The sequence below is a fragment of the Perissodus microlepis genome, chromosome 10, assembly GCF_051167445.1.
Source record: "Perissodus microlepis isolate ML-2025 ecotype Zambia chromosome 10, ASM5116744v1, whole genome shotgun sequence".
In the NCBI taxonomy this organism is placed as follows: domain Eukaryota; kingdom Metazoa; phylum Chordata; class Actinopteri; order Cichliformes; family Cichlidae; genus Perissodus; species Perissodus microlepis.
In genome coordinates, this window is record NC_140470.1 from 19,419,841 (window position 1) to 19,545,713 (window position 125,873).

Below are 125,873 nucleotides of genomic sequence, written 5' to 3' on the forward strand. Positions count from 1 at the left end.
TTTTGAGACGAGGCACAGAGAGACTTGATGAATTTAGGAATCTTATGATTTAATAAAGAAATTTGCAGACTTGCACAGAGATGGTAAAATTATGATGACTGATAACAGAGAAGAAGACAACAGATGACGAGGACAGGGAGGAACGGGGGTTTAAATGCACCAAGGAGACAGTTGTAGAGAACTCAGGACAACTGGAGACATTTAAGGATGCAGGGACTGACAGAGACAGGGATGAAGTCTCATCGTGACGTGTAAAGTTTCTTGCCTGACTGGGCAGCTCTCTGGGTGCTCAGCACCCCCAAAGCTCTAATCCTAGAATCGCCCCTGGCACAAACATACAATTTTCACATATTTTGGTTTACAAGGTTACAAACCTCAGTTCACTACTTCACATTTGATTTACAAGTACAAAATATTTATGACCACAATTTGAGGCCATACAAAAGTGGTTACAGTGGCCTCGAGGCAACAATATGTTTGTATGATGAAGCTGATGCATTTAAATGGTACAGTATTTACCCTTTGATCAGCTCATTTTCACGGTCTTGGCTCATGACACGTGACACAGCTATGCCACAATCTTCTATTCTTCACCAAAAGGCATACGTTAATACTAATAGAAATCATAAAAAGCATTGGAAGTAACATATACATCTAAATTACATAAATATCCAAAATGTCAGTTACCTTTCTCCACACATGGTCGCATGGCTCTCTAGGAACTGGATTGAATTTTAAAAAAAACAGATAGGGCAAGGAACCTTCTGATGTCGATTAAACCATTTGATTATTAAGTTTCTCACATGCATGAAGTTAATGTATGCATTTCAAAAAGCAGTATAATATAAAAAACTCAACCTCTCCAAGAGAAATTTCCACGTTAGACTGCACAGAGGGGACTGAAACGATCTGGATCTGTATGGCAAAAATATGAAGAGGAAAACGGACTCCACATGTTTGGCACTGTGCTTTTGGCATGGAGCGAAATTCAATAGCATTGAGGTGTCGAATTAAACTCACGTTGCTGGGGAAAAACATACTGTCACGGTTCTTGAGTTTCTTATGTTTTGGTTTGATTCTGTATTGTGGGTTATATTCTGATTCTCTTGTTTTGTTGTGTTGATTATTATTATCCTGTGTTTTGGTTTCTGTTTCTGTATTTTGAGCCCTCTGTTCTGTGTTTAGTCTGTGTGTCTGGCCTGGTTCCATGTCTCTGTTTTCCCGCTGTTCCCATGTCTGTGAAGTCATAGTTTCTGTGCCTGTCGCGTGTTTCCTGTTTTACTTTGAAAGTCTGTCTCATGTCAGTGTCTATAGTTTTGCTTCCCTTGTTTCGTTAGGTCTAATGATTCCCTCCTATGTCTCATGCCCTCAGTTTCCCTCAGTGTATTTAAGCCCTGTGTTTCTCTCTGTCAGTGTTTGTGACAAAGTGGCTAGGACAAATTCATTTGCCATTTGTCACTTGCATATATTGTTGTTTTGTGTTCTGTTATTTTACAGTCAGCCATAATGCTTTGATTTAGACATTGCTGGTGTAACTTCTCTGAACACACACTATCCCGGGTTTTGTTTATGGTAGCAGTAGTTACATCCTTTACATCCATGCATGTATTTTAAAGCAAACACTACTAACCATCAGGTCATCTGAATTTTCTTCTGTTTACAGGCAAATGTCTGGTAAATTATGTTTCTTTATGTTGCTTTGGTTATACTTACCATGGTGTCCATGTTGTGTATTCAGGTCCTATATGTGAGACAGGTGTATGGGAAGGGCCGCCCACTACTTCCTGTTTATATAGGGTCATGAGGTCAATGATTGCATCACTGGGTGTAACCAAATGGAGGGTTTTTCATTTTGTATAGTATTGTTTGTTTTCTTTAAATTAGCCTTTTGAGTTATATTGTATGCAGTGTTTTACTTTACAAACCATTTAGTTGAGTAAATGAGTTTGTCAGTTTCATGCATGACTTTATTCCTGTTCTTTGTTTAGAATTGTATTGTTTGGTCTGACCTATTTGTTTCAATGGTAGGGACTAACGAGGTCAGGTGTGGGCAAAGTCCTGTATAAAGCAAGTGGGATTTTTGCATGCCTGATTGATTGTTTTATGGTAAAATGGAGATGCAAGCAATAAAGTATGCTTAAAAGAACGTCAATCGTCTGCTAATGCTATTTACTTATCACCTTCCTTGCTGCTTAAGTTATGCTACATCACAGTGTTGCATTGTACCCTCACCAAGCTGTGTGTTCTGTCTGCTGTTGTGGACATTTTAAATAACCTGCAAACACCCCCGTGAGCAGCTTTTGAATTCGGTTTAATAAACACATTGCAATGTGGAGAGAAACATCCCAGCCAAACACTAGGGTGATCTCTGAAATTGGGGTTGCTCATCTTATATACTCACACAGACACTCTCAAACAAAGACCATTCGACAGCACATCATATGTCCCTATACGTTCTGTCCAGCTCATCCTTGACCCCCTCCCATGACCACCGGTCACCTCCCTTGAGCAGGGTGCCTGGATGTCTTCAACTTTACAATGGGCTCTCTGTGAAGGTGCAATTAACATGGGGCCCACTTGTGATAATATTCTACATGCATGTATACAACTGGTTACAGGAGGGATCTTGCTATAATAAAGTGATATGGTTAAAATATGTGATCAATACAAAGAATAAAGAAATGTGCCATTACAATTCCATCCTTTGATTCATCAATGAAGAATTAAGAATCACATAAAAACACGTGGAGATTTCTTTTCTAACTACTGAACATAACATCAACACAATTGCACACTCAAAGGATCTCACAATGTGTATCCTTCCTACAGTCAGAAGGAAAAAACTAATTCACACTTTATGTTCATCCTCACTCTCACTATCCTCTCCTCTTTATGAAATGATGCTTTGGTAGCAGCTTCTTGTGTGGAAATAAACCTTTGAATAACCTGTGGTGTTTGGCGATCAGATGTTTCAAGAAACTAGTAATACCTTTTGATAACACTGCTGAAAATACAATATTCACTATTTGAAACAACAGCAGTAGCAAATACCAGTGCTGATCGTTTGGACAAACGAAGTCTCCAAAGATGAGTAGTAGATGCCGATGTAAACACCAGGACTGGATGGCATTTAACTCCAAGTCATTTGAGTCCTCTCCCAACTTCACTGTAGGTGGTTTGTTGTTTGTTCCATTTAGCCATAGTTAAAGCTCTTAATTCTCATGTCCACTTCCTTTGATGTTGTATACTGATCTATTGCATGTAACATAATCAGTTTCATTTCATATTGTGCGACTCCCTCCAAGATATTGTGCATAATATCAACAGAGAAATTTTCACATGTATTGAAGTACTGCAATGAGTTTAGAATCCAAGACTGTTTAACACCCATCACATAAGGCAGTCTGGGATTTGCCTCCATTTTTTGGCAATGTTCAGTATGAAGTGCTTGAGTTCGCATGATTATCTTGGGGGAATCCTCTGTAAACTCTTTCTGAAAGTCCTCTTTCTCAGCAAGACAAAAGTGGCAACAATATCTGGCACTAAATGACTCTAGAAAACCAAACAGACAGTGAAGACCAAAGTTGTCAGTAGGAACTTGTACTGGGTCATCATGCAGGGCAATCGTAATTCCATCCAGGAGCGATTTTAGCCCATTTTCTTACTTTTTTGACAATATTTGCTGTTTGTGTGACACACTACTAAAAATATAAAAAGCATACAGTACTTGGTTGAGATGTAACACAACAAACGTATAGATAACCTCCCCCCCTCCCAAAATGGTTTGTTCCAGCTCAATCAGACCATGTTTCTTTTTAGCTCAAAAACATTACACCAGGTAACCTGCAGTGTTGAAAACATGTTTTCCAACGATGTTTGCTACCCTACAATCCGTCCTGCTCTGTAGTAAAATCAGCGACATATGACCGTTCTGTTGCTCCCATTGAAATTTATACAGCCTATTTAAAATCTAAAACTTATAATTGTCCGTAGCCTACTGTTGTTACCACTGTCCTGTTTGAAATGGATACTAACTAGCTAACTGACTGAATGCCCATTAACCTTATAACTCCTGTTGTGTGTGTGTGTGTGTTTTGTACAGAGAGACAGCCAGGTTCATAATGGATATAAGGAAGTTTTTTCAAAAAAAGGAGCCACATTCAGGTAAAAGTGTAAAATCAAATGATCCGTTAATCAAGAATAATGTTGGATGAGTGTTTCAATATTTATATCTTTTATTAGATGTGCATGTGGTTTGGTTATTTGCCTTTTGGTTGAAAGTACACTGAGAGAGGACTTTTTGTTAGTGATCTTAATAGTATTTTTTTATATTAATGTAATTTTTCATCTAATTGAATACAATCTATTTGTGTATGATTGTCATTCCGAAGAGGGAGAGAGGAAAGAGGAGAATGTGAGGAGAAAGTACAAGGTCAGGAAGAACCAGGTAAAAAACAGACAGGGAATAGTGACAGGCAAAACAGAAACTATTAAACTGACAAAGAGAAAAAAACCTGATTTTACTCATATAACATTATAATGGATTGGGGAGATTAAAATTAATGATATATTTTTATGTTGTTCAGCCACTAAAACCTCAGCCAGTAATAGGTAGGCCAACTTTTGGACCGTCCAGTTGTCTGTATGACTGCCGCAGTACGTACATCACATTTTCACACTATCAGAAAGTGCCAAACGGTGCCCTGGTGGAGTGAGGAGCTGTAAAGAGAAGCAGAGTGCTCTGTTTAAATGTTTTAAGCTTGTTTCAAAAGATTCTGTACTGCAGCTTTAAATGTTTTCCAAAAGCACACATACACTTACCTTATCAGTGTTTCTCAAACTTTTTACAGTGTGTACCAACTGATAAAAATGTCAAGCTCTCCCAAGTACCACTATGAAAGCATGAAACTCATAAATCTTACAACACAAAATTAGTATCTGCAGTAAAGATTTTTTCATGTATTGTACATTCTACCACAAGCAAAGTTGCCTCCATTTTTATATTCTTTTTTTTTAATATTATGTAATAATTTATTTGTAATAATTTATTCTGTTTCAGGAGTGTTTTTTATGTATCTGTATTATATTATACATACACATTAAAAGTGAATCTCTGTCCAAAAAATGCAGTCAGTTTGCTTCTTACTCACTATGAGCATCATTCATTATTCTCCCCCAGTAATTAAGGTTAGGATATGTATTTTTTTTTTCCAATCCATTCTTCTTTAGCGGCATTTTAATAACCTTTATCAGATTTGATGGTTTTGTTACAGACTTTTCAAAAACGTGTTTTGCTTTTCTTTCACAAATGTGGGATTAAATTGTTAAAATGTACAAAACAGTGATGTCATGTTTTGTGACAAGGACCCAGGCACAGAGAGACTTGATGAATTTAAGAATTTTATGATTTAATAAAGAAATTTGCAGACTTGCACAGAGATGGTAAAATTATGATGACTGATAACAGAGAAGAAGACAACAGACGATGAGGACAGGGAGGATGCAGGGACCGAAAGAGACAGGGAAGAAGTCTCATTGTGACGAGTAAAGTGTATTTTGCCTGGCTGGGCAGCTCTCTGGGTGCTCAGCACCCCCAAAGCTCTGATCCTAGAATCGCCCCTGATTCCATCCCCTCCAGGATTTTCATATCCTTCACAATTGGATCAAGTATCTTAGAGAAGCCATATGTTCGGGATGTTGAACTTGGCAACTGTGAACATAATAAAATTGCATTATACATTTGAAATAAACACCAGAACAAGGCAAAGAAAGTGAAATTAAATAAATTGAGCAAAATAAACCTAAACAGTTGGTATAGCAGCTATTATAACATCATCCCCAAAACTTGACTGATTCACACTATGAAACACGCAGGAAATGTTGACGTTTTTTACTCACCGCATTCCAAAAATGATCTGTAGGTCAGCTGGCCCTCAAAACTGATGTACTTTTGTTGTTCTCTGCACTTCACACGCACAGCTTGCATCCTTCATGATATGAAATGGATATTTTTAAATAATTAGATTTACTACAAATACTTACAAAATTGAACAAAACACAGGCACACACAAAACACATAGGGCTTAAGAAACATCTAAAACTGCACACTTGTGCAGACTGCAACCATGTATGCTTTTCATTGTTAGTTACACAAATCATAGAAAAAATGCAAAAACTTTTCGAGTAAATCTGGAATCCCTTTTTTTGTGTAAGCTGTATTTGTTGTACCATCCCTCCTTTTGACACAAGGTCCTCCCATGAGTCAATGCATCAGGTCTTCTCCTCTGGGGTAGCTTGGCTCTGAATAGCCTGTAAATCTGTGTTAAAAGATGAAATTAGTGTGGTTCTGTGGTGGTCTGGTTCCATATTCTGTTTAACTCCTGGCTTTGCCACTGCCTCTGCGCTGCCAGAAAAACAGAATCTTTGAGTTAATATAAACTTCACATTTGCAAACACCTCTAGTTTATGGGAGTAATAAGGCATTCAGCCATACCAGTTTGACATGTGCAATGGATTTTCCTGAATTAGTTAAATCCATCCATCCATCCATCTCAACTCTGCAGTCAAAAGTTTTGCCGTTTCAATTTACTCATGTAATCACAGTGATTTTAGTAAAGCTTGTTCACTTTCCACCCCAGCTTCCAGCAGCTCACAAAGGGAAAGTTAATGATGTGTGATAGGTCCTAACATCGTGTCGTCGCACCATGTTACAAAAAAGAAAGAGAAATTTGGCGATCTTGGCCCATGAGAAGTCCATAACAAATAACTTGGGTATGGATGAATTTGTTAAGAGTTTTTGGAAAGGCAAACAGCAACTCATTTTTCTTTTTTCCTCATGAGAGACTGCCACCTTGACATGGTAAGGGGTTGGGTGCCTCAGTGACCCTAAGAGCTAGACCAGCAGAAGCTTAGCCTTCAGGTGGGACACCCAAGTTGGACAGGTCTTAGGGTAGAGGCCTTACAAAGTGCAATCCAAGTACATGACAAAAACAGGCATCCAGAGCACCTTTACACCGTGGGGTTAGTTCTTGTATCCACCTATCAAGAAGGGTATCAACTGTGGTGGAATTTTCTGTTAATAAAGTCTCCAACGCAATCAGCTGTGGCCAAGCTTTTAATTACTGCATGCAGGAGAGCTAACACACATCTTCGTGGGAGTTATTAATACACTAAATATTCTTGTAAAGCGCAGTTTCTCTTCTTTTCAAAACCATTCGCATTTTCTCTCTAGCGTAAATGATGACGGAGTTGCAGTCATTTAAAGAGCGCTTGTAAAATGGGCCTGGCGGGCCCATGGTCAATAATTGGTTATTTTCAGGTATGCATAAGCAGATGCAACTTTTGTTCCTGAGAAAAAACAAAAGAAATGCAAATAAATGTGTAAATGTACACAGACCAACTCATTTATCAACAATGCCAAAATGTTTTGTAAACCAAGACGTCAACAATCTTGACGTCTTGGTTTACAAATAGTTTGGCTACAAAATGGAGGTTCTGCATTGCTTATTCTTTTAACATTTTGACAGTCAGTGAAGGTAATTAGAAATAAATGATTACTTTCTTGATCTTTTGTTGTATATTTGTTTTTTATCTATTGAGTATAGTTGCACTGACTTTGATGCTGTTAAATAAATCATATTGAATGTTCTTTTGATATCAACAGTGTATTGTTAGTAATTGGAAATGAATGATTAATTTGTTCACCTTTTTCCTGTAGATATGATGGCACGCAAAGCTGGCGTCATAGCTGCTGGACTTAAGGTGCTGATTTCCTCCTATAATAACAAATTATAGGATATTAATAATGAATAAATCATTTATATACCTTAACGACATTATCTTAATTTCTGAACTAGTTGTGCATAAATTTCACAGACCGGAAAAGAGGCACCGCGACAAGGCGTAGGGAGTGTGGTGCCGTCCGTAGTCCTTGAAATGAACAAAGGTGCATCTTGTGAAGAGAGTCTGCGTATTCCTAATGGTTGTGGAGAGTCCTCAAATCGTGGTAGGAAGAGTGAAATATTAAGCAGTTTATTTTCCATATAGTTTTAGTTTTCTGGAAAAAACAAGCTTTGTAGAAAACTCAGTTATTCTGAGACCTGCATTAGATATAGATGCACCAAAATCATGTGTTTTCATGATTTAGGTGCGGTCAAAGTAATCATGTTGAATGTTCTTTTGATTTTAACAGACACAGTACACTGGGTACACTGGTTGTGTTAGTAATTGGAAATTATTGATTCATTGGTTCACCTTTCTCCTGCAGGTACAATGGCCCCCAAAACTGGCATCCAAGCCACTGGACTTAAGGTGCTGATTACCTTACTGGTGAGTGATAAATGAACTGAAAGAAATTAATAATTTAAAAACTGCTTTTTGCATTTATTTGAATATTATTTTTCTAATGTTAACATTTTTGATGATCTGAAACATGTTAGTGTCAATTAAACAAAACAAAGAACATGATACAATCTAGTAAGAGTGGTCAGTTGCCTGGATCCAGCCACTCTTACTAGATTGTATCATGTCATCTCTACAAGAACAAATTAAGTTGCTGAATTTCATGCAGATGCTACATGATTTAATTATGTTCACCATAGAAACATGGAATTCTTTAGTTCAAGTTACAAGTTTGGATCTTGTGCATGTAGCAACCACCCAATTTCATTTTTTTGAGTGTAGGAATAACTTAAATATAATTCTTTTTTTCTTGTTTATTTTTTGTTCCCAGGAGCTTTGGGATTGGTGCAGTCGACGTGCTATAATGCCTACCAGCAGCTGCAACTCTACTGAAGAGTGCTGTGTCACATATGCCAAGTGTGTCTCATGTGGCACATGTGACACAGAGACATTGGGCAGTTTTTTGGGCCATAATCGTAAATTGTTTATATATAATATATGGCCATATGAAATACATACCAATACATTCTTGCTTCTCAGTAAATCTGTTTGTCTAGTGAGAATAGGTGGGAACCCACTTGGAAGTGGTTTTCTCCTGTATGATAATTTTGTCCTTACAAACGCTCATGTTATTAAATCTGCTTATAATTTTAAGACTGATCAGCTTACTAATAACATCACTGTTACTTTTTCATATGAAATTCAAGAATCTATGTGTGATTGTGTAGCTGTAGAAGACGTTGTTTGCTATGGTTTTGATAATAAGCGTGACTGGGCTTTGTTAAAGGTCAATGACAGTTTGCCACTGCCCAATGGTCTTTTACCACACGTTAAGTCAGTTTCTGACACTGAATGTTCTAACATCTTCATTATTGGACATCCTAATGTGGAAGTAAAACAAGTAGATGTTTGTTCAGTTGTTTGTCCTGAGAACCGCAGACAGGCTGTGGAGGAGAATTGGAGGAAAAATCCAGGTTCCAATGATGATTACGTTAATCGCGTGGTAAAAGAAATTCCAGAACTCAATGACATACTGGCATACAAATCTAAATTTCGTCAGGGCTCTTCTGGTTCTCCTGTGTTTAACGAGGAAGGTAATCTTGTTGCAATGCATTCAAGAGGGTACCTTTACCATGATGCTAAGGGTCAGCCTCAGAGCCTCATGGATTTCGGTTATCTTTTGTCTAGCATCATCAAGGACATTGAATTGCAGATGGTGTAGAACAGCGGTCCCCAACCTTTTTTTGCGCCACAGACTGGTTTAATCTCAGACAATATTTTCACAGACTCACCTTTAAGGTGTCACAGATAAATACAACAAAATAGAATAATACAACCAAGACAAAAACTGTGGTATTTTGTAAATATAATAATAAATACGAATTCACTGTGTAATTGTGTAACTTTATTAGCAGCGTCCTCCTGAAAATGCTTTGACAACATTGAGAGTAACGTCGTCCTCTCTGCCTCTTAATGCTTTCTAGGCGCTATGGTAACATGTAAATGTTTCTTTCAAATTGAGACACACAACTACGAAGACCCAGGGAAAGTGAGTTAACAATAAAATCCCTGAAAACCATAAATTTCACACCCAAGCCTCAACTCTCATGGCCCAGCACCAAACGACTCACGGACCGATACTGGTCCCTGGCCCGGAGTTTGGGGACCGCTGGTGTAGAAGTTTTCCGTGTTGTAGTGATGTGTCGGTTGCAAACGAAACGGCTCTTAGAGCCGACTCTTTGAAGTGAACGACGCGAGCCGGCTCCTTATTGGGAGCCATGGGGGTTTTTTTTTTTTCTTTCTCTCACCCTCTCTCCCGCACGTTTTTTCCGCTTCACTCTGCACGCGAGCCTTGTGCTTTGTGCTAGGGAGAGGGGGGAGGGGCGGTAGTTACACTCGCAGTAGCACAGGAACAGAGCCGGAGGGAAAGAGAGAGAAAGAGAGCCAGGGACAACAACTTCACATTAGGTATAGTAATCATCCACAACTATTTTCAGTTGCGGATGATAAAGGATTCAGAAAGTTTATTCATGCAGGCCTATGTGACAGAGAATGTGCATCTTCTTTTTGTATTCATATTTTAATTTATATTTAATTGTGTTGTGGTTTGCAGTGTTTTGTGTTGTTTCACTTTAAATTTGTTTAAAAGGAAAAAGCTGAGATTGAAATATAAATGTAAAGTTGAAATGTAAATTGTTGTTTTTTGTATTATATTATTTATTTATTACATTTTATGTGGAATAAATAAAAGTAAATTTATGGTGGCCCCTAGAGACAAAGCACCTACAAACTCCAAAACACATACAAACTCCAAAACACGTACAAAACCCCGAAGCACGTACAATCTCCAAAACACATACAAAACACAACGGAGGTGCTCCAGGATGCTGGGCGCAGTGTTGAGCTTTTGTTACCTAGTGGCTACACAAGCCAGGAAGTACCAACGACCGGATTTGGTGTGTGGTAGTAACAGGTAAATGAACATTTTTTTTAAATTATTTGAATATATATATATGAGTGCTTGTGTATAAATACACAAACAATACACATATGCTTTCAATTGTGTAATTTTAGTGATCTAGGTAGCTCTGTTTTGGAAGTTCAGTTAATGCTAGAAATGTGCTTTGGAGTTTTTACATGCTTTGTCTCAAGGGGCTACCGCATATATTTATATATAAACATATATAAATAAAATCATTTATTTTTTACATTAGTAATTCCTTTCGTGCATAATTTTATATAGTTGTTAATAATAAATTAATTAAAGCAGCAAAACAACCTGAAGAGCCGGTTGGGAGCTGAAAGAGCCGGCTCTTTTTAGTGAGCCGAGCTGAAAGAGCCGGATCTCTAAAAAGAGCCGGAAATCCCATCACTACCGTGTTGACTTCTTGACTCATGTAATTTGTGAATCAAAAATACATTTATCATTGAAACCAAACTGCGTTCTGAGCTTTATTGAACAAAGCCTTTCCTAAGAGATCACCACAGCATGAACAGTCTTCATACCAACAACGATACAGAAAATCATGTGTGTGCATAGTGCTATTTATTTTGCAGTTGTAGCAAATTTTCTCACAGTCATGGAGACAACTATTTGATAACCAAGGCTCAAAGTTGAATCGTGACCCCAGCTTATTGACGATTTGGGGCCTTTTCTGTACTAGCAAAAATAAAGAGATATGAAAACAATGAAGAAACTCATGAAACTCAGTAACTCTGTTTGTCAAGTGAGAATAAATGGGAAACCATAAGGACGTGGTTGTAATGACTGGGCTTTGTCAAAGCTCAATGCTGATCAGACATTGCCTGATGGTCTCTTAACACACAGTGGATTCGTTTGCCACAGTGGTGGAATTTGCATTATCGAATATCCGGATGACAGTCTGTTTGACTGTTTCACAGGCAACCATGGTCAAGTTGTGGAGAGGCGCAGGAGAGGTAATCAAGACTGTGTTCATCTTATTACTAACTGTTTAACAACGCAAACACTTTCTAACTTATAAGTCTTGTTTACATTGTGGCAACTCCAGCTTTCCTGTCTTTAAAGAGTATGGCAATGCTGTTGCAATGCATACAGGAGGCTATTTATACAATGAAACTAGGGGTCGAAACCAGAGTGTTATAGAGTTTGGGCATCCTTTTTCTGATATAATTGAACGCATCATTATTCAGAGGTTTGAGAGAGAAAAGTTTGGTCTCTTGAAGGAATACCTTGCCTGCAAATGCACTCGACAGCAAGACTTTTTGGTTGGTGTGAAGAAGATTGTTGAGGGCAGAAATCTCACAAAGTTTAAAAATATAGTAAAAAATTCAGTGGCTGTAGACGACGAGAGTTTAAAGACTTTCTTTGAATTCTTCCCTGGGAAAGAGAAGATTGAGCCCATGGATATTAACCGAGTTCACAGAAGGTTAACTGCAGAAAGAAGATAAAGTGAGAACAGTTTGACCAGTTGTGATTTTTTATAAGGTCAGGACACTTGTTCAAAAAAAGCTGTTATCGCCTTATACACACATTTTTCCTAAACAACTGCTGCATCATGTACTATAAATAATTGTAATAATAATAATAAATGTATCCTGATTCTGTCCTGTTAAAGTGCAACGTCCAGTTAAATTTGAAGAAACCAAGAGAATCTGCTCAGCTATTAAAGGGCTCAAATTGTATAGATGTGATAAATATCATGCTGAGGTTTCTCCTTTTTTTGTGATGTTTACAAAGTAAATGTTAAAACCCTCAAACAACCCTCAAATTTCAACAGGTTTAATTTTTTTACCTGTTCTACTTTTGTGTTTCAATTTAAATGCATTATTTCACATTTAAAATTAATTTAGGATGAGTATGTATGGAGTGTTGATCAAAGGTTTCAAAATATGATACCTTGTCAATATTTTCAATATGATCATTTTATACTGAAAATATAGATTTTGAATGAATCTGGGTCACTTTCAGCATTTCTCAGATTTATTTTCAGTAAATATCTGACCTACAGACAATGAACAGAATACTGACCCGATCAAAAGATGCAGATTTACTGTAGGCTTTGATTGTTTTATTTTTTAACTAGGGTTGTAGGGTTGGCCTCCCAGACCCTGCATGTGTTGAACAAGAATTGATGGGTATTCACTGATACTGATGTTAAAATAAAAATGAAAAAGGTCCTGTGGAACTGCAAGATAATTGACTCCTATTGACTCCTCACTCCTATTTCACCAACTCACTGAGGAGAATAAGGAGTTTTGTTGCTGAGAGGTTCCTCGTAGGCATTCAAACTCCCACAAGTCATTAACCCACAAGTATCAGTTGCTCATCAGGTCACACTGAAAGTAGTCATGTGTTTCATATTTCAATGATACTGATGGCTGATAATTTACACTGAAAACAACTTGGGGATTCAATTTGTATTTAGTCCCAACTTTCTGAATAAATAAAGGGTTGATACTGAAACAACTTTTTTTTTTTCATCCAGTACTTTCACAGCCAGACCGTTTCAGTATTCATCATTCAGTCTCTCTGTTTTCATACTTAGTATCACATCCAAGCAATAACAGTATAAAATGGTGTGTCCTTATTTGAATTTTTTTATGTTTTCATTTACAGAACATACAGCACATTGTGTACCGTGTTTTGTTTTGTTTTTGTTTTTTCATTTTGTCATACCATATTTGATCTATCTCAACCGTCCTTCTCACAGATGTTTTGAAAAAAGACGATTGGGTGAGGTTTCTTGACAAACTTGTTTCAGCTCACACTAGAATACTCCTCCTCTGTTATTGAGGAAGCCGCAGTCGACTCTGCGAGGGTAATGAAAAATACCTGTTGAAATCATCTCTCACAGACAAATTACAGCAGCTCTCAAGAACACCATTTCTTCCTTCAAGAGATCAACATGATTCATCATGTTGGCCTGTTGTAGATATATTCTGGGTTAACTCTTAGCCATCACTGGCTTTTTAGGGATAATCATCATCTGTGTTCTCCCAATGTGGATTATCAGAGTTTTCATTGATGCCAACAACACCATTTCTCATGTGCTGTGGGAGGACTGCATGTTACAGAGAACTGGACACATGGAATGCAACACCTACAATTCTCTGCTGACCTTACCTCATGATCTGCAGGCTGCCAGAGTGTTCATCATCATTGCCATCACGTTGAGTTGTTTGGGATTCTGCTTGGTGTGGTTGGGAGCAAGCGCACAAATTTTGTGCACATGAAAGGAAAAAGAGCAAAGTGAATTTTGTTTCTGGAATTCTCTTCAGCATTGCAGCAGTTTTAGTGCTCATGCCACTAAGGTTGACAACCTACGCCATCTTCAGTCATTTCTATCGTCCTTTCCAAGCAAACTCTCAAACCTGATATCTTTCCTGGATGCATTTTGAGGAAACAAGAAACCCAAGTCAATCTAAGTGCATGTATGTCAATTTATGTTATAGCTTATATTTCATTTTTACAAAGGAATCATATTATTTTTTCTGGTAGATTATTACAAATTAGCCTATCTACATAAACTATAGACTCAGATGCTAAATAACAATGTTTTTTAGCGATTTTAACACACACCATTTGCAGTTAATTTGGGAATTTAATTAATTTTAAGAACTTTGAGAACTTTGAGTACAGAGTTGGGTAGTTGAAAGAGTCCTTTACTTTTAGTCATGATTGTCATTTTCATATATAAAAATTCTTTATTTAACAGAGTCTCATCTGGTTACATTTACAAGCATGACCAATTGCTGGGACATCATTTGAAGCTGTTAGATGTGCCGTCACTTTGTTTTGGTTTCCTACCTTCACCAGGTACTTAATAAGTATAACAGCAACACAGCAATTGAAAAAAGGGGCCCTACACCCAAGTTCAGAATACCCAGGATAACTTTACATTTAAATATAACTGAGGCCATTATGGTTCTCACTCATATTTCAAGGTAGCATAGCCTGGGGACCCATACTGGATGTGTACTGTTGGGATTTATGTTTATCTGTAAGGCTCCGTATCAGTCCAAGGAAGGCTGATATGGATAACAAAAAGATCTTCTGGTCAAAATAACCACAATGTGTTAAATGATGGTTAAAGGGAAGAGGCAGAATCATTTAACACAAAGCCAGAGTGTTGAAGAACCTGAGACTGGACCAGTGGCTGCAGAGTCCATACCTATGTTTCCACTTCTACATCCCTTCTTATTTATGAACTCAACTCAAGTAATGATAAAGAATGCGGAAACTACATTAAAGCGCCTCCAGGAGCTTTTTTATAGTTAAACAAAGGGAAACTGACCCATTGAGACAACTGTTGGAAGAAGAAGCAGCCCAAAGACTGGAGATGTGTCAAAAACAGGATCAACATTGCAAAGAAATGGAAAAATTAACAGAAGAAATGCTGAAACATCAGGTGGCAGAGAAGAACACGGAGGCCGCCAACACAAAGGCAAGGCCTGGACAAATATTGCTAACACCCGTGAATTTGAAGATAGAGATACAATAGCAGCAACAACAGCCATGCCCACCAGCTCCAGCAACGTGGGGAATGCCTCCAAACCAGGGCATTGTGCATCATCAGCAAATATTATGGTGAGGAATCGGAACGAGAAGAAGCTCAAGGGGCCCACCAGCCTCCAACAAGTGGACACCTGCTACAAAGAGGACACTGGAAGAGGAACTACAAAGTGGACAAAGAGACATACTGTTCTGTATGCGACAGCCTAAAGCACAACCACAGCGGGAGGAAGCAGTTCCCTGTAAGGAAGGAGATCCCTTCAAAACCACCAAACAAGCCCAAATCAAGTTGCAGCTCTTGCCCCTCCTGATTATTCTGAATTATTTTAGTTGAATGTTTCTGAAAAAGGTGGTGTTGTAAATGCTGTCCTTTTTCAGAAACTGCTACACACTAAAAGACAGAGGCAAGACAAAAGCAAAAAGTAAGGCAGTTAATGCAAATTCAGTACCACTCCATCAACAGAGAAGAAAGATGCATGTTGAATTTTTAAAAACTGTTTAATGAAGATGAATGCTTCTGAGAGAGACAACGACACATTTCGAACACTTCTAACTCTTTAACATTCTTCTCTTTCCTTGTTATTGCAGCTTTAATTCAATCAATCAATCAATCAATCAATCAATCAATCAATCAATCAAGCCTTTTATTTGTCACATTCAGATTTTTGTCTCTTCACCTTAAAACCGATCTTTTTAGTAATATTATTACTGTGTTTCTATGTAAGGAGAATTTGCCTTTGAATCTCATCCTGCAGCTTTGTCTGGACTGTCTTACACACTCCGGTACACTAGATGGCGATCTGCTGGTGCAGCAAACAGGAAACACGCAAGCATTAGACAGAAAAGGCGCGAAACTTGTCTGCGTTTGCGGCTACAGGCAGTTGGTTTTCACGCGTTAGGTAAGTGTTCAAAGAAACAAAACAAAAAACACCTTAAATGGCTCATTTCCGTCAATTTATATGGACTCCTAAAGTACGTGAACATGCACACGCTAACAAGTGGGTATGGGAAGCCTTCTCGGCACTTTTCTAAACCGTCTGGTTAAGAAATGGCGGAAAAAACGCCATTTAATAAGTGGGAGGTCCTGCTACACAAGAGACAGGAGTGACTGAGAGGACGTTTAAAAGGGGCAACCAACCTACTGTTTCCTGAAAAAACTTTTATTTACAACCAGAATCATCTTTATTGCTTCACCTCCACGTATTGCTCGTGATAGACTACCCAATTTGACAAGTACTGCTCACCTTTATGCTTTTCACAGCAATTTGCTGTCAACATTACAGCCAGATGTCGTACTGCTGTTGGTGTCACCCTGAAATCGTGCAATATATCCTGCAGAGTGTGCATGACTATGTTCCTGCATGTTTTCGTTCATCCTCTAAAACTTTAATTTTCTGTTTTGTTTTTCCCAGAATTGAATACTTTAATTATTGCAATACAAACACAGCATCCAATATCTAATATGCATGCCTTAGACATGAAAGTTTGAAGATACATGCACCTGTCTCGTATTATCTGACAGATTTCACAAGTTTGACTGTAAGTGCCCTCAGCGGGGCTGTGACCTTGGCCTGAGTGTGTTTTTGCTCTTTTCTGGTTTAGGTACCGCCCTTGCTGCCAGTTGGACAGGGGAGACCCAGACAGGGCGCTCATCCTCCTTATAGTGTGTTTGGTGTGTGATTTATTACAAAAACAAAGAGCAGTAGTAATATAACTTATTACTAATAATATTTATTTTCTTAGGTGTCGCTTTAGCTCCACCATCTCTTTTCGTTTTGAAATGGACAATTTTCCCTGCTTGCCACCTTTTTTCCACTAAGACTTTTCTTATTTTAAATCTCCTGGAGTATATAACACTGGCAGATACTTGTTTCTGCATTGTCTCTGTTTATCTTGGCTTGGTTTTTTTTTTAGTAGCCCACAGTTGTATTAATTATTTTTTAACTTTAATTACCTTTTTTGTTTTTAGGGTTGCATTTTAAGGAATTTTGTTTTGGATTATCTTCAGATATTGTCACATTTAAGAATTATGTGTGATGTAATGCAGCCCAATTTTTAAAACTTCTGTAATCTACAACTGGCATTGGTTATCTGCTTTTGTGTTTCTATGCATTTCCTTTGGCATTGAAGTTGATCTTAATAAATCACATTGACATTAATGCACACAGTAAAATGTGTTGTGTAATTGATTAAAAATCACTTTTCTTCAGGTAAGAAACTGCAGTACCTGTTTGTCACATTCAACAGGAAGAATGACGAGCAGAAATAACCCTCGAAGAGACAATTTTAAGGTGCTGATTTTCTCATGTAATTAAGTTTATGAAGCAGTTAAAGTTGTTATGAATGAATTTATGTACAGGGATGTTTTGATTTGTAAGGTTATGGCGTACATACAATACACTGCTCAAACTTGATAATCAACAGTGTAATACAAAATGTGTTAAACTTAACCAGACAGGGAGCATAAGTCACTATGAATCAGTTTAATTTGCTTTAGTGCAATAAGGGACGCTGGAGTGGCAACAAGACCACCCCCAGAAAAACTGTTTTACAGATGTTGAGTACATGCCATTGCTTATATAGATGCTCCATCCTGGAGGAGCTTGACTGCCTGTGTGTCCTAAATGTCACTACAGGTATCATCTCATGGTACAAGCAGTGACGAGGACCATAGCAAAAATCAGAACTAGATAAAGGTTAGTCTTGAGCAATGGTCTGTGGAAAGTATTCCATTTTTGACAGTTGTCTCGTTGCCTCTCCAGTGCTCTAGTCACTGCACACAAAAGCAGGTGAAATGGACTCTCGATGCTTTGTAATTATATCAGTTTACCAATAGTACCTAACTCTTATAATGGACATTATTTTCTTTTAAAAACTGTATACTACATCTGCGTTAATGTTCCTCTCTGTTACTTCAAGGAATCAACACACTCCCAGGATAAGGAAAATATTCCACCTCCTCATCTAAATCCTGCTGCAAAGGTAAAGGTTTATTCGTTATTTCTTTTCTGTGTTGGCAATAAAAAGAAATGGATAAAAAACCCACATATTTTCAGGCAGTTTAATTGAGTTATAGGTGTACCTGTTTTTTGTTAGCTAGGAATGTTTTAATAGTGCAAAGTAACTTAAGAACATGTTAGTAATTGAATAGAATAAGATTCCCCTGCAAGAGAGACCTGATTGTTTGTTCTTCCTAGGACGAAGAGCCTCATCTGACCCATTCTTTTGAGTGGAGTTACAGGAAGAACATCTATACCCATACCTGCAATCAAGCGCAAACTATTGAGGACTGCCTGAAGAAAAGTCCAAAGTTCAAAGCAGCTGCAGAAAAGCAGGAGGGCAAAGAGCTTGTTATTGTAAGAAGTGGGAAAGCGATCGCGTCACACTTTCCATGCAGAGTAATTAAAAATGAACGTCTGACTCTGAAGTTTGTGAAAGCTGTGGAGAAGCCAAAGAAACCAGTTAGCGGCTCTGGTTATCCCTGCAAAAAGAGACAATCTAACAAGCTTGTGATATTTCATGTCATAGCACGAGGAGGTAAAAATGTTGTCAAAATCCTGAAAAATCCTGACCTAAGAAAAGACATGCAGGAAATTACTGTTTACGCATATGAAGGGGAAAAAGTGAAGCAAGCTCTACGAAGAGATGGTCGTTTTCTCAATACCATGTTCAAAAAGAATTGCGTGCTCTTTAACATGCGCACTGAAGTGAACACAGAGATGTGCAATCTGGTTGACGACCTTGATGATGAAACTTTTCAGATCAAATTGCTCGACAAGTCTGATCCACCAGAAAGTCAGCCTGGCAGTCTTGATGACACTTACGTACTGCAAAGTGAATCTCAGGCAGGTGATTCTGGTGGGTATGAGGAGCCTTCACAGCAGACTAACACAGTCGAATCAGAGACCGACAGTGTAGCAGAAAAGAAACCAAATCTGTGTGGAAATATTTATTTAAAACAGATGCAAAATTGTTTGTCTTCAGAATTTAAAGACTCAATCAAAAGCATCAAAAAACAAGCTCATGACCTTAATTTCGCCCAGAATCTTTTGCGTCTGGAGTTTGGGAGCAATGCTCAGTCGTGCCGAGAAGTAACAACAGTGAGGAAAATCATGGAACTCAGTCATTCTGTTTGTCAAGTAAGAATAAATGGAAAACCACAAGGAAGCGGTTTCCTCGTGTTCAGCAGATTTGTCCTCACAAATGCCCATGTTATTAAAGATTTCTGTAATGATAACGGACGGCTTAATGAGCGGGTCACTGTCACTTTCTCTTATGAAAGTCTGGAGCAGAACGATGGCCTGATAGATGTGGAAGAGGTTTCTGGTTATGATTACTCACCTGATGTGTCAGGGACTGACTGGGCTTTGTTAAAGCTCAGTGATGTCCAGATATTGCCTGGTGGTCTCCTAACACACTGTGGATTCATTCGTCACAGTGGTGGAATTAGCATTGTTGGACATCCAGATGGTGGAACGAAAAAGATTGACTCTTGTTTGGTTGTTTCATCTGAGAACCGGAATCAGGTTGTGGAAAGGCATTACAGTAACAATAATGAGCCTGTCCAGTTCGTTACTTGCAGGTTCTTTGAAAAAGTGGCAGTTGATCTTAAACAGCGCAAACACCTTCTGACTTACGAGTCTTGTTTGTATTTTGGGTCGTCTGGCTCTCCTGTCTTTAACGAGGACGGCGATGTTGTTGCAATGCATTCAGGAGGGTATGCCTACCCTGGTGTGATGGGTCAAAACCAGAGTGTTATAGAGTTTGGGTATCCCTTTTCTGACATCATTGAGCACATCATTATTCAAATGGTGGAGAGAGAAAAGTTTGATGTGTTGAAAGAATACCTCAGTTGCAAATGTGCTCGACAGCAAGACTTTTTGGTTGGTGTGAAAAAGCTCGTTGAGAGCAGAAGTCTCACAAGGTTTAAAAATGTAGTGAACAGTTCAGTGGCTGTAGAGGACGAGAGTTTGAAGGCTTTCTTTGAATTCTTCTCTCGGAGAGAGCAGCCAGAGCCCATGGATATTAACTGAGTGCACAGAAGGTTAACTGCAGACAGAAGATAAAGTGAGAACAGTTCGAGCAGTAAAAGCAGTCGTTATTTTTAATAAGTCAGGACACTTGTTTAAAAAAACTAATACTTTTTTTTTTCCAATTTACTCTTTCACATAAGGTTTTGTTAAACAACTGATGCATCATGTACTATAAATAATATTATTATTAATAATAATGCATGTATGCTGGTTCTGTGCTTTTGAAATGCAAGTAATAACGACTTTCCAATGTTGTGTTCGGTTAAATTTGAAGAAACTAAGAGAATGTGCTCCGATGTTAAAGAGCTCAAATAATATGGATGTGATAAATATCATGTTGAGGTTTCTCATTTTGATGTGACATTTACACAGTACAGTCTCAAATAAGTCTGGTTTACATTTATACCCTTTGTACTGTTTTATATCTGTATTTTTTTTCTCTTTTTTGTGCATGCTTTATTTCAAATTACAATCAACTGTGGCTGAATATATATGGAGTGTTGATCAAAGGCTTCAAAATATCATACCTTATCAATATTTTCAATATGACCAGTTTATATCAAATAAATACGGTTTGCTGTTTAGTTGCTTTTTATGTTGTTTTTTTAATCATATGAGAGCCTGAATCAGGGTCACTTTCAGATTTATTTTCAGTAAATATCTGCCCTACACACAATGAACAGAATACTGACCAGATCTAAAGATGCAGGTTTATTTTGCTGTGTAGGTTTTGCCTGCCAGACCCTACATGTGCCAAGAATTCTTGGTCGTTCACTGATACTCAGGTTAAAAAAAGTGCAAGACAATTTATCACTCCTATATATTCAAACTTCTGCAAGTCATTAATCCAAGAGTATCAGGTCACTCTGAAAGTTATGTGTTCTGGCTGGGAACTATACGTTAGCAAGTGCTGCGAATAAATCTCACACATTGCAGCGATGCTGATAATTTAAACTGAAACAACTTACTAAGGGACTCAATTTGTATTTAATCCCAAAATTCTGAATAAATAAAGAGTTATTTCACAATGACTGCTTTCACAGCTGGACTATTTCAGTAGTTATCACTCAGTCTCTGTTTTCACACTTAATTTTTACACCCTATAAAACAGTATGTCTTTATTTGAATTGTTTATTCAAAATGCATTCATTTTGTCAAGTCTTTGTTTCTGTACGCAGCTCTACATTTCATAGGTGGTTTAGTGAGATTTCTTCACAAACCTGTTTCAGCTCATGCTAGAAAACTCCTCCTCTGTCATGGAGAGGAGGAGAATGTGCAACAAAACCAACTACCTGCTGAAATCGTCTCTCACAGACAAATTACTGCAACTCTTTAGGAGCACCCTCCTTTCCTCCTTGAAGAGATCGACACAGCTTCATCATGTCGGCCTGTTGTAGACATGTTCTGGGTTTGCTCTTATCCATCATTGGCTTTTTAGGGACGATCTTCATCTGCGCACTGCCGTTGTGGAAAACCTCAGTCTTCATTGGTTCAAGCATCACCACTTCTCAGATCCACTTTCTGGGTCTGTGGGTGACGTGTGTGATGAGGAGTACAGGCGAGATGCAGTGCAAATCCTACAATTCTATACAGGACTTACCTAAAGACCTGCAGGGTGCCAGAGTGCTCATCGTTTTTGCTATCATCATCCAGTTCTGTGGGATTCTGCTTAGCGTGGTTGGGAGCAAATGCATCAACTTTGTGCCAAACAAATGGCAAAAGACCAAAGTGGTTATAGCTTCCGGAGTTTTGTTTTTTATTGCGGGTATCTTGGTGGCCCTACCAGTCAGCTCATGCTGGATCAACCTCACCAATAGTATGAATTCCAACAGCCTTTTCCTGGACGACGTTCATAGAGTGGAGCCGGGAGACGTACTCTACATCGGCTGGGCCACTGCAGGACTGCTGTGTCTGGGAGGAGGCCTTCTCTGCTGCTCCTTTTCCTCCAGGAATGAGACTGAATATGAGGTTGGATACTCCAGGGCTGAGTCTGTGGAAGAAAGATAAAGGTTTCACTTTCTCTTTGCCATTGAATTAGTCTGTTATTAAGTTAAGTAAAAAATTATGACTGCTTAACTGACTGTAAATTTTTTGGCTTCAAAACAAACTGTAGGAACAAACACCCAGGATTTTGAATGTGTGAATGCATACTAGTAATGCACAAAGCAAGTAATTGATTTAAATTTGTTGTTTGAACTTTTCCTTTTATTTGATATTGATCAATGTTTTTTTCTGTGTACAATTATATGCCAATATAATTTAAGACTGGCATTTATGAGTATATAACATCATTATGTTAGCAACAATAGTTACAATAATGTCAAACGATAAAGAAATTCTAACACTAAATCTGGTTTTGGGAGTGTTTGAGAAAGAATCTTTACAGGTTTTGTGGTAGATCCTTGCTGCCAAACAGGCTAAAAATGTATTTTTTAAATTTATTTCGTTTGGTAGATTTTTGCATTAAAGAATGAGAGTGTAAGGAAAAACCCCATATTCCTAACAAATATTTACACAACATTTGTTAAAGAACGTCACATACTAAGTTAAAGTTATTATCAGCTCATAGACTTGTCAGACTTGTCTCAGTTTTTTCAAGACACCAGTTGTGTTAAGCAGACAAAACAAAGGTGAGTTATTTTGATCAAAGTTATGTTAAAATGCATTTTCATGGATCAACCTTATCATTAAAAATGAACGCAAAGCTTATATTTGATGAAACAAGACAGCGCAAGTAAATATGAGTACATTTATAATATGTGACCGTTTATATTTCAGCTTTACAAAAGAATCCGATTAAAACAGATTGGCAGATTGTTACATGTTAGCCTATTAACATAAAATATCGCTCAGATAATATATAACAATGGGGTTTTTTAACAATTTTAATTCGCAACATTTTCAGCTAATTTAGTAGCTTTGTGACTTAGTACAGAGTTGGGTAGTTACTCGGGTAGTTACTTTTAGTCATCACTGTCATTTTTATATATATAAATTCACTATTTAACAGAGTCCCTCCGGTTTACATTTAAGGTAAGCTAAGCTAATGTAGCCTACCTTGGTGACCCCTACTGGATGTGTGCCTTGTATGCCTCCACCAGTATTTGAACCCCGATTGTTCATAATTACCATTTTGCATGTCTGCATTTTTCTGATTTTGTGATATCGGCCTTTGTATTCACGTGTGAAACTCAACTGTCCGTATCACAGGTGCTTTGAAACAAGTTGGTTGGGTGAGATTTCTTTACAAACCTGTTTCTTCTCATGCTAGAAAACTCCTCTGTCACCTCCTTTAGCACTCTCTAATCAGTAGGAAAGAAAACCAGAGTCGACTTCTCCTCTGTGTGGACAATAAAAACTAATACCTGCTGAAATCTTCTCTTACAAAACTCTCTTACTACTTTTTCTCTTTGAAGAGATCAACAGAGCTTCATCATGGCAGTTAGCTGCAGACAGATTCTGGGTTTGGTCTCAGCCATCATTGGTGTTCTAGGGACAATAGTTATCTGTTTCCTCCCATTGTGGAAAGTCTCAGACTTCATTAGTGCTGACATTGCCACAACTTATGTGATCTTTGAGGGTTTGTGGGTGAACTGCATTCTGCTGACTACACATGAGATGGAGTGCAAAGAGTATGATTCTACGCTCACCTTACCTCAAGACCTGCAGCATGCCAGAGTGCTCATCGTTTTTGCTATCATCATCCAGTTCTTTGGGATTGTGCTTGGTGTAGTTGGGGCCAAGTGCACCAACTTTATACCAGACGCAAGGCGAAAGACCAAAGCGGATATAGCTTCTGGAGTGTTGTTTCTCATTGCAGCTAGCTTGGTGGCCCTGCCTGTCCACTGGACCACACGCACCATTGTTAATGATATGTTCAACCCTGACCTGGCCAACGATCAAAGGAGGGATCTGGGAGCTTCACTCTTCATCGGCTTGGTGTCCGCAGGACTGCTATACCTGGGAGGAGCCCTTCTCTGCTGCTCCTATTTCTGCAGGATTGAGACAGAATGTGACGTTAAATCTGCACATACTAAACAACAACGTTCATCTAGCCAGCGTTCTACTAGAAACAAGAAAAAGGTTTCATGATGGTTTCACTCTCTGTTTGACTGAGTCCACTGTTAACATCAGGTAATAAAGTCTGAAATATGAGTAAAAATTTGTAGGAATCTTTGCATTTTGTCTGTATTCAAAACATATGGTAGGAATATGTGCAGCATTCTGAATGCTTGTGAGCACACAGTCAAAAAAAGTTGTTTTTTTTAGTTTCTTTTTTTTAATGTTTACAGGGTAAATAACAGAGCCAGTACAAACACCATACCGTCTGACATGCATGGGTTTTTACAGGATATGGGAACTGAGTTGAGCAAGTTTATGTTCTAATAGATTTTACTGAATTTCTTCCGTCTTATATCCCCTTACTTATTCCAAAGTGATAGATTTTCAGGGCGTAAGTTATAGTTGGACAGTGTTTTTTTTTTTTTCAGCATTAGCAGTGTTACATGCTCCAGCTTGCTACTTTAGCAGCTAATGCTAACTGGAGCAGAAGGGCTAATGCTATGTTCTTCCAGCTTTTTACCCAAATTAGCAGATAATTCTACACATAACACTAACTATTATGCTTTGTGTCACGCTGGAATTTTTGGGACACAGATTCAACATTCAGAGCCAAATCCACAACAAATATATTTTGCAGCACAGATTTTTCTGTTCCTGTTGTCAAGCATACAATGCATGTTGAACTGCTGTTCACTGCCAGAGAGAAGCCACTCCTCTTCCTGGAATGAAGGGAAACTTGCTGCCTCCTCTCTAACACAGTGACTTATCTCTGTCCACATTTTTGTCAGACAGCTCTGAACAAGGTAGAACAAAGAAAAAGTGATGAGTGCTATTCGTTGCAGATCTAAACACAGGAAACACAGGCTTAAGCTGATCAAAGCTCAGATTTGATCTACTGTAAGGAAATGAAAATGTCTGAATGAGGGTTCAGCTGGACCAGAAGAAGTTGTGCTTTTTAATCTGTCTGGATTTACTCAAGTATCCAACAACTCTTATCTGTGGGCACAACTACTGAATAAGCTGTATCAAGAACTACTGGGAAGAGGAGGAGATTAAGAAGAGTTTCCAGCTGTTATCAGTGCAGAAAGGGTTTCATACCAAAGCTAGTTCTGCAAACACCTAATTAGCTGAAGAAGACTAGACTCTAAACTGCTCCTCATCCACAACACTATATTGGACTTAAAGATGTGGCCTGTGGTGTGTGCACTGGGAGAGCCCCGAAAGTCTCCAATTCTCGTCTGCAGTGTGTGGCCTCTTACTGTGAGAGCCACCTCCAGGTTCGGTATGAAATTAGGACTTTTCAGAACCAGCGATCAGCAGTATATCAGTTAACCTCTGTGGTATGGAGGAACACAGAGGACACTACACAGTGTCAGCTGTAGCAGAAAGGACTGAGAGGCAGAGAGAGCTCAGGGCAACATGACTCAACATCCAACAGTGAAACCAGGACACACAGCAAGATATAGAAATGCTTCAGCAGCACGTGAAGGCCATCAGTGTCTATATTGATAAAGCAGTGAGGGAAGCCTAGACAATCTTGAGCCGGCTGGTCCAACTCGTGTAGAAGAAAATCTTCAGAAGAAGCCACAGCAGGATATTACTGAGTTTAACTTACAATTTTATCGTAAACATTTTTTAGTTGAATAAATAAAATACTCCAGGAATACACTTTGTTAGTCAAACCCAGAGTATAATTAACTTTGGTTATCCTTTTCCAAATATCACTGAAGGCAACATTATCCAGATAGTGAAGAGTTCAGAGTTTGTTGCTGAAGAAATACCTTGTTTGCAATTGCATTTGACAGCAAGACATTTTGGTCAGTGTGTGAAGAAACTTGTTGAGAGGAGAAATCTCAACATTTAATATTGCACTCAACAATTCAGTGGCCATAGGTGATCTTTGTTGACAGTGTTGCCTGATGGTATTTTTCACTAGAAAGTCCACAATAACTAAAATTTCTAATAGTTTCTGCAGCTGAAAGTAGCAGTTTAAACAATTTAAATCTTAATTTAATTCAGTGTGTGAACGTGTGTGTGAATGGGTGGATGACTGAATGTAGTGTAAAGCGCTTTTGGGTCCATCGGCACTAAGTAAAAGCGCTATACAAATACAGGCCATTCATCTTTGTCTGTTGTTAATGCTATGGAAGAATGGTTTTCCAAGTAAGCCCAACTGGTCGATATATGTCTGGTGTTTGGGACTTGGAGAGGGCATTTAACCGCGTCACTTGGGGTTGTTTTGTAGTATCAGGCATCGTGTCTGTTGTTACAAACTGGGCATTAGTACATTTGCAGTGATTCACATTACCAGCAAAGTCAAATTCAAACGAGGTGGATTCAATTCTATTCAATTCAATTTTATTTATATAGCGCTAAATAACAACAAAAGTCGCCTCAAGGCGCTTTATATTGTACAGTAGATTGCACAATAATAGCTACAGAGAAAAACCCAGCAATCATATGACCCCCTATGAGCAAGCACTTTGGCGACAGTGGGAAGGGAAAAACTCCCTTTTAACAGGAAGAAACCTCCGGCAGAACCAGGCTCAGGGAGGGGCGGCCATCTGCTGCGACCGGTTGGGGTGAGAGAAGGAAGACAGGATAAAAGACATGCTGTGGAAGAGAGACAGAGGTTAATAACAGATATGATTCAGTGCAGAGAGGTCTATTAACACATAGTGAGTAAAAAAGGTGACTGGAAAGGAAAAACTCAATGCATCATGGGAATCCCCGGCAGCCTACGTCTATTGCAGCATAACTAAGGGAGGATTCAGGGTCACCTGGTCCAGCCCTAACTATATGCTTTAGCAAAAAGGAAAGTTTTAAGCCTAATCTTGAAAGTAGAGATAGTGTCTGTCTCCCGAATCCAAACTAGAAGCTGTTTCCACAGAAGAGGGGCCTGAAAACTGAAGGCTCTCCCTCCCATTCTACTTTTAAATACTCTAGGAACAACAAGTAGGCCTGCAGTGCGAGAGCGAAGTGCTCTAATAGGGTGATATGGTACTACAAGGTCATTAAGATAAGATGGGGCCTGATTGTTTAAGGCCTTGTGTGTGAGGAGCAGGATTTTGAATTCAATTCTGGATTTAACAGGAAGCCAATGAAGGGAAGCCAAAACAGGAGAAATATGCTCTTTCTAGTCCCTGTTTTTCAGCATCACTCTGAGACAGGATATTTCTAATTTTAGAGATGTTGCGCAAATGGAAGAAAGCAGTCTTACATATTTGTTTTGTGGATATTGGATTCTGTTCATAGTTTTTGAACTGAACTTCTACGTACTTACAGTGGTGTGAAAACGTGTTTCAAATCATTAAACAAATTAAAATATTAGATAAAGAAAACACAAGTGAAAAAGCTTGGATCTTGGAAAGAAGTGGCACAACATAGAAGAGCCACCTACATGGGATAAGACTCAGAAGCTTGGCTTCCAGGTTGGGAAAATTGAACAAGACATTTAAATACAGCTGCTGATTAGTTCTACAAAAACAAGAAACAGTTTGTTAAAAACACTTGCAGTGATTTATCAGTGACATGCATTTACTCAAGAATTGCTGATAAGTGGATGACTGGAATATATAGTTTATAATTTCAACGGTGTACTATATAAAATGGAAGTATATATGCCAGATGTGGTGTGATGCTTGTGTGATTTTTAACAGGAAACTACTACATTTTACAGTACTCATGCTGCTTTACCAAACATTTGATGACTAGGTGTGCAGTTCCTGCTGTAAATTGATTCACTCTTAAGATTCAGAAATCTAAGTGATAAGAGGACAGAAATGTGTGCACTCGCTTATTAACGTAAATCAATAGTTTCTAAATGCATGCTCAATCATCCAGGTAAGTTGGTTCTGTACCTGAGGCCTTGGAAACTGCCAAGCAAAGACTCACAGCCTTGGCCAGCCACTTGAAGAGGTACACCAGAGAGATTGAAGGCAGGAGAAGAAACTAGCTGTTCTCTACAGAACGAGCCAAGGTGTACTCTCAGTGGCCAGGGAACCCTGACATGGTGATGGCTAACCAACTGAACATAGTGGTGGTAGACAAACAGAAAAAGACAGTCGTAGTGATAGATGTAGCGGTTTCGATTGACAGCAACATCAGGAAGAAGGAACACAAGAAGCTCGAGAAATACCAACGGCTCAGAGAAGAGCTCAAGAAAATGTGGAGGGTGAAGGTAACAGTGGTCCCAGTGGCTTCAGCAGATCCCAGAAACAACATTGGAGATCTCTGTCCAGAAGAGCGCAGTCTTAGGAACAGCTAAGATACTGCGCAGGACCCTCAAGCCCCCGGGCCTCTGGTAGAGGACCCGAGCTTGAAAGGACAGACCGCCCACAGGGGCAAGATGGGAATTTTTATTTTTTTTAAATATTGCTGTGACTGTTTACCCGCTGTGCCCGTTTTGTAGTAGTGATTGCCAAATGAAGCTTTCTGAAGCATTGAAGCATTAAAAAGGGTTTATTACTCAAGGCTTTTCAATACAGTCCACTCCTCAGAACTTAAGATCTGCGGACTCAGTGATCACTTTTAAAAAACAACTAAAAACACATCTTTGTAGAATTGCATTTTGTTAACTTTTGTTTGTTTTTGTTTTATACTTTGTGAAGCACTTTGTGATCTTTTTATCTAGAAATGTGCTATATAAATAAAATTTTACTTACTTACTTACTCTGGTGACATCTGGTGGCCAAAAATATAACAAGCAGCTTGAATCTACAAAATAAAACGAACTGCTTCATTATGACTGCCCACTCCACAGAGTGGAGTTCACGATTCTGTCTGATATTGGGCCACCATTGTGTTGCTTTGAACATGTATTTTTGGGGGGTTGAAAAAAATGTTATGTTTATTCGTTAAATGAATAGTTTTGATCAATAAACTTTCCTTTTTTTAAACATGTGCCATGGTGGTATTTCCTGGTGACATCTTGATGTTGGTAAATACAATAGATTAAAAATAATTGTAATAATGTGCAACACATTATGGAGTATGCTTGTACTGTGAGTTTCTCTCTCCATGTACTTATGCAATTAATCACTGGACAGCTGGACAGGTATGTTTATAAATAATATGATATTAGGCCAATTATCGTATACTTATTTATGACCTGGGGGTAGAATTGATTGTGAACAGGAAAAGGAAAATGCTTATGAACTTGTAAAGCAAAAACGTGATGCCTTTAATGTAGCGTTTTTTCATTTTTATTTAACAAGAGAATTTGTTTCACTGTGTGATGACCGAGTCTGTTTCTTTTTTGTCTTGCCCAAAAGAAAATCCTCTCGCATGGAACAGAAGAGGCTGGAGTGCACAGAAACTGCAATGCATGTTGGCTAGATTCAGTTATACGGTCTTCCTGGGTCCCACAGACTATCACCTACGAAGAATAAACAAATTAAATTGCTGCACATTTTGTAGAATAACATTTTAAGATTATTTTATTAGTTTATTTTAAATGTAAAGAGTCAAATGGAAGTCTTTCTAAAGTTATTTAACGATATTTATATTATGAAAAGCAGATTTTTGTTTTGTTAAGACATTTTAACCTTTTCACGTTTTCAGATCAAATAAGCACACAGAAAACATAAGCGAAAAACAAGAGCAGAAAGCTGACAAACCCACCCGATTGACCAAAATCAATTAAAAATACTCCCACCTCCTCTCTTCCTCGCTGGGTCGATATCTCTTAATAAAATGATCAGTGGTTTGCTATCTCTCACAACCAAAACACTCCACAAATCCCGCGAATCGTATCAGTTACGAAGCTTCGGACGTCATTGATCACGTGACTCTGACCAAACGAATCAAGCCTCGAGAACCAGTGTGTTGTGGACGCACCGGAGCTTCAGCTACAAGCGAGCCATCGCTAGTGAGCAGAAATGGACAAAAAAGGGCGTATTTTGAACGGCAAGTTCAATTTTAAAGCAATGCCAGATGGATCTCTTGACAAGACCAAAGTAATTTGTATTTACTGTCGATGTGAACTGCGTTATCACCGTAGCACGTCCAGTCTCAAATACCATTTGCTAGCCAAGCACACAGCTGAAGCAGAGAATCTCCCTCGCCAGATGCAGACCATGCTGGATAGCTTTCAGAGGAGACGTATGGACAATTCTACAACCAACAAACTTTCAACAGCCATAGCAAAATGGGTGGCTACAGCTTGGAGGCCGATTGACATTGTGGAGGATGAGGGGCTACTTGAAATAATTCGCATAGCGTCCAACGACTGCACGTATGAATTGCCTTCGAGAGCCACCACTGTAGCCAAGATCCACAACTTATATGAAGATGAGAAAGCCAAAGTCGAGGAGACTTTGGGGCAGACCAATACGGTTGCACTCACCGGAGACTATTGGACTTTTCGAAGTAATCACAGTTACCTTGGAATATCAGCACATTATTTTTCTCCACAGTGGGAACTAAAGTCGCATGTTCTGACTGTTATGGAGACAGAGGAGCAGCACTTCGCCGACACGTGCGCCGAGCAATTTCTGCAGGTAGCTAGACAGTGGGGGATTGAACATAAAGTCAGCACGCTGACCACTGACGGTACATGCAACATGGTTGCAGCGGCCAGTCAGCTACCTGTAGAGCATATGCCTTGCATCGCACACAGCCTCCATCGAGCCATCACAGTTTCTCTACAGAACAGTCCATTTAACAGCGCATTGGCAAAATGCAGAAAGGTCATAGGCCATTTCAACCATAGCCCACCGAACGCACTGGAGCTCGAACAACAGCAAATTGCACATTTTCATAAAAAGGAGTCACTTACACAGGACGTATCAACAAAATGGAACAGTACCCTGGAGATGATCAAGCATGTTCTGAGAAATCAAGAACCACTGAGAGATGCACTGGCACTACATCCAACTAATGTCACAATGCCAACAACAGCTGAAGTGGAGAAACTGAAGAAGCTGGAGACGGTTCTTGAACACTGCAGGTAATTTATTAATACTTACTCTTACCACTTCTGACATAGAGAGTGTGTGTATAAAGTATTTTGACCTTTTGTGATTGAATGTAACAAATTCTTAATGACGTATGTTTCTCTATTACTGCAGGTATATAACTGAACTTTTGGGAGGGGAGAAGTTTGTTTCCTGCTCAGTGGTGTTGCCAGCTTTGTGTCACCTGTCGCGAGTGATGGAGGTCTCTGAGTATGACCCAGCTTACATGGTTAAATTCAAGGAGACCTTTAAAGCAGAAATGGAGAAGCACAAGGAAAAAACTAACATCATGTGGCTCAGGGTTGCAACAGCACTGGATCCTAGGTTTAAGGGTCTTAAGTGTCTAAGCAGAGCTGACAGGGCTGAGGTGTGGCGCTTGATCAGTGCGTTGCTCAGGGAGAGGCAGAGGCCTGCACAGCCTGAACAACCAGCAACATATGAGCCATCTAAGAAAAGATCAGCTCTCATGTTTGCCTCAGAGTCTTCATCTGATGAAGAGGAGGACTATATTGAGAAATGTGTGGAGCGATACAGGGCAGAGCCAACTATTGACATAGAGGACTGTCCCCAGAAATGGTGGTCCAAGCATGAAGGGGCACACAGTGAGATGGCCTACCTTGCACGCATGTACTTGGCAACACCTGCCACATCCATACCATGTGAGAGGTTATTTTCACTTTCTGGGCATGTTTTTCAGAACAAGCGAGCTGCCCTGTCATCTCAAAATGTTAAGATGCATGTCTGTTTGAGCAATTGGGTTAGTGCAAAGTAATAGTGACAACCCATGTACTGTATGTTCTAGGGTTTTTTTTCTTTGTTTCTCCTATGTGCTGTTTCCATGTTCATGTTTTATTAGGAAAAAAGGAGGAAGAAGCTTGGATCGCTCAGCCTCTGCTTAAAAAAACTGGAGAGCAAAAAGAAGTATAGCCAAATTGTTTTATTCATACCCTAACTGCATTCCTTGTTTTGATCCCACTCTAATGGTAAATTAAACAGTTACATTGTGTGGGAGTATATGATTCTTTTCGGCATAATTTTGAGTATTCAGTACCTTTGAGGCTTTGCTGAACAGTATTCTGGATTTCTCATTGTATTTTTCATTGTTTTGAATTGTTGCGATTAACAATAAACACATATTTGCATAAAGCAAGTATAGTAGTTTGTCCACTCCCATACTGTTGAAGGTATTAGAAACATGAAGAGTATCCTAAAGTTCCTTTAGAACAGATTAAAAAAAAAACTGATTAATTTGCGATTTATCATGAGTATTTAGTCACGATAATTTAATCGACTGACACTATAGATAGATATAGATATATAGATATATAGATAAAGATAGATATATAGATATATAGATATAGATATATAGATATATAGATATAGATATAGATATAGATATATATATATATATATAGATATAGATATATATAGATATATATAGATATATATATATAGAGATATATATAGATATATAGAGATATATATATTTAGAGATATATAGATATATAGAGATATATATATATATATAGATATATATATATATATATATATAGATATATATATATATATATATATATATATATATATATATATATATATATATATATATATATATATGAGAGAGAGAGAGAGATCTGTACATTTGCCACCACACAGGTGTAGATATTGTTGGTGCTGTGAATGCTTAAATTGTACTGATTAGAATATACTGGGCATTTAATGCTAAGATTCAGGATACTGTGTTTAGAAGCTGGGATTTGATGAGTCCATCATACATCCAACTTTTGAGTATTTACTTTCAAATTGCATTAATAAACACAGACATCATGTAAATAATAAAATTAAGCATTGTTCTTGATCATCATTTATGTCCAGTTGAGAATGAATGTGTGCACCCGCATATTAAATTAAATGAGCTCAAATCAGTAGTTTCATCTCCAGTCTTAGCAGAAGGTAATCATATAAGGAACGAGAGAACTGACAGCTACTATTTTAATCACCTTGTCTCAGTTGTTTTAACTCTCAGTATCATAAAGTAATGTGCTAACATCTGGACTGATGTGTTTACTGTCAGCATTTTAATCACGAGTTAAAGGCTGTAGGTTGCAGCCTTTGCTCTAACACTGTAGAAATGTAACAGGCCTCAGTCCTGATTCTAATAGTCTGAGCTGCTTCAAGCTTTATTTGTGAAGAGCACAGTAGCTTACAAAAACATAGCTAATTTGTGCTGTTGGGAAATATAGCTTTGATTGTTGAATGCATTTACATATTTCACTTTTTTAAATTGTTTTTATAAACTATTTTTAAGACCTGTTTTTAAAATTTGGAATTCGAAAATGTTTGTGGAAATCAGGCTTTTTTTGAAAATTTAATTTTTTTCGTGAAATTCATTTTTGATTTGAAGTATATTTTGATGGATATTTTTATTTAAAAATTGTGTTTTTATTTTAAATTAAAGTATTACATTATGATGTAATAATTTACTGATGTTTGGATAAATACAATGATTTTACAAATGCATAATTTTTTGTACAATTCATTATTTAAGCACAGAATTCTTTATTTCGACGCATGTGGCTCTTGTGGTCCCCCATAGCGTAGGAGTGATGCCCTGCAGAATAATCTCTGTCCGTCCAGAAAGGTGTCTGGAGTTACATTGTCATATGCATTTGCCCCTCCTCCCAGACTTTCAGCAAGATCATGCTGAGACAGATGGCCATATCTCTACAGTCTTTAATCTGGATGTTAATATGTTGTTGTAAGACTGCTGCTTCACATGTTCACATTAGGAATAAACAGCATTTATAAAATCATAAATAGTCTGAACAGCAGAGGGCAGCATAAAGCAAAACAGTGAAGGAATGGGAGATTTCAACAATTAAAGAAAAAAAGATACAGATGAAAGTTTTTTATTTTTCATACAGTAACCTGATACCCCAGGTACTAATTTCCTTTACCAGGTTGGCCTCTGCCCTCCAACTTCCATCGAGGTTACCTAGCGACGGAACGTTTAACGCGGACTAGCATTCCCACACGGACACATTTGTAACGGAGCGACGTGCCAGGCGAAATGGAAGTGTAAGACCGTTTTTAAGTTAAAATGGATTTCATTTTTATATCTGCATAATTTTAACTGATATTTTTATAACGTTTTGTTTCACCTGAGGCTAAACGCTGTGGTTAAAAGTGCAGAATCTACCTCGCTGTCTTTTAGTTTCCGGTTCAGTTATTGGGACCCGTGTGAGGGCTGTAGTCACATTTTCCAGTTAATCTGAAATAAACAATAAACAAATAAATTAAGTAAACGCAGCAGAACGTTAATGAGAACATAATAACAAGTGCATTTGTCAGCTCTTTACTGATCCAGATTTTTGTACTTGGATCGAAATTGTTTTTTATTTTTATTTATAAATTACACGTGAAAACAGATGCCAGGTTCTCTCACGCGAGGAGATGTTTTCTTTTTGTTTGATGCATTATTTACTGCCACTACTACTAATAATAATAATGATAATAATGCTGAGATTTTGACACTTAGCACTAAACTGGCTCGTTTGAACAAATAATCTTAGTATATTAATAGTTGCAATCCCATTGCTATGGTAGCCCATTGCCCATATTTTATATTGTTTACAAATGTGCTACACAAATACTCTGTGGCCACTTTATCAATTCAAATATCTAAAATCGGTAAATCAGATGGTTACAACCCAGTATGTTTAGGAAACCAAGACATGCAGAAGAGCATCACGAGTTGAACTTTGAAGTAGACGAGTCACAGCAGCAGCAGAAGACCACACTGGGCGCCACTTCTGTCAACTAAGAACAGAAAATTAATGCTACTGTTCATATAGGATAACCAAAATTAGACACCTGAAGACTGGAGTAATGTTGCTTGGTCTGATGAGTCTCAATTTCTGCTGTAATTTTTAGATGGTAGGGTCAGAATTTGGCATAAAAAACATGAAAGCCTGGATCTGTTCTACCTTGTATGAACATCTTTTAAACACCACAGCCTCCACTGAGATAACCCTCAAAAACAAATGGTTACTTTTTTTTTTTATTCTCAGGAAAAATGCTAACGCTGCAATGCTCAGCAACTATGAGGTAAGGTCATATTTTCTCACTTTCTTCTTTATTTTCTGTGGTCAGTTCAAAGAATAACTCATCAGGCCGATGACACTTTTGTTTACCTGTGTGTTCCTCAGGTGTTCAAACTCCTCACAGACCTGAAGGAGCAGAGAAAGGACAGCGGGAAGCACAAACACAGCGCCGGGCAGCAGAACCTCAACACCATCATGTATGAGGTCAGAAAACGTCCTCTGCGTTCCTCGTGCCTGTCATGTTTACCCGTTTTCAAAAGCACAGCCACAGTTTGGTTTGTACTTCCACCAGACGCTGAAGTACCTGTCGAAGACGCCCTGCAGCAGACAGAGCCCTGAGATTGTCAAGGAGTTTCTCACCACCATGGTGCCGCACAAACTCACAAAGTCAGTAAGATCAGGCCATCACAGTAACTTCCAGCCTTGATGCTTTCAATAGAACTTTACAGACAGCATAAGATGCACAGCTCTTTTTAGATGAGAACTGTTTTTCCTCCCAAACAGGGCAGAAAAACTACAGCTCCTGAACCACCGGCCTCTGACTGCAGTGGAAATCCAGCTTGTGAGTGTTTTTAAATTAAATTGCATCTTCATATCTACAGTGTTTTTATTTCTTATTTATTGCATTGTTCTCATTTAATTAGAAATGACTCTGTACTCTCAGAGTGACTTAAAGAATAGGTGTGCTGGTATTCTGCTTTATACGCCTCAGCTGTAAAAGGCTGATGGAGCATTGTCTTAATCTTGCCGGGCAGGCGGGCGGCATGGACACCTACATTTGTGAAGGCAACAACAAGCAAAGCAAATGCACCTTCAAATTGTTTGAATAATACAAATGAACTGTGTGATGGCTCACTTAAGTAGGAACAGATGAGCCTGGCTTCCACAGACGGGACAGAAACACTGTTTTTGTTTTGTTTTGTGTTGTTTTTACATAGGACTACTAACCTAACTTCTGCTAATGGCCACTTTTAAGGCTCCATTATTGAAGAAAAAACAAAAATGATGTCAAACATGCAGATTTGTGGGTCATTTCAACTCAAAATCTGTCAGTGGAGCTGTAAATCACAGATGAAAATAACACCACCAAAAAATATCCACCTTGCACATTAAAGTTAGAAGATTGGAGTGTCCCTGCAGCAGTCTGGGCTCATTCAGACTGTGTAAAAATGTAGTTTGAGTTGTTCTTTGCCGACGCTAAATGTGCTGAAGAATGCACTGATAAAGTGACGCTGTTGAGTCTGGTGCTTTTAATCTCATATCACATGGTTTTCATCAGCTTGTAGAGTTCAACAGTTTTCAGTAATATGTAGATATTTTACAGATCTCTTCCCAGTTTTATCTGAGCACTTCAGGGACTAGTTGCCCCTGTTGGACATTCAAGCATCGACACTTCCATGAAAGCTGGCAAACTGTATCTACTGATGGAAATCATGTGATATGATCAAAAGCTTCAGAACAAAGACATAAAGCAAAAACGAACTGAAAACAGAAGATGAAATCACATCAGGAGGCTTTAGTGTTGCACTGTCTGAAGTTTCTTTCTGTGTTCAGCTGGTAGAAGAGAGTGAAGAGCGACTATCAGAGGAGCAGATTGAGGAGCTTATCCAGACAGTCACAGATGTCCTACCGGGAGACCCAGAGCAAGAAAACGCAGCTCCAGCAGACACAGAGATGGATGATGGCGGCGAACAGTCATGACACCATGACGGGCCAGAACTGGAGATAACTGCAGAACTGGATGTTCTGTGATTATTTGCACAACTAATTGAACTGTGCATGATGGGACACATGCTGCCCGACAGCTTGATAATTCACATCAAGTTGACCTGTTACATAAGCAGAAGAAGATATACTGATTGTTTCTCTATGTGCATTCATACTACATAGCTGCATTAAATCAAACAGGGTAGTGTGTCACAATTGGAATTATTGGACTCTGATTTCCAAAGCTGCAATGTTAGACAGTTGTGCGATTAAACTTAAGCTGGTGCAGCATAAATGTAAGATCAAACAGTATGATTAGATTGGCTGTGTAATAACAAAGAACAATATAAGCCAGGAGGTTGTCACTCAACTCTTATTCAGTTTGCGAAGCAATGATTTTTAAAACATGCTGACACTTTTTTTTCCCTTTGCATTACAAAGAGATGTAACAGCTGAAATAAGCAGCGGTTGTTTGTAATTTTGGATCACACAGAAAAGTTGCAGCCACTATGTCTGCTTTCAGGTATGGCTGCAGGGCTGTAGTTGTCAGTACTGCAGGACATGTTTCACAGAGATGTGTTTCTGTAACCGTGCAGAGGTCACACGGGATATAAACTACAGGTTTGCAGCACAAACTCTTTAACCACAGGCCCTGGATCAACTCCAGTTTTTTTTTTTTCAACTTTCTGTTGTAGTAGAGGAAGGATGTGCTGGTTAGACTCATGTACATTTCTGCTTTTGGGCTTCCTGTTGACATATCACATCAGTTTCCTGTGCTTGCCAAGTACCTTGCCAAGGCGGGACACCTAAGTGAAGTGAACACTGATTTTTTGGACAGCACATCTGAGCGCGCCAAGCCCCCCAACCCAGCCAAATCGGTCATGCTTGTAAATGTAAACAGGAGGAACACTTTATTAATTTCTATATAACAATCACAGTTATCGCTGTTACTTTCATTCTTACGATAACGAACTACCAAATCCGACAGTTTTACTGTACTATATTAATTTTGTTCTGCAGTCAAGACTGGTAAGAACACAGTAAAAGTGGAAGTAGGCAACATATCTTTGGCATCATTGGGGGAAAAGATTGACATATTATTGTAATTAAAGTTTTCCATCAGAGGACTACGCTTGTGTGAGGGAGTTTTTTTTTTTCAGATTTAAATAGGGGAGAAGTAAAAAAGGGGAAAAAGTCTACATATGAAATAGGATGTGGTGTTAAAATGAGTCACAGTGCATTTACAAAAACAGGGATGTTCTTTAGACTCAGTATTTACTTGGCAATGTGATTTTAATTCTTCACAGCATCCCTCTGAGATGCCATGTCCACGTTGACATGACAGCATCACACAGTTGCTGCAGATTTTTCAGATGCACATGCATGATGAGACTCTGCTCCACCAGACCCCAAAGGTGCTCTACTGGATTGAGATCTGGTGAGTCTGGAGGCCAATTGAGTGCAGTGATCTCAGTGTTGTGTTCATGAAACCAAGTGTAGTTCCAATTTCCTGTTGCTTAGTTTTGGTGAGCCTCAGTTTCCTGTTCTAAGATGACAGTGAGTGGCACCCAGTGTGGTCTTCTGCTACTGTAGGCCACCTGCTTCAAGATTTGGTTGCGCTTTCAGAGATGTTCTTCTGCATACCTTTGTTCTTATGTGTCCTCAAAGCAGTCAGGCCATTCTCCTCAGACATTAACAGGGCATTTTTGCACAGAGAACTGCTGATCGCTGGATATTTCCTCTTTTTCGGACCATTCTCTGTAAACCCTAAAGATGCTTGTGTGGGAAAATCCTAGCATGTCATTAGACCAGCACCAACAATAATCACCATAATTGCTGTAGTGAAATGGTTCTTTCCTTTTGAGGCTCCCTTTGAACTCTAGCAGGTTATCTTGACTATATCTACATGCCTAAATTGTTTGACTTGATGCCCACTTACTGGCTTTCTAATGAAGTGGCCAGAGAGTGTCAGCGTATAAAGCAAAAGCATATAATTCTTTTCCTTTATTTTTTTTTCATCACCTCACTAGTTATTCCATTTATTATTCATGTCTCTCATGACTTATCCATGGACTGAGTCGATATTGAATATTTTATTTATTGCATGTTGGCAGCTTTACTTGTAATTTGGTCACACATGGTCGTCCACAGAGGCCGCAATCTATCATAAAGGCGATGTTAAGGGTAGCCAAAAACCTGCTCCTAATGAAACGATGGGTAAATTAAATGAGGCGGCTTTAACCTCCTCTAAATCGCGCACTGTGATTAAATTTCCCCGGTGGGCTTTTACTGAGAGCATACAAATCGATAAGGTAAAGTAATTCTTGCCTCCGGTGCAACTGCTTTGCTTCGCTCGGCTTCTCTTATGTCGACGAAATTGCCCTTTAACGCGTTCACCAATCAGAATCGTCCAAGCAGATGCGTTTTAGAATTGAGAGCTGTGCTCGTCCAATCAGCGCCCAGCTTTCTCTGCCAGCCTGCGCTCGTATCGTCTGTTCCCCTATCTCTCTCTCTCGCTCTCTGTGTGAATGTTAGATACAGCTCGACTTCTCACGAAGTTAGGAAATGGTGTAGACACCACGGCGGTGACCTTCGCCCATAGATGAGAGTAAACACCGATGTGTGTGTGTTGAGAAGGTGGGGGGAGACAGAGCAGCTGTCTGCCTCTGGCTTAAGGTCCATGTGTGTGTTTCTTCTTCGTATTTCGGCTGGTGAGTGAACACCATTTTTTTTTCTTTTTCACGGTTAAGACATTTCCAGCTAGGATAGCTATCTAAATGGAACCGAATTAGCTCATCCATACCAGGTGCAGGCGGTGAAAACGCGCCGTGACAGTCTGGCTGTCGTTTATGGAGAGCCGTAGGTGTCCCCGGTGTGTGTGTGTGTGTGTGTGTGAACGCCAGCGGGGCACTGACTCACTCACCTGGCGGCTTTTTTGCCTTCCTGCTTCGGGGTGCAGGGAGACCAGATGTTTGTGGCTGCTGGGCCTGCGCTCTGCTGCCGTGCAGTAATCCTATTTATACAAGCACGCGCACTGCAGTGACAGCGGTGACCTGTTTCAAATACACCCACCAGCAGCCAGCTGGGCCAACATATTTTTGTGCAACTCGGCAAAAATAAATAAATAACGAGAGAGAGCCTCAATTCAGGATGAAGCAGCTGCAACTCAGCATAAGCCTTTGAGACCGTCATTTCACATTTGTTGACACCGAGAGGAAACAATGCAGCACAGAGTAGGAGGGCACATCCTTACAAACTAAATGTGGAGCAAAGGGTATGTTTTTGTGTGACAGTAAGGACTATTTCCTTACTAAAGCTAGGGTTAACGTGGCATTTTATATGGCAGGATAAATGTCTTCCAGATATAGGACGGATATACAGTGATTTACTTTGTACACTTCTTCCTTGTTTAATGACAGTAAAACTGTTGTTTCAGCTGCTTTTCTGTCAGCTAATCATTTTGGGTTTCAGAAGGGATGTACCCATAGATCCGCTCATTAGTTTTAGAGCCACATGTTTCCTATGAGAGACACTCATTGGACACTTTATTGGGTACATCTTTCTAGTATTGGGTTGGATCCCTGTTTGGTTTAAAACTGTCTTGATTTTTCATAGCACAGATTCAATGAAACATTCCTCAGAGATTTTGGTCATTATTGACATGATTTTTGGCTGCACGTCCATGATGCAAATCTCCTGTTCCCTTACAAAGGTGCTCTACTGCACGGAGATCTGGTGACTGTGGAGCACATACGAGTACAGTGAAATTATTGTCATGTCAGGAAACCAGAAAGTGTTGCTTTCTGTTGGAAATAGCCATCAAAAGCAAAGAGCGCAGTGCAGTCATAAAGAGATAGGCATGGTCAGCAGTAATACTCAAGGTAGGCTGTGGTGTTTAAATGATGGTTAGTTGGTAACAAAATATCCCCGACATTATTACACCAGCACCAGCCTGAACTGTCAATACAAGGCACGATGGATGCTTTAATGAACATGCTTTTATATTGTTTACAACAGATTCTGACCCTACCGTCACAGCAAGCAAGTGACAGTTGTCCAGTTTTGGTGAGCCTGTGTGCACTTTAGCCTCAGTTTCCTGTTCTTAGTCTACAGGAGTGGCACCCAGTACGGTCTTCTGCTGCTGTAACCCATCTGCTTCCCAGTTCACGTGTTTTGCTTTCAGAGATGCTCTATTGCATACTGGTTATTCTCTCATCTGACCTCTGGCATCCACAAGGCGTTTTCTCACAGAGAACTGCCCCTCACTGGGTATTTGCTCTTTTATTTTTTTTATTTTTGGACCCTTCACTGTAAACACTAGAGATGATTGTGTGCAAAAACAGCCCAGTAGATCAGCAGTTTCTGAAATACTCAGATCAGCCTGTCTGGGAACAACATCCAACTGAGTCACTGCCATGTGTTTGGATGATTAGATATTTGTGTTAACAAGCAGTTGAACAGGTGTGCCTAACAAAGTGTGTGGTGAGTGTGTTCACTGTTGTAAACCAGAAGCATTCAGTGTGTAAGAACAGGTGAGCGGGGCTAAAAAAAACACCGTTAATAAATGAGGAATAAAACAAATATAGAGACCTGAGGTGAGCATTCACTTCACTGAGGAAAGCCTGTCATTACAGTATAGAGTATAAATAAAGTAAACATAAAAACGAATGAACATGGACATTCAGTGGTGAGAACTGCAAACTGAGAGTCTCTGCACTGAAACTTTAAAACATAACTGTCAAGATTTTTATCTTTGGCAGGAAGTCAGTTTATATATTTGTTTGGAGGTTTCGTGACCGTCTTCTGCTCAAAGGTTTCAAAGGTGTTGCTTTCTTGCAACCCACCTGAACTGCAGATTCTGCAGATGGACTGTGATCATGGTTCATTCTTATTATTATTTTAGGTTTGTTTGTGAAAGGACAGTTTTCAGATATGTTGTGTTTGCAGAAACCAATTTAACCATTCTTCCTAAACCCGTGCTTACCCATGCAGAAAGGTTTGCCTGAGTTTTCAGATATTTGTTATTACTTCCACTGAAGTGCAGTAAAGGAGAACTGACTTTTGTTTGTGGTTTACTAAGCATTAAAAAATATACAAATTAAATCTTCCTAGTGTTTTGCTCCCTCTAAAAATAAAATATCCAGTAGATTTTCAGCACTTCGGGTGCCATCAAATAATCAGAAACTAATGTTTCACATTCGAGAGGATTTCCTTCCCTTCTTTGTTTCAACTGAATCTGTATGTAAGACAAAAACTATCCATACATGTCTGTTTAACTGGCAATGGGAGGACTAAAACACTGGAGTGTTTAAATTGGAAAATATGCTTCTTTTTCTCTAACATGTCTGATCCAGGCTTTTAAATCTGTTGAGGAAAAAGGGGCGAAAAAAAGCATCAAGGCTCAGTACTTTGCCCTAATTCTCTGCAGGCTCCAAGTGGCTTAATCTCTGCATCAAATTAAATTAGAATTACATGTAAAAATCGTTCGGGTGCTACTAGACTTAGGATAGTTTAAGACAGCACCAAACCATCATAGCCCAACCCCAATGTCCTCATTTACAGCTGTTTTTACTTTTAGTTTTGCCAGAGAGAACATTTTTTCAGGCGGTTTCATCCAACCCACAGAGGGTACTGCTCCCCCACATGCCATCCAGATGTTCGGGATCCCTCCACACCCAGACAGAACAAGCAAGATGCCAAAATGCCCCTGAGAAATGGAGGAATATTTCAGATACACTTTTGCAAGATGCTGCAGTTTCAGTTGCATTAATTCAAGCATTTACTTAAGTCAGTAGTGGCTCGGTGCTTTATACATGCTTTGCTGTTTTAGAGTGCCAGTAAGAGGAATTAAACACAGACTTGTGAAACTCCTCGTATGCACATTGCAGAAGATAAATGGGGAAGTTGCAGGATGTCTGAATTGGTCAATAGTAATGTGAGCTTTAACAAATTGATTTGCGTTTCAGCGTGGCAGAAACTGTCAGTGAGAATAAAAGCATGAGGGAGCTGTAATTAGTGGCTTCAGAAACATTGCCTGAGAGTGTGTCTGCGTTGCGTGCCGCAGTGAACTTTGATATGGCTTTAGCAGTCGGCGGCTCCCCGGAGGAGTGATGCAAAATAGATGCTTTGAGGAGAAAAACTGGATGCATTTCAGCTCCTCTGAAAGCCCGTGTGTGTGTGTGTGTGTGTGTGTGTGTGTGTGTGTGTGTGTGTGTGTGTGTGTGTGTGTGTGTGTGTGTGTGTGTGTGTGTGTGTGTGTGTGTGTGCGCGCGCAAGTGTTCTTGGCAAAAACGACGGCCACCATTCGCACACTGCCAGCAGATGATAACTCACTCTGGGCTAATGTTGAGAGTTATTTATTGGAAATTTGTAACATGATAATCATGCTTTTTAATACTCAGAAGCTGGAAAATGAGGCTGGGAAAGTATTCTAATAGTGAAGTGCTTTACCGTCATTGAGAAACACAGTGTCTTTGATTATAAGCTGATTCTTGTGCAGCTTTTTCTGAGTTTTATGACATGTTCCTCTCTTGTCTTAGGTAGGAAGCATGGATAAAACGCACAGCTGGTTGTGGAGTGCGACACACCTGGATCCTGCTCACCGATAACGGGTGCAAAGAACTGCAAAAAAGTGAGGAGCCTTCCCAGACACCATCCTCCAGGATTTCTTCAGGATCACTTCCAGCATTCATCCTAAAAGCTGACTGTCAAACTGGCTAAGTTAAACTGACCTGGCTGTATTAAAGTGAGTCCCTCCACCAGTCTCCTCAGCTGCCCCTGAATTAATTTTATGTCCTCCTAACTCCCAAACACACACCTCCCCAACAATGAGGAGCACCAGATCAAACCTGCTGCTGGGCTGCGTGCTCCTCTGCTCCATCTCCCTTCTCTACCTGGGAATGAGCGGGGTAGACTGCCCTCCGAAAAGCCATCGGCGCCGCTGGATGGAGCTCACTCTGGGCTCAGGCAATCAGAGCTTATCCCTGACTGATCACTTCCCAGAAGACACACCCATTATCTTCATTGGGGGCTTCCCCAGGAGCGGCACGACACTGATGCGCGTCATGCTGGACGCTCACAATGCCGTGCGGTGTGGAGAAGAGACCCGAGTGATTCCCCGCCTCTTGACCATGAGGGCCACTTGGAGCCGCTCAGTGAAGGAGAGAATACGACTGGATGAGGCCGGCGTCACTGACCACGTGTTGGACTCAGCTGTGCGAGCGTTCCTGTTGGAGGTGGGTTTCTCAGGCTGCTTTTGCGATACTGAAACACATCTTCATGTTTTTTAATGGTGAAGAGTGTGTGAGAGAGACAGGGTCACATGTTTGTATTCACATGTATAGCCCAATAAATCCCCAGAGAAATGCCAATATTGAAGGACAAATTTCCCTATTTTTGAATCTGTAGTTCATCTTTTAGTTCTTCAGCATTGAAAATCTTTAGCTTGCCCAGATTAACCTGCAGGATATTGTAAAAAGTTCCTTTTTTTGCTTTAATTCAGCTCGGTCTTAGCTGTATAGGACCACTTTACAGCAACAGCAGTCTGAACCTGCTTTATGTTGTGAGTTAGGTTTTCTCTCTCTAACAGTCAGATATAAGATCTGAGCAGAACCAGGCTCAGGGAGGAGCACACATCTGTCACAGCTGGTATAGGATTAGATGAAATAGAAAAGAGGAGCTTAGAGACCCCATGAACAATAAACAATACAAACTCCAGGAAGGAGACAGGAAGAAGTTCCCAATGAGCAGAAATGATGTATCAAAAAAAAGTGGGAAGTTAATTCAGTTGTGTTGGTTTTTACCTTCATTTTAACGATACACCAGTAAAAAAGCTCAGACCTTTGTTGCAGCAGTTTAATAAGATGAAACTTCCTGGAATAAATGTTTACAGTTTTAACTTCTTCCCCTATAAAAGCGCTGATGTGGAAATTTTGTCTAAGTGGCAGCACCTTATTGTTTAGTACAATAATACAGTGGTGACTTGCCATTAAGCGCGATTTACACTTCTGCTGGGAATCTTTGTAGAGCTGCGACGCAATCTAAAGAAGTGGTTGACGTTGTTGCCAGCATTTATGTTTGAGCTAGTGCATTACGTATTAATTACCTCGTGGCTGAGTTTCATATGTGGCGCCAGGTGATAGAAACAAATAAAATGTCCTGGGTCCGCACTCTTTGTTGTGGTTAATTTCAAACATGTTTGTTCTTCAAATTTTTCCAACTTCAAGTTTTTTGATTGATGACATTCATTCCAATAGTTTCAGTGATCTTCCTCCAGGGGTTTGCTGACATTTGTGAGTCCTTATATTGATGCAGTTATTATTTCTGTATATTGAGATGATGATAATTGACTTTATTCGGGGTGTGTGTGTGTTCCAGGTGATAGTCGGTCACGGGGAGCCTGCGCCTCGCCTTTGCAACAAGGACCCGTTTGCACTGAAGTCTCTGTCTTATTTGGCTCACATCTTCCCGAAAGCAAAGTTTGTGCTCATGCTACGAGATGGACGGGCAACTGTGCACTCAATGATATCACGCAAGGTGCGTTTGTCTGTTTTCTCCTTCATGCTACAGCGTCCTCTCAGGCTGGCTGTTCGAGCAGCCACAAGAGATGCAAAAAAAAACATGCCATCTCGCTGGGTTTTCCCTGTCGGGATTCCTGTGGTGACCTTCACACTCTGCCTCATTTCATAGGTGACCATCTCCGGTTTTGACCTGACCAGCTACAGGGACTGCCTAACAAAGTGGAGCAGTGCGGTGGAGACCATGTTCAGCCAGTGCCAGGCGGTCGGATACGCTAGGTGTCAGCCCATCCGTTATGAGCAGCTTGTCCTCCACCCAGAGGAGGAAATGAGAAAGTTGCTGCACTTTCTGGATTTGCAGTGGGACCCATCGGTGCTGCACCACGAAGAGCTGATTGGAAAGGCTGGTGGTGTGTCTCTATCAAAGTGAGTATATGAAATATGTGCTAGCTTTAGTGATACTTATCTGTTTAGATAGTTTGTTTAATGTTATAAAGTTTTCAGATGGGCCGTCCTTTATATATCTGCCTTTGATTCAAGTGTCTTTTCAAATGAAAGCTTCTGTTGTGGCAAACGTTTTAGAAGCGGGGATCTCAAAACCTCAGCATAATAAACAGCACACTACACTGAAACTCTCCACATGATAAGATACCCACAGTGGTTTATTTTTAACCTTTAAAAGTAGCAGCTGTCCTAATGTATTTGCATGCAATGTGTGCATGCACTGAAGAAGTTTAGATTACATTACATTTCAACCATGACATGGTTTTAATGCACATACATACTTTGCATTTTCACCTTCAGTTCTGTTTAGAAATGATTTTATTTCTGTTAAGTGTAAAAAATAGTTTAACAGAAGTTTCTGTTTGTTGTTTACACTTTTAAATGAGGGGAAAAAAGAGCACAGGGAGACGGGGCTAAATGGATCTGTTGGATCAGCCTTGCAGTCTGGTTGCATCAAGTAGCATGTAAGAGGGTATCTTCTGTTGTGGTGTACGCTAATGTTAAACACACACCCTAGCTGGAAGGCTTATCTCCTGACATCTCTCTCTCTCACAGCAGAGGTCATCACACTTAATTGCCGCCTTCCAGGTAGCTCTGAACTGAGATGTCATCTGAGCACATTCCAGTAGTAAAGGCAGGACAGTGAGTGAAAACGGGATTTGCTTTGCTTCTTAGTGAGGTTGAACGATTCATGCATCACTAGCAAGAGAGCACAATACTTGTTTTCACACTTAAAAATACCGCTGCAAACACGTACATGAACAGAGCCCGATCAGTGATCAAAAACGCACAACATAGGCAGTGCAGATTCAAGTTTTAATCCCGGTTGTGTCTACTGCTAGCTTTCTTCCAGCTTTCCAAGTTGGAAATCCAGAAGGGATGTAGGAGGTGTTTTAGATGAAAATTTAGACTGAGAACTCGGTGGTGCAGTGGTTAGCATTTTTGCCTTGCAGCAAGAAGGCCCTATGTTCAAATGTTCTCCCCGTGTCTGCAGGGGTGTCTCCAAGTACTCCGGCTTCCTCACAGTCCAAGGATATGCAGTCAGTGGGGTTAGCTTGACTGGTAATTCTAAAATTGCACATAGGTGTGAACATGAGTGTGAATGGTTTTGTGACAGACTGCTTGCCCATTCTCACCTTATGGTAGGTAGGATAAACACCAGCCCCCTACCCTACACATAAAAACCTGAATTGAAGCCGAAGAAAATGGGTGAAACTGTGTGTGATGTGACGCACTGTAAGTTCATACTATTGTTGAGAAGTTGTAACGTTCTTTGCTGGATTTAGTGCCTTTGGACAGAGCATTGTCTTGCCCCCTCTACTCTGTTCAGAGCAGAGAGCTGCAGCACCCAGACAGACAAAGAGAGGCGTTGTCCCTTGTGAGAGGAGTATGCTGAATACTCAGTTTATTCAGCCATTTGCAGCTGCGTTTAAATGTGACTGAGTTTTCACCTTTCTTTTGTTTTGCTTCTTGTTTGTCTTCTGTTTTTCTGTATTTTCCTGTTGCATTTTATACCTCTTTGGTTCACAGCATTTTGTTCAACCCTTGTTGTTTTTAAAAGTGCCTAATTCACTCGACTTATTCAAAACTGAACTAACTGAGGTTTCCCCATTTTACTAGTTTGGCAAAATTTGATGTTTCACAACTTGAGAAACCAAAAGTGTTTCAGTTGTTTCAAAAGTGAAAATCAGACCGTCAAATTTGAGTCAGGAGTAATCCCACAAATTTTCATGCAGTCTCTGCTGGAGGATGGTAAAAATGCTCCAATGCGCATGAAGTGAATGGTCAACACACATCTGGCCATATCCAATCTAGAGGAGGTCTAGGGAAGTTTTTTAATTGGTTTGCATGAAAGAAACAGATTTGCTGAATATGCAGTTAGCTTGCAGTTAATAGGCTGTGTTCCTGTTATTATTGTTAGGCCATATACGCTGTGCACATGCATGATGCTGAATTTAAACAGTTTACTCATCCTGTGAATTCACGCCCCGCTGGCTTTGAGGGGCAGCTATATTTCACGATAGAAAGTGTTGTTTTTTTCAGGTTTCTGAAAGGCAGCTGTGATTCCCACTTCTCACACGTCTCGCTCACACACTCCATGTGCTGACCAGATTTTTGCTTACTCATCTTTGATATTTATTCAGTAACTGTATATGAACATATAAAAGTTTCATTGTAATAAAATACAGAGCAAACCATTAGTAAAAGTAAATGTTCTTACACTGCAACATGCTTTATTGAATGATAAGGCCTTCTCAGATGTGCTTATGGTAAATAAGCAGCACAGCTTGAAGGTTAAATGATGGTCCAAGATTAAGAAAGGCACCAGTTAGACTGTTTACTCTGCAGTGCTGCCAACAGTTATGTCTGTCCTCATTAACAACAGTGCAATTAAAATAAAGTCTTCCATAATGTAATGAATAAGTTATTTTATATGGCCGCATTTTTCTTCATGTTTATCCATTTCTATATGATAGTACTCCATCTACGTTAGTGAGAAATAAAGTGAAACTGTTGCACCTGGAAAAAATTAGATTTTTACTCATTCTGTCTGCACCGAGGGTTTAAAGTGCGGAGTGATCTCAGCTAATTCACTGGGATCCTCCTCAGTCCTGCAGGTTTTTTTATGTTTTGTATTCCAACAGATTTTCTGTTTCTTAAGATGACAGTGTCAGATATAGCAGGGTGCACAACGGTGTGAAAATATGTGTGAAGAATGATATGTGTGAGGTGTTCACTCAAAACAAGTCTTAAACCACAAGAAGTCACATGACTGTGAGACCTTCATGTCTTCTAAAGTTGAAACTCATGTGTTTTGTCATGTAATGTGACATTTAGCAAAAAAAATCACTCTAAGTTCAAGTGTATGTTTTTGTGTTTGTTTTCATTATTGATTAATACATTTATATTATTATAAAAAACTACTGCAGAATTTTTCCCCTAACAGTTTCAGGTTTAGTCTTAAGGGAATTTCACCAAATGCGATTGACCCTTTGGGTTTTACCTCAGATGTTTTGTTCTCATGCAAATCAGGACTGTAAGCAGTAAGCACAAGTCTAAAAATGCAACTCAAAACAGGCAACGTAAAGACTTGCAAACCCACCATGAGAAAAAAAAAATACTAATCACGTCGTGCAGGATGCCGAAAATCTTCATTTTAAATCAGCCAAACCTTTCAGGGTCAAGTAAAGCTTACAGGACTCCCACAGAAAGATTTTTTAATTTGTGTTGCTCCACTTGTTTGTTGTGCCTCAAGTAGAGCATTTCTCTGCAGGCCAGAAGCTCGGGGGATTTGGTGGGAGTTTGGCTGCTAAACCCAAACCTGGCGCGCATTTGAAGGAATTAGGCCACATTCTGAGAGAATTAGCACCCTCACTTTGAGAAGTTATGCAACGGCCGGCGCAGTGTTAGTCACCCAAATGCTTAAAGTAGGAAATGTGGAACAGGGTGCACACATTAATTAAATCAGAGGGAGTTATATGGAAGATTTAAAATGACTAGTTTCCTCCGAGTTACTCTCTGTTCTCATCTGCAATTCTTTGTGACGCTCTTTATTATTTTCTGTCGATACACAAAATAAAAGCAAATTAATAACAAAATTAAAAATACGGTAAAGAACTAAACTGTTTTATTCTTGCCAATCATGATTATGACACAAATGCACACAGAAAAAATGCATTTATTTTATTCTTTAATATTTTATTTTTGTATTTAACCCTTTTATTTATCTTTCTTTGGTGGCCAGTAACTTATGAATTATTATTCTCATTGAGGCTGCTGTGAAGGGGCACACCTTGGTTGTAAAGAGATCAAATGAATGAGCAGAACTAATTTCTCTTTGTATAAAACTTGCGTACTCGCATACATGACGTGGGTGTTTGGCTCTCTGCAGGGTGGAGCGTTCGACAGACCAGGTGATGAAGCCAGTGAATACGGAGGCACTATCCAAGTGGGTGGGGCAAATTCCCCCTGACGTGGTCAACGACATGGCTGAAATCGCTCCCATGCTGGCTCGCCTGGGCTACAACCCCCATGCCAACCCTCCCGACTACACAAAAACAGAGCCCCTGGCACCTGAGTTCAACTACTCACACGTGAGTTTAAAAGCGTTAAAAGTTAAAAGTGTTTTTGCCACTTAGACATCAAAACCCTAACATGATGAATTTATCATATGAAACAGTGGAAGGAGATTTTATTGTACCACCAAAAGGACAATAACTACCTAAATTAGAAAAGTTGGCTCTGCTTTTTTAAATTCAGGAATGGGTGAAACTAAACTAACGAGCCAGCTTTTCCTCTCAAGAGAAACCTTAAAAAAACAAAGATTTGCCCTTGAGTAGAAGGATTCAAGGGAGTCTGTTAACAGGAAAACATCAGCTTCTTCCTGCTTGTTTTCACTAAAGTGAATGATTGTATTTCCCATGATCAGGAGAGATGTATCCTTTTTCATTATATAGTCCTTTTACACCTTGCTGTGTGGTAGCTTGCCTGATTTTACATGTGGTGTTGCATGTAGGCGAGCTCTGTTTGGCTGTTTCACAAATGCACCACAGCCCAGAGATCTGTACTGCAAAGTAGGATTTGGCCTTATCCACCTAACTTCAGACTTAACCTTGGGTTTTCAGTATTACAAGGAAGGTTCACATGTTAACATTTTCTAAAAACCTGTTCCGTGGCAGGTTAGGCTCAAAATTAGAGACCAACGGCTATGAAATCAGTGACAAGTCAAATGTCAATCAGCTGTATTCTTCACTCTCACTAGTAGTCGCTTCAGTCGCTCAGGTGGAAGTTGAGAAAAGTTTATCTTGTCCTGCTCACTTCCTGTCACCTGTGGTTATTTCACCCGTAGCTGCTTGTGGTTTGTGTGTGTACGCAGCTTTAAACACCACTGAGTCTACAGCTGAGAGAGTAAAAAACACTCTTGTAGTTGTAATCCATCAGAATCAAGTAGACTTGTTCATGTCTCTGATAACCGCTTATCCTGATTGCCCACATTAGGGTAAGTGAAACCAGTCAACAGTACTTGGCGTAGCAAAATGCAAGAACACAAATGTTGCTTCAACCTCCTCAGTTCAGAGTCGGATTGCAGTCATATGATACTATAGCAGCTAATTATATTACAAAAGCTGGCAATAATTCATTCCTTGTTATGCACACTGATGAGCCAGTGAGCAGGAAGTGTGTAACAAACAGTCCTCTACTTCCTTAACAGGTCTTTGACCTTAATCTTCAGTGCCATGATAAACAGTCTGAAGGAGCCGCAGTTCTTGTTTCTCGACAGCTGCTGCAGCCCAGATGTTGGTGCACATCCACTGCTGCACCTGCATGTTAACATACAGCACTCTAATCAGATATTATGTTTCACCAAGTGACATCCAGCGGTGCAGAGAGCTTCACGTAGCTGCCAGAGTGAATCAATTTGCAACCATAAATCAGCCTCGATAGTTTCTCCTGTTATTCTGTGACCTGTGAATGACTCTGTCTTTTCTTTCCATAGAAAGCAAAATCAGCAGATGTTCCTCACCCCAGCTAAGCATGGCTGTGATGTTCAGCGATATGGATGCGCCGCAACGACAGATTTCAAGTTCTGGAGGAGCTACACGTGGCGGGAAAGATTTAAGTGTTCCATGTGTGTTTCTGAGTCGTTCGTAAGACTCGTGTGCGGTGTCCGTGTCTGTACACTGGCGGAGTGTTTAAGATGCAGGTCTGGAGTGGACTACCTGCTCAGGGAAGTTCTGCTTCTTCGCCACTCATCGTTCCACCCCTCCAGGTCGAATCTGTGTTTCAGCTCGACCATCATGTCAGCTGTTATGACCTCACCATCACAATGTGAATCTGTCTTCAGACCAATCCCTCACTCGCTGGGAGCTCGGTGTTCGTGAAGCATAATGACTGTATATTTTTTGAAGACGTATGTTTATTTTCTTAATAAATTATTTTGCTGTTGCCCATTCAGGAATTTCAGAACTGGAACAATTTCTAATTGTGGTAAATTGTTGAGCATTATTAAAAAGAAAATAAATGTCACCTCTTGCTGTGGTCCACCTATTTGTTTACTAGTTTAATGTCCTCCATAGCGCCACCCGGTGGCGCCAAATTGACAGAGCACCATTTAAAGGAACGACGGAGTCTGCATATGTCAGTACACTTGCAGTAATGTGAAGTTTTTCTTGTAATTGAAAAAGAACTGACTCGTTAATTATAAATACAGAGCATGTTTATAAAGCAGGACAGTCGTTATCTTCTGTGCTTCACACTGAGCCACTAGCACAGGGGTCGGCAACCTGCGGCTCTTTAGTCCTTATGCTGCGGCTCCATGGTTTGGGAAAATAAATTAGTATTTTACCTAGTATTTATTTATATAGTATTTAGCTGAAGTGTATTTTATTTGTGTTTAGTTATTTTTTTTTAACTTGTAGTTCTAAATTGGAAGATTATTGTGATATTGAAATATAAAATAAAATTATTTTATTATTTTTCATCGCTCAAAATAAGCGTCACACTCGCGGAAGCCGGTATACCCGCCGAAACGCCGTGCATTTATCGAGACTTTCAACCCCAGATAGGCCAATTATTGATCTTGGGATCCACATTATATCAGCAGCTATTCTCCACCGTGAACTATGTTAAAAACAAACACCGCTCACGCCTCACAGATGACAGCTTACAGTCCTGCGTAAAGATGAAAGTGACTTCGTACAGCCCCGATTTGCAGACGCTGTGCGCAGAGGTTCAGGAGCAGAAGTCCCATTGTAAACGTACCACGGCAGACCCGACGATGTTTCCATGAACATGCTTTTCAGCATCTCTTTATTGACCACTTTTCACACATGGTTGCTGTACATTCAGCCGGCTGTAGATTTTCAGCTCACAGCCCGACAACACAACAGCAGCTGTTGCTGTTCAAACAAGCCTTTTGTTGATCCACGTATTTGATATTCTTTACATTCTTTACATTTGACCTTTTACATTGTGTATAATGTCTATTGATTGTATTGTTTATTTTAATATTTGTATACAGCGCTTTGTGACTGCCTGTCTGTGAAAGGCGCTTAATAAATAAACTTTACTTACTTACTTTAGTTGTTCACACAAAGCATAAAGGTAAAAAAAAACAATATATACAGTGTTATCTTCATTTTAGATGTCAAAAAGTATTTGCGGCTCCCAGTGTTTTCTTTTGCGTGGAAACCGGGTCCAAGTGGCTCTTTGGGTGTTAAAGGTTGCTGACCCCTGCACTAGCACCAAGCTGGACCTGCTGCCCTCTGGACGTGAACTGGGGCGTTACTGTATTTTGTTCCTGTGTTGGCGTGCTGGGAGCGTGATGCCACATCTCCCTGCTGCTGGGCTGTGTGAGGTTTTCTGGGGTGGGCGGAGCTTGTGAGCTGCACCCGATCATGTGCAGGAGACACCTGGAGAACTGAGAGGGAAACAGAGGTAGAAGGAAAATCCATGCATGCCTGATATTAACCACATGATAATCTTTAGGGAAAAAAAGAACTTCAGACCATCTCTTACACACGCTATGAGGGGGATTTTAGACTTTCAGAAAACATTTGGACAATAAGTCCAAATGGGAACAGGAATTTTGTCTAATTATTTTTCCAGTATGGGGGCTTTATTGTATGAGGGTTTTATTTTAGTTCAACTACTGTGGATTTGTTGTGCTTAATTCAATTTTATATAAATTTTTACTAGTTTCACTGTTAGTTTCAGTACTTCTAATTATTATCACCTGGAGGACATCTTCTCAGGGGTTCCACATTTTTATTTTAGTTGCAAGCTTCAGTTAGTTTTTATTTTTATTTCAGTTAACTTAAATGTTTTCACACCTGCTTTTAGTTTGGGGTTTTTTAAGTATACTAACCTTGAAGGCAGAACAATGCATTTAGGCATGTAGACATGATCAAGACAACTTGGTGAAGTTCAAACCGAGGATCAGAATGAAGAAAAAAAGTGACTAGCCAGATAGGCTAGTCTGAGTATTTCAGAAACTGCTGATCTGCTGGGATTTTCCTGCCCAACCATCTGCACGGTTTACAGTGAATGGGCCAAAAACAGGAGGTCCCTGAGCTTCACTCCTCTGGGTGAAAATGCCTTGTTGATGTCAGAGGTCAGAGAAGAAAGATTGGAAGCAGTCTAAAGGTGCAGCAATTTGAATCGTTTCATCAATTAAATGTAGAAGTGCATCTCGTCAAACCTTGAAGCAGATGAGCTACTGAGTGTCACTACTGTCATCTAAGAACAGGAAACCGAAGCAACAGTTCACATGCACTCACTAAAATTGAAGAACAGAAAACTGGAAATAGGGAATTTGATGTAAACATGAAAGCATGAATCCAGCCTGCCTTGTATCAACATTTCAGGCCAGTTAGTGTTGGTGTAATGATGTGGGGGATATTTTCTCAGCACGCTTTGGGCCCCTTAGTATCAACTGCGCACTGTTTAAATGATACAGCCTCCCTGAATATTGCTGCTGACCATGTCCATCACTTTATGATTGGAGGTGTTTGCATTTTAAAATGTTTTCCAATGAATATTTTCAATCTTTTGTTTTATTTTTGTTTTTAATGAAAATGATTTCAAATAATCAGGTATCGGAGTTGCTGCTGATGACAGTTGGTGTCATTTTAATCTGGAGGAGTTTTTCCTGTTTTCTTACCTGGCTGTTCAGCACCACGTAAATGAAGGGGTTGATGACGGTGCTGGTTTTTGCCAACAGTGAGGGGATTAAACTGGCGGCAGGCGGCACTAAGCCCAGCCTTCCAAATGAAGCCAGCATCGCCACAACTCCGTATGGCATCCAGCACAATAGGTAGCCTGTCACCATGGTGACCACCATCAGGAGGACACGGCCTTCTCTCCAGTCAGGGTAGGTTGAGTTAATCCCTGTGACCTGCAGACACCCACACTTCTTTTAAACACACCAGCAGATGCACAGAGGTAAGAGCCAGATTTCAAACATTACGCAGAGGTCAAAGGTGAAGCTACGAGCTTACCTGCCTCGCCACTGCTCGTACAGCCAGGAGGATCTTCCCGTAGCAAAAGAACATGAGCACCAGCGGCAGGAGGAGGCAGAAGACGAACAGACAGCTGACATAAGAGCGAGCCGTGGCTGTGCGCTGGTGCCACTGGACCGAGCAGGTGGTGCCAGGACCCTCCAGCCCATAGCTGCACCGCAACACAGGATGAACAGTAAAACAGTAAAGCAGAAACAAGCAGCTCTTGAATAGACAGGGGGGTTGCACAGAGCAGGAAAAATATCTTGTTTTTTTTAAATATGTGCACATTTTAAATACTTATGTTGTGAAAAACAAGAAAAATGCCAGCTTTAATAAGGTCGATTTAATGTTTTCATTTTTTAAAGAGGTCCTTTTTTGGCTTTCCTGCCATATCTGTACTGTTAGAGTGTTGGATGCATATAAAACACGGCCAAGTTTTCAAATAATGAGGTCAGCATATGTGCAAATACTCTCTGTGAGCCAAAACGAGCAGATATCCTTAATGTTGTCATCTCAGGCACACAGCCCTGACCGTGAAGTCCCACCAGCTCAGTGTTTAAACCTGTTTTTAATGAATGACAGTCAATCAGAAATAAACTGGCTTAAAGGGAAGTGAAGGCACTGCACCAAAGTCCAGCATGACATACATAAATCCACTCAGTCAAAGAATGAAAACATGGAGCTGCTTTTGTGTGAAATAAAATCACAGAGATATGGATTGAAAGAAAAACCCAGAATTAGTGGCTGCTGAGGTAGCTGCCTGGACCGAGCACTTAAGTTGCAGTTTATATCCATGCCAGACCACAGCTGACCTTTAATATGAAAAAAATAAAAATAGATTTTTTTCAAAATTAAAAAAGAAAGATGAAAAATCAGCTTCCTGTTACCCAAATGTTCAATTCAATGCAAATATTCTCAGTAATACGTGTCACTTGCTTAACCAGAGAGAAACATATATTAGAGACACACAGCTGCAACAAAAAAGTGTGCTCAAGTCAAGAGAGATCTTGTGTCTTTAATCATCTTTGGGCATTTAAACAGTGAACTACAATGAGCCAGAGCTCTCTAATGACCTAACATTTCTCAGCCTTTGATCTCATTGTTAAAGCGGTGAACAGACTGGTTCTTATTTAGTGTTTTTCAGCTCTATTTGAGCACTCAAAGCCCTTTAATCTAATATTCACTCTGATGACATCGGGAACAAGGGTTCAGTATCTTGAAGGATACATTGGCACACAGACTAAAGCAGCCAGAAATTGAACCACCAACCTTCTGATTATCACTCTGCCTCTATTTCTGCCAGCTGTAGTGGTTCATTATTTTGTAAATTACAGACTTCTCTCTGAGGTCTGGAATATTTCAGGTTGGCTGACCTGCTCCAGCCCAGCAGTGGCGGCACAGTCCACACCAGCGAATAGAGCCAGGAGGCTGCGACGGCGAGCCAGGCCCTGTGGTACTGACAGGAGTCCGACTGCTGCTTGCAGAGCAGCACAGAGTAGCGTTCAAAGGACAGGAGAGCTAGAGACACTAGAGACACGATCCCTGCCATAGAGAGACGTCAGGTGAAAGAGCAGCAGTGATCAAACAGGATGCTGATGCTTCTTACTTTTCATAACCAGAGTAGCAAAAACATTTCAAGATAAAATAATTTTATAAAAACATTTTACAAACTATACCCAACAGGATACAAAGAAGCCTCGTTGTGGGTTTTTTTCTTATTTGGATCTTTGTTAGTTTTTTAATGGAATAGTGAAGAATAAAAAATATAAACTACAATAGTGTTCAAAAACTGCCTTTTATGCTACGCACTCCTTTCCCAGAGTAAAACTGGGCTTCATTAACCTCACTCACCGAAGAGAGCATTGGAGAAGCCATACCACTTGCACCCGTAGGAACCTGTCAGCCACCTGCCACGTACGCTGGCGGAAAAACTGAGGGATGTGCCAAAGATGCAAACGAGCATGTCGCTGATGCTGATGTTGATGAGAAGCAGGTTGGCCGGAGTCCTCAGCCCAGAAAAACGTGAGAACACCAGAAGCACCAGAAAGTTGCCGAAGAACCCCAGAACCAGGACGAACCCAAGAAAGATGGCCGCCGCGGTGTGACCTGCTTGGCTCAGGGCACCGGGGATGTGCTCTGTGCTGAGGTTGTTGTGCTGGTTCACCATGGCAATGAGTAGAAAGACAAAGCAAAGGCGTATGGAGGTATCCTCTTAGAGAAGTAGTGAAACTGAATTCACTGGAGGCATTAGTAGGAAATACATCTACAAGATGTCTGCAAATGCTTAAATACTCAAGGGGAGTGGGCAGAATGGGGGGGGGGTTTGTCTTTTTCTCATACATTATGGATATGAGTTGTATGAGTTGCTGCCAGTTTATTTCTTCAAATGAAAACACTGAATACTGTCAAAGAAGAACTTAAACTAAACAAGGAAATACTAAGATGGGCCCGTTTTCCTCTTTTTTTGGTAGATTAAAAAGTGAAGAGCACTTCTATGAAAGGCAAAGAATCAATCAAAAGAAGAGATGTCTTTATTTTGTTCTGTTAGAGGCTAATACTGTGTTGAGAACCAGATTGGGGACCTAAATATCTCTGCCAGCTTATCAATAATATAAGCTTTGGCTCACTCAGATGCTGAGCCAGGAACACACTCGGGTCCAAAAAATTCAAGTGAAGCCTGTCAGTGGGAGAACTCTTGGAGGAGAATCCAAGGAAAATGCAAAAACTAGTTAAAAAGTAAAATAAATAATTAAATAATGGGAAACAATGAGCTTGAGAGAATGGCCCAACAGGGCCAGAGGGCAGGGAAACAGAGCACAGCGGGAGGCTGTGCAGAAGGCGGCCAGGCGGTGGAATAAACTGGTGAACAGGGGAGAAGATGAGGGCAGGCAGGTGACTGGCAGCAGAAGAAAGGTTACTCCCGAAGGAACTGGAACTAAAGGCTAAGCATGCAGCAATGATTCTGGAGCAACGTATGGAGACAAGCCGGGCTAACACTAAGACCTGGATGCAAGCTTCTGTGATGCTCTGCAGCAGGATGTGGAGCAGGGCTGCTGTGGAAAAGAAGTGGAGCTAGGAAGTGATGAAGGGTGAGGATTGAGGGTGGGCATCATTATGGATGGAAGAATGAAGAAATGATAGGAGATCTGCAGGCGGGAGATCAGCTGACAGATTTAAACATTATTTTTCTCCTGTAAATATAAAAAAAATCATACAGGATCCTGTGTACTTTAATTAAATAATATTTACATCATTTTTATACTAATTTAGAGCTGCCATTATTAGTTATGGAATAATTCAAGCCCACAGCTCTCACTCAAAAGTCGAACTTAGGTCTATAAGATCACTTTGATGCAGTACTACACTTTAACCACTGGAGGGAGCGTTTTCTAATGGATGAAAGTACCGTTAAACAAACCGTCCTTAACTGTACAGAAATGCTTATATTGTTATTTGAATCAGGCTAATTTAATTAACTATTACATTTTTATATTTGTTTATAAAAGGATATAATTTGCAGTGACGATAGGAAGAGCCTATCCTTGTCTTTCCTGGTGGTGGTATTCTCTGTGTCAGTTAAACACAGTGTTGTTGGACGTGTAGTTTTACTTGTAGTTATAGTGTGTCTTCTGTAGTCCTTTCCACTCAGACTTGTATTTTGTAACTCACTGGAGCTGTTTACAGACTGGTAAAGGATATTGTGATTTTCGTCCAGTGCTCCCAGTTTAAAGTGTTTCTTTTTCTCCATGTAGATTCAGTTCATGCTCCTTAGTGTATTACCTGATATATATGGGATGTGGAAAACATCACTTTTGTCTATTTCTAATTATGCTTATTTGAATTTATGTTGTTCTACACAAACACCCAGGTACACGCTTTATTCATCCCAACGCAGGGAAAATTGTTATTACAGCTTTTAGAATGAAGTTAAAAACAACAAACATAAAACAAAAAGTATAAAAGAGAAAAGGTGTTTTTTTAATTGAATAAAATAATATTCACAATATGACAAAACAGATACCTTTATAAGATAAAAAATTAACACTACAAAGAACAAATAGCATAAATAAAAAAAATACAAATGTTAGATAATCATACACTTTCTAATATGACCAAAGAGTGTGAAATTGATATGTGTATAGTTCTTGTAATTCTGGTGTGTATTGTGCATGCATTTCTTCTAATTTTTATATTTTAGTTACTTATTTATTTTCATTTTAGCTGTATGCACTGCTCACAGAGATACTCCAAATTTCACTGAACACAGGTACAATGACAAATAATAGCATTCTATTCTATTCTATTCTATAACAAGGTAAACTAAAAATATGTAAAATTCAGAAAAGTAAAAACTGAATTTATATTAAACTGACCACAATAACAGTATATTCATCTATTTTCTTATTTTGTTTAACAGTATATATGAAATACAAAGTGGTAAAACTTTACATCTATATAGTTATAGATAGTATATAATATATGTGTTATTATACATATATTTCTCTTACTTATAAAGATATAATTCATAAGTCATTAAAAAACTGAATATTTTTGTGTTTTTTCATCAAAAAGGAATACACAATTTTGAATAAATTACTTAATAATAAAAAAAATACTTGACTCGTTTTTTCTTATATAAAAATGCCGTTTAACATATGAAAATACGAATAAATGAGAAATACATTATTTATACCGTCAGCTAAACCCGAATTATCCCGCACAGGCCAAACATCCCCAGGCTGAAGTGTCCTATAGCAAGGCACTGCCTGTTTACTGTATGCAGAAAAACAAAAGCAAACAAATAAAACGAGTCTTCCGTTCTCGTTTGACATAAAAAGCACGTGATTCAATCCGCGAGCGATGCGTGGATCCCGACGCGCCGGTGACGTCGACAGAGAACGACGTTTCCGTAGCAACTGGGGCCGGTCCGTTATAACTGCAGCGGTCGCTTACAACCGGAGCTGATCGAGGAGTGACTGGGGGGGAAGAGTGTCGTCGGTAACCGGACACCCACCTCTGGCTCGTGGCGGGGGGGTGTAGAGACACGGGGGCGACGTAGTATCGAGGCGGCGAAGCCCGCAGCTGTGCGCGGAGATGCTGAACATGTGGAAAGTCAGAGAGCTGGTGGACAAAGCGTGAGTACCGATGAGCAGGTGGAGCTAAACCGCTAAGTGGCTTCTGAGCTAAGCGGTTAGCCGGGCGGCTCGAGCCGGGCAGCATCAGCAGCTTTTAGTGCTGTGACGTCACGGCGGTAGCCCTCAGCTGTTAGCGTCGACTAGCTGGCTAGCTGCCAATCTCTAACCTTGATGCTTTAAATATAGATGTTTTTTTGTTGTTGTTTCTTTTTTAAAGCTCTGTCTCTACCCACGTTGCTTAAAAATAACTAAAGTCAGGAGGGGAAAAGCGCGGTGCTATAAACCGGAGATGTATTTGTCTCACATCCAGAGAAAATGCTACCCTATTAGCTAATTTTGCTAGCATCGCTAAGCCCAGGTCGGGTATGTTATGAGTGTTTCTATGCGTGCTGCTGCAGAATCACGCCCTGTTCCACCCTACAGTAGTGCCCGCTATCCTTAATGGGCCTTCATGATTCAATATAATATATAGAGAAAGCTAAGCAGTAATCATGGGCATGTAACTGGCCGAATAAATGTATGTGGGCAGTAAATTTTTCCATTGCCTCAGAGAAGCTACATCAGTCTGAGGAGGCCCATGTCCCCGTGGTCCAAACAACAAAGCTTGTTAGCCACTAAAACGACATGATCCAGGACCTAATGCTGGTGCTGCAGCCTGCCACATTGTACTGTTTGAACAGTAGATTACGCATGCTTCTTTGTGGTGTCTATTGTTGTATGCACAATGTGCTGCATAATGTGTACAGTCTCTGCACTGCAAGAACAACAGCTTCCTGTCACCTCAGGTCTCACATAGAAACTGGGTTAGCTTTAGCGAGTTACACACACTGCCTCAAATCTGGAAACGAAAATTGAGTTTCAAGTTTACTGAGATTATTTAGGTCAGAGAGTAAACCAACTTTTTTGAAAAGGTCCTTTCATTCATCTTTGGCTCATTCTCAATATTTATATCTTAATTAGCCAATACTTGGATATCTTTTATGTATCCATCCCAAAAAAAATTGATCCTGATCCGTTATTTTATGGTAAGATAGTGAAAACTTCAGCTGTTTATATTTAATAGTTTTTGATATATTCGTTGGTAAATACTCATTTCAAAGTGCGGGAAGAAAAACATGGTGGAATTGGGTTGACTATTATACTTTACAAGACATATTTCAAAACTCTTTCAAATGTGAAGGTAAGATTTCACATTCAACCATTATTATCTCCAAACAGTAGATGATAAAATTGGAGGTAAATCTGTGGTCAAGCTGAAGGCCCACAGTGATTTGAGATGGATAGCAGATCTAAACAGAACCTATAATAAACCAGCCTAAATAAAGTAAATACAATTGACAAAAAATTGTCTCATAAGGTTAAAAATTATACAAAAGGAGCTAAATGTCAAGGCCAAAGTGGCATCTGGATAATTCAAATCTGGAGATTTTAAGAAGAGCGGATATAAAGAAGCAGCCTAGGCAGAGATCTCAGCAGAGCTTTAGATGGAGAAATGAACAACAGCTCCCACCAGCTGTTGGTTGTACCTGGCTGGGCATAGTGAATGGCCTTTATTGATCTGCCTCAATAGAGCTGGCAGTTGTGGCTCTTCTTTTAAAAGTCAGGGTGACCTACAACTCTTGCTGTCTGTCTCTATCGCATCTACTGACAATATCACAGCTGAATCTTCCTCTAGCTGGGAAAGTGGCTGAGCTATGAAGGCAGAGATAGAGGAAAGGTTAAAAAAAAAAAAAAGAAGAAGAAGAGAAAACAAGCAGCTGCTTAGGAATCAAGAAGTGATAAGAGTGTTGAAGATCAGGAAGCAGGAAATAAAGACTATGATAAGGAAGAGGATGAGTGGTGCTTTAAGCTGATGTTCTTTGTCTGTGTTTATTTGCAAAACCAAGCTGTGCCCATTAAAAATGCAACATACACACATGCACACAAGCACAACAGTTCAAACAACCACAGCAGCAGGTGAGCCCTGAAATACAAAGAGGGCAGGAAACAGGCATTGTTTTGCCTTTTTTTTCTCACACACACACACACACACACACACACACACACACACACACACACACACACACACACACACACACACACACACACACACACACACTCTACTTTCCCACATCTCCCTTTTTGTCTCGAGTATCTGAAGTGCAGCGGTCAGGCTTTTACAAAGTTCATTCATTATTCAATGAACTGGGATTCTTGTTATCAGAGAAACATTTGTTTCATTCTATTTAACTCTCTTGTATCCTGCATGAATATATGCATGACTTTAGCCATTTAATTTGTTGTTCTTGTTTCTTTTTGTTGTTGTTTGTTTTGTTTTTTTATCTAAAAATAAATAAATAAATAAAAACAGTCAGCAGATTCACCTGTGCTTGAAAATGATTTATCAATTGCTCATGAAGATTATGTGCCATATATTTGTGTCAACAGCACCAATGTGGTGATGAACTACTCAGAAATCGAGTCCAAGGTGAGAGAGGCCACCAATGATGACCCCTGGGGACCCTCTGGACAACTAATGGGAGAAATAGCCAAGTAGGTCATGTATTCACTCAGAGTGAGCGTATGTGTAGTGTAATCTGTGTAAATGACTTGCCTGCATTTGGTTTCTAAGCTTTTTAATGCTGTTTATTGTTTTTTGTATTTGTAGATCTACCTTCATGTATGAGCAGTTCCCAGAGGTGATGAACATGCTGTGGACCAGGATGCTGAAGGACAACAAAAAGAACTGGAGACGAGTCTACAAGGTACTGTTGGATTATTGTTGTGTACAAACCTGACTGAGGCAATTTTGGTCTCTTGTCCTATAGGTGTTTTTTTTTTTTTGTTTGTTTGTTTGTTTGTTTGTTTGTTTTAAATCAGACATACTGGTGTACTTATATTTTTGAACACTGTCTGCTGTCAGACTACATATGAAGAAAATGAACTTAAGCCTCAGTCACGCAGCTGTGGAGATTAGTTTGTGTTTAAGTTTAGATTTTTAGAAAGAGGAAAGGGAACTTTAACACACTCTGAATTTGAGCATTCTTAGGGAACATTATTTCTCACTAACATCAACCAAATCCAAATTTTCATCTCTGTTTTCGCTTACTTCTATCTCTCTTTTTTTTTTTTTTCCAGGCCTTACTGCTGCTGGCCTACCTGATCAGGAATGGCTCTGAAAGGGTCGTCACCAGTGCCAGAGAACACATCTACGACCTGAGATCTCTAGAAAACTACCACTTCATTGGTGTGTGTCTAAATGAATTTAATTGTTCTTTGTGGTCCAAAGTCTTCTTAATGTTTCTGTGAATTTGAGCTGTAATGTGGTTAGGTCTAAAATAAACTAGGTCTAGAAATCTAGCATTTAGCTTCCAAGACATTGACCCGGATGGCTGACTCTGGAAGAAAGGTTACAGTGTTGCTCAAAGTACTGTTGATAATAAATGTCACAGCTGTCCAGGTAATTGTCTTGTTTTCATTTCTGTGTTGCATGTGTCTTCTGTGTCCAGATGAGAATGGTAAAGATCAGGGTATTAATGTGCGTCAAAAGGTGAAGGAGATGGTGGAGTTCATCCAGGATGATGACAGATTAAGAGAAGAGAGGAAGAAGGCCAAGAAGAACAAGGATAAATACATTGGCGTCTCCTCTGACAGTATGGGCGGAGGAGGGGGCAGCTTTAAGAACTGTAAGTAATGTGCTGGGTTTTCTTTGACAGCCCAACTGATAACATAACTTTCACCTTCCAAAAATTTGTAAGGAGATTGTACAAAGCACAGTAGACTTGATTTTATTTTATTTATGAAAATGTTAAACCAGTGTTACCTGTATTATGTTTTTTTTTTTATTGCTGTTAATTAATTCATTAACTTGTATTTGAGTTTGTCTTTTATTGATTAGGTAGATACTATACACCTATCTACTTCTATATCTCATATAAATAGTATAGATACTATGCATGTGCAGTTAGGTTTATACTAGTGGTACCAAAGACTGTTCATCCTTTGTTTGATTCGTATGAAACTGAATCATCTCCAGTTCTGTCATCTTTCCCTTCAGCTAATGAGTTGGATCGGAATAAGTGGGATGAAGACTGGGATAAAAGCAGAGGATCTTTCCCTTTTAGTGAGAAGCTCGGAGAGATCAGTGATAAGATTGGCAGCACGATTGATGACACTCTGAACAAGTTCAGGAAGAAGGAACGAGATGACTCGCCTGACAGAATTAGGTAAACATGCATTCTGGAATAATAATAATGCACACTGATCTGTGCATGATTGCGGGGTTTAAGCTGCAGAAGATGTTATCACAGTAGCCAACTGAGTGCTCATAATAAATAAACAAAAATGAATGCATGGTCACCCACACATTGAACATCAAATGGTTTAATGTTTAAACCACCGGGACCTGGATTACTCATCCAACCAATAATGTGCACCGACATACAGTTATAGCTCAATAACAACGAAACCAAAGAAAAATCTCCTGAGCGCTTATACATCCTTCTTGTGGTTGCCATAGTGACAATGAGGAGGACCGAGCATCAAGAAACGGTAGGCAGGAAACACTCGAGTTCAAGGATGAGGAGGAAACCGTCACAACAAAGAGCATTCAGATCACACAAGCAACTGAAACCACCACCACCACCACACGGAAGCGCACCGTGGCAGCAACCAACAAGACCCTGGACCTGGGTGCTGCAGCCAACTATACTGGAGACAAGAGCCCAGAAGAGAAGGTATTTGCACATGCTCCTTACCAGATGTGTTAGAGTTTCAGTGTACTTACACATGTGGACACGTTCCTCCTGTATTCTCTCTAGCCATCAAGCAGGCAGTCTTCCAGCAGTGGCCTGGCTGACCTGCTTGTGATCGACCCTTTATCCAATCAGAGCACTACAACAGGTAAATGAAAACTGCTTTTGTCACCTTTTTTTTCTAGAACTTTGTATGAGTCAGTTTATATGAGTCAATTTTTGTGTTGATCTCTCCAGGTGGCAGTTCAGACCTCATTGGTGGTTTTGCAGACTTCTCATCTCCTGCAGCTTCTGCCAGCCTCCCAACCTCCACCGGTAAACCTTATTTTAGTGCTGGCTTCATACTGTAGAATAATACTCTTGACGTTTACTACCACTTATCATAAGCATAAATGTCTTGGTAATTTTTTTTATTTTTATTTATTTTTTTTGTTCTTTGAACTGTTCTTTTTCCAGGGTGAAATTATTTTAAACCAATCGTCTTTAATGACGAATAAAAAAACAGGAGCTGGGTGCACGAGTTAAATTAATTTAGAATTTTCTCTAATATAAACAGGGTCAAAAGTATACGCACAAGCACAAATATAGCCATACACCCCAACTCATACACCTAAACAGAAAAATGAGTACAGTTGTGGGATTCAGGAGGTGGGGGAACACTAAGATCTGCTGTAGCCACTTAGCATGGCAAAAAGAATCACAACTCAATTTCTATTGTGAGCTCTAGTAAATTATTTATTTACTGGATTTATTTACATATTTATTTATGTATTTTTTTTAAAGTTTGCAGGCTGTGATCAGCTCACCTGCTGCTCTTTGTGGATTTACAAAACTGAATTTAACAATATGTAAGCAAATGTCTCATATGCTAACTCGGCGGCTTTTCATTTCCTACTGTGACACTATACTATAGATTATCTTTTAACTAGACCATATACAGTTGGTATTCAGTGAATTAATTGAAGCTTCCACAGCTTAAATGTAGATTGATCTATTATGCTTTATGTAGCCGAATACCGACATCCGCACCGTAGCCACTGTGCACCAGTGCAACTTAGAATTCACCACAGGTACAAGCTGTAAGCTTGCTGCAGGCTAACTTATTTATCCTGCACAAAACTACCCAGTATTTTCATGCAATGTTTGAATAATGCAAAGTTGGTATAAAAGTAAACATTTGTCAGAAAAACAAATACTCAAGTAAAGTATGGATACCTGAAAATTCCACTTAAGGACAGTAATGAAGTATTTGTACTTCATTAATTCCCACATTTGGTTTGGGATCATTGTCTTGTTGGAACAACCAACTGTGTCTATGTTTTAACCATCCATCTGTGGATTTGAGGTGAAGTTGAAGAATTTGCAGGTAGTCCTCCTCTCTTAGTTCAGTTTTTGCAATGTACCACCCAAACCGCCCCAGAGCATGATGCTACGACCACCATGCTTAACAGTTGGTACAGTGTTCTTTGGTCTGAAAGCCTAACGTTTACTCCTCCAAACATACCTCTTTCTGTTATGGCCAATCTGTACTTCATGTCCATAAAACCTTTTTCTAGGCTTTTGGCTTGGTCATGTAGGCAGCTGGAAATTTCACTTGAGCTTGAAGGTGTCGATTTTGGAGCAGGGGCTTTTTTCTTAGTTGACAGCCACTGCCCATTGCGAGGTAAAACTCGCTTCACTGTGGACAGTGACCCTGGAGTTTCAGCAGTCATTTAACATTTATGCTGAACAATCATTTGACCCTGGAAAAGGGACTGTCAAAGAAATCATTAAAAGCCCAAAATTACTGTGATATTTGTGCCCTTGAGTGGATGTAAACTTTGGACTGTACTTTTATGTAGATTTTTCTTTTTTTTTTTTTTCTTTTTTTTTTGAGAGTGTATATTTAGTAATACATTTTTAAAGAAAGATGCAGTAAAGGAGTGCAGCAGCTCCTGTCAATATGTTACAACTAAACGTACCTTTGCCGTCCAATTGGCAGCTGCTGCATCATCCAATGGAAATGGAGAATTTGGGGATTGGAATGCCTTCTCTGCCAGTCCTCCAGCATCATCTAGTGCTGGTCCCTCCCAACCTGTCGCTGACTTGTTTGGCAGCGTTCAGTCACCCACAGCCCCGACCTCCAGTACCACCTCTATTCCACCTTCTGCTGAGCTTTTGGACCTGATGAGCGGAGTTAACAATCAAATAACCAGTCCGCATACAACACTTAGTGCTTCTCAGAGCCTGACGTTCTCTCTGGGAGGGGTGACACCCGGTGCTTCTGGTGGTTTACCCACCATGCCCCTCTCTCGTTCTCAACAGGTAGGTGCAGTAACAAGGTGGTCTCATTTTTCTCATGAAATAAAAAAAATAAATAAATAAAAATTGGTGGGGGGGGGCACTTCAGTTGAGAATGTACATTTTCAATTATTATACATATCACTATATTTATTTTTGTATTGTGTAAAGAAAACATTTTTATTTGTTTTTCAGAGTTTGGGAGCCATGTCATCTCAGCCACCCATAGGACAACAGCAGAAGGTTGGTGTTGGAGGTCAGGGAACATTAGGGTCAACCTGGTCTGACCCCTCTGTCAACATCAGCTTGGACTTCCTTTCAGCAGGCTTCAACCCCACTAAGACGCCACCCACACTCAACAATATCATCCAGCAACAAGGTATGTGTGTATTACACAGTATGAGGAAACAAATAAGGATTTTAATTGATGCACATTACAGATTTAGTGTAATGGCAAAGTCAAAAGACCTTTTGGATATTCAATACTGTAGAAAAGTTTAAGTAAAGTGAAGATGTTTTTAAATAATAATCCCCTGCATGAAGAGTTAATGTGCAATAAACAGAACATTATAAAGTTGGTGTTCATCCATAGACTTGCACTCATTTATTGAAAGTACTTGGAGTTCCAGAGAGGTTGCTCCTGTTGATGGTATGAAAGATGGGTGTGGCTTCAAGGGTTAACAATTATCTGCATTCTTTTTAATGGCCAGCAGGGGTTGACTTTTAGTTCTAGAGCAGTCAATGGGGGTGGAAAGCCCTCAGCTCCCTCACTCTGTGAGCTCAGTAAACCTCATTTCTGATGACTTTATGGGCTTAGTCGATAGTTTCGGTTCATCCAGAATAAAACATGAAGCCTCATGTAACTGTCTTATGTTGTTTGTCATTCTAAGAGTCAGAAAGGCAGTTTATCCCAGGTATGCTCATAGTCTAACAACTTACCAGTCAAATTATTACTCAGATAGTGTAAGTCTTCAGTCAGATCCACGCTGTGCTCCTCCCATTTGGTGTAAAACACAAAGATGGCAACCATGAAAAAGCTCAGCTCAAGGCTTCCTAACTGGGCTTCATTAACCTTTGAGTGACCTCACACTACTTTGATGCTGGCTGTTATTGTTCTGGATATCTTCAGGAATGTGTCATAGTTGCTTCTGTCTCCTCGTTATCCCTGTGATGCTGACAGCATGACTCTGTGAGACAAGGATCTGTTGCAGGTGTCGTCCTTGTTGCTGAAAATAATTGTTACTCTGTATGTAGGGATGTTTAATTTTCTGCCAACTGCCCTAAGCTTTTGTGCTATAATGTATATTGTTTAGAATGGGCCATTTAATGATCCAGTTATTAGATGTGATAATACTTTATAAGTTGTACAGCAGAGAATATTGAGTAACTCTCCATATGTGTCCATGTAGGCGTGCCTCCCGTCAACCTGTTGGCCCAGAACTTCGGAGGACTGAACCTCAGCTCTCCGCCCCATGCGGCATCAATAAGACCACCAGCTAATCCCATGATGGTAGGCAACCCCATGACAATGGGCATGCCTGCAACAATGACAGCTGGCATGCCTGGCTCCCTGGCCACAGGTATGCCAGCTTCAATGACCACAGGTTTACAGAGTGGGATTCCTGTAAACCAAAGCATGATGGGAATGAACATGAACATGAATATGGGCATGTCTGCTCCGGTGATGATGGGCAGTATGGCTGGAATGGGAGTTCCAGCAGTAGGGATGGGCCTACCACACTCCATCACCCCAGCTGTGGTCCCACCCAAACAAGATGCCTTTGCTAACTTTGGCAGTTTTGGGAAATAAAGGTTTGTGTTTGTGTGCGTATGTGTGTGTTTGAGTGAGAGAGAGTTGTGTGCGGGTGTGCATGTCTGACTTGATGAGGGAGTGAATTATGAAAGGACTGCTGTACTCGAAGACAACCTTGCATGAGTCTCTTTTTCTGCTTCTGCTTCCTTTGGTGAAGTAATCATTCGTCATCCCAGTCTGCTGATACAGGGGGAGGCAGGGGAAAGCACCCACTGGTGCTCCTCATCCAGTGGTAATTAGATGTATGAAATTCTCAGAAATGGAGAGAAGGTGTCATCACAAAGCCTCTAGTCATTACCTCCTTGTAGGGGGTAAAATCTTCGTCTTTAACGGTTTCATATACAGTATTATTCACGGTGTGTCTCTCTTCAGTACAGAAACACTGCAAAATCTTTCCATCTGTATCTGCTCAGAGAAATTAATCACTACAGTGGACTCCAATAAAAATGGCATTACTGCCTTAACTTTTTATACCTGTGAAATCATGTTCTGTGTGGTTTCAACCAAATTCAGTAGCAGAATAGAATCTGTTCCATCATGCCAAGAGATACATTTATTTCCTTCATCTCTTTCACACTGACGCTGTGTGAGCGCACTGCTAATCCTGCCTCAGTGACTTGAGAACCAGCCCAGATTTCAACAGGTTAAAGAAGCGAATATTACAGTGTTATGTAACAGAAGTTGTTTAAAAAAAACACACAATTTTTTATTTTTTTGTTTTTTTTTGTTTTGACAGCTGCAGCAGTCTTTATTTTTTTATTTCTTTGTGCATCAGTACCTGCACTCGTCTGCAGAAGAGAGGCACTTGTACCTCTGGAGTGTAGACAATTCTTAATCTGGTCCATCAAAGGGTAGAAACCTGAACATGTTGAGGTACCACTTGATGCTTATACTTATTCTTGAGCCATATGAGCGTGGATTAATTGCGTTCATGTTTTTCTCTTTTTATCAGGCTTGTAGCTTTTCTCTATAATGGATGCTCAGTATGTGAATAACATGCCCTTCAAAAGACAACATAAACTAATATATCTACTGTAAAATACTCGGAGGAAATTTAAAGTTCATAACAGTCAGTTACTGTTAAAAGTGGCACTTGCCCTGTATTTATATTTTATTGTAGGTGCATCTGACATCTACAAGCCTCATTAAAAGGCTGTCAGTATTTTATTCAGAGTATTTTCCACTCCTATTTTCCCTTAAACTTCCTCGTGATTGTGTCATTTCTTTCTACATATTTCTGTTAGGTCTCTTCTGCTTTGCGTATGGACACCATATATGTATTGATTGCGGGAAAGGGCGGGGCCAATATTTACAAAACTGAAAACACAATCTGCAACATTTTTGTTTGAGTGAGACAATGCTGAGTTTTTTGAGACAGCTGCCTGGTACATTTATTTAGAAAGTATTTTTGTCAACTCACACTTCACTTGGGGGTGGGGGTCTCTTGGTTGCTAAGAAAAAATCTGGCCTCACCTTTTGATACTTCATCTGCTTAGTTATCATAAATGGTTATGGAAGGTTTGGGGATCTTGAGTGGAGTTTGTGTGAGAGGTGTGTGTGCGTGTGCGTGTAGTTTTCTGTTTGATGTGCAGACACAGCTCAGCAGAACCTCTTGTCATGTTTTTGAGGCACTGCACTCCAAAAGACCAAATCTTTATTTTGTTACTCTTAAAAGGATAACACCATAGCTATTAGTTTAATATTTTATTAGTTGTAATTTTATGTTCATATGGGAGAGCTACTGATGATGTAATTTAGTTAACTGAAATCATGATTTTATTTTATTTTTTTCTCAGTACAGCTCATTTAATTTGATTGTACCCTATATTTTCTGTAATTCATTCAACAATAAATTAAATGACAACATGAACCGAGAGTTTCCTTCTTTGTGTACTTATTATAGGCTAGTTTCTCTTTGTCTTTTTAAAAACGTATTTTTGGTATTTAGATTTGGTATCTATGGGGGACATTGGTGAACTTGACCTGCCTGCCAGACCCACAAACAGGCTTTGGTCCGACCACAGGAGATTTCTATTTTTGTAATTCAGTTGTTTCCAAAATTATAGTCTTGAGCAGTAGTTTTGTTTCTTGAGCTTTTTATGTTGTTTTTGTTTTTGTTAAGCCAGTAAACACTACCATACCATCTTTATTCATAAAGCACTTTAACATAAAACCAGAGTTGTGTGTGGTTTTTTGTTTTTTTGTTTTTTTGTTTTTTTTTTAAAAAAAGGTCAAATTGAGTCAACCCCTTAAAAGACTGCCAAAGGCTTTAGCAAATAAATGTGTCTTAAGAGGAGTTTTAAGCTCAGAAAGAGAAGAGACCTGCCTAACGTGCAAGGGCAGATCATTCTACAACTTTGGAACACTGACCCATGAATCATTCAAGCATAAAAAGGCAACTAACTCAAGAAATGAACCAGTGTCTATGCATAGCAGACAGCTTAGCAAAGGACAAGTGACAAAAAAAATACTGACAATAACAGTTTGACAGACATAGAATGTTTTTTTGTTTGTTTGTTTTTTTGTTGTTGTTGTTTTTTGCACCAACAAGGTGATTCCCAAAGAGCTAAAAACCAACAACTTGGCATACCTCAGTATGGTAAACGGTGAGTTCTTAAGATTTGAGGAAAAGGATAAGTTGGGAACCAAAGAAATGTTGTGCCTAATAAAATCCAGTAAAAACCTCAGACAGAACCATATCCACAGAGATGGATTTCATCGATCTGTCTACTGTTCACTGAAGCCTCATCAGAAATGGTTTCAGTGGTACGTGAACTGGTTCTTACATAGTGCTATAAGAAAAGATTTTAATTCAATTCAATTTTATTTATATAGCGCCAAATCACAACAAAAGTCGCCTCAAGGCGTTATGGTGTGTTGAATCAAAATTTGAAATTTGATGTCCAAATCATCAATATGTACAGAGAAAGTCAGGAGGGAATTGAGGGAATTATGAACACAGAAATGTACCATCAGATTTAGGTCCACCTAACAATCTGTAAAGCATCTGATTGGCAACAACTACATTTTTTTTAACATGACTTTGATCTCAAACACTGTCCCTGCAGTAAAAGCATATCTGAATAGAAAAAAACATAATAGAGCAATATCAGTCATAAATTGGCCTCCCCAGAGCCCAGACCTCAACATTACTGAAACGGTGTGAGATCACATGGACAGAGAACAGAACAAAAGACAGTCAACATCCAAAGAAGCGCTTTGAATTTCCTTCAAGAAGTTCGGAAAAGAGAGTTCAGTCTGTAACAAAGAATAAAGGTGGTCGGTCCAAATATTCACTTTGAAGCTCATTAAAATTGTACAAACTCTGTTTTTCCCCCCTTAAAACGGTATTTCCATGCATGTTAGCACATGTTGCAGTAATTCGTTACACCTGTTTCCAATTTTCCTGAAAATTAAATAAATAAAGGAATCAAGGGTCCCTCGAGACTTTTTCATAGTTCTGTACATTTCCAGACATGTTTGAAATGGTTTTTTAACCTTATAACTTGCAGAATGGTGTAAAAGTAGCTATTTTTAATTATCGCATCATCTTTCTCTCTGTAAAACTCTTAAAACCCAATTTACAAACACATTAGCGTTCAACGTTCAGATCTCGCGCTGCATAACGTCCCCGTTTGGCAACTAACGGTTTTGAATTCGTTCACACGCAATTAAAAACACGCACAACACACAAAGACTCTTCCAAAATAATCGCTATAACAGTCTCACAATGGAAACCAACTCCAAAAGGATAAAACAAGAGGAAGAAGAGGCTGAAGAAGGTAGTTCTAAACACCCGTGGCTAAGTGTCAGCCCGGGTCAAGAGACCTTTCAGGATTGTCCAGTCAAAAAAGAGGGACGCCAGAGCGGGATCAGCGGGCCAACTACTCCCAGAAACAAAATCAGTTTGGCCTCAGTTGAAACAGGTAAGTTACGAGAGAGAAAGTATCCACCTCCAAATGAGTATCCAAAATTATGACAGGGCTAGGTCAGAAAAGGTGGTGAACGAATGATCCCTTTTCAGGTAACAATGGGATGTTTCAGGGCTGTGGAGTTGGTGGATATTTGAAGGAGGAACCCGACCACTTCACCCAAACCTCGCCCACACAGGCAGATGATATTCCGGCTGTCTGTTTTACCATCCAACCAACAGAGGAAGGTATCATACGTAGTAGCTGTTAACATAGCCTGCTAAATCGTATTTGTATTAAATAAACGTGTATGCAGGAGTGTTTTCAGGACTTTTTCAATGTGATGGACCAGCACAAGGTATTGCGTGTCTTCTTATGAATAAAAAAAATGAATAACTGTTTTAAAAAGTAGTGAAACAAGTATTTATAACTTTTAAGTAAAAGTATTACTAAGTAATACTGCCAGTATTACTTAGTAATACTACAAACAGTAATAATACAAGTACTAAGTAATAATACAAACTGTTTTAGTATCAGAATGTGAACTATCTAAAGTAAAAGTACCACCATTTATTATACAGACCCATGTCCATGATATTGTTGGATCATAATTATTGATTCATTAATGTAAATGTCACTTTAAGTATAGTGGTAGGTAGAATCTATATTAACAACCCAACAAGGAATTAACCTCAATTATGATATACTAGGTGAAAAGTAACGGTATGTATGGAAGAATTTCAAGATCTTAACTTTTTAAGTGAAAACAGGAATCATTTATGAAATCAAAATCCCAAACTCCTGGCCTTTCTGCATGTTATTACAGTATGATGCAAAAGTCTTTAGTCACCCCTCGTTTTTATTATATTTTGCCAGAAAAAAGGAAATTAGGTGCAGCAATTTATTGAAACATGTGCAGACATACATGGAACTACATAAGGGAAAAACTGAGTTTGTACAATTTCAGTGAGCTTAAAAGTCAATATTTGGTATGACCACCTTTATTCTGCAACACAGCCTGAACTCTCATAGCCAAGCTTTTCATATAATTTCTTTAAGTAGTCTTTAGGAATAGTTCAGGCATCTTGATGGACATCCAAAGGCCCTCTTTGGATGTTGGCTGCCTGTTTAGTTCTCTGTCAAATGATCCTACACTGCTTCAATAATACTGACATCCGGGTGCTAGTGAACATCCGAAGCGGGTGTAGGGAGGCCAATCCATCAATTAAAGTGTTTGACTGTGTGTTTTTCTATCCAGGTATGCTTTTACTCTATTGGGAGTGTGTTTAAAGGTTAAAAAAACATTCTAAAAATATTTATAAAAAAATTCAAGAGAAAATTAACAAAAATTGCCAGTAATATAGTTACACAATGTTTATGTCTCCCACAGACATAAAGCAAATGCAGACTGGCAGAGACGCAACTGGACACATTAAACGGCCACTGAATGCTTTCATGGTGTGGACTCACATACACCGCAAGGTCCTGCAGAAAACCATGACAAGAGGCAGTATTAAAAACATTAGCATTCAGCTCGGGTTGGAGTGGTCCAAGCTTAGCAAGGAACAGCAGGAGCCCTACTTTCAAGTGGCTCATAAACTGAAAAGCATCCATAGTCACCAATTTCCTGGTATGAAGCAAAAACCCTAGACTACATGATAGTAAACATTTATTGCAGAGTAAAAGTGGATCTGTTTTCCATTAACACTAGTCTTTGTTTCATCATGCCAGATTACGAGTATCAACCCAGAAAGAGGAAGCACAGAGAATATTTCACCCCAGTGCAGGAAGCTACACAGGACAGGGGGCAGCAGCAGTCTAGTGTTTCCCCCCTTTTCCCACAAGAAAAGACAACACTGTGTTCAGCTCAGCCCACGTGCCCGGTCCCCATCATATCTTCGGCACCCGCTGCTTCCTACAACGTGTACTATAATACCTACTACCTACTACCTGTCCCCTATGTGTTCAGTCTGAGTTACCATATTGATTTAGCCAGGTAAAGAGAGAGCCACTTTCATGACACAGAAAACTCAGACTTTTAAGCACTACATAACTCACAAACACATTAATCTTGTGGCAATACACCAACGGCATAAACGTCACAGAGAAGTCCAATTCAGTGACACTGTTTATTGAGTTGAGAGCTCGGAGACACGTGGAAATCGTTAATCATGGCAGCAGGCCTGTCAATCAAAGCGACCATGCCGCTAACTCCTGTATCCTGAGTTATCAAAAAGTTCCCACAAATCGATCCTTAGATCATAAGCCAGTTTTTCTATGAGGCTGTAAATATGCTTTTTAATGTCGCTTAGTTGGATATTTTAACATGGCTGTTTATGGCCATCAACTTGCTTTTGGAAGCAGCCCCTAGTTACCACTAAAGGAAATGCATTTTTTTGCCTTCATTTTTCAGCACTATAGGGTTTCGACTTGATTAAGTCTTATATCAGTCAGGAGTTCTTATGTCAGGGAATGTATTTATTTTTAATCAACATATTGTACATTAGTGTTACACCAAGCAGCCACAACAAAAGACGCACGGACAGATGAAGTTTGATCCCTTGCATCTGTCTGAATGTAGTTTTGACATGTAGCAACTCCCCATAGCCCAACCTGATCGAGCACCCTCACCCAAACCAGTCACCACTTTTACCATCCTAGTAAGAGACAATGGTAGTGTGTGCAAAAGCTGCTCGCAAACAAGCTGCAGTTAGTGTTACTCATCCAGACACCCCAGGACACCCAGCAGGTCCGTTATCATTGCTCTGGACAGGTCAGGGCTCTTTGGGCAATAGATGGTGCATAAATGTAATATTAGTGCTTTAACAGAATGTAAAGATTCTCATAGTTGGCAGCTACTGGACATTTTATTTCACTGTCCCATTTTCTAATAATTACCTTTCCGTGTCTTTATGTATGGCTTTTCTCTATATGTCCAAATCCAAGGAGCTCCATGGAAGAAGGGAGGGATCACCACTGCATTCACCCACAGACAGGCCAGAATGTTCCAGCCTCCCTCAGCAGGGAAACAGCACAGCAGCCTAACAGCACTGAGAAAGTCCTCAGTGGTTCATTCACATTAGAGAGCCACACACAGCCCAGCATCATCACCAATCAGCAGCTGTCTCCAAACAGAAACGAGGCGAACAAATCTGAGGGGGACATCAACGTGGTTGGACTGTTCTAGGAGATGTTCAGCACACACTGGCTGATTTGCATTTGAGCAAATCAAATATACATTTTTCGCATATTAATAGTTTTTTCATTTTTATTCTACTTTTTGTTTAGCTGTCGTCGTGTATTTAGAGCACTCCACAACACAAAAAGAAATTGTGCTTTTTTTATTGCTACTGATGTAAACTAACAGCAGAAACACACAGGATGAATGATGTTGACTGCACACATGCTTCAAACAGCAGTGTAATCTGCTGCAATTAGTAAATCAGCAATTCTTCTTGAAACATTTCATTATATACCTATTTCATTACATGAAAGCTCAATGTGCTTAACATAGAAGATAAAAACTACAATGTCTTAAGGCATTCCAAATAATAAAAGTAAAACCACTTTACAAAAAAATAATTTTAACAGTCACACATAAACACACAGCTGTTATAATGGACCTCAGGTCAGGCAGCTTGTTCCAAGGAATGGGACCACAGTAACTGAAAGCCCTCTTGGCATACCTGGATGTGATTCTGGAAACAGTTAAAAGCTCTGCACCCAATAGCCTGAGAAGTCTAATCAGGTTATAGACAATGATCAAATTAGAGATGTTGTGAGGGGAGCCAAACCACTGAAAGCTGCTTCATGAAGTAATAGAAGTATTTTAAAGGTAATTCTACATTGAGAGCCTGTGAAGTGGCTTCAGTATTGCAGAAATATGGTAAAGTTTCTGTGTGTGTGTGTGTGTGTGTGTGTGTGTGTGTGTGTGTGTGTGTGTGTGTGTGTGTGTGTGTAAGGCCCACTGATGATTCGGGTGATCCTGCAAATAGAGGAATAGTCATAACCTGATTTATATATTGTTTTATATGATTTCACAGTTTTTGAAAGTGCCTTGAGGCACCGAATTCACAAAAGCATTTGCTTCAAGGTGCTCTATATTATAACCTACAATACCTACCTACAATAATACACAGAAAACCACAACAATCAGATGACCCCTCTATGAGCAAGCACTTTGCAACAGTAAGAAAGAAAAACTCCCTTCTAACAGGAAGAAACCTCCAGCAGAAGCAGGATCAAGGAGCGGCATCCATTTTTCCTGACTGGTTTGGGATGTGTAAAGAGTACTGGACCCAGAATTGACCCTTGAGGAACACCTGGTTTCATTCTGCAGCTCTAAAATTACTAATTGAAACATAAAAACTTTTACCCTTTAGGTATGACGACAACCAGTCAAGAACCTGACCAACCTTAAAGTACTATTGGTCTACATTCTTCTTCTATGGTAGCAGCCTGGGCAGAGTAACAGCCAACTTTAAACTGCCGCCATCTGTTGGCACCAATTACAGTAGAAAACATTATTGCGACAACACGTTTTTTGGGGAAAATAACAGAGATTGAAACTTTACTGATAATTTGTCCAAGTTGAAAAATTCCCTCCTCCAAAAATATCATGTGACAACCTCATTGCCTTACAGAATTATAACGTCACACACATGTAGAATCTTACCACCATTCTGATCCTTTGATCCTTTGATCCTTAAAACCCATAAATAGTGGTGAAGAGCAACGACTTTTAGTCCGTTTCTCGCAGCATTGGTGTTTGCAGCATTGAACCGTGCGCCAGAAAAGCCTTTTGAAATATTTGGATCCTTTGCAATAGTAACTGTATCCAGACCCAACATGTCTCAAACAAAAGATCCAAAGGGACAAGAAGTTGACCCCTACACTCTTCCCTGATGAGCCACTAGACCCTTCCCTTTCCTCTCTTCCTTGGTGTGACCAAGTAGAACTAGAGGAAAAGCGTTTGGAAGAAATAGAGGATGAAGCGCTCACAAACACAGAGAAGATTAAGTTCTTGATGGAGGAAAATGAGCGAAAGAGCGCTCAACTAAAAAAGTTGTCATACCAGCTTCAAGAAAAGGAAGCTATTATTGAGGAGAAACAACAAGATCTCCATGACATGGACAAGAAGAACCAGGAGCTCCAAGGAAAGCTTGATCAAGCTCTGCAACAAAATAAAAAACTCGTCCAAGAGAAGAAACAAGACGGCATGAAGAAGAGAGGGCTGCACAGCAATCTCCGAGACATGGAGCTAATGTACAGTGTAGACAAAAAAAGGCTTGATCGCACACTGCAAGCAAATGAGAAGCTTCTCCAAGAGAAAAGGGAACAAGAAATCAAACAAAAAGAAATGGATTCCAAGCTTCAGAGCATCAAGCAACAAAATGAAAGCTTGCAAGGAAAGCTTGATGAAGCTCTGCGACAAAATAAAGAAATCCTTCAAGAGAAAGAGCAGCTGGACAGAAAGCAGGGAGACATGGAGTGCCAACTCCAGCTCATGGAGGGAAACGACAGGATGCTGCAGGTAAAGTTCGATGAGACACTGCACAAATATCAAGACCTGCTTCAAGAGAGAGAACAGCTGGTCATTAAGCAGAGAGGAGAAAAACTTCTTCTCCAGGAGTTTGAGAAGAAAAACCAAAACCTGCAAGAACTTTACAACAAAATGAAGTTCAAAGCATCTGAGCTGGAAGGAGAAAATGAAAAACTGCAAAAACAGGAGGCAACATCTAAAGTGCTGAAAGAAAGGTTGGAAGAAAAACAAGCCAAAATAGAAGAAGTGGAGAAAAAATGCAATAAGCTGCAGAAGCAAAACACAGAAACAATCGAGGAGTTGAAAATCTTCATCCTCAAGAAAAAGGTGCTCGTGGAAAAGCAGCTGGAGAAAAAGAAAAAACGCTTCCGCTTCTTCTGGAGGAAGAACACTCCTTCTTTCACTACTGCCGATGCCATCTCTTCTTCCCCCACCTCTGTTCCAGCTTAATTTTCCAACTTTACGCTCTTCTTTACATCCCCCAACCCCCACCTTTTCTTTTTTCTTAATAATTGAACAATAAAAACAATTGGCTGCTAATTAAATGTGTCAAATCAATGTCTTTATTCAAGAATACAAGAAATGTGTGTGTGTGTGTGTTGGATCCAAATCCCACAAGGAATTAAATAAAACAAGAAGACAAACAAAAACAAATATTTCTCTCCCTTCCCAGGTCAGGAATCAGGATGAGGAAGAAATGAGGTCAGATCAGTGCAGGTTTGTGCACTACTGACATAAAGTTTCTGCTGATTAAAAAAAAAGTATGTCGATATTTCTGAAATACATTTGCAAACAAATAACTTTGACAACTTATGTTTTTTCATAAAAGAAAAAAGAAAAATCAGAGAGCAGAGCTGGTAAAACAGCTTAGCTCCACAGGTTACAGGAGATCAGATGCCAAATACTTTTCATGACAGTCTTCGTTATTGCATAAATCTCCCCTTTTATCATTGATCAGTAAATCACTGCATATAAATTCATCTAACCGTTATAATTTCATGAGTAAAGATTCTCAGATGACTGAATGGCGGTTTTAGTAAATGTTGAACTTTATTGTGATTTCTATTTTTAGAATCAATAGCACACATTTTGATTTAGTTTTGCAAGCTGCTGATTTCACACAGATCCACTGCCCAAACGTGCCTTTGAGTTTTTCATCATTTAACAAGAACAGGCTCAGGCAATCATTGTGTAATTAGGCTTAGCATATGTGACAGTACATGGCACAAAATAAACAAGATGTTTCCATGTAACTAAATCCAGATTTTAGTCCCAATTTTTGTTGACTATAATGAAAATATATACTCTTTAGTATATATTAACCACTGGATGCAAAGTAATATATATAAAGGAAAACTTTCTGAATCACATTTAGTTTTACATTTCAGATCACCACAATAGGATATCCACAATTTCGGATTCAGGCATTTGTTTTAGTTCAATATCACAATCATTCTATGTTTGAGTAGTTTACAGAACCAGCAGTTAGCAGCAGCAACTCTGCTGCTTCAATTCAAGCATTGCAAGCATTCCTTTATAAACAGCACTTCAGTCAGGTTGAGGTCTGGGCTTCCATGCTGTACATTTGCTTCTGTACTTGGGGTCATTATCCTGTTGCATGGCCTAATTTAGGAGAAGCTTTAGCTGTCGGGCAAACGGCCTCACATTTGACTCTAGAAAACTTTGTCATGCAGAGGAGTTTGTCAGCTGCAAGGTGACTATCTCTTGTGACTGCAGAACAAGCTCTTTTTGAAAAAATCACCACCCTTGAACCAGCATAGTTGACAGTTGGTTTGAGGTGTATTATGTGTATTATGGCCAAACCTCCACTTCGGTCTCAGATGCAGCTCTTAGGTATAGTGCAGTTTCTCTGAGCACTGAACGATTTTTGGGGTGGATCTGAATGCTGCAGACTAGCAGACTTGCTGTTTGCTAGTCGGGGCAGGGGCCTTCTGGTCGGGGTCTGGGATGCTGGGCCTCCCGGGTGCTGCAGGACTGCTTGTCTCTTCCCCAGGGAAAAGGATAACATCTCCTGGGGTATAGAGTATGTGTGGGGAGTGTGAGTACAGTGTCCATTTCTGTTTGTCTCCATGTTGGGCGAGTGTCGAGTATTTATATATGTGTGCATGAGGGTGGGAATGCATGTTTGTGTATTTGTGTGTCTGTGTCAGGTCGGGTCTTAGATGATCTGGGTACATCTCAGGTGCCCTCAGACGTCGGTGCATTGGTGGTTCTTGCTGTCCAGGACTGGGCGCTCAGGTATGTACCGGTTCACTACCGGTGCCTGCTTGGCAGGGGCTGGCGCCTGTGGCTCAGTTGGGTCCCTTCTGGGGGGTGGGGGGGTTCTCGGACCTCAGGCCTCAGTCTGCTCTGGCTGCTGGCGGAGCCCACGGACACGTCACTGCAGCTCCCTGTGGTTTCTGCACCGTGCCTGCTTGGTGACCCCACATCTCGGGCTCTCCTCAGGCTCTCCCCACAACCTCTAGCAGAAATTCACATGGAGAAACCTTTTGAATACAAGCGCATTCATCTACACAGGTGTGCACACAGGTGTACACACGGGTGATCACAGACACAAACTATATCTTTCTTGGCTGCTACCTCAAAGCACATCGTGCGCTGTCGGTCTTGCGTGCTGCAAAATAACATTCACTATTTAGTATTTATTGTTACTTACACTTGTCTAGGTTATTGCTGTGGTCTCCATATTGTTTTGCTCTCTTTTTGCTTTTCTTCTTTTTTCTCTTCTCTCACTGTCCCTCTTCCTCTCTGTTTTTCTTTCCCTCCCTTTCTTTCTCCCCTTCCCATCCCCCAGTCATGTCTGTCTAGTCTGTAATAAATAAAATAAAAAATAAATAAATAATAATAACAAAGGTCAATCAAGTTACCATAATGATCCACTTGGTAAAATTAATTCATTGGGCATCTTTCTTAGCCTTCAGACAATAATTCTGATTGCTAAAGTACCAAACTATTATCTTGCCTCCCAGTATCGATCAATTTGGATCTGGCTACATGCAGAGGGGAGTGAGGTTCGATGGGTTCCAATAGAACAACGTGAGGTGAACCCCATACTATTAAAAGATGTTCTATTTTTAGGTACAAAAAAATGTCTATCCAAGCTCACAAACAATTTGATAATATTAAACACCTTCTGTGCCTGGCAGGAATCCCACTCACTTCTGAAAATAAATATCTCTTTTCTTAGAAGGACACCCCTATGGGGCAACCCTGATCTCTCTCATCATATTGCTGACCCAATATTGCGGGGATGGAAGGACAGAAATATTCGAACTGTTGCTGACTTATACAATAATGATACATTTATTGACTTTCAACAACTAAAGGAAAAATTCAAACTCCCAGGACAAAGTTTCTTCAAATTCCTACAAATAAGAGATTGGGTCGAAGAGAAATTCAAAGGGTTATTCCCCGAGATACCAAAAGAAACTCCTCTTGAAACACATCTTTGCACCAAACCATGGAAGTCAATAAAAGGAATAGCATCTTCTATATATGCTATTACCAATGAAAAGTTATCTGACCATAACAAAGCGTCGATAAAAAGAAAATGGGAGACAGACCTGGGCCATGTCTATGAAGAGGTAGAATGGCACCATTTATTGGAACAGGCACAGACCATGTTAATTTCTACAAAACACAGGCAAATGCAATTTAATATATTTCATAGGATATATTACACCCCTTATAGGTTACATAAAATTGATAATAATTATTCCCCCAAATGCTTGAGATGTAAGGTGACAGATGGTGATCTCCTGCACATGCTGTGGAATTGCCCAGTGATAGAAGAGTTCTGGAGACGGGCCATTGAAATAATCTCAAGGGTAATGGGGATCCAAATCGAACTGGACCCAAAACTATGGATTCTAGGTGACACAGGTTCTATTAATGTGAATTATCATAATAAATATTTTATTTTACTTGCGAGTACTGCAGTGAAAAAATGTATTCTGCTACATTGGAAATCTGAAAATTCTCCAACATTGAGACACTGCACCAAGCACTATTGATCTTCAGGTCAGGTTGATAACTTTAGTCAGAGCTGTTTCTGGCTCTGAAACCTGATTGGCACTTATTAATACTGTGAGATGAAAGGTCTTCATTCAGTTATTTCTTAAAAAAAATATATATATATTTTGCTGAGCAAATAATGATTAGAAATAGGCTGATAATTATTAATTACCAATGGATCCGCAGAATGATAATAGCACATGTGAGAGAAACAGGGAAAATCGTTAGCCGTAAAAAGATGTTGATAATATTTACTAGTGATTTTAAGATGATATCATGCACTTTTAGGTTTGTGACTACATTTCAGAATGAAGGCCTTCCAGTAAGTGCAGGGCGTTTCCACTATATGGTGTACTGCCACTTCTTTTAAGTAGCGGAATGCCATCTCAACAGGTGTAAATCAAACAAAACACGGACACCAAAACACAAGTGGAGTGTGTGCAAATCTCCAGTGATTAGAATCCGCCTTATTATCAACAGCACGGAGCACCGACTGAACAAAGACATCATGAAAAATGGGACCCAAACGGACCAATGAACACTTTACTGAACGTTCGCAAGAAAGACAATATCCAATCACAGTCCACGCAGCTCGAACTGTATCGTGACTGAGGTCCGCGCCTGGCGAATAGGAAAAGTAGTCACCGTTAAGGGGCGTTTCCAGGAAGAGAGCGGTTACATTTTCCTGTAATGGCGGACCAGGCAGAGAGCGAGACTATCGGGTTCAACGACAACAGGTCAGATAACAGCGAGTAAAGCGTTAAAATGATTATTAACCGTGGGTAATATAAAGCATTTGCGGACATTTAATATGCAGCTGGTCTGCGTTGCTTTTGGTTCAGTGGTGTTGATATGTGGCGCTCGTGCATGTCAATGTAGCCACGCCAGCTAACTAGCTTCCAGCTAGCTAGCCCCCGTGTTGAAGAGCGGCTCGATTTCTGCTCTCCGGCACGCGGTAAACATGGGCCAGACAGATTAAACAGACAGATGTTTACCTCTCACGCAAGGCCACCCCAATCACCTGGCTTTGTGCTTGGACTCAAACGTGGCGGTTGTTATCAGTTATATCCAGCTAGCAAAAATATGCTAAAGTGATTGGAAAGTAGCTGTTTTAAATAGACAGAAAAAAGGTTGATGTTAGCCCGATTATCACAAGACGACATTTGCTGAATGTTTGTGTTCATCTACGGCCAAGCGGGCATAACCCTGAAGGGTTCAGCATGTAGATATGAGGGAATATAAATACCACAGAGTCTGAATGGACAACCCGTCCACGTCACACCGTCATCAAACAGCCTTGCATAGCAATTAAGTAAATTTACCCTAAATGATGTCCTTAAGTAGAATCCTAAGGTATTTGTAATAAGGAACATGTATCTGTGAAGGTTCTCAGTCATCCAGGTCATCGTAGTCTAAGGAGCTTGGAAAGAAAAGCGTCTGGACTGGACTGAGTTGCTTGAATAAGGAACATGTATCTGAGAGACATAGTTACAAGTTACTGAAATGAATGTGTTATACACCATCCAGTCAACTGGTTAGAAAAGCGAGCAGTATTTACAGTCCGTACATGTAAATGTATGTTTATGCATCAGTAATAACAGTTCACAAGTGCAGCATGCAACAGAGCTCATGTTGGTGTCTGATGGATACTTTAGCGATACACTGATTGTGAAATTCTAGGCAAATTCGGATTAAAATGGCAGTTTAGGTGATGGGCAATGGCCCAGAGTTTATTTTTTTATTTACTTATATATATTTGTTTATTTTTTGTGTCAGAGAACCAGAGAAATCTTTCATTTCTATCATAGCATCTTTGAACATTTAGCCAGCATTAAATTGTTGCGACGTAACACAAAGCTTCTGCTTCATATTAGAGTGGTTTTAAGTTGTGCTATTGCTACTTTGCTTTGATAATAGGTCTGAGCACTTCTTCCGCTGCTGTTTGCTGGCCCATTTCTGCAGCAAGTCTGACATTAGTCAGCAGAAAGTGTTTGTATTCATTGCTAACCATTCCTGGCTTATACTGCAGCTTCCTCGATTGTAAAATTACAATATTAAGATGTTAATATGATATTACAGATGTTATTACTTTTGTAGTGTAATTTATTTTTGGATTGTGAAGGATAATTTGTCATTGCACTGTATAATTTGTACTGTATGTTAGGGCTGTTCGATATAACAATATATATCGGATGACGATATAAAAACGTCTATGTTTTATTTTACGCTATCGTTTGTTTCGTGGTGTCGCAAAATAAACTGTTTACGGCAATATTTTTTCATAGTTTTGATGGTCACTGTAGTGGCTATATTAATTTCTTAAAGTTCTCTCGTTCTCTTATATTTTATATAACCACACTACGGACGGACAAGCGCCGGTTTTTATGCGTTGTGGTTAGCAACAACGACGGTAACAGCATCGCGTGTCCGCTTGTTTATGTTCCACATAAACCTTTCACAATAAAGCTCAAGATCCTGTTGAGACTTTTCAAAATAAACTGAATCACGTGAAAGAGCAGATTATTTACGGATGAGAATTAAAAAAGAGCCGCCAGGTGCTAAAAAATAAACCTTAGAGTCAAACGTTAGAACAGGCTTTTCCCCGCAGCACTCCGTGTAATAAATACTCACAAAGAAAACGGCGGCCGTTACATCTTATGTCTAAAAATGTATAGTTTCATGCAGCGGTTAAAACACTCGACTCCAGCTACATGACGCCCAGCTGGAAACACTTCCTGCAAGACGAGCTGCCCGAGATTCACAGAATTTACAGAAAATGTTACATTTTTGTGATTTATATCGTTATCAGGACGATATAATTCTTATATCGGGATATGAGATTTTGGTCATATCACACAGCCCTACTGTATATTTAATAATTAAGCTGATAATTGCTTTCTGCACTCTTTTCAAAGGCTTTATTTACAGTTTAGTGTTATGTTAGTATTGATCATAAGCTTTAACTATAACTTTTATTATGTTGTGCCAGAATGGCGCAGCAGGCGGTGCGGTTTCGTGGCCCTGCGCCTGCACCTGCGCCTACACAGACCCCAGTGTTAAGAGGCCCACCACCACTCCTTAGGCCACCGCCGCCTCCTTTTGGGATGATGAGGGGACCTCCGCCACGACCTCCGTTTGCACGTCCACCCTTCGACCCCAGCATGCCACCAATCCCTCCACCAGGAGGGATGCCTCCACCTATTGGGCCTCCCCACCTACAGGTAACTGCTCCACATTCTTTTACAAGCATGGTTTTCATCATGGAAATGTTACCCTCTTGTGGTGTAGGGTTGTTAAAAAAAATCAATACTTGATACTCACTTGCAACAATATTGATACCAACAGTCCTGTCTTTCCTTCCTCCATGACACACAACTTCACATGGCTCCTCCTGTCATTACCAGCTGTAGTAGTTAACGTTCATAACACTGAACAACACTTTAAGAGGAATTTTTAAGGTTAGTAAAGCTCCTGTTTCAACAGCATGAAAGTATTAAATAGATAAAAATGTTAACCCGACCAGTGCACACATTAACATTAGCTATTTAACTATTGTCAGTTACCCAACAGCCTTGTTAGCTGTCTGTTATTAGTAACGTGTTGGCTAGCGGACTGTAGTTAGAAAAATGATGAATAATTATTGCAGGTTGAACGAGTGGCTGATCGAATACTTAGCCATGGCAGAGGTGGTTATGGAGAAACAGAAAACCTGGCAGGTTCCTGGCTGTACAGAGCAGGGAGTGAACCGTAGCCGAGCTAAGCAGAAAGGGAAATGTGGTGAACTAATCCAAGCAAATAAAGACGGAAATCTGGAGCAGGAAATCAGGCGGTTTCAATTCTTAACGCAGAGTTGGAGCAGTGTACATGCTGGATAAGAGCGAGGCTGCAGGCAGATGTGAACTAGATAATTAACTTTAACTTTTTTACCTCTACAATAATTTCTAAAAAAATATGTTTCTTTATTTCATGTAGCCAGCTGTGAGGGCTTTTTCACAGTGAGTGCAAGTTGAGGATATGACTTCTTCGCCATTTATTCTGGTGATGTAGGATGGATTTAAAATCTTCCTCATGGTATCAGAAATGGTATCAAGTATTGTCATGGGTTTTGGTATCAAGTTTAAAATTCTTATATTGCGACAACCCTATTCTGGCGACGTGCTCACAATGGTTTTTGAGACGAAGTGAATTGAGTTATTATTTTAAGTTATTGAATACGCATCGATCAGCCGTGTAGCCCCAGGTAGAGTCTGCAAAGAAGAGTGTGTCCTTCTCTGTTACAGCATAACAGCAGTATTAACTCTTAAAAGGAGGGGCAGACAATAAGGAAGCATATGACTAATCTTTGTTTTATAATCTCTTTGGGTTCATGATTGATTCTTTGGTGCAATGTCATTTTTCTCTTGTAAAATACAGTAATGATGCACAAATCTCCCTAATTGGAATCCAAAAAGGCCAATTAGCATCAACTGCTGGCTGAGCCCTCCACTGCTTGTGACTGTGCACTTTTCTGTATCCTCTACAGACACATTATGTTGGAGGATAGAGTGCTTTAATGGGATAATTTAGACTCTCAGTTCTGCTCTTTATTATATGAAAGCTAAATTCTGTGCCCTCTCTTTTTTATGTAGAGACCTCCGTTCCTTCCCCCTCCTATTGGTAACCTGCCACCTCCACCAGGAATGCTGTTTCCTCCTGGGATGCCCCCCGTTCCCGCATCTGGAAACCCTGCGCTCAACCCTGCTGAAGAAATCTGGGTAGAGAACAAGACGCCAGAAGGAAAGGTAAGGTGGAGGTCCTATGAAAGCAGATAGCAGGCATCCTCAAGATGATATGTGTAATAAATAAGTTGATTGCACTAAAACAGCTTTAATAATAATTTGTGCACACATAGTTAAAGCCGGTTAGAGGAAATGACAGCAAATCATCGAATTATTTTGCTTGATATTAGGTTGGAAATTATGGTTGCATCAATATTGTCTCTAATTAAAAGTGGTGTGTTGTGTTTTTTTTTTTTTTTAATTAGATTTTTACAGTTTGCTTAATTCCTTAGTTGGTAGAACAAGAAATCTTGCTTAGCCTGAAATATATTGGCTGCTGCCCCTAGAAGCTCAGTCATCAGACTCGAGCTGTCAAGTTCCCATATTGGTTACTTGGTTTTACTTGGTTTGCATTTCAGTCACCGTTGGAAGACAACAAGGCTGCTAATAACAGTTTTTAACATATTTCCATTGTCATCAACTCACTGTAAATGTTGCTGTCATCTTTTCAGAACTAGTTAATCGGGACCTACCTTTTGAGTGTAGTTATAATTGATAAGCCTATTAAGTGGGCACCTGCCACTCTCCCAGTCACTGTACTACTACTTATCATGTCATCTGCCTCCAAGTCTTCCATCCTTCTCTTATACCAACCCACTGCATGTTCTCCTTCACTGAATCTTCTCTGTGGTCTTCCTCTTTTCCACCTGCCTGGAAGCTCCACTTTTAACATTCTTTGTCCAATATATCCACTAACCCTCCTCTGCACATGTCTAAACCCTCTCAACCTTGCCACTATAACTTAGTCTCTAAATTGTTCAACCTGAGCTGGTCCTTCTTATATTTTCATTTTGAATCATATCCTTTCTGGTCACTCTCAATGAAAATCTGTGCATTTCCAGCTTTGCCACCACCAGCTCAGCCTCTTGTGTTTTTGCCACGTACTCCAAACCATGTGTCAAAGCAGGTCTCACTAACATTTTGTAAACCTTCCTTTTCACTTTTGCTGTATTCCCTAAATCAGAGCTCTGCTGTAACAAGATTAAATTTTTGTTATTAATTATTTGTAATGCAATACAAATTGTTCTTTCATTTTTTTGTAATCATAAAAACCAGATTTTTTTCACAATATTTCAAAAAAACTGTGATTGTTTCTCATTCACAGACATATTACTACAACGCCCGGACCAGAGAGTCATCATGGAGTAAACCTGATGGCGTGAAGGTCATCCAGCAGTCTGAGCTCAACCCTCTTCTCGTGGCTGGGGCTGCAGGTTCAGGGGCAAATGTTGGGGTGACCGCCAGCTCAAGCAGTGTCAACACTACAGCAAGCACAGCAGCAGCAGCCTCCCCTACTCAAGCTCCATCCTCGGCCCCCTCCCGCACACTCACCTCCAGTCCAGACTCCATCACCACCCATTCCCCCTCTGCGAGCATAGCAGGTAAACAGCACCTCATCAACATCTCACACTCACACACACACAAAGCAAGAATAAAACCAAAAGTACTTCTTTTTCTTCCCAAAAGCCACCGTTGTAGCAGACCTCCCTCCTATTGCCACAGTGACCTCATCTGTTGCTGTTTCTCCGGTCACTGTGGTGACTGTTTCCACGGTGCCATCTCCTGTTACAGCAGTGCAGACCGTGCCACTGCTGCCAGCAGCCCTGCCTCACAGTGTGGCCCAGCCCACCGCAGCCATACCTGCCTTCCCTCCTGTCATGGTGCCACCTTTCAGGGTGCCTTTGCCAGGCATGCATATCCCTCTACCAGGTGAGAATGAGACACGAAAACCTTTAGTCAAGCTGTACATGTATATACTGTAATGACTATTCTGCCTCATTGGGCCATGTTTTTAAATGTTTTGTCCACCATGGCCTGCTGCTATTGATGTAAGGCTGTCTTTTACAGTCCAGGAGGGTTTTTTGTATCTAAGGTCTTCTAAAATATTTGGATGTACATATGATTCAATCCAGTCAGGTGTGCACAAGACACGTAGGGCTGGTTATAGGGTGTATGATTCTCCTGAATGCTATTCTTTGGACTCCAGGCATTTTAGTGGTAATCAAAAGGGAACGTTTGGTCAGCAGAACTGCCACAAATTTGATTTAAATATAATTAGTGTTGTGATTTTTAGCTTTAATTACATTTAAGTAAAAAGAGAAAGAGAGAAAATGTTAGAAACAGCCCCAGATTCCTGCTCTTTTACACTGCATAGCAAAGAGACAGTGATTGTTAGACCTCATTCATGTAGTCAGTCACTAACCATGTGGACCACAGGTTGCTAGGGAAAAATGTGTATTCCCCAACTGTTTGGTTGCAGGCTGTCACATGGTGAAATCAATTGCAAAGAAGGTGCTGCATCTTCTCTTCTTCTTCTTAGTCTCTGAGTTGTAGTGATCTTCCAATCTTCTAAACAAACAATAAGCGACCTCCTCAATCTGCTAGCAACCAAAGCAATAACAAGGAGTTTTTTATGCAGTACCCTAGGGTTTGGCGATTGGACGAATATATCGACTATCGATGATAGTTTTTACAAGGGTGTTATTTATTTATTTGCCCATGAGTAAGTTTGCTAATAATGATGGAGCAGTCAATAGAAAAAAATAATAACGCTGTTTTAACTGCACCCTCCTCAGAGTGCGCCCAAATGCTTGTTGATGGAGCTGCAGAAGCTGGTGATAGCCTAGCATACTCAGCTGGATGGTGGACACGTACATGCTCATGCAAGCTAACCGTGTTTAAGTACTCAGCTCGCGCTAAACGTCTGCAAAAGTGGCACACCACTTTGGTTACATCCTTAGGTTTGCCCCTTTCATCTGGTTTAACGCCTAAGAAATCCCAAATTGTCGACTTTATATTTTTTTTAGTGCTGTCAGCGTTAACGTGCCTTCATCACGTTCCTTCCCCCTCAGCTTTAATGGAAGGAATTTCCATTTAACCCATCTGGAGCGCAGACTGAGTCAAAATCCCTGAAATGTCTCTGTCAACTCATTTTGGCAGTCCAAATTTTGTTCATTCTGCGCTCCAGATGGGTTGAGAGTGTTAAAAATTTTAATCGTGATGACTGCATTTAAGCCGCGTTAACGCTGACAGCTGGGTTTGGGGTTTTTTTTTTGGGGGGGGGGCTAGTTCATCAAACCAAATCAGTCCGTGCATGATTATATTGCCCTGCCCATCAAAAACTCTGCGATTATATCGCCCATTGGCGATTGTTGGACTGACAATTGCCAGTTGGAAAATTTTTACATATCGCCCAACCCTACAGTACCCTCATCATGACCGATTTCACCCAGCGACATCCAGCAACTGCTTGCCAACCAGTTGGGAAATACACATTTTTTTACTTCCAAATGAAGGTTGCCAGGGGGTCACTGACCAGATTCTAGGGTTGTAGGAGAGCAAAAGATCAGTTTGCGATCTCTCTCCTTTTTTGAGTGTAAGAGATGAAACTGAATAATTACAACAATAAAGAAGAATCCACAGAGTCAAGTATTTGGATACAGCCTCACTCAGTACTGCAGATAGCAACTTTTTTTTTTTTTTTGGGGGGGGGGGGGTCTGGGTAGAAACTCAGATTTTTATTTTATTTTAATTGTGACTTTATAGTGCAGTCATAAAAACATTCGCCTGATGTGTGAAAGATCCCCAGGTCAAGACTGGGAAGAGGCACAGATACTTGGGAGGGTTGTGTCAGGAGGGTGTAAGCATCTGTGCCAAATCTTACATGTAGATTCATCTGCGTTGGTGACCCCTTGTGAATAAGGGAGCACCCAAAAGAAGCTTTATTATTGTTGTAAATATTAACAACAAAAGATTTGGGTAGCCAGCAGGCTCCAGCTCCAGCCCATTATTTAGATCTAATTTAAAGTGAAAGGTCATGCAGGTGGATAAATTTATTGCCAGCTAAAATCAAAATTGGCTGAAAGCACACCTCAATTAGGACAGATGGTTTTCAAACGTCAGACTTGGAATCTCCTGATTGACGGTGTTGTTATTATGGATTCATTCTCTCAGATGTGCCATCAATACGGGCCGTACGTTATGTTGTGCAGCTGATTCCTGACATCTTTAAATATACTACAGCCACATGAATTTCAACAGAGGCAGAAAAAAAAATCTGGTTGTGTGTTTTGTCTGAACTGGGCCAAACATATACAAGCTCTTACACAACATGGTAGCTGATATCTAGTGTCCTGCTGTGTTCAACCAGATGCTTGCTTGTCCGTTGTTCTTGCAGGTGTAGCAATGATGCAGATAGTAGATGCAACCTGTGTAAAGGCAGGCCCCAGCGCCAACGGTAAACACCCAGCCGCTCGCCTATCAGATCTACAGTAGATGGCATGGTAGTGAATGATGTCTACATGCGTAGTCTGGTGTATATGCAGACCCACAAACAGTGGCATGGTGTTGAGTGCTGTGAACATGGTCCATTGGGTGTACAGTGGTGAAATTCCTTCCATTAAAGCTGATAGAAACAGAAGCTTAATTTTGTTTCCATGATCAGAGAGGGTGATTAGATAGTCACGTGCAGTGTTTCATTCTCATCTTGTGTGACATCTTTTCTAGTTTCTTCTTAACTGAATTCTTCCACCCCACTTTAAAAAAAAGAAGAAGAAGAAGAGAAGCAAACATACAAGAACATGATTTAACTTTAAATAAATGATACTGACACTGATTCTTTGAACCGGAAGGGGGTAATTTTTTGCTGTTAACTGTTCTAAATTGTTAGATGTTACTGAGTTGTTGGTTGTTGGGTCATTTTTAGGCATGTGGTTGTCGACTGTAAACAGGTTCTTTTTGTTTGTTTTTTTAAGAAAGGAGTGACCATCTTTATATTTTAAGGGCAGTCTCATTGTTGTGTCAGGGCTTTGGTAGTGTAACGGTTAGGGCTACATGATGTATTGTTGTGTTCGTCCTCCTTTGTGGCATGGTTGTGTGTTTGTGGTCACTACTGTATTTGTCTGTTTGTGTGGCCTGTGTTCATTGTCATATAGTTGCTTGTTCAAAGCATTTTAGACGTGAAGAGTTTCTTTCACAAAAATCACAATACCCTCTCTTTTTATTTTCCCTCGTCTTGCTCTGCTTGATGAGCAGACAAACCCTCACAACGACAGTTTTTAGCTTGCAGTGAGTCATTCTTACCTCTGGTTTTACTAAGATGTGGGGTTTTTTGTTGTTATTATCACCACATGTTGGTAACAGTCTGGGTCATGAAATCGCCTTCATTAATGTCTAAACTAATGCCATTGTAGCTAGTGTTAGTGGCTCAGACATAAAGATGACACTCAGCCAACAATGGTCTCTCTCTTCCCTGTATGACTGCTGACAGGCATGCTTCCTGGTATGGGCCCGCCTTTAGTTTCCGTGATGCACCCCCAGCTGACACTCTCGGCAGCTCCTGCTTCCATGGCTGGATCATTGCAGCTCCCCGAGTGGTCAGAGTACAAAACAGCAGACGGGAAAACGTACTACTACAACAACCGGACGCTAGAGTCCACTTGGGAGAAACCACAGGCTGTGTTGGAGAAAGGTAGGCTTTGCTGACGTGGTGAAATTTTTAGTTTGACATCATGTGTCTTATCCAGTATTATCCTTTTGAGCTATGAGTTTTTCCCAAAACTGTGCTATCTGTTAGCTATCTGTTATCTGTATTTTAAAAAAAGAGAGACTTGTGTTCTTTTAAATGCAAATCAAATAGTGGGTCTAGCTGAATTTCTTTTCAAATCTTCTAAATCTTCTAAAATGTTCCAAAAATCTGTAATAACGATTTTTCTGCACTGCAAAACACAGGAAACGATGTTGCTTCAGACTCGTCATTTTTACATACACTCACCCGTCACTTCATTAGGTACATCTGTTGCACTGCTCTATGTAACTGGCCCATCTGCTATCTTTAGGCATGTAGATATAGCCAACATGATCTGCAGAATTTTGCAATGAGCATCAGAATGGGGAAGAAAGGTGATTTAAGTGACTTTGAACATGGCATGGTTGGGGTAGTGCAAGACAAGCTGATCTGAGTTTTTCAAAAACTGCTGATCTGTTGGGATTTTCCTGCACAACCATCTCTAGAGAATGATCTGAAAAAGAGAAAATATCCGATAAGCAGCAGTTCTCTGAAAATGCTGGGGTCAGTTTTTGCTCTGACATTCAGATGGCAGGGTCAGAATCTGGTGTGAACAACATTAAAGTATAGCTCCACCCTGCGTTGTATCAATACTTCAGGCTTCTGCTGATGGCCCCTTTTGCCAAACGAATATTATTTTGAAGCCACAGCCTACCGCAGCATTGCTTCTGCCCGTGTCCATTGCTTTATGATCAGAGTGTACCTGTCTTCTCATGGCTGCTTCCAGCAGGATAACACGTCAGGTCACAAAGCTCAGATCATCTCAAACTGGCTTCTTTAACATGAAAATTAGTTCACTGTACTCAAATGGCCTCCACAGTGTCCAGATCTCAGTCCAGTCTTTGGGGTATGGTGGTATTTGTGTCATAGGTGAGCAGCCAACAAATCTGCTTCATGCTGTCATGTCAATATGGACCATAAAAAGTTAAAATAGTTCTGGAGGTTAAAGGAGGTCCAACCTGGTGCCAGCAACGTGTACCTAATGATGTGACTGGTGAATGTATGGCCACAGTATCCAGTTAGTTTGAAGCTTGTATACACTGATTCCCAGTCCTGCTGAGATTTCAGGCTCCAGATCATTCAGTGGAAGAGTTAATTAAATTAAAAGGGCTCATTCTCAGTTTTACCAAACTCATAGGCTATAACCACTTAGACTTTCTTGTCAGACCAGATGTAAAGCCAAACATTAGTTATCTCACCGTCCGCATTTATGTCTGTTTTTTTTCTCCTCCCTTCTCTGTAGAAAAAGAAGCAGAAAAGGCAAAAGAGCGACTTGCCCAGGAGGAAGCTGAGGCAATGGAGATGGAGGATAAGGAGAACAAAATGGAAAACACTAATAATGAGAAGGAGGTATCTGATTAACCACTTGCACTGCCAAGCCAAAACAGATTGAATCCAGTAAACCATCTGAAGGTAGCAGCAACAGAGAACCATTTCTTGTTTTTTTCTCTTTATCAAGGAGACAAAAGAAGAAGAGATGACGGAGGAGGAAAAGGCAGCTCAGAAAGCCAGGCCTGTAGCCACCAACCCTATTCCTGGCACGCCATGGTACAGACTCTGCATATCACAGCACACTTTCCTTCATGGTATATGGCAGGGCGGTAATATAATGCTGCCCTTTTTTTTCTCTTCTTCTGTGTCTATTAATCTGCTTTAGGTGTGTGGTGTGGACAGGCGATGATCGTGTATTCTTCTACAACCCGACAACTCGGCTCTCCATGTGGGACCGCCCCGAGGAGCTGGTTGGTCGAGCTGATGTTGACAAGCACATCCAGGAGCCACCACATAAGAGGGGTCTGGAGGACAGCAAGAAGACAGGTGTGGATGCAATGTTTTATAAATTATACATTATGTACTGTGAGTATTGATATAGGAAAGGTTTAAGCTAAGAAAGGCATATTAATTATTGTTGTTATTATTATTAGTATTATTATTATTTATTTATTTATGTATGTATTTATTTTTATTTGACGAAGCAACAGGAGTACAGCCTGTGGTCCGAATTTTCAGTCAGATGTTTTCACATTATTGAGTGTTTGTCCTCTTTTCTTTTTCAAGTTACGTCAAGCTTTATGGATTTTCCATAATAACGAGCCACAGAATACATAATGTATTTCTGTTGAAATCAACTTTTTTTCCCCCTATTTTTTTTATTTTGCTTAAAACTACATGTTAGTGAAACAAAAATAAACACTTAAAATATATTCACAGCCTGAAGCAGCTGATATTTAACTTGTTACAGTTCATCTAAATACTGACATATTTTAGGCCCCGGTATATCTGCCACGTTGGACACTTCACGTGCTGCTGGCAACATCATCACACGGCCACTTCTATTCATGCTCACCATTAAGGGGCAAGCTACCATATTCTCCTGTTAGGTGTCGCCACTGAGACAATACTCCCTCATCAGATCTGATATAGGAAGAGAAGAAGTCAAGACCAGAAGCAAAGACTCCAGTGTTTGTTGTTGTTGTTTTGTTTTTCCCCAAATTTTTGCAGCATCTGAATCTGTATAATCAGTCGATCTTTGTGGCTCAGTAGGGATAAAAACTGATACAGTCGTACACTTGTGTCTTCAACCCACCTGTGAGACCTCTGACTTTCACCCTTAACCACCTTTTACTGAACATTACAACGTATCAGTGATCGGAGAGACAGCAGTGATGTAGTTGCACAAATCGGGTGTTTATTTTCTCTCTTTTGGAACAGTAAACCCTGCGCATGACATTTGGGTAGCTGTTCCACTGTTATACAGTTTAGGCTAATTACAGTCAGCTCTGTCAGCGTGGACTTCACAATGGCTGCACGCTGGTAAAACAGCACATGCCCTCAGAACAAACAAATGCTGGGCTTAAACAGTCCAAGTTGAACTAGTAGTCTTTGAAGTTGTGTGGCACTACCTTTTGGCAGGCAGCCCTCTAAAAAAAAAACACAAGTGTTGCAGTCATTCTTGGCTCTCTGTGCTCACTATATTTGTGTTGTGTCTGTGTTCACACACAGGTGTCAGCAAGGAGGATCCAGAACTATCCATTGCTGCTGAAGAGAATCAAGACGAGGAGCCAACCAAAGCCAAAAAGAGGAAGTAAGTCCTATCCCTGTGAAAAATTCCTTTTTTCCTTTCTCTTTTTGATTCATTAACCTTTAAAAAAAAAAAGAATTATGATTCTCTCACCACCACCTCTGTTTTTAACACTTGCAGGAAGGAGGACACGAAAGAGGCAGACTCTGAGAAGGAAGCAGCCATGGAGGCAGAGCTCCGAGCAGCTAGAGAAAGAGCTATAGTGCCACTAGAGGCCAGGATGACCCAGTTCAAAGATATGTTGTTGGAGAGAGGGGTAACACATCTTTTTTTTTTTAAAAAAAAAGAAGTTTGTTTGAGAGAACCACATGAGATGAATTGTTCTCACTTGTTGAGATTTTCTTTCCATTGCACATGCTCGGAAATGTCAAATCTTTCAGGTTTTTGTCAGACACGTGGTCACCGTTTAGTCTTGTTGTTGTCTTTCCTGCCTGTAGGTGTCTGCATTCTCAACTTGGGACAAAGAACTCCACAAGATTGTTTTTGATCCACGCTACCTACTACTGAACCCCAAAGAAAGGAAACAGGTTTTTTTTTTTTTCTTTTTACCCTTTTCTCAGTATTTCTCTGTACTGTATTTTTAGCTGTTACACTTTGTTGCGGTCTTTGAGTCATTTTGGTATAATTGTGCTTCAGGTATTTGATCAATATGTGAAGACACGAGCAGAAGAGGAAAGGAAGGAGAAGAAGAACAAGCTGATGCAGGCCAAAGATGAGTTCAGGAGGATGATGGAGGAGGCGAAGCTCACACCAAGGTAACAGGACAGTCCACTTTTACTACATTTCATAGTGGTTTTATGGGGTCAAATCAGTCACCACTACAATTACCCTCAAAGAAAAGTCTTATTACATTACTCGTTTGCCTCTTTTTTACTAGTACCTACTAAGCTCCGTTCAACCATTGGTTTCGGTCATTTTCCATTACAATTGAGTACCCCCTCAATGTGGGTGGGGTCGTTATTAGGGTTGGGTTTTGATGATCGATTTATCAATTAAAATTGATTCTACCTTGGATAACGTAAAATTGATTCATTAAAATCCTGAATCAATTTTTAAATATACTTTTATTTTGCCCGAAATTCCAGAATCTCAGGTTAAACCTCACAAAATTTCAACAACCACCAAACAGACAGCTAAAACAGTAAATGAGAGCAGGTACACGGATTCTGCACAAAGACGTAAACACAAAGCTCGGACCCGCCGACGGATCAGAATCAGTGAGATGTCGCCTTTCTCACCCGACGGCACGGACATGGTCGGGGCTGAAAGCTGACAGTTCGCTGATTCTGATGTTTCGGCAGGTCCGCGCTTTGTGTTTACGCCCTTTTTGCGCTGATTCTAAAGCTGTTAGTTTTATCTCTCTCCAAACAATATTGACCGAACCAGCAGCAAAAGAAGATCCAAACTACGCTTCATATAAACATCGTCATGAATTCACTCTTAGTTTTGCTGTTTTGCTTCCACCACGATAAAATCACACATCATGCAGAGCTCGCTGTCTCTCTCTCTCTCTGTACTTCAAGAACAGTTTCCCATCTAAAAATATTTTTCCTGCATTATTCGCTTGCTTATTACGCACAAGTCTACCGTTGTTTACAGCACTGTCGGCCGCTGTTTTTTTTTCCTTTTACTTACTTCCGAAAAGAAAGCCTCATTTCTGCTGTTCAATAGGCTTCTGAACAAATGTAAACTTTTTAAAATTATGCAAAATTGCAAAACGCTTAGCTGTGTCTCTAATAAAACCTCTGTAACTTTGCTCTGCTTCACTTCAGCAGCATCAGGTAATGTTCATATGTTGATTAATCACTTTCTTTCGTTTTTGATCTACTGCAGAATATTTTTAAGGTCATCTGCTATAAAATCCCAGGCAAGGAAAGTCGCCTTCATGTTTTTCTGTGTTTTATCCTCCGTTACTTTGACACAAAGGCTGTGATGCTTACACTTTTGATAAAGGCTCGCAACTGTCAGCTTTCTTTTTATAGATATAAAAATATGGAAATGTACTGATACGTGATCAGAATTATAATAGTATAATAGAATAGACTGAGGCAAAATTTCCCCGATTCAAATCGAATTGAATGGAATCGTGGATCGAATCGATTCGGGACCTTGTGAATCGGAATCGAATAGATTCTAGAAATCAGTGACAATACCCAGCCCTAGTCGTTATAGCAAGGTGGTAAGAAAGTGCCGTGATGTAATTTGTATGCAACACAAACACAACACAGTAATGCAGGACATCGAAGCGACATCAGAAGAGAGCTCGACACATGTTGAACAGTTTTTATCCTGTAGCCGCTAAAGGCTGGTCGGCTATGAATGAATAAATGCAGGAACCAGGTAGCGTAGTGTTTTGAAATTCTACCCCCCCCCCCCCCAAAAAAAAGAAGAAATCTACAAAAAAAAATAATTTCAGATGAGTTCAAAGGTCAGGTCCTTGACCTCAAGGTCAGAGGTCAAGTTTTCTGAAAATCAGATGCGTGCATCTACTAGGAGGCTAAGGAGTAGCACTGGCAGCCACCAGTATTTTTGCAAGGTCTTTTTTAGACTTTAAATATCTTTGTACCGGGTGGTTTTGCTTCCTAATAATCAGCATTGTTGCTTTTTTGCAGGACAACATTTAGTGAATTTGCAGTGAAGCATGGCCGAGATCCCAGATTTAAGACCATAGAGAAGATGAAAGACAGGGAGGCTATCTTTGTGGAATTCATCACCGCTATGAGGAAGAGAGAAAAAGAGGACTCCAAGTCTAGGGGAGAGAAGGTAAGACTCACTCACACCTCAAAGTGCACCGTCTTTCTTTCTTAGCCTTAAACTCTCCAGAGTTGCGTCTCTGCTGCTGACGTTGTTTTTACACAGATTTATAATAAAGTTTGACGTGTTTGTTTTTTTCTTTAAGGTCAAGCAGGACTTTTTTGATCTTCTGAGTGAGCAGCACATAGAGGGAGGTCAGCGGTGGAGCAAAGTGAAAGAGAGGCTAGAGACTGACCCGCGATACAAGAATGTGGAGAGCTCTGCACTCAGAGAAGAGCTTTTCAAACAGTTCATGGAAAAACAAGCCAAGGTAGGAGCAGCTTTGTGGAGATAACGTCAGGGTTTATGTGCTGATATCTGATGTGTTCGAAAGCATTCATTGGAATAATAACTGTTTATGTACTTTTAGGGAGGTGCACATGTAATAAATGTTAACTAACTGGACGTTGACCTGATGTATATGGCACCAGCTCAACCTAACTTGTATTTCTAAAAGAGAGAATTTAGTGCAACATATCGAAAGAAGCTTACAGAGACTTCTTGTGATATCACCTGCAGAACGTGGACATTGAGAAGGAGCGAGAGCTGGAACGTCAGGCTCGTATTGAGGCCAGTCTCAGAGAGAGGGAGCGGGAGGTGCAGAAGGCCCGATCAGAACAGACCAAAGAGATCGACCGAGAAAGGGAACAGCACAAGAGGGAGGAGGCCATCCAGCATTTCAAAGCTCTAATGTCTGACATGGTGAGGTGCTCTGCAGAAACACTGGGGTGTGAAAAAACACATGCTCTTATCATGTATGAGTTTCATTAAGTTGTGATCAGTGTTTGTCAAAAAGTGTTTGAAATGTTACAGTTCATGTGTTGCTTATTTTGGGGATAATCCTACTAGATGGGTTTTTTTCCCCCTCTTTGATCCCTTCAAGCAGTTTTTTTTTCACGGCTGTTTTTGCATTCGCCCTTTAGGTCCGTTCTTCTGATGCAACATGGTCAGACACACGTCGTAACCTGCGGAAAGACCATCGCTGGGAGTCAGCATCACTGCTGGAGAGAGAGGAAAAGGAGAAGCTGTTTAATGAACATGTAGAAGCGCTGGCCAAGAAAAAGAAGGAACATTTCAGACAACTGCTGGATGAAACCAGCATGGTAAGAAGTGAAAAAACGGGACAGAAAAAGGTGCCAGAAGTCATTTTATACGTTATATATATAATACGTTATATATGATAGATCTGCAGCTCGATCACTGACAATTTTAAAGAAAAGGCTGTTGTTTTTGTGTGTGTTGTAGATTACTCTGACAACCACATGGAAGGAGGTGAAGAAAGTTATCAAAGATGATCCTCGCTGTATTAAATTCTCTTCCAGTGACAGGGTAAGACGTTATGGGCTCCAACCCATCTTTATATTATTATAAGCTGATAAGAGATTAGTCGTGTTGCAAAAGTACGTCACAAGAAAGCAGTATTGCTCTGTAGTGTGTCTCTTGCAGTGTGTTTGTCTCTTTCACTTAAAATCTCACTTAATGCCACACCTTAGGAGTAAACACCCTGTAGCAGTCTTCACAGCTGCTTCTTATCCTATTCCAGTGTTTTTCTTAAATTTTTGCTACTATAACTTTGCACTGTCCACGTTCTGCTGTGATACAACAGATTTCCCAGGTGTGGGACTAATAAACCTTATCTTATCTTATCTTATCTTATCGCCAGTCTAAACAAAAGAATCGGATAATTCAAAAGTGAATTATAAATCCAGTCCTGCTCCATGTCTCTTCAGTCAGCCCAAAAGATGATTTGACTTAAAACTGCAGACTAAAAGCGCGTCTAATAAAATCCAAACCATGAATCCGAATTTATCAAGAGGGTAGTGAAAGTGATGCTGTATCTCTCGCTCTCTGCTGAATCTTCGGTGGTGTGTGTGGTAATTATTGTGGATAAACTCTCTCTGTTGTTCAGCGAAATGCGAGAAAGGGGAAGTCCAGAAAATTCCAGAGTTCAAATGTCTCAACTTTCGCTTTCAATGTGCTCTGCTGTTTGCAGCATAAAAACATCACCATCGTTTACAGAAGGACAGAAAAAGGACAAATACTCTATTTTTTTTTTTTCTTTATTAAAACAGCAATTAATTCATTTTTTGCTTAGTTTAAACCCATGTTGGTTGTTGCCATAAGGTGGTGCTGGATCTCCTGATCACCTTTGGTTGCGAGCTGAGACGCCAAGAATACATAGTGCCAATTAACCTTTTGAAATCCATTACATAGGTGTGTCTACAAGGAGGCTTTCTACTGAGTTTGAGCCCTCAAAGTGGTTTCTTACTAGAAGCCTCATTCACTCATCACACACACATTCATACAAGCAGTTTTTTGTGTATCATTCGCACGCGCTCACACTCCAATGGATGGATTTGGGGAAGCTTAAAAGATTTAAATGGATGGGGGTTCAGATACATTGACATGCAGAGTAGGGGGACCCACGAATTGAACCGCCGACCTTCCGATTAGTAGACGCCTGAACCGCATCCGTCCTATTCAAGGAAACATTTAGATCGAAGCAAACGCTAAATTACAAATTAAATGTCAGCATGAAAAAAACAACACATGCATGAATTCACTCTATTATTCAAAGGCTTCTTGTAATCAAATGATTACTTTCATCGTCATGATCTGAAGGACTTGGCAGCTTACGTTGTTTTGGATTCATGTGGTGTTTCTATTCATAATCCTACCTCTACAATGAAAGCTGTTGCCTGTGGACTGCAAACCTTCTCAACAGTGGCTGATATATCTTAAACATATTATAATGTGAGTTTAATTATTCGTGCGAAGTACACTTCCATTTTCTGGAGTTCTGACTTCTGTTTGTCCTTGTTTGTAGAAGAGACAGCGGGAGTTCGAAGACTACATCAAAGACAAATACATCACAGCCAAAGCTGACTTCAGGACACTGTTAAAGGAGACAAAGTTCATCACATACAGGTCTGTGCTTTGTTTCACATATGTTCAGTTTGCATAACCCGACACAGTTGTGCCCCTTCTTAGGAACTTGTTATAAATAAAGCTCATCTAGTCTTTATTTCTCTGCAACTTTAAGCAGATGGTGTGTTAGATGTTTAAGTGGAAAACTGGTGTGGGTGAAATCTGAGTTATTTTATTTTTTATAACAACACTGGAAGATTCTTGCACAGGTTGCATGACTTGAAACTGTAGTCTGCTTAATAGTGAGAATATCTGAATTACAGTTTTTTGTCCCTGTATCCCCACTGGCCTGCACTCACACTGCGCTGCACACGATTCACACCTGAGTATGCTTAAGTTTGTCTCAGCAGCTCGCTAGTCCTTGATGTGCACACACAGAGCGCAGTGAGGTTCAACATTTTCAGAATCAGAATGCCTTTTATTGTCTACAGTGTTAAAATAATACAACGTAACAGAAGTGCTACTCCCAAAATAAAGAACACTACAAAAACAAGCCATTCACACAATAATCCAAGCCCTCTCAGTAAAAGATAATAAATAATTTTTAATATGAAAGAGTCGAGAATTAAATAGAACATCTCATAGTGTATTGCAGTAATCATGCTTGATGTAGCACAGCTGAATAAAAACAGCTCTTTAATCTACGTGTCCTTGTTTTCATGGACCTGTAGCATCTAGCACAGGTCAAACAGTGAGTGCAGAATGAGATCTGTCTTTAGTGACTCTTATATAAAGCTCTTGAGTGGTGTCTTGCTTCTGCAGTCTCTTTGATTGCAACAGAAGACCAGAGCCAGTGATCTTTTCTGCTGGTTTTATTACCCTCTGCAAGATCTTTTTTTTTATCTGCTGCAGAGCATCCAGGATGCAACATTGTTACATTTTGTAGCTTCATGAGGACCAATTTTTAGAAGTGGTGACATGCTGTCAGTTAACACAGCTATTTTTACTGAAGGCAGCTATATGCAGCATGCCTGAGTCCAACTAAATCGGGCTGACGTCTTAAAAACATTCAGCTCTAGAGCGAGGAGACTCCATCCCCGGGACTCGGAGAGGGTGCTGTTCATCTTATTGTATTCCTGCTTGTGAGCGCGCTCTCCCTGTCTCCTTGTGCCCAGGTCGAGAAAGCTCATCCAGGAGTCGGAGCAGCATCTGAAGGACGTAGAGAAGATTCTTCAGAACGACAAGCGGTACCTTGTTCTGGAGTGTGTCCCAGAGGAGCGCAGGAAGCTCATCATGTTCTACATTGAAGATCTAGACCGCCGTGGCCCGCCACCTCCTCCCACCGCCTCTGAGCCTACCCGACGATCTACCAAGTGACCAATCTAATTACTGTCTTGGCCAGTGCTGTACTCCTCTTCGCCCTCCCTTTGGCCAGAGCATGCCCTCCCCTCAGCACCCCTTGATCTCCGCTCTCCAGGCCCACGGCTGGCCATGCAGTGTTTTTTCAGGGGGTTACGTTGCTTAGATGTGTACCATAGAGATGAACGGTTAACGTCTCTGTGTTATGTCAAAGTCATGAAAAAGCCCTGCGTTTGAGGCGCAGGGACTAGAGGTTACCTGATCCCAAGGTGACCCTTAACCCCTCACCTCTGGCTGACCACATTAGAGGGAGGAGGGATAGCAATGAGGCTGCAGGTTGTGCAGCCACACAGGTGTAAGATAGCCGATGTAAATGAGGTTGAGTGTGTGTATGCATGTGATTGAGGCGTCCTTAAGCCTTACAGATCCACTGTGCCAGGTCATCTTTTCAGCGGCTCAGTGTGAATGTTAGTTTCTGCTCAGTGGTTTACTCCAATGTTGCAGCAGCTTCTCTGTTGAATGAAATAAAGACGACTTCCACTGTTTTTCAATATGCTGTGCTCTGGATTATTTGAAATGTCAAAATCGAGGTAACACTTTATTCTCAAATAACACATGTCAAAAAGTTAAGTCTTGCTGCTCAGCAAGAATCTTTAAGTGCACCGGGACACTTATTTAGGCAATTATTAAAACTGCAAGTATTTATAAAATACTCCTTAACCCTGTAACAACAAGTGTATCATATTTTAAATGTGTGTTTTTGAAAAAAAAATTTTTTAGTGACAAACCTAAATAAATTGTACAATACACACAATTTTTAAGTAATATATTGGAGAGAAAAAAACATATCCCTCCTCTGCACGTGTCCCAACCATCTCAGCCTTGTCTCTGTAATTTTGTCTCCAGAGCTGTCCCTCTGACACAAAACCACCTGAGGGGCGGGGATTCCTGTGAAAGCAGTTTGCTTTATGGTTTCAGCTGGATGTAAACAGCCTCCAGTGACAGTGAGTCATTTGCTGGAAGGAATTAACTAATGCCAGCATTCCGCCAAGCAAGTGAAAGAGACAACTGAAAACCAATCTCTCCTTAAAAAAAACTTCACGTTCTATAAGAGGGCACCGGAAACAAAGCAATGAACAAAAATGTGGGTGTTATGCTCAGAATTGCGTTCATCTGACAACCAGAAATGCTATATAATATACATATTTTCTATAGATGTCATTAAAGGTGTGCTTTTCAGCGTAATTTGGAAGCAGTAAGCTTGAAAACCACTGACATGCACGACACAGCAGTCGGCCGTCTCTGATTGGTCGGAACAATCTGTTTGGATCACGTGATATTGCCGGACGTAGACGTGAGTGGCGGTCCAACTGCTGCACCATCATCATCACCATCTTTATCCATCCTTTGTGCTGTATTCTCGTCTTATTCGGCCTCATTTACTTACATGTTAATCGTCACACCGTTGAGTTTCTACTGTTATGAACGCACAGAGAAGGTAGAAGCTAGCCTCGTGTGCTATTAGCCTAACGGTCGCATCCTCTCCTCTCCATCCGGTCATCGCTGCTTTGCTGTCGCTATGGGCTGCTCTTTGCTCCCTCTTTTCGTCGCTGTGTTGGCAGCCCGGTTTGTTGTCGCAGACCCGGAGGAACACGGTCCTGTCGACGGAGCTCCGCCTTCAAAGATAGGCAAGAAAAGCAGTTATTTAACCATCCTAGTTAGCTGTTTAGTTCAGCTAATGTTAGCCTCTCAGTCTGAGGGCTGATGAATAAGCAGCATCCATCAGGGGTCTCCGAATACTAAAAATAAAGGCAAACACTAACCTAGCCTGAACATTGTGTGTCACGTGACTAAGAAAGCTTAATAAACAGGAATTAAAGCTTCAGCTGTCCTCACCAGCCAGGAGGCCCAAAAAACCTAAAGATATGACGGAAAAAATAAAAGCACAAAAGAGGAAATACAGCAAATCTTACACTTGAAAAAACAAAATAATAATGTGTTTGTTTGGTTTTTTTAAGTTAAAGATCAAAGTAATAAATTCCTTTTTCCTTTTACATACAGTTGCAGTCAGAAGTTTTTCATACTGTCATCATGAGCATGAATGTCATGGTATTTTGGGTCTTTTTATGTTTTTGTTTTGGCGGTTTCTTTCTCAAGGTGAGTTTATTGGCAGAATTGGTAGACCCAGCTTTTAAGCATAGTCCACAAAGTGTCAACAGGGTTGAGGTCAGGGCTTTGAGAAAACCATCCCAGAAGCTTAATGTTAGTCTGATTTAGCCTTTTCAAAACAGTTTCGATGTGTGTTTGGGGTCATTGTTCTGTTGGAACACCTGTGTCCAAAGGTTGAAGAATTAGTCCTTCTTCATTATTCCCCCCAGTGTACCAGTACCACTGGTAACAGCCCCAGGCAAAGTTTTGATACATCTGAATAATTTTTACAATTACATTTGTCTGATAATCCTGGAATCTGCAGTTGTATACAAATGGCTACAAGGGAGCTTCCTAATCGTGATCACTAATGAGAAGTTAGTAGGCCTTGGCCTTGTCAAACTAAACAACATTGTAGAGCCTTCAGCGCCACTTATAAAAGATTTAACTGAGTGTATATATATTTGAATCTGTGTTTAATTTGAAGCCTATGTGGATTAAAGAAAATCCAAAACTTGTGCACCCAATTATTGTTTTTTAAAGTCATATGTAAAGATGTATGCTGTACAGTCATTTCACCCTGAAAAAAAGAACAGTTCAAAGAAATCACTAAAAGGCCAGAATTACAATGACCTTCATCCCCATGATGAGTGGAAGTGCTGTAACAAGAGATCATTTGAGATTAAACAATATGCCCTATCAATGTGCCCTATTCAACACCTCTATACTTCAAGATAACCCAAAAACTCAAGAAAAGCATAATTTATTGTCCTCATCCTCAGTCCACCTATAGATGAATAGTAAATACTGATGAAACTGTTATTACCCTTATAGAGAGGCCAACAACACCAGCAAACAGCAAATTTACACTGTATTATAGATCTCCGTAAGATTTAAGGCACATTTCATCACCCAACCTCACTCTGTGTCTCTTGCTCTCCAGCTGTGGTTGGGGCAGGGATAGGAGGCAGCGCCACTGCCCACTTCCTGCGGCAGCACTTTGGCCCAGAGGTCCAGGTGGACGTGTTTGAGAAGGGAGAGGTGGGAGGCCGTCTCGCCACCGTAACCGTCAATCACAACGACTATGAGTCTGGAGGTTCCATTATTCACTCACTGAACCTCCACATGCAGGAGTTTGTCAAGCAGCTGGGTGAGTTTATGGACAAAGACATTAATTAGTCACAGCAGAGGTCAGATTTTAAAATTTTGCTTTGCTTTTTCAAACCAGGGGAGGGATTCTTGCGTTTTTTTAAATATTCCCCAGCAAAAGCGATCACTTTACAAGAGGAAAGTTAGAAACCTGACACTATGTTGGTCCTCCGTGTCGTCTTGTGTTTGCCCAAACAAGGTTTGAAGTATCGTCGCAACGTGGCAGGAAAGATGGCGGTATTTAACGGCGAAGAGGTGATTCTGGAGGAGACGGACTGGTACCTGCTCGACCTGTTCCGGCTGTGGTGGCGCTACGGTATTAGCTTCATACGTCTGCAGATGTGGGTGGAGGAGATTATGGAGAAGTTTATGAGGTGAGTCAGAAATTTTAGTGCCTTGATTTTATTATTTTGTCTCTTCAGCTTCTTTGCATGTTGGACACTTGATGGGATGTGGCAGGGGCGCCGCTACAAACTGCACTGTCAGGGTATCATAACTTTGTTGTGGGTGTCTCTGCAAGTGGAAGCAAAGCTTTGTTTATTTCTTAATGCTCATTTTTTCTCCTGCCTTTTTCTGGTGGCAGTATTGTTAGTTGATTAGTGGTAATGACAGGAATGCTCCAAAATTGGCACTGCAGATCCAGCTGAGTCATTCATGCCTTGAGTGCTTTTCTTCCCAAAATTGTTTTTTCTATCTCAAAGATAAGGTCTTGCCCTTAAAATGTGCACAGCATTCCCTTCTGGTGTTGCAGTCAGTGGGGGAAGCCTGTTTTTGAGCTATTTATTGCTCTCTGCGCCTTAGGCATCTGCAGCCATAATAACTGCAAAACCTTGACTCATTGTGTGCCTTTCCGAGCATGAGGTCTGCGTAAATATAGATAGCCATCTGCCTGGGATTTGCCAGTGAGAAAGGACCACTGACATGAAACTTGTCTCTATCCTCCAGCAACACAAATATACAGTGTAGAATTGCATGAGTGTATTTCAGATATCAAACCCTCTCAGGGCCAAACATGTCAAATCTTTTGCTTACATTTATATTTCCTCTGCTCAGTTTTGCCTTGAAAGATGAACCAGAAACAGAATTTTGCTTTTTCCTTCCTCCACCACCAACATCTATTTCCTCCCTCAGGAAGTGATTTTTATCTCTTCATCACTTTTTTCTTTCTTTTCTTCTCTCTAAGTCGACAACCACAAGCCTCTATATCTTTCTCTCCATCTCTGATTTGTTGCCAATAGATTATTGCTGACTGAATAACTTTGAGCAGGAAACGAAACCAAAAAACAAAACAAAACATCTCCATATTGCTCTGTCTACTGATTTAGTCGTTAACTGTTATAATTTGTGTGTCTGTGCATGTGAAATATAGGATCTACAAATACCAGGCCCACGGCTATGCCTTTAGCTCCGTAGAGGAACTGCTGGACTCTCTCGGGGGCAGCGGCTTCATCAACATGACCCGGAGGCCGCTGTCCGATTCGCTGCTGGAGCTGGGTGTGTCCCAACGCTTCATTGATGAGGTTATCGCACCCGTGATGAGGATCAACTACGGACAGAATGTCAGCATCCCAGCCTTTGTAGGTCAGCTAAGTGGGAAGATGCAAGCAGCAGTGGAGGAAGAAGTGAAGGGGTGATGAGTAGTGAAGTAAGAGGGCAACAGCTGTGAAGGTGCATTCGGGGACAATTATGACCTGAATGTCTTCCTTTCTGATTTGGCTCAGGAGAAAGGAAAGGACGAGAGAGGAAAAGAGATGCAGGGTTGAGAGTAGAAGAGGAAGGCAAGGTGAGAGGGGAGGGTGGTGGTCTGTGGGAGTGAGAGAACAGGAAAGCGTGTGGGCAGCTGATAATTGGTTTAAAGCACTTGGCACTGTCTGTTCAGCGCGCGTGTGCTTGTGTGTGTTTCAGGAGCTGTGTCTTTAGCTGGTGCCCAGAACAACCTGTGGGCGGTGGAAGGAGGCAACAAGCTGGTGTGTTCAGGCCTGCTGAAAATGGCCAGTGCTAACCTGCTGGAGGCACAGGTCAACTCCATCTCTCCCATCCACTCAGGTAACGCCATCCTGATGTGTCCTGTTTTTTAAGGGTTTTTTTTCAGCTGTGACAGCTTTACTGGTATTGATTATTCTTTGTGAGTCTGTGTGTCCTTTGTATATTATAATCCACCTGTTGTGTTGAAGAGAGAGCTGAACATAAAAGCAAACATGAAAGAAAGAATGAGATGGTTTGTCATCCACAGAGCTTTTTTTGTAATACAGGAGAGGGACTCCAGTACCAGCTGAGCTTCACCACGGCAACAGGGACGGCATCAGAGCTGTATGACATTGTAGTGTTGGCGACGCCTCTACAGGCTAGCGTCGGGTCTGGAGTCCAGTTTCAAGGTTTCACGCCTCCGTTTGATGAGCTGCCTGGCAGCTATCACAGCACTGTAGCAACCATCGTCCATGGTTACCTCAACACTTCCTTCTTTGGGTTCCCGGACCCCCGTCTGTTCCCTTTCGCCAGCGTCTTGACGACCGACACACCTGATCTGTTCTTTAACAGCGTGGCTAGTGTTTGTCCCGTCAACATCTCAGCAGGGTTCCGGCGTAAGCAGCCGCAGGAGGCTGGAGTCTACAAGGTGTTCTCCCCACAGCTGCTGGAAAAGTCTCAGCTCAAAACGCTATTCAGGTCAGCCATGTTCTTCCCAGAAGTTGATCCCATAGTCATGCCTGGGCAATTCTGTATTTGTTTGGTCCAAAGTAAAGCCTGACGGATATGAGATTTTTAAAACCAATCTGTAAGAATCCAATATATTGGCCGATTATGTTCCCTAACGTTTCTTAAGTGTAGTTATGTAAGAGTCAGTTCAGTTTAAAAATAAACTTGATTTGTGGTTACAGCAAGTCGTGGATGACTCCACGTTTACTTGTTTAGGCTCTGACTGGTTCAGCTGTTGTTTGTGCTTTTATTACATGTTTGAAGGGTATTTCTACCATCTCGTCCTATTGAATTTGTAATGTATCGGCTGTGATAAATGCCAGCGCTGATATCGGGAAATATCAGTCAAGCTCTAGTGTAAGTTTTTAAATTTACTATTGTATAAGACAGAGAAAACCAGCAAATATTCCTATTCAGGTAGTGAAATTTAGGTATTTATGTTTAGGAGAGAACATTTTTTGTTATCAGAATCCTCTAAATACATTATAGTTGTTTTTTTTTATTTAAAAAAGTTATTTAGTGATCTTACCACCCACATAGATCATCTTTTTTTTTTCTTTTAAATTGGCTGCTTTACTCTATCATACTGTTCTCTTCGATTTTAGGTCGTACTACTCAGTGCAGGTGACGGAGTGGCAGGCCTACCCTCGCTACAGCAGCAGCCAGCGACTGCCACCTGTGGAGCTGCACCCCAATCTCTACTACCTCAATGGGATTGAGTGGGCTGGTAGCGCCATGGAGATGAGCTCAGTGGCTGCCAAAAACATCGCCCTGCTAGCCTACCACCGCTGGAATAGACAGACAGACATGGTGGACCAGAGAGATCTGGTGCACAGGATCAAAACCGAACTATAACAAACGAATGCTAAGACCCAGATGGGTAATGTGATGTATGTCTGAGTGTATGGACTCACCCAACCAAATTATAAACTTTTTGTGATTTTGACCAGTGGCAAGAGAATTTAGATGTCCATTTATATAATATAACCTTTCGTGAATGCATTGAATTTATTCAGTCAGTACAGTAAGTTGAACATAACTTAACCCTGCTGCCTCCTAACTAAACGTAACCATCAAAAACCATAAGTCATTATATTGGCACCATTATAGACTCTGGTCCTGCTCTGCTACTCAAAAGGCCTGTTTCACTTCACTGATTCTCTGTGCCACATAAAAGAGACATGTTGCAGTTTTGTTTGTGGATTTATTGCCGATGCTAATTGGCAGTTTCCATCCAAAAATGATGCCGCAAGGACCTTTCCTTTGCCAAGAAATAAGAAAACCAAGCAAATGTGGAGAACACCAGCTGGCGTACTGTATACTGTATGGACTGTTAGGAGGTGGTAGTGCTGTTAATGAACACCATTGAATATAAATACCAGTTTACGGTTTTGGTACTGCTCTTCTTAAACAAATGTTTCTGTTTCCAAGCCAAGAAAGCGTTTAGAACAATAAGCTGTTGTACAGTATGTAACTGATTTAACTTTGTCATCTAATCAAAACCACAGCACTGCTGCTGCTACTCTCTGTAAATGTAGGGACTGTTAATGGACTGGCTGTTGCCACCAATGAGATCTCATTAAAGTAATCTCAGTAGGATTTCTGTAAATTAATAATTATTCACCAACCCATGGTAGTGGCCACTGGTGCAGTGCTCTATTGTCCCTTTCATCATTATCTCCCCTTCCTGCTGCTTTTGTTGCATAATCCAGCGGATTTTTTTTTTTTTCAGGGAAATGAGCCAGCCGGCTTTCACAGCGGACTGAATAAAAGCAGAGGACAGATCCGTGCTGCTGCTGCTGCTGCTGACCACAAATGTTTCCATTTTCTCGCAAGCATTAAAAGGGAAAAAAGCTTTTCTGCTGAGGACTTTAATCATGTAAAGCACACACATGAAAATTTTGGGTTTCACTTTCAGAATGGGGAAAAGGTTTGTACGAAGACACAATGAGAAATCGCTGACAGCTGATTATCTTCATGTGACTGAGTAGTCTTGTTTTCTGAATTTCTAATTTATCTGCACTGGATTTGGGCTGAAGTGGATTTCTAGAAAACCTTGTGACTCCAAAGGGCTTCAGTTGATGGATAATGTGATTTCTGTTGTGTGTTGAAAAGTGGCTGATGACACTGATTTAAAACACTGTGATGGCCTCAGAATCAATGTGGTGGAAACTGTGTATTTTTAGCCTTTTTTTTTATTTCAAATTTCAAAAATTTCTTCTTTAGGCAGAACAGTACAATTTGTAGCCCCAGTGCTTGTATGTAAATTTTCTAGCGAATACACATCTCAATACTGTTCAGACTACTTGTCTGTGTCAGCTGTAAAGTTCTGAACATGAAAACATGATCAAATTAAAGAGTAGTGAGACGAATGGGGTCTCTGGCAAACTCCTGTATTTATGGTCTAAATGTTCCCGTTCCAATTTGTGCACTCTGAATAGTACAGTAGTACTTAAATGACGGGGGGGGGGTTCCTCTACAAGTAAAAATTAGTATAGTCATAAAGATGTAATAAAGCTGTACTGTAAGTACAGAGTGAAAGTAGTAATAAATTGCCCCTTGGTATTACTCATTATACTGTCAGGTCCATAAGTATTTGTATAATGACACAATATTTGCATTTTTGTCTTTGCATAGCACCACAGTGCTGATTTTCGTCTTTAATTGAGTGAGTTTATCAAACGTGTTGCATTAACTGTTTGGAAATTACAGCAATTTGTATACAGAGTTCCCCAGAGGCTCAAAAGTAATTAAACAAACATAATTTTAAATACCAGCATTGTTTTAAATACTTTGATGAAAATCGTTTGCAGTCCAATCCTCTGAAGTCCAGAACCCATGGACATGACCAGATGCTGTGTTTCCTTCTTTTAGATACTCTGTCAGGCCTTTACTGCAGCCGCCTTCAGCTGCTACTTGTTTTTGTGTCTGTGGCTTCAGGTTTGTCTTCAGTAAATGAAAAGCATTCTTTAATAGAGGTCAGATGTTGTAAAGTTGTTTTTCTTAACCATTGGAAATAATTCTGTCATAATGCACTTTAGTTGTTTTCTGTGATCTTTCAGGCCTTTTGATGTTTCCAAGTTGGTCAGTGCATTCCTTCTTTTTCGCAATGTACCAGATTGTTTATTTAGCCACTCCTAAAGTTTTTCCCGTCTCTCTGTATGTTTATTTTGGTTTTCAGCCTAATGATGTCCACCCCCACAGGCATCAAGTATTTCTTCTTACCTGATATCTCTTCACTGAGTTCCAGTGAAGAGCTATCAAATGGAAGGTTTACACTGTGAGTCAGCTCCAGATCTTTAATCTGGCCATCAATGTGCTTGTCGGATTATTGTCCAATTAATTTTGAGCCTCGGAAAATGAAGGACTGAATAAAAATGTCTGCAGTTCCTAATCAGTTAACGAAATGCTTGTTATTGTCCAAATACTTAACTAACTGTATATGACCTTATTGGTTTGTATACAGCATGTTATTCTTGTAGCTTGCTGGTAAGGCAATTTTACCTACTTGACATCCAGCTGGGGAGTTCAGTCCAGTGATTCCTGTCCTTGGGATCAAGTCCTCCATATGAGAGATCTGAGGGGCTATTGAGGGGGCTTGACCACCTAAAGACTTGATAACAATAATGAGCTGAGGGCTATTTCTGTGCCAGAGGTCAGATGCCTTAATTCATTCGGAACCAACAAGTTAATGTTTAACAAAGTGTTTAATTTCACAAAATGTCATACACTGATTGTAAAATATTGTACTTGCCAAAATTTATTTCTTTTTGAAATGTAAAAAGGAAGTGGCATTAATCAACATGTTGCATTTAATCTTTCTGATGCACATAATAATGCATTTTAGAGTAATTTGCATTTTTTCTCTGACTGTTAATAGAATAAAGGTTATTCTATTGTAGTGAGCTATTGTTCATTTTGGCTTTCAAACAAGGACACTAAGAAGTCTACTTCAGTGCTGACTGTGTGTCAGCAGACAGGGTTTCATTTCTTCTCTATTAATAATTACACATAAGAAAATTGATTTGTTCAATAATGCAAAGTCCTGAAAAACAAGCCTCCTGGTGTCCAGTGAAGTTTTAATTCTGTGCTCCAGTTGGCATATAATCTAAATCACTCTGACAGGGTAAGTACTTATTCCACAATGAATTATTCGTTTTGTTTTTCCTGTCTCTGCGTCTGTACCTGGAGAATTGACCTTATCTCCAGGAAGATTACCCAAGGTCCTTTGGTCATTCTCTGGATCACAGAATTTCTGATGTAGATCAGATCAGATGGTTACTGAAGATAAAGACATTAAAAACACATTTTAATCATCTACTGAAAGAAATGCAATTAAATATATGTACTGTATTTTCCAGGTTATTACATGTAAAGGGATGATGGTGCTGCTGTAGGAAACTTAAGGCAATAAAAGCCATCTCCAGGCTTGCAGCAATGTAATGTAACATATAATGGGCTCTGTATCTTCTCCTGCTTGGCTTCCTAGCAGCAGGAAAACAATCACACTGCTGAAAATAGAATGCAAGTCTCCCAAGGCTCAACCACTTATGCACTTTTTCGTCATTCAATCAACCGGGTTGATGGGCACATAGCCAACTAGGTCAAACTCTTATAATTAAATATTTATGTGACCATTACCCTGTTTTACAAAGGCTTGATGAGTTATGACCATAGTCATAAATCATCAAGCCTGTCATGCACCTTTACATACTTCATAACTCATAATGAATTGACTGAAGATGTTTTCTTCAGATGCAAGGTTCCCCTTGATTTTAAATACTTGGGACATTACATCATTAGTAATGAAAACTGAACAATAAAATATCTCTCCAGTCATTTTTATAATGCTTTCAGGTTGTTTACACCAGCAGGCCAGACCAGGAAATCTTTTTTTTTTCCGATCTTCTATCTAATTTTGGTGAGCCCATTCCTCAGTTGCTGTAGCCTCAGTTTCCTGTTCTTAGCTGACAGGAGTAGCACATGGTTTGGCTTTCTGCTTCAAGGTTTCAAGTGTTGTGCACTCTCCAATGCTTTTCTGTGTGTTTTTGGTTGGAAAGAGAGGTTATTTGAGTTACTGTTGCCTTCCTATCAACTTGAGGCAGTCTGGTCATTCTCTTCTGACACCAACAAGGCATTTTTACTCAGAAAATTGCTCCTCGCTGGATATTTTCTCCTTTTCAGACCATTCTCTGTAAACATTCTCATCACAAACACTCAGACCAGCCCATGTGACACCAACAAACATCCAACATTCATGCTGATATCACCTTTCTTCCCCCTTCTGATGCTCGGTTCAAACTTCAGCAGGTTGTCTTGAGTATGTCTATATGCCTAAATGCACTGGGTTGCTGCCATGTTATTGGTTGATTAGATATTTGTAATAACGAGCAGTTGAGCAGGTGTGCCTAATAAAGTAGTTGGTGAGTGTATGTATCATACAGACACAAGCCAAATGGTTTATCTTTATCTGAAATACATCTACTGATTATAGCATTTTTTAGAGAATTATAAATTGCTATTAGACATATTTTAGATGTGGGGTAAGTGGTTAAGAAATTGGACTGATGGATTTACAACTACATGCTTATAAATGCTGAAAAACTAGTTGATGCATTTATTACTTCTAGGGTGGACTGCTGCAATTCATTATTATCAGGATTTCCTAAAAACTCCCTGAAAAGCCTTCAGTTGATCCAAAATACTGCAGCAAGAGTACTGACAGGGACTAAAAAGAGAATCCAGAATTGAATTCAAAATCCTGCCCCTTACATACAAGGTCTTGAATAATCAGGTAGTACCATATCACCCACTTTGCTCTCAGACTGCCAGTTTATTTGTTTTTCCTAGAGTACTTAAAAGTAGAATGGGGGGCAGAGCCTTCAGCTTTCAGGCCTCTCTTCTCTGTAACCAGCTTTGAATTTGGATTTGGGAGACAGACACCCTCTGTACTTTTAAGATTAGGCCTAAAACTTTCCTTTTTGCTAAAGCATATGGTTAGGGCTGGATTAGGTGGCCCTGAATCTTCCCTTAGTTACGCTGTAATAGGTGTAGGCTGCTGGGGGATTTCCATGATGTACACTGGCTCTCATCTACAACATGTCTTTGTCCTGTCTTCCTCCCCTCACCCCTACCACTTGTGGTAGATGATCAGTATGTAGTACTATGCAGTAAGATCCTTTTCTAGACTGACGGAATGATAACTCATAACCAAAAAAGTGTGCTAAATTAAGGGATTTAATTGATAACAGTGCAGCTGAGTGGGCAGACACAAGTTGCTCTGAGGATGCAGTGAATTCCTGTGAAACCTAATTTCAGCAGAGGCTCAGAAATTCCACAGAACTCTCTCTCTCTCTCACTCACTCACTCACACACACACACACACACACACACACACTCCATATTTCATACTGTTCTCTTCTATCTGATCCTCTCCCATCCCTTACCAGCCTGGCAGAGCTTCCCACAGGCCGTTTGATGTGCATGTGATCTGTTTACTCTGAGGCTATTAAATCAGTGGAAGTCTGTAAGACTGCTGTATTCAGCCGACCTGACAGATACAGATGGGAAACAAATTAAAAGGGAAAAACTGACACATATTTGTCTTAGTGAGGCATTGGTCCACCACATGTTACCAGAACAACTTAAGTCTGCCTTGGAAGTCTGCAGAAGTGATCGATGTGATTCTTTAAGAGAGTCCTCTGACTGCAAACCCCCACATCTGAAGACTACCCATCAAACCCCCCAACTATCATATTATTAACCTCACTACTGTGCTAACATTTTTTGGACTTTCACTTTTTGGACTGAGTAATAATGAAACTGAAAGAGCTATGTTGTTTCATTTTCTGTTAAAATGACTAATTTTTTTCTGCTCCCTTTCTTTCATCAAGACTTTTAGTTCAGATCAAAATATAAGTCGGATCTTTTTTTTTTCAAGGATGTTTTAATGGTAAATTTAAATTTGTTTGTGGCAGTCTGTACCCGTGTTGACACTTGGCGGTTTCTCTTTCCAGTGAAGAGGTGGGTGGAGGCTGCCTGGAACAGTTGGCTTTATGACCCCCTTTTGGATAATTTATTTTGGAATGAACTCAATGGAGACTTACTCTGTTAGTCCTGCTTTTCCTCAATCAGAGAGCTGAAAGCTTTTAAATTATATTTTTCAGCTTGCCACTGCTTCTTTGGTGAATCTGAAAGGATGTGTCTGTTCTTCGACAAGGACACTAAGTTGTTTTATCATATAGACTCTTTGTTAAAAAGCTGTTTGATAACTTTGTTTGCTCTTTACTCAGTTAGTCATAACCATGGATGTTCATTTGATCTCGCCAGGAACTCGCATGGCATCTGAGTATATTCTCACTTTATCACCCCATCATTATCACTCCTCAAAACTTTTAAGAAAAACTGTGAAGGGAATCTGTCCGTCTTTGCTCAGTGTTAGTGACTGCACACCCATAGAGTTTCCTGTTTTTATTCAGTGTTATTGACTGATTCATAAAGCCCAACACATACCAAAAATTTGCACTATTGCAGTCGTGTTTATGTTCTCTTCCTCTATGCCTCTGTCAGTGTTTTTGTTTTTTGTTTTTTGTTTTTTTTTAGCTTATTTCAGTTGTGTGTTTGTGTGATGTGTTTTCCACTGCCTGACCTGGTTTTGAGTCTTGTAACATTTCAAATGTATCTGAATGTTTCAACTGTGTTTTGCAGATAGTTGTAGACGTTCTGACCTTCACCATTCATACTGATGGTGTTTTGTTCTTAATGTTTTCAAATTTGGATTCATCACTCCATAAGTTCTTGTGTAATTTGACATACCTCAACCTTTTTGCCTTGTTTCTCTTCCTTATTAATGGCTTCTTGACAGCCACCCTTCCACTGAGACCATTTCTGATGAGGCGTCAGTGAGCAATAGATCATCTGAAGGATCAGATGCATCTCTCAGGTGTTGTGTCAGGTCTTTGCTATACTTTTCCCCATTTCTTAATGACATCTGCTACAGATAGACTTTTAGCATTTCCCCTTCTTCTTTTGTCCTCCACTTTTTTAAGGACACACTGCACACTCAAAGGACACACTAAGGATATATGCCAAGTTTTCAGCTAACAGCTTTTTGGGAATCACCTTCTTGGTGCAAAAATGCTATTTTATCTCTCTCAAACTGTGTTGTCTTTGGCATTTTTGTAGATTCAGCAAAAGTTTTGTGACTAAAGATTAAAAAAAATAAACTGGTACTTTGCTAAGTTGTTTGTTATGTGTAGAAACAACACTGGTTCATCCCTTGAGTCAGATGACTTTGTGTGTTTGAATGATTCATAGATCAGAGTTCACTGTCTTAGCAAACAAACACACAAACAAACAAAAAATATTCCTCTGAAAATGCTTAGGTACAAGGACTGGGCCAAAAATGAATGAAAAAGCAATCGGTGTCTAAACAAAAACTTATTTAGACACTGATTAGACCCTTCCTAAAGCCAGAAGAACAATTCAAAATCACTTTAAACATATTATAGCGAAACACGATTCCCAAGAAACACAAAAAATCTAAAGCTTTCTAAATAAAATGTAAGAAATTAAAATAATAATAAAAATTATAAATTTGGGGATAGTTTCTTTTGAGTGTTTGGTCTCAGTTTTCTAAAGCAGACAGAAGTCTAATAAATTGTTTATTAAATAATGAGCTGAACCTCCTCAAGAAAGTGGGAAAAAATGGTGAAATGTTGCAGGATGTTAAGGGCCAGCCTCGAGCTGTTCTCCCATTGGCCCTGCGGCGCACCACGTGGTAAGGCAGTCACGCGCTTTCCAGGAACCCGTCAGGAAGAAGAAAAACAAAACAAACCCGAGAGAGCTTTAACAGCGTGCGGACTCCATTGAAAAGGGAACGTTATTATCTCTAACACGGGACACACACGAGGTCCAACACCGAGAGAAACGTGTGTGGGGGCGTCCTCAAAGTGAGTACGACCGTTTTTCATCCGTTTCGGGGAAAGTTGGGCTTGGCAGCGGATGGGTGTTTTCACCGCCGCGGCGGATTAGCTTTGAAGCTAACTGTCGGTGGGTTGTTGTTGTGTATCGGGCTTCAGCTGGGATGAGGAAGGGGGCGGACGGAGGCCATACTGACTGAGGCTGCAGCTGAAAAGGAAGCGAGACTGTCCAGTTCCGCGTTAAAAACACAACCAGAAGGAATAAAACACGAGCTGTTTGGTTGTTTTTTTCCTTCTTTTCTGTTTTTTGGACCGCAGTCTGTTGAGCTCCTGTAGGAAGTGGAGAAATGTGGCTAGCTAATGCTTTACGACGAGCTCAGGTAAATTTCGATCACCGAGCCTAAAAACCTGTCCACAAAAAACAGACTGTTTAGCTGATGTAGTCCTCTAAGGTGTAGTGGGTCAGTTCCCAGAAGTGACTGATTCTGGATCAGCGTGGTCAAAAGTGTACTTATGTAAGAAGATTGGCTTGAACTCTACTTTAAAACTACCTACAGTCATCCTGCACGGCTTGGAATGCACTTAAAACTACACAGCATGCATTTATATGTGTGGCAGAGCAATTGTAGACTGTTTGGAGGTGTATTTGTGGTAGGAAAAGCCTCGGTAGTCGCGTGAAACCCCTTCTACTGTGACTTTTTGCAGGCAGCCCGAAGTCTCATTAAGGTACACGCCCCCCAATGCACAACACATCGAGAGCAGCTGGAAAAAAACTCGACACAGCCAGAAATTTCCATGTGGTTGAAGGCAAACAGCAGACTTATATTTTCACCGAGGAAATGGCCTTAGTGACGATTTATTAGTGTTATTATATTACTTTGGATTTTCACCTTAATAACTGCTTTATAGTTTATCGTCTGGATTGGGCACTTAAACGTTTGATTCACTGTTTCTAATTCGATATAAATGACTAAACGTGCCCCAGATTGAGTCGTACTGCAGTGCTGCGTTGAGGTTTTGTGGTAGGTGGTGGATTTTACTTTAAATATCTGTGAAACACGGTTATCTAGGCCACGGGCATGTAGGCCTCCAAGTTGTTTATCTTCTGCCTCAACCTAGGCTGAATCCAGGCTGTTTGTGATGAAGCAGCTCGTTTGATTGACGGCTGCGACGGCTATTCCAGGACACGTAGAGGCGGGACATATTCTCAGCTCGGCCAATGGAGGATTGGGATTACGTGGGTGTTGGCACAGAATGGTTAGTTTGAGGCTTTGTTTTGCTTTGCTGAGGATCTGTGATGAGTGCAGTGACTGGTGAGATACTGGTGACATTTATGGGTTTACTGGTGTTTTGTAATAGGCCATTTGTAATGTACACCACTCCGGTATACTCCGATGATTGTTTTGATGCGCATGCTTTTGCAAAACAAATGCATCCACCACGAAGTAGTGCAAAGATGTGCATGGAAGACATTTAGTAAGAAGCAGATAGTATTTGCGTCTTTGTGCAGGGTTGATGTTACAAAGCTCACCCTGCATTCATCACCTTTTATCTGTGCTTGATTTTAGTTATGAGTGCTCCTTTTAACAGGATAAAAACATCTGTGTTATCAGGCCATCATATGCCTCAAATGCAGGGTAGTTTAAAAAAAATGCCTTCAAGCATGAAATACTGATTTTGTTTGCTTTTATCATAAATAATTTGAAACCATATGTTATTGAAAGCAGTGCTTTCCATGAACAGGAGAAAAGGATCCTGGATAGCAAAGTAATTTTACCATTGAAGGAATGCTGGGATCAGAGCGAGCCAAACCTAATTACCCAAAAGCCTGTCCTGCAGTGCTGATAGTGAACTTGAGATTGATTTGAAAATATTTTAGACTCGTTGTTTGTTTGTTTTTTAAATTTTTTTTTTTTTAATGTTAACTTTGTTTGTTGCAATCTTGTGACTGCTTTAAGACCTTTAAACAGCTCTTCTTTCTGTATAGTTTCCAAATGATTCACGTTTAACAACGCCTTTCAAAGCAAGCCTGTCTTGGCAGGAGAATAGGAGGTAGCTGAGTCGCATGAATTTTTGCCACAGTGGTATGCATTACGTTTGTCTGTGACAATCCAATTAATTCAGTTAAGTTTCACGTCTCATTTTTTTCTTCCGATCACGTGCCCGCCCAGCACAATGACTCTCTGTCCTTCTCAAAGGCAGCCAGCCGCCCTGCAGTTTTGGAACTGCTGTGTTGGAACTGCTGTGTTACCTGTAATCTTCTTGCAGGTATGACGTTGTGGACTAAAATCAAGCATCTGAAGTGAAGTAGGCGTCAGCCATCAGTGCTTATATATAGTGAAATGATTGATGTTTGTCAGATGCTGAATGCAAAGATTACTGAGCTGCAGGGTTAGTGAAAACACTGTCATAAGATTCAAGATTCAAAGTGTTTATTGTCATGTGTCACAAGAGAAAAGGCATTTCTTTGTGCAATGAAATTCTTTCTTTGCTGTCCACCCACAGATGCCAATTAATATATACAATAGAAATAGAACATATAAATACAAATAGTACAAATAAATAGCTGAAGACAGAAAAGGAGACAAAATATGGAGATTTGAAACAGATGTGTGCAAAAGCGCTAAAGCTTAATATGCTGGCTTAATATATAAACATATTCAATTAAAAAAAAGTCTCTGAATCTTCCCATGTGAAGTTGCTGCGTTAGCTCTTTCCCACATAAAGACAACATTTTTTTGCAGCTTTGAAAACCTTTAGGATTTGTATCTGGTTTTTCTGTGCTGCATAGGCAGAGACCATCCTCACTAACTTCTTGTGCAAACCCTGTCATTTTGTTCTATAAGCAGGCTTGAAATATGATAGAAACCTCTCAGTTCAGAAAAGCGAAACAAGAGTTAAGATCTGTTCACTGTGGAGGATGCTGTGGTAAAAGCTGCTCAGTGAACTGAAATCAGTCTCAAGATTTAAAAATCAAATCCTTGCTCATGCTGAAGTTTAAAATAACAGTTTTTCATGGAGTTTGTAAAAAAAACTGAACATTGTTTTTCTTAAAAATGCATGAAACTGATTTCCAAATATATAAGAGCAGAGAGAAAGAAATAGATAAACATCTGTTGGTATATCCTTAATAAACACAGCTGCTTTTCTAATGTTGGTATATGTTTTAACATGGAAAATCTCAAGGTGTAAGATAGTTACCTAAATGTGAAAAGCAACTTAAAATTATTAATATTTTTCTCTGTCAGAAGACAAACACTGTGATCATTTATCACTAGATGATTCCTCTGAATGGCCGACACATAATCAATAATTGCCAGCTCTGTGCCTGTACCACTTAGTTGTAAACTTATGTATAAATAAATAATCTCCAGCCTTTAAGCACAGTTGTCTGTCAGTGAGCGCTCATACCTAGTTTTCTTATACGACTTATGGATTGGTGACCTTTTCTGATATTTTCAGACTTCCTCACATGTCCGTGCTCAGAAACAGACTGCTGTCTCATGCTTGTTATCACTGTAGGGATCATGGGCTGACTGCTATCAGTAGGTAACTCATTCCAAATAAGACACTGCTGACTGGCCTACTTGGACCACGTCCAGTGTTGTGGAGAACAAGAGCTGTTTGCATGATAGCGCAGCTCATGATTTGAACTCAACACTTAGCCCCCCCTTTTTTTCTTTTTTCTGTTTTTAACCCTCAGTGCACTGAACTAATAGGGAAGAGAGGAAACAAACACCACTGGGTTTTAAAAAAATATGATTTTTTTAAATGCTTTTTTCCACATGTAAATGTCTGAAGCTTCAAAGTTAATGGTCGCCTTTGAGCGCTACTTTCCCACAAATCTATAGATTTAGTCTCAGCACAGTGACACATGTTGCACTCTCACACTTATAGTCACGGTTTCTGTTTTGCTTTTAATTTTAGTAAATGGTTTTTGGTATTGAAAATGCAGCAGTTTTGCTATCGGCTCATTATTTGCTATCGTTTTAATCATTCAGTGCAGTGATGAGAAACGAGGAGCAGGTGTTGTTGTTACTTTTTAAAATTTCCTTTATTTAACCACAAGTGTAATTATTGAAAATCGCCAAGGCCAAGATGGGTAGCAGGTCAATCAGCAGTGGCTACATACTCTAATAATGCACACATGAATACACAGCAAAGCACACAAAATAGGTGAGACACATTCATTATAAACATTAAAAATAAGGCAGCTTAAAACTTGAGAACACGTTTTAAATGTGGGGGAAACCTTTGAGAGAGGTTTAAAAAAATGATACCAGGGATCTCAAATATTACCCATAAATAACAGCTGGCATTAAGCAGATACACCAGCGTTATGATCGGTTTATGACTGCAAGGCTTACCTTGTTATGTTTGCTTCAGTCATGTGGCCTAGGTGGGTCTGTATGCTGCTTAAATGGGATGAGACATCTCAACATGTGTTATTGTTAAAATGATATGCTGGCTTGGGCTACTCAGTGCACCACAGGTGTATAAATGGTGCAGGCCAGTGTCTCCATCTGATGGGATACATTTTTAAAATACTCAAATGCAAGGCCCTCTTTCTGAACTATGGCCAAAGTCTTCTTCTGAAGCCTGAAAACAGAGCTGTGCCCAGATCAGGTGCAGAGTCAGATCGTCTGAATTACAACCTGCTAAAAGGTTGTTTTGGTATTTTGTTGACTTCACAAGCTTTAATAAATACTAACAGATCAGCTGTAAAATGTTGCATTCAGTGGTATTTTTCTGCTGGTTGACATTTATATCAATCACCCAGTGTTTGTTCATTGTACACAGAAACAAAGACAACTATTTTAAGCATTTTGTAGACAGGAAACCATAGATTTGCAGTGAAATAGCGCTATGACCAAATAAGCCAAAATTAGTTGCCAAGAGTTGTTATAGAGAACAACAATTCATATTGTAAAAATGGTGTAAAGCGTGTGAGCAGAATGATGCAGCCAGAGTGCATCCTAGCAGCATAATCAGAAGTCATTTACATTACTGATGGTGAGCGCTGTGTTTTATTACTTGGTCTGGATGGGTAAAAACTGACCCTGGGTTCAGACTCAACCGAGATGTAAACATTATGCTGCAAAAGAGCAAAAGAATCTGACCTGTTGAGCGACTTTTTCTATCTTCATAGCAAGCCTTATAAAAGAAAGAAAGCAAATCTTTAATGTTCCCAAAAGCAGCCTTGGAGGAAAAACAGAAATGATTGAGCTCGTACAAGAATGCTGATATAAGCGGAGGTTGCTGTGGCCTTAAACAAAGCTCAGTCCTAAAGTACAACACCTAATGGAGGCGCTTTTATCTCTGAAGTCCGACCAAACAGAGAGAGGAATTCTTCTTCTGGGTTCTTGCAGCCTGCCACGGTCGGTCATAAATATCTGGCTCTGCATCACAGCCTGTGTCACCCACTGGGTAGTGAGTTGGATTAAACTGTGCTGCTGGAAAAGATTCAGTGCTACTTCGACTGGATAACGGTGGCTCATTTTCCACATGTTTTTGAGGACCTCTGGTTGTGGACACGGGCTTTCTGTTTCCCCTCTGTGATAGCAGCGAGTTTGGATTGATGCTGTTGTTATTGTTCAGGCCATATATGTCATCACTCTGCTTTTTTTTCTAAACATGAAACCAGACACAGCTGCCCAGGAAGGAAGTGCACATCATGATATGGTAATAAGAGAATTTGTATTTCAGAGGAGGAGGAGCTTCCAAATGGGTGACCAAGGTGGTTAGTGTGTACGTGCATGTGTGTGTGCAGAGACTTGTTTACTCACATGTGCATTGATGTTGGTGAAGGTGTTGCTTTTACAAATGCATTTGTCCCAGAGGCGTGCACGGCTGTGTATTTTTTATTTTTTTTTTGCCCACTTCCTGTCTCTATGCAAAAGTGTGTATACATAGCTCAGGGGTGAGAAGTTCATTTGCAAGAGGAAGTGATGTTGTTATCTTGCTCAGAGAGGAGTGTGATTCGTGTGTGATATTGTGTTGACAGATTGCTGCTGGGGTCGTGTCTCCACGCAGACTCTCGTGTGTTTGCTATGCAAAAGCAGCAAAAGGACCAAAGATCAATCTAAATGTTGCCGTCGTTTGGTGATGCAAGAAAGTGAGCGAATGACAAACAAGCAAAGAATGAACCAAGCTTGATGATGGTGAAGGAGGTAATTAAAAAGGTTGCAGCTAAGCTTGATGCGCGGTTGACTCAGTACAGATCAGATTAACTGTGAGCGATTGCTTGGCAGCATTTGAGTTTGACAAAGAGGCTGCTTACCGAATGTTTGATGAGGACAGGGATCAGAAGGTGGCACAAATTTGGTAGAGCGTTGCTGTCTACTTTTCGGTGCTCCGTTTATAGTCCCGAGTCATAGAGACTAATGATCTTTACCCACAATTTTTAGTATTTCATGTGAGTTTTTCTTGCTTGCATCAATTTTACGTCATGCATCATTTATGTCACAAAGTTATTTCAGTCTGCTGAATATTTTGGCTGTTGTTTGATGAAACAGAACCGAATTGTTTCTGTATACTTTATTTTGTCGTTTGCTTTAACATTACACAGTTTACCATCCTGCGGTTTCGTTTGAGAACAACAACCAAACACAGCAGCTGTGGTTAAAATCTTCTTCTTTGTTTTCAACTCTTTTGATTTTAATACTTGCTCTCTGTGTGTTCTTCTAACCACAGACCTGAAGCTTACCAAGAACCGCACCAGACCACAACAGACCAGACCTGACCAGGTTGAGCCCAATTATTCACAGTCTCCCTCTCCCCCTCCCCTGCATCCACCAGCACTCTGCGATTGTTTCCCTCAGCATTAATTTATTGTGCTGATCGGACAACCTCACACCACTGGGACTGGACAGGAGACCCAGAGGTTCCCACCACTGGAGCTCTAAGCTGTGCCTGGCAATGCCTCAGGTAAGAGGTACGATAGGAGGGGAAATTGTGCTGTCGCTGTTGTTGATTTGTTTTTTTCCATTAACCCATAAACCCACAAACAAAAAGTGACTTTATTTTTTTTATTTTTAAATGGTCTGAATGAACTCTCTACAAAAATCTGAGACAAAACTTCCTGTGAGCAAGTATGCAAAACACCTGCGGACAGACAGAATCGTAGATGTGAGACACAGTTCAGGGGCTTGAAAGAGGAGAGTGACTGACCCCAGTGCTGTATGATGTCTGTAGACCCTGCATCCAAACAGCTGCTGAAGCCAGATGGGCTGACTGTGAGCGACTTTCTCAGTCCTTCTAAAAAAATAAGTGCAGAGTGCCAACTCTGAGCAGGCTTTAACATTTTTGTAATTCTCTGCGGTGCCGAATTAATAGCAACGTAGCAAAGTCAGCTCCCGGAAATGATGGTGTCAGCCTTGACAGTGTTTTTTTTTCTTTTTTTTTCTGCTGTTCTTTTCTCCTTTTTTATTATTCATATTAGATACCACAGGGACTGTTTGTTTCTTAGGGTTTTGTGGTATCTTGCAAAATGTGCAAGTATGTTGTGATTGCAGCGCGTCTGTAGCTGCAATCTTATCAAATAATTCCCTCAGCTGTTAGAGTGAAGAACAGGAGATGCTGGTGGTTTGTTGGGCTGAGACACGTGTTTAACTTCAGCGCTAGAACAAAAATAACAACAGCAGCTCTGGAGTAATATCTGTAGATGTTAACTTTATTGCAGATATATTAGTAATGGGTTTTATTTTAAATTGCAGGAGTGTTTTTACAGTATTTTCTATTGCTGATGGAA

At 40.1% G+C, this 125,873-nt stretch overlaps 12 protein-coding genes and 1 pseudogene across 17 annotated transcripts in view; 12 read left to right on the forward strand and 1 right to left on the reverse strand.

Annotated features, from left to right (window-relative positions):
• Nucleotides 1-7,722: 7,722 nt before the first annotated feature.
• LOC146379334 (uncharacterized) lies at nt 7,723-12,330 on the forward strand (annotated as a pseudogene).
• A 3,805-nt stretch (nt 12,331-16,135) lies between these two features.
• On the forward strand, nt 16,136-21,011 carry LOC146379335 (serine protease FAM111A-like). 2 transcript variants are annotated; one of them, XM_084940541.1, is made up of 5 exons: nt 16,136-16,293; nt 16,997-17,066; nt 17,605-17,685; nt 18,314-18,376; nt 18,592-21,011. In XM_084940541.1, exons 3-5 carry the CDS (start codon nt 17,647-17,649, stop codon nt 20,425-20,427), a joined length of 1,938 nt encoding a protein of 645 aa, XP_084796667.1. In that variant the 5' UTR covers nt 16,136-16,293; nt 16,997-17,066; nt 17,605-17,646; the 3' UTR covers nt 20,428-21,011. The 2 variants fall into 2 exon arrangements, with proteins under 2 accessions (XP_084796667.1, XP_084796668.1); XM_084940542.1 differs by lacking the exon at nt 16,997-17,066.
• A 180-nt stretch (nt 21,012-21,191) lies between these two features.
• Nucleotides 21,192-22,434, forward strand: LOC146379336 (claudin-4-like). Its single transcript, XM_084940546.1, has one exon. It carries the CDS (start codon nt 21,808-21,810, stop codon nt 22,432-22,434), a length of 627 nt encoding a protein of 208 aa, XP_084796672.1. The 5' UTR covers nt 21,192-21,807.
• A 1,425-nt stretch (nt 22,435-23,859) lies between these two features.
• LOC146379337 (claudin-4-like) lies at nt 23,860-25,742 on the forward strand. Its single transcript, XM_084940545.1, has one exon. It carries the CDS (start codon nt 23,863-23,865, stop codon nt 24,517-24,519), a length of 657 nt encoding a protein of 218 aa, XP_084796671.1. The 5' UTR covers nt 23,860-23,862; the 3' UTR covers nt 24,520-25,742.
• A 4,551-nt stretch (nt 25,743-30,293) lies between these two features.
• Nucleotides 30,294-32,757, forward strand: LOC146379338 (E3 SUMO-protein ligase ZBED1-like). The gene is made up of 2 exons (XM_084940543.1): nt 30,294-31,438; nt 31,560-32,757. Exons 1-2 carry the CDS (start codon nt 30,369-30,371, stop codon nt 32,215-32,217), a joined length of 1,728 nt encoding a protein of 575 aa, XP_084796669.1. The 5' UTR covers nt 30,294-30,368; the 3' UTR covers nt 32,218-32,757.
• A 1,690-nt stretch (nt 32,758-34,447) lies between these two features.
• crcp (calcitonin gene-related peptide-receptor component protein) lies at nt 34,448-44,186 on the forward strand. The gene is made up of 7 exons (XM_084940549.1): nt 34,448-34,523; nt 35,516-35,552; nt 35,654-35,752; nt 35,841-35,935; nt 36,053-36,110; nt 37,103-38,693; nt 43,795-44,186. The coding sequence occupies exons 1-6, from the start codon at nt 34,516-34,518 to the stop codon at nt 37,247-37,249; spliced, it is 444 nt and encodes a 147-aa protein (XP_084796675.1). The 5' UTR covers nt 34,448-34,515; the 3' UTR covers nt 37,250-38,693; nt 43,795-44,186.
• On the forward strand, nt 44,078-52,302 carry tpst1l (tyrosylprotein sulfotransferase 1, like). Its single transcript, XM_084940548.1, has 5 exons — nt 44,078-44,490; nt 45,632-45,790; nt 45,944-46,197; nt 50,168-50,369; nt 51,773-52,302. Exons 1-5 carry the CDS (start codon nt 44,083-44,085, stop codon nt 51,806-51,808), a joined length of 1,059 nt encoding a protein of 352 aa, XP_084796674.1. The 5' UTR covers nt 44,078-44,082; the 3' UTR covers nt 51,809-52,302.
• Nucleotides 52,303-53,056: 754 nt separating this feature from the next.
• LOC146379341 (pinopsin-like) lies at nt 53,057-57,532 on the reverse strand. Its single transcript, XM_084940547.1, has 5 exons — nt 57,129-57,532; nt 56,651-56,819; nt 55,275-55,446; nt 54,938-55,171; nt 53,057-53,695 (listed from the first exon to the last, which is right to left on the reverse strand). The coding sequence occupies exons 1-5, from the start codon at nt 57,442-57,444 to the stop codon at nt 53,492-53,494; spliced, it is 1,095 nt and encodes a 364-aa protein (XP_084796673.1). The 5' UTR covers nt 57,445-57,532; the 3' UTR covers nt 53,057-53,491.
• Nucleotides 57,533-60,161: 2,629 nt separating this feature from the next.
• On the forward strand, nt 60,162-71,108 carry LOC146379342 (clathrin interactor 1-like). Its single transcript, XM_084940550.1, has 12 exons — nt 60,162-60,412; nt 62,840-62,944; nt 63,060-63,156; nt 63,530-63,638; nt 63,901-64,077; nt 64,449-64,617; nt 64,911-65,127; nt 65,212-65,293; nt 65,383-65,460; nt 67,127-67,449; nt 67,621-67,804; nt 68,835-71,108. Exons 1-12 carry the CDS (start codon nt 60,372-60,374, stop codon nt 69,233-69,235), a joined length of 1,983 nt encoding a protein of 660 aa, XP_084796676.1. The 5' UTR covers nt 60,162-60,371; the 3' UTR covers nt 69,236-71,108.
• Nucleotides 71,109-72,876: 1,768 nt separating this feature from the next.
• LOC146379343 (uncharacterized) lies at nt 72,877-76,452 on the forward strand. The gene is made up of 5 exons (XM_084940556.1): nt 72,877-73,164; nt 73,263-73,397; nt 74,540-74,779; nt 74,881-75,145; nt 76,096-76,452. Exons 1-5 carry the CDS (start codon nt 72,969-72,971, stop codon nt 76,334-76,336), a joined length of 1,077 nt encoding a protein of 358 aa, XP_084796682.1. The 5' UTR covers nt 72,877-72,968; the 3' UTR covers nt 76,337-76,452.
• A 6,909-nt stretch (nt 76,453-83,361) lies between these two features.
• tcerg1b (transcription elongation regulator 1b (CA150)) lies at nt 83,362-103,762 on the forward strand. Of its 2 annotated transcripts, XM_084940551.1 has the most exons (21): nt 83,362-83,463; nt 85,716-85,947; nt 87,355-87,507; nt 88,649-88,925; nt 89,011-89,253; nt 91,721-91,780; nt 92,813-93,013; nt 94,353-94,459; nt 94,569-94,657; nt 94,767-94,927; nt 96,113-96,194; nt 96,312-96,447; nt 96,629-96,718; nt 96,828-96,946; nt 98,804-98,954; nt 99,091-99,255; nt 99,504-99,686; nt 99,908-100,087; nt 100,230-100,313; nt 101,812-101,912; nt 103,028-103,762. In XM_084940551.1, the coding sequence occupies exons 1-21, from the start codon at nt 83,417-83,419 to the stop codon at nt 103,227-103,229; spliced, it is 3,063 nt and encodes a 1,020-aa protein (XP_084796677.1). In that variant the 5' UTR covers nt 83,362-83,416; the 3' UTR covers nt 103,230-103,762. The 2 variants fall into 2 exon arrangements, with proteins under 2 accessions (XP_084796677.1, XP_084796678.1); XM_084940552.1 differs by lacking the exon at nt 91,721-91,780.
• Nucleotides 103,763-103,873: 111 nt separating this feature from the next.
• Nucleotides 103,874-113,103, forward strand: pcyox1l (prenylcysteine oxidase 1 like). 2 transcript variants are annotated; one of them, XM_084940554.1, is made up of 8 exons: nt 103,874-104,899; nt 106,303-106,509; nt 106,708-106,882; nt 107,878-108,089; nt 108,414-108,554; nt 108,761-109,172; nt 109,808-110,092; nt 110,935-113,103. In XM_084940554.1, exons 1-7 carry the CDS (start codon nt 104,791-104,793, stop codon nt 110,055-110,057), a joined length of 1,506 nt encoding a protein of 501 aa, XP_084796680.1. In that variant the 5' UTR covers nt 103,874-104,790; the 3' UTR covers nt 110,058-110,092; nt 110,935-113,103. The 2 variants fall into 2 exon arrangements, with proteins under 2 accessions (XP_084796680.1, XP_084796679.1); XM_084940553.1 differs by having other exon boundaries at nt 109,808-113,103.
• Nucleotides 113,104-117,998: 4,895 nt separating this feature from the next.
• crebrf (creb3 regulatory factor) overlaps nt 117,999-125,873 on the forward strand; it is a 35,345-nt gene continuing 27,470 nt past the window's right edge. Inside the window, exons 1-2 of one of the 3 annotated variants that reach the window (XM_084940559.1) lie at nt 117,999-118,153; nt 124,817-125,057. Coding sequence is in view for 2 of the 3 variants with exons in the window: in XM_084940557.1 (XP_084796683.1) it covers nt 125,042-125,050 (9 nt within the window). In the remaining variant the exon portion in view is untranslated. The other 2 variants (XM_084940557.1, XM_084940558.1) reach the window with 2 other exon arrangements.

What these genes read in the sequence shown, in the direction of transcription:
- tcerg1b (XM_084940551.1), top strand. Translation starts at nt 83,417, where the DNA reads ATGGCGGACCAGGCAGAGAGCGAGACTATCGGGTTCAACGACAACAG. An exon ending in CATGCATATCCCTCTACCAG is followed by an intron (nt 89,254 to 91,720) that starts GTGAGAATGAGA and finishes TTGTTCTTGCAG; the next exon opens with GTGTAGCAATGATGCAGATA. An exon ending in ATATGTTGTTGGAGAGAGGG is followed by an intron (nt 96,448 to 96,628) that starts GTAACACATCTT and finishes TCCTGCCTGTAG; the next exon opens with GTGTCTGCATTCTCAACTTG.
- LOC146379335 (XM_084940541.1), top strand. Translation starts at nt 17,647, where the DNA reads ATGACGAGCAGAAATAACCCTCGAAGAGACAATTTTAAG. An exon ending in CTCGAAGAGACAATTTTAAG is followed by an intron (nt 17,686 to 18,313) that starts GTGCTGATTTTC and finishes TGTTACTTCAAG; the next exon opens with GAATCAACACACTCCCAGGA. An exon ending in ATCTAAATCCTGCTGCAAAG is followed by an intron (nt 18,377 to 18,591) that starts GTAAAGGTTTAT and finishes TGTTCTTCCTAG; the next exon opens with GACGAAGAGCCTCATCTGAC.
- LOC146379338 (XM_084940543.1), top strand. Translation starts at nt 30,369, where the DNA reads ATGGACAAAAAAGGGCGTATTTTGAACGGCAAGTTCAATTTTAAAGCA. An exon ending in ACGGTTCTTGAACACTGCAG is followed by an intron (nt 31,439 to 31,559) that starts GTAATTTATTAA and finishes CTATTACTGCAG; the next exon opens with GTATATAACTGAACTTTTGG.
- tpst1l (XM_084940548.1), top strand. Translation starts at nt 44,083, where the DNA reads ATGAGGAGCACCAGATCAAACCTGCTGCTGGGCTGCGTGCTCCTCTGC. An exon ending in GGTGGTGTGTCTCTATCAAA is followed by an intron (nt 46,198 to 50,167) that starts GTGAGTATATGA and finishes GGCTCTCTGCAG; the next exon opens with GGTGGAGCGTTCGACAGACC. An exon ending in CTGAGTTCAACTACTCACAC is followed by an intron (nt 50,370 to 51,772) that starts GTGAGTTTAAAA and finishes TTCTTTCCATAG; the next exon opens with AAAGCAAAATCAGCAGATGT.
- LOC146379343 (XM_084940556.1), top strand. Translation starts at nt 72,969, where the DNA reads ATGGAAACCAACTCCAAAAGGATAAAACAAGAGGAAGAAGAGGCTGAA. An exon ending in TTTGGCCTCAGTTGAAACAG is followed by an intron (nt 73,165 to 73,262) that starts GTAAGTTACGAG and finishes ATCCCTTTTCAG; the next exon opens with GTAACAATGGGATGTTTCAG. An exon ending in CATCCAACCAACAGAGGAAG is followed by an intron (nt 73,398 to 74,539) that starts GTATCATACGTA and finishes TGTCTCCCACAG; the next exon opens with ACATAAAGCAAATGCAGACT.
- LOC146379341 (XM_084940547.1), bottom strand. Translation starts at nt 57,444, where the DNA reads ATGGTGAACCAGCACAACAACCTCAGCACAGAGCACATCCCCGGTGCC. An exon ending in CCACTGCTGGGCTGGAGCAG is followed by an intron (nt 55,447 to 56,650) that starts GTCAGCCAACCT and finishes GTTGCGGTGCAG; the next exon opens with CTATGGGCTGGAGGGTCCTG. An exon ending in TACGAGCAGTGGCGAGGCAG is followed by an intron (nt 55,172 to 55,274) that starts GTAAGCTCGTAG and finishes GGGTGTCTGCAG; the next exon opens with GTCACAGGGATTAACTCAAC.
- crcp (XM_084940549.1), top strand. An exon ending in GTGCCGCACAAACTCACAAA is followed by an intron (nt 35,936 to 36,052) that starts GTCAGTAAGATC and finishes CCTCCCAAACAG; the next exon opens with GGCAGAAAAACTACAGCTCC. An exon ending in CTGCAGTGGAAATCCAGCTT is followed by an intron (nt 36,111 to 37,102) that starts GTGAGTGTTTTT and finishes TTCTGTGTTCAG; the next exon opens with CTGGTAGAAGAGAGTGAAGA.
- LOC146379337 (XM_084940545.1), top strand. Translation starts at nt 23,863, where the DNA reads ATGGCAGTTAGCTGCAGACAGATTCTGGGTTTGGTCTCAGCCATCATT.
- LOC146379336 (XM_084940546.1), top strand. Translation starts at nt 21,808, where the DNA reads ATGTCGGCCTGTTGTAGACATGTTCTGGGTTTGCTCTTATCCATCATT.
- pcyox1l (XM_084940553.1), top strand. Translation starts at nt 104,791, where the DNA reads ATGGGCTGCTCTTTGCTCCCTCTTTTCGTCGCTGTGTTGGCAGCCCGG. An exon ending in CAGCATCCCAGCCTTTGTAG is followed by an intron (nt 108,090 to 108,413) that starts GTCAGCTAAGTG and finishes TGTGTGTTTCAG; the next exon opens with GAGCTGTGTCTTTAGCTGGT. An exon ending in CATCTCTCCCATCCACTCAG is followed by an intron (nt 108,555 to 108,760) that starts GTAACGCCATCC and finishes TTTGTAATACAG; the next exon opens with GAGAGGGACTCCAGTACCAG.
- LOC146379342 (XM_084940550.1), top strand. Translation starts at nt 60,372, where the DNA reads ATGCTGAACATGTGGAAAGTCAGAGAGCTGGTGGACAAAGC. An exon ending in AGAGAGCTGGTGGACAAAGC is followed by an intron (nt 60,413 to 62,839) that starts GTGAGTACCGAT and finishes TTGTGTCAACAG; the next exon opens with CACCAATGTGGTGATGAACT. An exon ending in AGAAAACTACCACTTCATTG is followed by an intron (nt 63,639 to 63,900) that starts GTGTGTGTCTAA and finishes TTCTGTGTCCAG; the next exon opens with ATGAGAATGGTAAAGATCAG.